This window comes from Schistosoma haematobium, chromosome ZW (assembly GCF_000699445.3).
Source record: "Schistosoma haematobium chromosome ZW, whole genome shotgun sequence".
NCBI classification, from domain to species: domain Eukaryota; kingdom Metazoa; phylum Platyhelminthes; class Trematoda; order Strigeidida; family Schistosomatidae; genus Schistosoma; species Schistosoma haematobium.
The window spans coordinates 119,676-263,854 of NC_067195.1; the positions used below are offsets into that span (position 1 = coordinate 119,676).

The window sequence follows — 144,179 nt, forward strand, 5'->3', positions numbered from 1 at the left end:
AACATAGAAATTTCCATCCCCCAGCCCGCCTTCATTGTAAATAAGATTGAATAAACATCGTCATTTGTTTTTGATATACAACATATATTTTGCCATTGAGATTATTCTGAGAAGTTTATATTTACTCATTTAATTTATTCACCAAGAAGAACAAATTCTGATTTAGATGTATCATTGAAATTTGATTTGTAAATATTCTAGACAAAAGAAAACATTCGTTCCGACGAGATCCAGAAGTAAACAACTGGAATTTCGACGTTTATTAGCTTTAGTTTCGTATATTAGTATGTTGGGATAAGACAATAATCTATGAATGATCTTTGAGAGACGTTATGGTCACCTTGAGAGTGTCCACCTGATAATTAGAACCAAATGAGGGTTGATGGTTAAGGTTAGAAATCGGATTTAGAGTTTTAATCACGAATTGACATCAGCTATAATGCCAAAACTCTATTTAGCCGAATGGGTGAGTGAAGCTCATACCAAAATCCAAGACCTGTAGGTTGGTTTAATTTAGACAAACAGCCAGCGTAAAATGCCTTTGAATAAGAAGAATATTTATGCGGTATGTGCTACTGATGTTGACAGATATAAGTAGTATGTATTACTGATTGAAAGTGAAAAGCCTGGTATCAGGTTAAGAAAGATCGAAGAAAGTAAATGACAACAGAGAATGATTGGTTTGGAAACGAAGGAACAATCAAGTGTGAGACAATTGATTGACATTTTGCAAATGAAGTATTTACTATATGGTTCTCATATTTTACCAATACATTCTGTAATGTTGTATTAAAATACGTTTGATTGTCCCGACTTGTGTTCTCGTTCACTACATTTATACTATGAAATTATTTTATTTATTAAAGATAAAGTTCCCTATAATCATAACGAAATAATCTTTGCTTTTATTTGTACTACTTAGATAAATTATTATCAGAATAGGTTTTGTGGAGATTTTTAGAAATTTCACTTGTTGAAATCATGAGTCAATTGAAGCTAGACCACTATGGAAAAGCTGGAAGCACTGGAAGGCCGTTTCTTCCTACTGTGTGACTCTTCAGCAGTACGCATTCACGATCCCGCCTCCCTAGACATTCGAACCCAGGACCTATCAGTCTCGCGCCAGGCGCTTAACCAACTAGACCACTGAGCCGGCATCCAATAGTGTTAATGTCTAACTTCAACCAATCCACGAAGTTGCGCTACCGTACACCATTGTCTTCAGTGAGCTGATATCTCACAACAGACCTGGTTGAACTCCACTGGTAACGGCTTTTCACTAGAACTCCAGGAGTATCTCCTGAAGTCAGTCACTAGATAAATTATTGGCAAGTAAATTTCTATGGATAACAATCAAAAACAAGAATACATTTATACATTAGGTACCTCTATGAAAGATTGTAAGTACAAGATATAGAATGAATTCGCTTCATTTTCCGGTATTTGTTATTCAGAAGAAGGATTTGAATTTTTTGCTGATTGCTCAACTATTCAGTAAATAATCTTATTCAAAACATCATCCACTAGAATCTCAGCTCAAATTAACCAGTTGAACATAACTAATATATTATTGTTAACTTATCTCTTTGGAGTAGTTATAAAAGATGAAACATATTAGATAATATAAGTGTTACATAATATTCGATTAATAACAATGATTTATTTACAAGTAGCATAATTCCCATGATACATACCGTTTGAATTTGTTGCATATCCTCTCGAAGTGCTATTAAATCTTTAGTTGAATCCACTACTGTACGAGCTTCATCAAGTAGTGTGATATATCTAAAATAAGATGTAAAAATACAATTGATCTGATAAAAACCAATCAATGGCGAATATTTAGATTCAAGGTATATGGACTTTTGTTTATACTGCTAGATGGCATATTAAAGAAATTAGCTGGTCGAGATGCTAGTCGGCCAGAAACGCTGGACCAAGGTTTCGTGCCATTTGACACTCGTCAGTAGGGCGTACTTGTAATCTTGAGGGATCTGATGCTCTTCAACGGAGTCGATCTCCTGTCACTCAGCTTCATAGTCGGAGATGTTATCAATGAGCTATCCGGGGCACGACTGACCTCCTGTAGGACTGAGTTTTATTTAAAATTAATTGACTATTGTGTGGTGACCATTGTCACGTGTGTTAGGTCCTTCTTAGTGTAGATCGAATTCTATCGACCAAGTTCCAATGCAGTCACAAATCTAAGTAACTCCACATCGAGTGCACTATATTGAGGTCAAACGTGGCATGGATATCTCGTTGCTAACGTCTCTAACTGTGAAGCTGTGTGACAGAAGATTGAGTCTTTCAGGAAACACCAGTTGTCTCCACATAACAGGTACATCATGCCAAACAGCACGAAACCTAGGTCCAGTGATCAATTAGTTGTGAATTCGCTAATTATCGAAGTTTGATGATAAACATTTTCTGAATTGAATAAATTATAATTTCATCGTAAATGGATTATTCCAACTTCCTAGATTCGTATAAATAACGTGCTTTGTTTAGTTGACAATTATGTTGTTTGTATTTGGTTATATTAGACAGTTAAATATCATAAGAGACTTGTTCAGCTCATCCAAGCGCAAACAAATATACAAGTATTAATGCAGGCCATGCTGCATTTATTCTGTTAATGAATCGAATAAATTCATCTAACTTATGAGCCTGTTCAAGGTAACAATGAATATTAATTATTTGAATATTAGCAATGTTTAATCTATAAACAATCCTGAATACACATACTAACTATGCATTTGGCATAAACCTGACCACTTTTCGGATTATACATTTGAATATATATAGCTGTAAAACTTGTAAAGAATTTATTGGAAACAATATTCTTGTTACATATAATAATGTTGGGGATCTTTAAACAGTTGGGATCAAGTTCCGCCGAAATCTAATTGGAAAATCTATTTTTGTATCAGAAAGACTTGTATCAAATCAGTAAGTTTAGATTGAGGCAACTACAGGAGGTTATAAGCAAAGATGGATGGTGGCTAGCAGTGGAATTCAAGACGCGCAATTCGTCCTATTTGGGACTCGTCAGCTGGATGTACCTGCATCTCAGAGTTGATGTTCACCGTGGGACTCGAACTTAGTATCATTCGCTTCAAATGCCATCGTGTTATCTACTTAGCCACTTGCTTGTACAATCGGGTGAAGTTTAAATTTACTTGGTATTGTTTACTTGAATCTTCCCAGCAGCTAAGTGGATAACGTGATGACGTATGAAGCGGACGGTACTGGCTTCGAATCCCTGAGATGCAGGCACATTCAGCTGACGAGTCCTAAATAGGGCGAAACGCACGTCCTGGATCCCGCTGCTAGCCACTATCCATCTTTGCTTATAATGCTTTTGACTTAAGGCAATATTGAGGCAATCCGCACAAGATGCACATATGCTAACAAGTGACTGATCGATCGCAGTCCTAAACAACAATGGTAAGATACAAGCAAACAACATCGAATGAATTGATAGGAGGTTATGTTTGACTGATTTACACTGTCAAATCTTTTAAACATATCTTGGTGTTATTTCTGCATTTGTTCTTCTATACGGAATACTATATTCTCCTATTTGTTATTATTAGTTTCCATTTATAATCAGTGTCGTTAATAGCACTAATAATATTAGTTTTTTCCTCAAATATTTTTCTCTCACCAGCTTCATTTTCACGATTGTAAGTCCGCTGAATTCATTTATCCTACTGTAACAAAATCGTTCTCTTTTAATTTTAAAATCAATAAACTACTATTCAAATAGAAAATATAATAAAAAACTATATGACTTCGAGATGATGGAGCTCAGCTGGATGATGCACCTCGATCAACGTCGAGGTGCACAGAACAAGCTGTGAAACACATATGGAGAAATTCGGACACTTCACTTCTATCTGAAGTTTGTGCTGGTGATGATGTCGTTCAGAAGAACGATGAAAGCTCCACGACCAAACTATGCAGCTCAGAGAACAAAATTCCACCAAAAACTATATGACTTCATTATTATTCCATTTAGAAATAAATCAGTTTATTCATTATCAAGCCTACATGTTACTTATAATTTACATGGACTATTGCAAAAGAATATTTATAGATGTAAAACTGTAAAATATAGAGAGTGGAATTTGCTCAAAGGCCTTTTTGCTTTTTAAAACACAATTCTATTTAATATTTGAAATAATAAGTTACAATTTCAGATGGGTTTTTGTGGAGATTATAGTAATTTCAATGGTTAAGATCATGAGTCAGTTGAAGCTAGACCACCATGGAAAACCTCGTGCGCGAAACCAGTAGGTCCTGGGTTCGAATCTCGCAGGTGGTGAGGTCGTGGATGCGCACTGCTGAGGAGTCTCATGCTGAGACGAAACGGCCGTTCAGGTTTCCAAGTTTTTCAGGTTTTCCATGGTGGTCTAGCTTCAACTGACTCATGATATTAACCATTGAAATTTACAATTTACAATTAAGATCACATCAGTATGCAAAATAAATGTACTGATCTAATCTATCTAATCTAATCTATCACTGTTCTATGCTTTCAACGTTTAGCATGTAAATACCATTGTGAAAACATTAAAACCAGTAATATCACAATGATGTAATTATACTTTAGAATGCTAAATAGAATGGGGATGAGCCTGATTAGGTCTAAAGATTTACATCACACATCAAAAGTTGTATACATCTCCACACATATACGAACTAACTTTTCTAATTGATGTTTTGATAAATAGAACTCTAGTATAGGGGTTGTGGAGATTATTAAGTTTTGATTGAGATCTTGAACCAATTGATGTTAGACCATCACAATTGAAAACCTGGAAGCACTGGACGGCCGTTTCGTCCTATTGTGGGACTCCTCAGCAGTGCGCATCCACGATCCCGCGAGCGGGATTCGAACCCAGGGCCTTCGGTCTCGCGCGCGAACGCTTAACCAACTGGACCACTGAGCCGGCATCCAATGGTGATAGTTTCTAACATCAACCAATCCACGAAATTGCGCGACCAATTTCCATTGTACTTAAGTAGATAACTGTCTCTACCCGACAAGGATTAGCTCCACTGGTCACGGCTTCTCACTAGAACTCCGAGAATTCCCTCACTAGTCACTAGTGAGCATATGTTAATTAACTAGTATAGAGGTTCATGATCTCAATCAAAAACGTACGAATCTCCACAACCCCTATACTAGTAAAAAGTTTATTATTTTGTTTATTGACACAAGTACATAGAAGTAAACAAGTGATTAATCATAAAAACATAAAATTTATTTATATTCCGAATTAACAATTAGATAAAATCCATGATGTTAGTTTTACCGATAAAATTAGTAATCATATAATGATTTATGAAAGATGACACCCTAGAGATCAACTATCACTTTTCCTCATTATTGACAACAAAACTAAAAATGCTTAGTTATTGAGTAAGTGTTTGTATACAAGTTGTCAATGAAAATAGTCAATCGGTAAATGAAGAATCAAAAACTAAAAAAAAAAAAGAAGATCATAAAACATTTGAAAAGTGAATCTATTCTGAATCAGTAAACGAAAACTTTAGTTTCTCTTAGTTTAGTCTAATTATGAACCATAGATTGTTTACCATAAAAGGAAAATGTAAATAAACAATTTTTTTTGTTTCCAGGAGAATGAAAATCAGAACTTTTTTTTAATGACATTGTTTTAGGGTTATTCTAAGCATTTTATTTATGTGTGTGTGTGTATGTGTGTTTAGTTGGACAGTTAGTGACACATCTAGAAAACAATAAATACCGATATATATCTAAAATAAACAAAAGAAAAAAACGATTCTCCCCCTGGAAACAATAAAAAGAAGCTAGAAATAGGGTGAGAAGTATTTTTTTTTTTAAAAAAAAACAAGAATACCAAGATGAAATGACAAAAGATCTTGATAAAATTTCTAATCAAGTGCTCAATGCAAAACAAAAAACAAACAAACAAAATTGTTGAAGATATTTTGGTGGAGTTTTTTTTCTCTGAGCTGGATGGTTTGGTCGTGGAGCTTTCATCGTTCAGTTTAGAGAACAAAATCCCACCAAAATCATCCACCTGAGCTACAAATCTTCTCCACCATCTCATTGTTGAAGATTATTTTAACTTCATATGAAACACACACACAAAAAAACCCCCCGAATATAGAATGAATCCAGTTTTAAATGATTGAATAAAATATATATCTACTTATTAATTCATTATTGACCAAAGTATTCTATTCAGATATCTGAATGTAAGGAGTATTGTCCACTATTAAGGTATAGTGGTTGGATAAAGTTATTTGGATGAAGTTATTTGTAGATCATACAAAAGATATCTGTTCTCTTTTCTGTTGGCGACAAAAATAAATGTAAATAATATGTAAATCATATGAGACACTTTTGTCATTATTTCACTAAGCAACAATCATTGAATATTCTAAAATATTCTAAACATTATTAAGTTTCGATAGAACAATGAGAAGACGGAGTTGATCTGAAAAATGTGATGTATTAACGCTATACATTTCGAACAATCTGGTCACACACATATACTTGTTAAGGCATTTTTTTATATGAAAATTAATAAATGCTGTATTAATGTGAATTTTGTGCCCCGTCTCAATTGTATGTTTTGCTATCGATGAGCTTGGTTTTCTACCTCCTACATTGATCGGATCATTTGACATACATTGATTTTGAAGTCATCTAGGCATATGTTCATTGATCCTTGATTGCATTGTTCGATTACTCCTCCCCACGTATGTGTGTCCACACAAACATGTAAATTGGTAAATATAATCGGATGTGACGTAATCATTAGTGCATTGTTTGGGTCTATTAGGAATCATGGCCTTAGACTTTTCAATCACTACCAACTGAGCAGCGCAATACGTATTCTCCATAGCTGCTTTCAATCTCTGCCTTAAAACTATACTGTTAGATTCGCCTCTATATGGTAGATTGATATAAACCTTTTTCTTTGGCACTGAATAAATTAGAGGTCTTGGTATTAACTAACTTTTGCACCTATTAATAAACTTGAGTGGATAACCATTTGGTATTAATGTGTCAGTCAGTAACTTTTCATCTTTTTCCACCATGTCAGAGGTACATATTCTTCGAGTCCTCTTAAAGAGGCACTTAATCAGACCTCTCTTGTATTGCAATGGACAGAAACTATGGAAATTTAAGTATCGTCCCGTCCAAGTTGGTTTCCTACACACTGACCGTCTAATAGTGCCATCATCCCTTCGACTTAAGAGTATGTCTAGAAAGGCTAATTGGCCATTGCTTTCTAATTCATGTGTCATCACAATATCATTTTGAACACCATTGAATTTATCCAATAATCGGTAAACATCAAAATCTTTATCACATATAATTAGGATATCGTCCATATATCTTCTATATAGAGTTGTCTCACTAATAAGGTCGCTCGTCATATTTTCCACATATGACATGAATACCTCAGCTAAGAGAGGCCCTAAAGGGCTACCCATAGCTACACCATCAACTTGTCGAAAATATTCACCATCAAACGTAAATTGAACATTAGCTGTACATAATAACAGTAATTCTTTCAAAAATGGTAACGGAATAGGAAAAAGGGGAAAGTTTTTAGAAATATAGTCACAAAGGAAATCCACCGTCTTTGTTAACGGTACATTCGTGAAGAGAGAGTTTACATCAAATGAATGCAAAGATTTATCTTTAATATTAATGTCACCAAGAAAATCAATTAGTTCAAATGTGTTTTTTAAAGAAAACTTACATAGATTAGTACGAATTGGATTTAACAGTTTTACTAACCATTTAGCTAGCTCGTGTGTGGGAGAACCACGCATAGACGAAATTGGTCGTAATGGAATATTAGGTTTATGAATTTTAGGTAATCCATATAAATTCGGGAGAACTGAACCCGACGGTTTTAGTATATTAAACTCCTCGTTGTTTATGTCGTTCATTTTAAGAAGCTTTAATAGATTGGACTTCACTCTTGATTCCAATTTTCTAACATTTTTCAGATCAACTCCGTCTTCTCATTGTTCTATCGAAATTTATAAAAGGGACTAATTGCTTTAAATTATTAAGTTTATAATTTTTTGCTCTGATTCGTTGGTAAAGTGATGATAGCAAAGATGAAACCTCTTCCAACTTCTGTCAAGAATCATCTATGCATCAATTAGCTGTTTACCTTAGTAACATCTAATTTTCACATGAATAATAACTTTCGACTTTTAATTAGTCTGATACAAAGTCATAATAGTGTGTATATGTATTTTTGAAAAAAAAAACCGAAACATCGAAAATATCATTGATTACGAATATCGTGAGAAACTTACTCTGATAATGATACAGTTCAGATAAATAGTTTATGACTTCATAAAATAACATAATCTATAGATGGTGCTTGATTTCAGAAACCAAGGGAACATTTTCAATTCATGCAAAGATTTAATCAGGTATACGCCAGTCACGTCTGCCGAAACTTAGCATGTTTGATGATTTCTTCAACTATAATTAGACTAGGCATAAGTGAAGATGATTTTAGAGGAAAACGTTTTCACTGAGAATAAAAACTCCTACTTCGAACGCTTTTGCATCGTTTTTTGAGGCGTTTAGAATATTTCATTTTTATATCCTCTTCACTAAATAAAACTACATTATATTCGTCATTTAGGTCAACAACTTAATCTATCAAGAGATTGATTACTGGGAAGTCAGGTGAATAAATCTTTGATAAGGTGTACTTCAGGAGAATGATTGTAGAAAAATTCGGTTCTATGACAGAAGCCACACATACAAACAAGTGCTAACATGCTCCAAATTTTATTCAGGAAGATTTGGGAGAGGGAACGACTGCCACTGAGAGACTGGAAAGAAGGACACCTCATCAAGATACCAACGAAGGATCTGAGGTATGAGAACTACAGAGACATCACAATACTGTCGGTAGCAGGAAAGGTTTTCAATAGTATTGCTGAACTGGATGAAAAATTCGATCTCAACGAACTGAATTACGTAAGGATCGGTTGTGCACAGACCGAATTGTGAAACTATGGATCATCGTTGAACGGTCAATTGAGTGGAAATCGTCAGTATACATCAACTTCCATGATTAAGAGAAGGCGTTTGACAGTGTGGATAGGAGAACGTTATGGAAACTACTTCGACACTGTGGTGTACCTGAGAAAATCATCAACATCATACGGAATTCACACGATGGACTACAGTGCAAAGTCGTGAATGCAGAACAGCTGGCAAACACATTCGAATTGAAGAACGGAGTCAGATAGGGTAGCTTACTCTCTCCCTTCTTTCTTCTGACGTCTGATTGGATTATGAAGACCTCCACTTCTGAGGTGAAACACGGAATACAATGGATAGATTATAAACAAATGGACGATTTAGACTTTACAGATGACATGACCCTTCGATCACATTCACATGAACAAATGCATGTCAAGACAACTAGTGTTGCATCAGCCTCTGCATCAGAAGGCCTCAATATGCATGAGAGAAAAAGCAAGATCCTCAAATAAAACATGGAGAACATCAACTCTGGAAGAGGTGCAGACTTGGCTGATCAGCATCATCTATGAACGTGGAGGATCTGATACAGACGTAAAGTCAAGGATTGCCAAACCAAGGGAAGCATTACTACAAGTGAAGAACATATGGAACTCAAAACAACTGTCAACCAATATCAAAGTATGAATCTTCAGTGCGAATGTCGAGACAGTTCTATTGTAAGAAGTCGGAACTTAGAGAACTACCACAACCACCAACAAAATTGTACAAGTGTTTCTAAACAATTGTCTGCCCAAGATACTTAATTTTCGTTTGCTGATTATCACCAGAAAGAGCCTACTGTGAGAGTGAACGAATCAGCTTCCAAATGAGGAGGAAATGAGGAAAAGATTTTGGAGGTAGGATATACATTGACGAAATCATCAAACTCCTGATAAAGAAAAACATCTATGTACAAGAGTTGGTAAGTTGTTTTATGTTAAGAACCCAGCATATTTGTTTCGTACATATTTATTAGATCCCAAAATTCATCTCCTAGCCTTCAGACATTATTTAATAGGTCAATCGATTGTTAGTGTTAAAATCCTAAGCCTTTAATCTATCAACACTAACCACGTTTCCGTGCTTTAAGTTACCTATCAAATGCAGTTGCACCCGTTGATTTCAGTTAAAATCTACTGTTGAAGAACTTAGATAAACACCTTTAATTTCAGGATTTCTAGTTTATCTAAAATCAATCAGTAGTGGGGATAATTATTGAAAACTTTGTCTAAACGTCAAAACTACAACCCATGAACATGGTAAACAGATTCAATTTTTGAAAAGTTAAAATCTAGAAACATAAAGTATTATTATCACTAACCTGTTTTTTATAAAACAGATTTTATTTTGTATTTTCTCCATTGAATATACTTTATCTATAATGAGTTGATTCCCGGTATCACATAAATGATTCAATGATTCATTAGCATTGATTAAACACTGAACAATTTCATTTTGAGATTTCAACGAAGCAACAATATCAGTTGTATTCTTTTGTTTCTAAATGGAATTCAATTAGAGAAGATAAAAGAATGATCAGAATTGATTTCACTAATCATTGACTTTTGTTATGCAAAACATTGTCGTTATTCACATAGAGTTAATATTACGAAATAAGAAAGTTTTAATGTTGACTAAATACTTTTGTTAGTTGTTAAATACATGTGTTAAACAAAAACAACCTTCTTCGTTTTTGAATTTAACCAAAACTTAAATTGAATCGTTGTATTCATGAGTCGATTGAAGCTAGATCACCATGGAAAACCTAGAAGCACTAGACGGCCGTTTTGTCTTGGTGTGCGACTCCTCACCATCCCACCTCGCGAGATTCCAACTCAGGTCCCATCAGTCTCGGGTGCAAGCGCTTCACCTTCAGACCACTGAGTCTAGCTTAAATTGACTCATGCATTCAATTATTAAGTTATTATAATATCCGCAAAACTCCTCTCTGATTAAAACTTAAATAGTTTAATTATTCAAAGATCCTCATATTAAAAGACTAATATTTGAACGAAGAATATTCTTTTCGATAAATTCTCTTCAGGTTCTACAATTCTTATATCCAAATTAATAGTCCGAAAACTGGCCAGGTCAAAGACAAAGTGCGATTAGATTGACAAAACGGGTACCATTTTAGATGACAAATTAAAACTTCAAAATATAACTGACCAGAAAGTTCTTAATAATGAGATAGAGAATGAGCTAATCAGATCTTTGAAGAAGCTCAGGGACCAACAGACTATTTAGTTGGGTTTATGTGGAATAATTAAACCAGTGGGAACCTATCTGCCAAAATTGTATGGATTGCTAAAGGTACACAAATCAGGGATCCCACTAAAACCAATTTTAGATATGCATAACTCTCCTTATCATACTATAGCTAAATGGTTTGTAACTATATTGAAACGTCTCCATGCAAAACTTTTAAAACTTAGTATTAAGTATGTATTCCAATTTGTTGACAAGGTCAGAAATGTAACATCAATATTCACAAATGTTACACTCATAGAGACCGTAGAATATACATGTGAAAAATCGAGTGAAAATGAAATTGAAACTACGGTTCCTATCAATGTCGTTAAAGAGTTATTACTGAAGTGCACCATGAATGTGAATTCCATGTTCGACGGATAAATATATAAATACACGGATGGTGTTGCGATGGGTTCACCATTAGGCCTTATACTAGTTGGCATTTTTCTAGCCAAACTAGAAAATGGTCCACTCAAAAAGATTATCCAAAATTCACATTTTACTGTCAATATATGGATGATACGTTCATCCTCTGAAAAGATAATACATCACAACAAGAGGTTCTCAGGCAGTTTAATGAAGTGTATCCAGACATTCAGTTTACATCTGAAGAAGAGAGTAATGGTAGATTAGCCTTTTGGACGTACTCTCAACTACGAAAGCTGATGGATCATTGAAAAGGAATTTAAACAGGAAAATACCTGGACGGGGCAGTACAAACATTTCCTTAGCTTTGTACCTCTGCAGTACAAAAGAAACCTGATCACAACTATTAGTTACTGAATATGCACTATACGTTCTATGGATATAGTTGAAAAGAGCTAAAAACATTGCGTAATACTCTTAGGGATAACAGATATCTTAGAACGTTTATAATTAAATATATGTTCACGAAGGTGAGACTAGGCGAAATACAAACGGTGAATAAGAAATGCCTGTTCATGCTCCTACAATTCAGAGGGGATGCGGCCAGTGAAATATTAACTCAGAGATTACGGAAAACAATCCAAAAATGTTTTAACGCCCGAGAACTACAGATAGTATTTCCTACGCTCCCAATGGTGACGTAAAAGCTGAAAGATGAATTTCTTAGAATGATCATTTCATTTTGTATTTATCAGTTTGACTGCTTCTGTGGAGCAGTTTACATTGGTCGAAGTTCTAGGAATTTGCATTTTTGTGCTCGTGAACAGCTCCCAGCGTGACTGAAAGAAGGTTTGATGAAGAAAGTGAACAGCTCGATATTAGCCCATTTAATACAAATTGGTCATAGTGCCAGTATAAACCAATCCCTTTCAATTATTTATAATGTCAGTAATTTTTTGCCAAAGCTTGTGAGACTTAAAGTCCTTCAAATGGCTGAAGCCGTAGCCATCCGGATTAAGAGACTGGAACTGTGAGTACAAAAGAAATATCTTCAACCGCTTCTCCTCCCTGGTCAACATCAAGGCCAATTAATCAATAGTAATCTTAGCTATTGAATGATCTAATTTGACCATTGTACTTACGAGCTTTCGTAGTCAAATGTAATTGGTCTAGCTTCAAATGACTCATGATTTCAATTTGTGAAATTTCTAAAATCTCCACAAACCCCTTCTGATAATAGTCATCTGCTCACTAGTGACTGACTTCAAGGGATACTCCTGGAGTTCTAGTGAGAAGCCGTTACCACTGGAGTTCAATCAGGTCTCTTGTGAGATATCAGCTCACTGAAGACAGTGTTGTACGGTGACGCAACTTCGTGAATTGGTTGAAGTTAGACATTAACACCGATAGATACCGGCTGGCTCAGTGGTCTAGTTGTTTGAGCGCCTGGCGCGAGAATGATAGGTCCTGGGTTCGAATGTCTAGGGAGGCGGGATCGTGGATGCGTACTGCTGAGGAGTCACACAGTAGCATTGGGCCCGCTCTCCCTCTCGAAATGCTCTCACACGGCCACGCATATACAACCTCTGTCAGGGAAGTCCTACTCACTGACTTCTTGTGGCCACAGTGTTGTTTACGAAATTGAGAGGACGAAATGCGAATGTCCAGCTTTAACCGGATTCCAAACCAATGGTGCACATGGGCTCCAGGATCCTGAGGATTAAATGGTGTATGAACCAATTTTCAGTCACAGGCTACCATGGGATTGCATTTCACGATGCTCCACTGCCTTGTGGATCAGACCTTTAGGTCCAAGGCACTGGATGTGTCCTCCTAAGAAAACCACCTGCTTTGGTTTGGGCATCGGGGCAGTATCACAGCCCTCACACAAATCGAATGAGATTTGTGTGGAGCATATGTATTTCGTGCCTCTTTGTACCAGTGTTTATGTAACTAACTAACTAAATAAATAAATTATTGAAAAGAATATTCAATCTTTTCAAATATTAGTCTTTAAAAAACTTAAATAGTCCACTTAGTAATTAAGCATCGAGACAATCATTGATTCGTATTATCTGTATTTTCTACTGAATGAAATTTAATCTACTTTTGTTTTAAGTGATTGTTTAAATAAAAATAGTCAAGTATTATTGATGAATTTAAACAATAAAAACAAAACAAAAACAAATGTATTTTACTTCAATAAACATTCAACGGTTATAATAATAATAATAATAATAATAATAATAATAATAATAATAATGTTAACTGGTTGAAATCATGAGTCAATTGAAGCTAGACCACCATGGAAAACCTGGAAGCACTGGATGGCCGTTTCGTGCTAATATGGGACTCCTCAGCAGTATGTATCCACGATCCCGCCCCCCTGCGAGGTTCGAACCCAGGATCTATCTGTCTTGGGTCAGGCGCTTAACCAACTAGACCACTGAGTCGGCATCTAATGGTGTTAATGTCTAACTTCAACTAATTCAATGATTGTTTGTTTTTGTTCGAAGTAAAATAATGATTATCAGTTTGTTATATTGTTTAAATGCTTTACATTTCATGTGTAGTAAATATCGTTAGTGAAACTGTTACACTGTAGAACATCAACGTTTTTGCAAAGGATCTAAATTTAAAGGAAATTAGTTTAACTAACAAGTCTTTTATGTTATACAATTAAGTAACTAACTAAAATGCCTTCAGAAGATACTCCTGGAGTTCTAGTGAGAAGCCGTTACCAGTAGAGTTCAACTAGGTCTGTTGTGAGATAGGAACTCACTAACCAACTAGACCACTGAGCTGGCATCCAACGGTGTGAATGTCTAACATCTTAATACTTCACTTATGTTTTGTTTTAATACTTGATCATTTAACATTTGAATACATTTTTTTGTTTGAAAAACAACACATAACTATAAACGAAAAATAAATAGAGATAGACACAATTGATTTAATGGTTGATAACATTTTAAATATTCAAATTAGTTTCACTCTATTTTCTCTTGTGTTTTTTTCAAGAAACGAGATACAGTCGAACCATTTGCTTTTTGTTTTTTTCTTCTAGTTTCACATTAAGTAATCAATAGTCATGATAAATGTCACCATGTTTGAATGATTCAAAGAAATTTCCCTAATATCCATCAATATATTTATAGAGATCATGAATTTATTCTACATTCTGATTAAAGAGTCATTCAGAAATCTTTCAATTTGAAGTTTCATATCATGGACAAATGTTCGTTAGGAGATAGTGACAACCGTAGATACTATAAAGTAGCCTTCTTCCTGTTTAAAACTTGTCAAGTAGTTTGTAATCATCACTTTCCAAGTATCAGATGATCTTCACAACGAGGATTTAAGTTTCAGAATTTTGAGTTGACATTCAGTAGTTAAGGGTTCTAATCTCCAAGAAATAGCTATTACGATTGGTGATATTGTCTCCTAATCTGATAATGGCTTCTTAATAGAACTCAATGAGCTACCTCACAAATTTATCCACTTGTATTCATACAATAATTAATGAAATTACTTGAGTTTGTTAAGAACTCAGTAAATAGATTGAGTTGTTTTTGAGTAGATTTCTTCAAGCTGAAGATATGTTAACTGGAGTCCATTAAAACTCATTAACAAGATATTTGTGCAGTTTTGAAGAAACTGTTAAGCTTTGCAAGTCTCAAATGCATTTACCCACATGTCAAAATTTGGAAGAAAAACAGCAAGTGACTTGAATCACAAGCAACTTTAAGTATAATTGCATTAGCTACAGTAATTCGCGTGAATATTGAAGTGATACTCAGTCAATTCTAGAAGAATTGTTGCATGCTACAAACTAGTTATTTAACGTCGTGTGAGGATTGCAAGTACCGATACCAAATCATCGTCAACTGATCAACTCACTGGAATTGAAAATAACAGTCACACATTTCCTACAAATAAGTTTAAAAATATCACAGTCACTCTGATACATAATTGGGTATTTAAATTTTATCTTATTATGTCAAGTTCCATTTGTAGAGTTCCTACGATCAGAACGAATATCAAGCTGATTCTTCTCAGCTTTCGAATATTTCTAGAACTGAAAATAATCCACAATATAAACTAGTTTCACATAAAATGGTTCTCATACACGTTCAATAGATCTTCCATTCAACACAAAGTTAAGTGTTTAAGGAATGATAAAATTATGAGAAAATGTAATCATGAACTGAATCACATGTCTTGGTCAGAAAACTGTTGACATCTTCATTCTGTTTTATTCCATTACAGAATTTCCTCAACTTTTCCTAGATATTTATCCATACTTTCTGAATTTTTGATAATTTTGACTTTTGATTCATTCTTGGCAATGATCGGATCCACCCATTGGATTGATCGTTGAATTGACTTGAATTTCATTCTATAAGATACTCACAAGTATTCTTTCCTTTTTACGTCTTCTCCGTATTCGGTGCCTGAGTGATCTTTTAAAATTGGACACACATTTTAGTACATTTCCAGATACCTTAAAATAGTTCTGTTTTTATATATACTTCTGAGACATAACTATATATCGTAATGATTGACAAATTCAAGTCTAAAATACTTCTATTTTCTCACTTTGCGTGATAATTTCATACAATACTCGACGAATTTAAGACATCTGATTTAATAATTTTAACAGAATACTATTTATTAGACATCAAATAATAACTGGTTTGAATCTGTTTCATGAAAACTTTCTGTTTCAAATCGAATCTTAGAATTGTATTATTCCACAAGTTCCATTTACATGATCTCTATATACCAGTATAAGGTTTCGAAGATTGTTGAGTTTCAATCAATATCATGAATGGATGAATGTCAGACTACTACTGGAAACCTGGAAGTACTAGACGGCCGTCTCGTCCTAGTACGGAACTCCTCATCAGGACACATCCACAATCCCGCACGCCGGACTCGAACCCAGAGTCTTCGTTCTCACGGGTAAACATTTAACCTTTAGACTACTGAACCGGCATCCAACGGTGTTAATGTGAATGCTCACTGCTGAGGAGTCCCATAGTAGAACAGGACGTTCATCTAATACTTCCAGGTTTTTAATGATGTTCTAACATTCACCTATTCATGATACCGATTGAATCTCTACATATTTATTTATTTATTTATTTCAACACATAGATAATGGTACAAAGAGGCACCACATACATATGCGCCACACAAATCTCATTCGATTTGTGAGAGGGCTGTGATACTGCCCCGGTGCCCAAACCGAAGCAGGTGGTTTTCTTAGGGGGCCACTCCCCGAGCCTTCGACCTGAAGGTCTGATCCACAAGGCAGTGAAGCATCGTAAGGAGATGCAGTCCCATGGAAGCCGGTGACCAACAATTGGTTCATACACCATTTGTTCCCTCAGGATACTGGAGCCCATGTGCACCATTGGTTTGGAATCCGGTTAAAGCGCCGGACATTCGCATTTCGGCCTCTCAATTTCGTGAACAACATTGTAGCCACGAGAAGTCAGTGAGTAGGACTTCCTGACAAAGGTTGTATATGCGTGGCCGTGTGAGAGTATTTCGAGAGGGAGAGCGGACTCTCCCCACTCTCGGCCGTACCAGGGCATTCGGGGGCGAATCTCTGTATACGTTAAAAATCAACTCAGCAAACATCATTCATTCACTACTATCTAATGAAATAATTCATTCTATTATCATTAAAAAGTTAATGAATTAAGTTTCAGTTTTTCCTTTTGAAACCAGTTAACTAAAACCAACATTATATACTCTGTCTCTTTCTATCTTTCACTTTCATTATATCACTGTGTAATATGATGCAAAAGTTATTCAGTAATATTCGTCTATACCGAGACATAAAATTATTTTTTAAATTTATGACCATTTTCTATAAAGTTTAAACAAAGAAAAATAGCAAAATAAATGTCACTTCTAATTATTATTATCATGGTACAATTGCTTTTACTTTTCAAATCTGTCACTAAGATTGAAGTGATGTAATATGTATGTATGTAGTGATTTTTCAAGTGTTTTCTTTGATTTGTGTACTGTTTATCCAATTGTTATCAATTTCTATACCAATGACGTAAATCTTTTCTACTTTATATTTTCTAACTATGGTCATTAGATCAACAATGAACCTTTCTTTCTTATTCATTTAAATTATATTCTACTTTTATACATATATACGGAATATGAATAACAGTGATACATATTGTATGTATAACTCCACCTGGAGTCCCTCCGGGAGCTACTGCCGGCCACAAGCCCGGATAAAGGAGAAGTTTTAGGCATGGGGTTAGTGACCTCATCCCGTCGGCCGCCTATGCTCCATTAGGAGTAACAGGCGTAAGTAAGTAAGTAAGTAAGTATATTGTATGTATGAAGTGGAATTGTTATGGTTTTCATTTATAAGTTAGAGAAAATGAAAAATAACTTCTTTACGTTTCTTTTCTTTACAATTACTATAGAATCTATTCTATTCTTATCATTTTCACTTTGAAAGTATCTATTACAAGTAAACTGTGCAAATATTTCTTCGGTTTCACAACAACACATTTTTGTACTTGTTAAGAAGTAGAAGTTGAAAACTGATAAGATTTCCTTAGTTTAGCAAATTATTTTTATCACTGTCACATTTTACCGATAAACAACTTTATTCGTGATTGACACGAGATCGAATCCGCCAGGGAACACCAGTTCCCTCAAGACTACAGGTACACCTTGTTGACGAGTGTCAAGTAGCACGAAATCCGGGTTCAGGGTTTCTTATCGACTACCTCCAACCACCATCTAATCTCAACTTTATTCATGTTTATTATTACAGTGACATTAAATATGATCATATTTTAAACCATATGAACTAGAATCCATTTTTCAGGTAGAGAGGTACAAATGTATGCCAATGATAAATGGATCATCAAAAGAAAAGAGAAGAAAGGAGGCATGAAACAATCTGTCAATCATCATTCTTCATTATTACATAATAATTCAAATCTTAGTCATATCATCATATCTACAAATCTAACAAACATTCATATTTACTCCGTCGCTCCCTCACTTACTTCACTTTGAAGTTGATATTCTATAAAATATTGACAATAACATTAAACATCTCAAATTGTTCATTTCATCTCATTCTTATCATGTTTGTGATATCTAAAGAAATATTTTTAATATTAAATATGTTCCCAATATCGGCGAGACTCTAATTTAGGGACGAGCCGATCAGAAGCGTTCGAGCAATTTTTAAGGTCACGGAGCCAAGTTCAATAAGCGATGCTAACATACGATCGGTTCACAGCGGATTTTAGAGTAGGTGAATAATGAGAGGTTACAATAAATGGGACGGCGAGACTTTAATTTAGGGACGAGCCAATCGGAAGCGTTTGAGCAATTTCAATTATTAGTCAATAAGAAGACAGCATACAGTAAAAATATATTAAAAGAAAGTAATGAATTACAGTGGATATTCTTCTTTTACATAACTTAAAAACTCGTATGTTAGCATCCTAACCCTAACCTTAACCCTAAACCTTAACCCTCAACTAACCCTTACCCTCACCTAACCTTAACCCTAAACCCTAAACCTTAACCCTCAACTAACCCTAACCTTACCCGTAAACCTAACCCTAACCCAATGGACGAGTTTCTATTCCATATGCATTGTGAATTCAGAACCTCTGAACCTTAATCAAACCTTAACAAGTTTTTAAATCATGTAAAAGGAGAATATCCACTGTAATCCATTACTTTCATATAATATATTTTCACTTTATACTAACTTTCTTCTGACTGGCTAATAACTGTCAAGGTCACTTAAGATTCGTTCAAAGGTCGTCCTTAAATTGGAGTCTCGCCCCAATATATTTTTTTCTATACCCTTTTAATCATTTATTAATTCATACGATTGATTCATCATTGAAAATGTTGAACATAACAGGTATCAGATTTCACAATTTATTGAAATGAATAGTAACCTTCTGTGACGATCGATCACGGGTGTTATAGGCGGTATATCAAGAAATCAACTTTCAAGATATAACACCTTCTTAATTGTTAAGTGTTTAATTCTTCTGTCATCTTAACCATTCCCCATAATGAGATCAACCTCAAAATAGCAACATGATTAATAGTAGGAAAAGAATCACATAAAAATATATGAAAATTCAGATTTCGTTAGGGTTATCCTTTTAACTTGTGGAAATGACAAATGATTGAAATTATTACTTCAAGAGTTATGTAGAGTGAAAGAATCTCCAAAATACACTTTGAATTGCATATAGTTGTTCAGTTTGTTAGGTAATATATAGACTTACAATTTATTTAAGAAATGTCATAACTTATGATCTAGATTTAAGAGATATTTATCCTTAACTTTGGTTATGCCCACTGTGTCTGAATAAAAGTCAAACAGGAAATTATTTATTCTATCATGATCTGTATGATTCGAACCCGTAAACGAATTAATACATACTAAATTTAAAGTTTGCCCATGCAACACAACAGTCCCATCAAGTATTTGCTTTTACTTGACAGATCAATAATCTTAATATATGGCTATTATTACATATATTTTTTAGGCTTGAAAATGATTTCGATGTTTGAAAATGATTCCAGTCGCTTCCATCCATACATCTACAAGTATAATCAGTACCCGTTCATCATCATCGTCTTGGTTTATACATCATTCATATGTTCACAATATCTCTGAGAATGTTTCGATGCTTTGTCCGCTTAATTTCTACATAATGAATAGTAATTCTTATTTTATCAGCTATCAGTATGAATTTATTTTCTTAATTTGAGCTAATAAGAATCATTGTCAATATTTTTGATAGTGTTTTGTTCTTTGAGCTCGATGGTTTGATCGTGTAGGTTTTATCGTTCTTCTGAACGACATCATCACCAGCACAAACTTCAGATACCAGTGAAGTGTTCGAATTTCTGTATATGCGTTTCACAGCTTGTTCTGTACACCTCAACGTTGATTGGTTCTTATTGACCTTAAATTTGTCATTGTTTTGGTTGTGTCCCCCATTGGACGAGGGGGTGAAACAAAACTTCATCAAAATTATCCAGCTGAGCTACAAATCTTCTCCACCATCTCATATTGTCCCAAGTAACCCGAAATTACACATAACACTGGATTTTCTAGTGGAGCTTTGACGATGTTGTTATTGATAATGAAATACTTAGTTACTAGTGTTATTTAATTTAGAATGTAAACAAAAACGAAGCAAAATACCTTGTAATCAATAGTTTTACATTTTGTGTGCTTTTTTTTTGTTTAAAATACTTTATATCAACTCATCAAAAAAAAATAGTCATTAATATGTGACTAGAATAAAGTAAACTGTCAGTGAATTAATTACTTACTATGAGTTGATAATTCATTAGTTTACTTTCTTGTGTTGACAACAAAGTTTCAAATAAATGTGCATCACGTAGAAACATCTTTGCAAGAAAGAAAAAAATGTTACGAAAGAATAAATGAACATTGAAAATCTTTCATTTTGAACATTCTTCTGAGAATTAACCTTCTCAAATGAAAAATGATCCATCATTTTAACAACTAGACAGTCACAAACGATTAAATTAGATGACTGTCGTACTAAATCACGAATTGGCTGAAATTGAAAACATATACTCTCTTGTTGGTCTATATTTGACACATTGATATCAAGGCCTGAATGGCCTGAATTTAATGGTTAACAAAGTCATAAATATGAAATATTGAGTAGTCATAAACGTGGACAAAAAACAATTTTCGAATGTTTCCTGGTTCGTAAAGACTCAAATACGAATCAACATCTATGTAATAAGCTCTTCATCACATTCAACTAATTTTCATAATCTTCTCAGTTAAATGTAGTATTCTTTATTGAAAATTATAAAAGGCATATTTCATTCTTCTGTACCTTGAAGATACTCTTAAAAGTTAAAAAAAAAGTCGTAAAATAAACGACCATAAATCAATCAACAAAAAGGGTGTTGAGACTTGTCACATTCATCATTCACCTTTTCTTCAAGCTTTACAGCTCTAATACCGAAATATCTAATACGTAAATGAGTCTTTATTTTACATTTACTACTCACTGTTATCCGTTTAAATCAATAAACGGAAAGAAATGAATAAAATCTAATGTTACAATGGATAGATTTTCATTAATATTTTTTGGATTTACGTTAGCAAAACTGATTTGTCCAACAATGATAGACATCTTTTTCATATGTATCTGTTGTACAGTGTTTTAAATCAACTGAATACTTCTTTTTGATTGAGATCATGAACCGATTGTTGTTGAACCATCATAATTAGAAACTATCACCATTGGATGCCGGTTTAGTGGTCCAGTAGGTTAAGCGTTGGCGCGCGAGACCGAAGGCCCTGAGTTCGAATCCCACGAGCGGGATCGTGGATACGCACTGCTGAGGAGTCCCACAATAGGACGAAACGGCCGTCTAGTGCTTCTAGGTTTTCAATTGTAGTGGTCTAACATCAATCGGTTCATGATCTCAATCAAAAACTTAGTAATCTCCACAACCCCTATACTAGTGAATACTTCTTTATTGATGATAATTTCTTGCAAAATAGTCAAAGCGGTTACATCTATTTACAACTTCGTAGATAAACGTATTGTTGACTTTTCTCTTTTATGTACTTTAGCTAATCCTATTCAGACTTCCGGGTCAACGCTTACAATTTCTTTAAATGAAACTAATTTTTTTGTGAAACTCCAACGCATACAAAGTTTGTGATACATTCTAGATCATCATAATAACTGATACTGTGGTGTATGCTGGTTAAGTTGACAGACACAAGTAGTATACAACACCAACCTGAAGGAGAACGCCTGCAAGCAGAAGGTTGAGCAAAATGAAGTGAAGAGAAGAGAGAAAGAAAAAGATAGTAATCAAGATAATAACAAGAATGAACAAACAATGATGGTTGTAAGAGAAAACTTAAAAAAGACGTGCAAATGATATATTTAATGTATGATTTTCACATGATACTGAACCATTGTGTGGTTGTACATGAAACAGTAAATCGGCCCTCCCTCATTCAAGTGTTTATTCACTATAATACTTATTAAATCATACTTATGAATGTGGAATAAAACACATTCTCATACTAATGAACACTATACACTAACTGATGATTTACTTCACAATGTTAAAATACTATATCTCCTGTAACTCCACTTTCAACAGTTGTTAATCAGCTTACCTTGTATGCGATGATATTGTTTGGTTATTAAAACTATGCATTCAGTATGTATTGAAGAATATATATGAGAATAATATCAACAAATTATTTATAATTCATTATAATGTAAACTCTCTATTCTACTATTCCACAGACACCATTATTGAAGACAAAAATTATACATTTAACATTGATCATCATTAGGAGGTTTATTTAGATAAATCTGTTTTAATTCACTTGGTATTGTTTGGCTTGTATCTTCCCATTGTGGTTTAAGACTGCAATTGATCAGTGTGCTATTGGCATATGTGTATACTGTGCATAATGCCTCGATATTGCCTTAATTCACAAGCTATTTGTAAGCAATGGTGGATAGTGGCTAGCAATGGAATCCAGTTTGACGCGCGTTTCGTCCTATTTGGTACTCGTCGTCAGCCGGATGTACCTGCATCACAGAAAGTTGATGTTCACTCTGACACTCGAACCCAGTACCATTCGCTTCAAACGCCATTGCGTTATCTACTCAGCTACTAGTGAGTCCTGATAGCCACTTGCTTGTGCAATGGGATGAATTTGAATTCTGTTTTAAGTCTTCACAAACAGTGATGACGTGAAATACAACGTTAGTTATATTCAAAAATGTTTAGTTGTAGTAAGAAATACTTCAGCATTCTACAGTTTATCCATTCACAACGTTTTCGAATTCGAAAACAATATAATCTCACTCAACGATATTTCATATGAAACAATCAAAAGATCATCTCCCAACAACTACTGACGGATAATTTCAAATGAAACAGATTCAACTTCATTAAAATTTGCCCATATGTTTAACTATAACAAATGGTTTATAATAAAGATCAACTTTTTCTTCAACTCACCTGGAAGTTTAAATTCTGTTGTAAAAGTTTTTGTTCATATGTCCACATTTGCATTAATTCTGACCAACCATTTTCTAATCTATCTAAACGTTCATCAAGTTGTATGTAATGTAAATCTGTTTCACCAGCTGTAATACATCGTCCATAACTTATTAAATCACTATATTCATCTTTACGAGCTAAAATTTCTTCACCTAATTCTTTATGTATATCAATTTCAGCTTTGGCTTCTTCTACAGACAATGGTACTTGATGTGTTGCTACACGAATTTCAATATTACGTAACCATAATTGATTGTCATCTAAACCCTAAGTAAACGCAAGAATTAACAATTTTGTGTAATTTTACTTGAATTGTCATGTAAATTTAAAGAATATCCGGTATTCACACTAAATTAATCTTAATTTTAACTTCTAGTATAAACATTTTCAGTATTTTCTGCCTTTCATGTAAAAAACTAAAATTAATCTTCATCACATTATAGATGATTAAAAATAAGTATCCGAGGGGGGTTTTAGTAATTTAACTGATTGAAATCATGAGTCAATTGAAGCTAGACAACCATGGAATACCTGGAAGCACTGAACGACCGTTTCGTCGTAGTATGGGACTCCTCAGCGGCAGTGCGCATCCACGACCCCTCACCCCATGAGATTTGAACCCACAATCAAATTTTCAGGTCAACTATAAAGTTAACACAAATTCTGCTATTTATAAATTAAATATTATATTTAACATTTATACTACTTATTCTAGTAATATATATCCAATATAATCTTTTAATGACACAGTAATAATTAACTATAATACAACATTGAATAGTTTTACATTAAGATATAAAGTAAACAGAAATTAAAACTGTGTACATTCCCTTTTATTGTAATTGAGAGTTAGTTACTTTGTGCATATATTACTATTATCACTTCTATTAATATCTGATATTCGTCTGGTATAAAATGAAGAAATGAATTGAGAAATTATAGTAACTCTTCTATTTTATATATTCTCCCATTAAGACTTAAAATATAAAATTTGATCAGAAAGATATTTGTTTTCAGTTGAATGTTTCTCATAACTCAACATTAATAGAAAGTTTTGCATCTAAAGATAAAACAAAATACCACTTCACAAGTGATAAACAAATCAACTTAATAATAATAAAATAGAGTGAGAAAAGTGAATTTGTTGAAAAGTTCCACACAAGGATGAAACGGTCGTCCACCGCTTCCAGGTTTTAATTTACTATAATAATAACAAAACCACTGTCTGATTATAAATATCATATGCTATCTTCAAGAGATATTTCCCGGAGTTCTACTGAGAAGCGGTTACCATTGGAGTGCAACCTAGTCTGTTGTAAGTTATTAACTCACTGAAGACAATGGTGGACAGTAGTGTGATTTTCTGGATTGGTTGAAGTCAAACACTAGCACCACTAAATATCCGCTCAGTGGTCTAGTGGCTAAGCACTTGCACATTAGATCCCTGGTTCAAATCTCGCGAGGCGGGATTGTGGATGCGCACTGATGAAGATTCCCACACTAGGATGAAACGGCCAACAGTGAGCATCCACGATCCCGCACCTCGCGGGAAAATTATTTATTGACTAATTGACTTTATAAAAATCATTTACACTTGAATTTATTCTTATCTCCGTTTGAAGAGAGAAAAATGATACATAGCGAATAGTATAGGGCATCATATTTATCGAATAGATTTTACCCCTAACTACTTTGAACATGCAATCTTTCGTATATAAATAATAATGTTTTTTCTTAAATATTCTTGCATAGATTAACAAAAACCCACACAATAATCATAAGATTGACTAAATAATTATCACCTGAAAAAATTGTTGCAGTTCAGCTGAAGCTAATAATTTGTCTTGACGACTTTTTAATTCTACTTGTAAAAGTTCCCATTCGTGATTCAACTCTAATCTTAAATGATTGACTTCTTTTGAAGCATACAATTCTCCGGAGATAAGGTATAAATCTCTTCTTTGTGGAGCTTCCTCTACTAGGGCTTTCAATAATCTTTCACCTTCTACATTAAGACTTTGGATTTCATCTTGTAATGCAATAAAATCTTTTTCCCAACCTAATAATCTTCTTTGTAATTGCATAACACTATTTAAATCTGTGCCTAAATCATCAGTTGAAATGAGTAATTCTCTTTTACGTATTATCCATTCTTTTGTTGTTTGACATAAAGTATGGTATTTTGATAAATATGCAGCTAATTCAAACCGTTCACGACGTGCATTGAGTAAAAGCTTCAAACGTTGCCATTTCTTGTTAATATAATCTAATAATTTTGAATATTTTGGTTTGTCAACATTGTTGTCGTCAGTTTGTTCATCACTAACGTTTTTCGATATACGTCGATAAAACATTTTAGTTTCATGATTAGTTTCAACAAATTCTTGACTACTTTCTTTATCCACACTAATTTCATATGGTTTATCTCTGGATTCACTACTATCCTCTTCCTCCTGTGCCTCTTCATTATCATCATCATCAACATCATCTTCATCGTCATCTACATAATCCTCGATTGATAAATTAAGTTTTATAGTAGATTGAATAAATTGAAGAATACTAAAATCTCTTTCTTTGTCAAGCTTCTTTAAATTCTCCGATAATCCTTCATTAAGCATTCCAATTTCACTTAATCTTAAATTTGCATGACTTATTAGTTCATGTTCAAATGTTTTAAAACGATAAGCTTGTATAGAGAGTTGTGATAGTGAATGAATAATTTCTTCCGTAACAGTAATAGGACATGGTATTGGTAAAGTATTTAAAAACTCCATTGAAGGATATATTATAGGATTGAATGTTAACAAAATTCTCTCCCTTTTTTTGAAAATAAAAACAGGAAAGAAGATATAGAAATAAAACAAGGATGTTTCACGCAAAATAAAATAATTCCTGCTGACTATTTCATTTACTGAAGCTAAATGTTCAGACTTCATGCTACTTAACATAGAACCTTTACCTCATTGAGAAAGGCATTACTTTGTACCAATCAACTCAAGTGTTAATATGTAGCTAGTTATATGGATCAGAAAGGTGATGCTCACTTTGAACTAATCTCTGGGATTACCCTGTCTCATCATCTAAAACTGAACGCAACTTGATGAACAGCAACATTTAAAAATGCCAAATCTTCACCATAACAACCATTCATCACAATTGATTGATCACTGGGTGGTGATCAATGTCATGCTTGTCTAGTCCTTATTATTAGTGCAGATCGAATGCTATCGATCATGTTGCAATGTGGCTACCAGTCTAGGTGACTCGACACTGCCGGCACTATATATTGAAATTAGATGGTGGTTGGAGGTAGTCGACATTGATCACCACCCAGTGATCAATCAATTGTGATAACATCTCAGTCCTACAGGAGGTCAGTCGTAGATCGGATAGCTCAGTGGTAACGTCTCTGACTGTGAAGCTGGGTGACACGAGATCGAATCCGCCAGGAAGCACCAGTTCCCTCAAGATTACAGGTACACATTGCTGACCAGTACCAAGTAGCACGAGACCCTGGTGCAGGGTTTCCTGTTGACTACCTCCAACCACCATCTAAACAAAAGAACCATTTGTATTAGAAAATGTTTCTGTGAGTTCAAAAGTGAGATACATAATCTCTCATTTTATAATGATTTCAACAATCATTTGGATTATGCAAAATTTTATCAGATTAATGATCGTTTCCTTATCGTTTTTACATTCATCAAGTGAATATTTATTTTAACATCTCTTATTTATAAATTAGTTTTACTTAACTGTTTTTCATTCCTCGGTTGGACTATCCAGTAACTTAGATTCTACTTTGTAAAGATTAGTTACACAACATGACTTAAAAATTTGGAAATTCAATTAACACATTAAACATATAATCACTTGTATACAACGAGACACTGTTTTATCAACCGAATGTCACATTCCATCGCTAAGTGGACTTGACAGTTAAATTCATTTCTGGTCAAATGATTAGAAAGACGAGATCAGATCCATAAGTAGCGATGAACAAATTTCGCGCCTACTAAACTTTAAGTCTTATATCAATCAAATAAGCTGGTTGTTTTTATTCTTAGGTGCTACTGAATTTTCGATGATTTCTTTTTATAAATCTCAATTAAAAATGGGGGGAGGGGGGAATCAAACTTCTCAACTTAAAACTAAGCAAAATTAATATGGTTGATCAGTGTAAAAACAAGAATAAATGTCAACTTACTTTTCTTCAATCCAATTACCCATTGATACAATATTATCAACAAGACGTAAAACATCACGTCGAAGTTCCAATTTATCCCTTATTTTCAAACTGTTTTCTAAGCAATCTATGAAATGCATATGAATGAAACTTAATCTGTTTAATAAATGATGAGCAATCATTGAAATATGTGGAAGTAATAGTATGTGTAGTTCATGTTCTTCAGGGGAATTCATCGGAGTTCTATAATTGTGTTCAGAATATTTATTATCTTCATTGCCTTCAGTACTACTTATGATAGATTTTGTTGATTTAAACATTATTCCCTGTAGACTATTCTCAGATTCAGTAGTAGCCAAAGTCATTTCACAATCAGTTTGTTGTAAATCTAGTGTTTCATGCAATGCAGTTGTTGTTGGGAGTTGATTTTTGTCTATCTTCTCTTCTTTATCATCTTCAAGACTGGATTTAGAAATAACAGAATCTATATCCTCTTGAAATGATGAACCAACTGTTCGTAGACCGGTTAGTGAAACTTCATCACTACGATCACTACTATAATTGTCTTCATTATTGGTGTTTTGTTGTTTAACAGACTGAAATGTTACTTCCACAAGGGATTTTCTAGATCTATAAAGATGATTTAATTTAGTTTTCAAGAGATGAAATACTGAATAATCATTTTCATTCAGAATAGATCTGGCTGGTAGAAATGCATATACTTCATTTCGTAGTTGATTTAAATGAGTAGTAAATAATTTCAACTGTTCAATTATCTGAAAACAAAACAATTTAATTGGAATTTAATTTTAAATAGTGAAAACTGTACTCAAATCAGAACATTAAGCACCATTTATTATAACCGGTTTGGGTGAATAAGTATTGAGGTTAGTATACGGTAATTCGGTAATCAAAGGATTGTTTAAATGAATAAAGAAACAAACTATTGAAGCAATCATCTTTACATAATTATATATATCTTGTCTAAGCTTAAGTATCCTTTTAAATGTTTACTTTTGCCTATCTCATTTTATCCTTTTTTTATTCGCTCCGTTTACTGCAGTTGATTATACATATATATATATATATATATATGCTAATATTAACTGGTTTAGTTACTTGTTTCATACTAAGTAGCTCATACAACTTGACCAGATATGACTACCACTACTACTACTAATACTACTAATACTACTAACATTGTTTGTACAAGCATTTGATATCCCTAGAGAAATATCATTGAGATGAATGTGCAAAATTATTTGAATGACTAATGTGCTCAATCATTCTGATTAACAAGCAAATGAAATAGAGTAAAGAAAAATAACAAACCCAATTAACAATATTCACAGTATTGTATAGTCTGTAAATGTAGCATTCTCAACAACAACAAAAATGTAATAAAGAATTAAATATATCTTTTACAATATAATCAATAATAATACTGAATTCAGCTAGTTGATCAAACGGAATTCCAATTACATTCATATACTGTTCACCATATTCCCCCCTAGAACTAGAAACTAATATTACAAAGCTTAAAATACTAACTACTCACTTGGACATTGAAATTGAATGTTTTTACTTTTATATGAATGGATACCCTTATTCAAATATAAAAACGTTATATATCTATTCACTAATTATCTAATCCAATATTAAATTACCAGTATCTATGTATCATTGAACTAAGTGAATTATGAATAATTCATTTCAGTACACAAGAGATCTGTGTAGCGCCCCCAAATGGTGAACTTTCTATATCTATGGAAACTACTTTTCTCGCTTCGAATAACAATCAAATGATTAATATTATTATTATTATCACTATTATTATTTACCACATTATTCACCCCCTTTTATACTTATACAGCGGCTCGTCTTTGGTGGAAATTCGACTGTATCTAAACGTTCTCGAGTCATTGTCCGGTTGAAAATTGTATGTTACCACTGAATATGAGTACTGAAGCAGTTTTTCTGAAACCACGTGCACCATTCAAACTGGCTGCCTTCAACGTTCGCACAATTATGCAGGTTGATCAACAGATAAGGCTGGCTATATCTTTAGAAAGTCTTAATATCGATGTCTGCTGTCTATCCGAGACCCGTATTCAAGACTCTGGTGAAGTACTACAAGCCCCTCTCCATCTGTCGCTTCGAAAAGCTTGTTTTACTTGCGCTTATCCGGGGACCCTGTGGCATCTTCGTCTGGTCTTGCTGGCGTTAGTGTCGCACTAAGTACTAGAGCTGAGGCAGCACTAATCGATTAGATCCCCATTAACAGTCAGTTATGCGCTGTTAGATTAGAGAGTTCCATCAAAGTGAGAAGAAATCGGCGTGAGAAACGATGTCTTTTCGTCATCTCCGCCTATGCCCCGACAGATTGCAGCCCGGATGCAATCAAGGATGAGTTTTACCACCAGTTATCTGTTCACCAGAAAGTGCGTTCGACAGATATTGTAGCACTAGCCGAAAACTTGAATGCTCAGGTCGGGCGTCTAGGCACAGAAGAGAGGCGTTTAGGTGGCCGATGGGGACTCGTTGGTCGCAGGTCAGATAACGGGGACCGTCTACTGCAACTGTGTACAGACCACAACCTGTTTCTGGCTAGCACTAACTTTCGGCACAGTCATCGCCGATGTGCCACCTGGCGTCCTCCCTCTGCATCTCAAGCTTGGACTCAGATTGATCACATCGCGATCAGCTACCGCTGGCGTGGTTGTGTAAAAGACTGCCTCTCCATTTGGAGTACCTATCTGGACTCTGACCATGCCTTGGTCTGCGCCAATCTTGCCTTACTTTTCAGTGGACAACAAAGTGACCGCCAGCAAAGGATTGATATTGGCAAGCTGGTTGCAACTTCTGTTGCAAGTAAGTATCGAACCGAGCTAGCCTCTAGGCTAGCTACCACTCCACCGAAAAGTATAGATGAGCATTGGTTGCAATTGCGCGACGCCATGAAAATGGCGGGAACAGTCAGTTGTGGGTTTGCGAAACGTCCCGCTTTTAAGCACTGGGTTTCTTCTGGTTCCTTACAACTCATTGAAGCCCGTCGGTCTACTCCGGGTGACCGTGAGTTTCACTATAAACGAAGGATGTTACGTAAGGAAATTGGGCAAAGCTTGCGTAAGGACCGAGAAGCCTGGTGGTCGATGCGTGCTAATGAGCTGGAAGCAGCAGCTGCATCTGGTAATTACCGGAAGCTCTTCCAGCTCATCCGAGCCACTGGCAGCAAGAAGTCTGGTGTGAGTGAAACAATCTGCGAGGATGATGGGATGCCAATCACTAACATCCATCGACGTCTTGGACGATGGGCAGAATTTTTCGAAGGGCAGGTCAACTGGCCTGCTGCTCCGGCAACATCAGTCAGACTGTCCTGCCCTCCATGGCCGGTGACGACTGATCCACCAAATGAGGAGGAAGTCCGCAAGGAACTCCAAATCTTGAAGCGTTACAAATCACCTGGCCCAGATGACTTACCTCCGGCTCTTTTTAAACATGGTGGTGACTTTCTGACTAAGGAATTGACGACGTTGTTTACAAAGGTTTGGGAACTAGAGAGTGTACCAACGTCATGGAATGAGTCGATAGTTGTCCCTATCTTTAAAAAGGGTTCACGTCGTTCTTGTAACAACTATCGGGGGATAAGTTTACTTCCGATTGCGTCCAAGCTATTGGCTGCCGTCATACTTCGTAGGTTGTTCAAAACCCGAGAAAGATTGACTCGCGAGGAGCAGGCTGGGTTTCGTTCTGGTCGAGGATGTAGTGATCATATCTTCACCCTCCGCCAAATGTTAGAATACCGCCATACCTATCAAAGGCCAACAATCGTAGTGTTTCTTGACATCAGGGCTGCCTTCGATTCGTTGGACAAGACTGTTCTCTGGGATTGTCTATTGAAGAAGGGTGTGCCTGAGAAGTTTATTAACATCCTTAAAGCCCTATATGCAAACACCTCAGGCAGAGTGAGGGCATACAACCACCTCTCTCCATTGTTCCATTCGAGCAGTGGGGTTAGGCAGGGTTGCCCAATCTCACCATTCCTCTTCAACCCTGCCATCGATGACATTCTGGAAACAGCTCTGATGAATGTAAGTAATGGTGGTGTGGATCTGTTGCCTGGAGAAAGACTTCTCGACCTTGAGTATGCGGATGGTAATGTCTTACTGTGCGAAAATGCCCAAGGTATGCAATCCGCACTTAATCAGTTGGCAATCAGTGTCCGTAGGTATGGTATGTGCTTTGCACCTTCGAAGTTCAAAGTACTTCTACAAGACTGGCAGGATTCTAATCCTGTACTCAGTCTGGATGGTGAGCAGATAGACGTAGTCGAGAAGTTCGTGTATCTGGGTAGCTGCATAAATGCTGGTGGGGGTGTGAGTGATGAGATCAATGCATATATATATATATATATATATATATATATATATATATATATGTATGTATATCTGGTAATTCACAGTTATATAATATACCCTTGTCGGCCAGGGTAATTTTATATTGGTTTTCAGGAGAACCAGACACCATCCAGACTTTCACGTGACAACCCATACAGTACAGCTCAACCCCTTTTATCAGGGGAATCAGACACCATATAGGCATTAACGCTACAATCTGAATAGTACAGCTCAATCCTGTGGTGCAACCACACAGGTACTAAGCACCCTGGTGGACCAGATATCTGGTAATAGATAAGATTTATTGTGCAATTTTGTTTTAGATTCATTAAAAAATAAAATATTTCTAGTTTTGTTGCTTATTAAAGACAAAATAAATAAAATGGTACTGTCAAATTTAATGAACATTCATTTCAACATGGTCACTATAGGTTTGTTACTTACATGATCCATTTGCCTTAATGTTGAATTAATGACAATTTCTTTATTAATTGTTATAGCTTTTTGTTCTTTCAATGTATTAGTAATTGTCGTTGATTTCATTCCCGTTTTATGCATATCAATGACTTCATTCTGTGTTGATTTATCTCGAACAGGTTCAAGACAACAGTCGGCAAGCGTTGATGTCAATTGAACACCATTATATGTTTCACATATTCTTAAATTAATTTCTTCAATTTTAGTATTGAGTATAACTAAGCTATATAATCCATTTAAATATTGATGATGTCTTGCTAGTTTAACATTTATGTCATTAATTGCAATCAGTAATTTACTCCATTGTCTTTGTAACAATTTAACGAATTCAACTACTTTTGCACAACGTTCTTCATGTTGAATATTCTGATCGTTAGTACATGTTGAATTATCCAATGGAAAATTGGATAGATGCATATTTCCTAAAGATAATATAATATCTTCATATATTCGTATTAATGAGCATTTTTTCAAGTCCCCGATGATTTCATTTCCATGATATTCTTCAATTTCATTCGAGTTGTATTCATCAAGATGTATGTTATTAAGAATACTCATTAGAGAAATATCATTCATGGTTAGTTGGTTGAAATTTATAGGGTTCAACTTAGTTGAAATTTGTTGTAATGCTTCATATAATGTTTGATTTGATGAAGTTAAATGATGATTATAATAATTAATTCCATATCTTAACTGAAGTTCTTTATTAAGTAGATGTAATCTACTTTGCAAATGATGAGTCTGTACACCAACCTGACCGAAATTTTCAACCAATTCCTCTTTAAGAATTTCAAGGGGTTTAATTGAATCATTTTGATCCTAAGTACATATGAAGAGAAAAGAAAAACTGTACATTTATTACTTTCAAAGGAAGAATTTTTACTAGTTACAAAACTTAGATAAATAATAACTTCACTTGGTATTGTTTACTTGAATCTTCCCATTGATGAATAGGACTGCAATTGATCAGTGTTTTATTGACATATGTGATTCCTGTGCAGATTGCTTCGGAATTGCCTTAACTCACAAGCACTAGCAATAAAGATGGATAGAGGCTAGAAGTGGAAACCATGACGCGCGTTTTTTCCTATTTGGGACTCGTCAGCTGGGTATACCTGCATCTCAGAGAGTTGATGTTCACTCTGGGATTCGAACCCCGTACCGTTCGCTTCAAACGCTATCGTGTTATCTACTTAACCGTTCGCTTGTACAATTAAATACACTTAGTATTGTTTATTTGATTTTCAAATTCGGTTTATTTCTGCAAAACACTGGAAGCAAACTTTAAACACTCATTGAATGTCGTTTACAATTGTCCCATCATTTTGTTTATATGTTTCAAATGCTGCATAAGTTACACATGTCCCAGAAGATAATTTGTATGATATGAGAATTTCCATCTAGTCAAGTTTTATGTGAATCATATAACTCTCATTTCATAACAGTTTACTCTCCATCATTGACTTTGACGACATGATGTTTAGATTAAACTTGCAATTTCAATGTATATCCATAGAAAGTAATTATTAGTTATTGAATAGAACATTGTGTGTTCATATATTCGTTTTTTAAATCCACATTATCCAACATTCATACGTTTATGAAAACGGCTTTTCAGTCATATGAAGTCATTCTGTTTAGTAACGTATTATTATCCTTATAAGATCACAGTTAATACTTACTTATAACATTAAACCTCACTGAATTCTAATAAAGAAACTGAATTTCGCTCTCAACAACTTTTTATCGCAGTTAGTGCGTGTCTCGAGAGCATAATACCCGGAAGCAGTATAGTGTTGCGCATATTCTGTGCTTCGTTAATGAATCAAGGGGGGTCTTTAAACCTATCACTGTTTGTGACAATTATTAACCTAGTAGTGGATGGAACGACTATGAAATAAACTCCATGTGTTATTAGAATAAGAGATTTGTGGAGATTATCCGATTATGAAATCGTTAACGTCACGGTTTGATGTTTCTTAGATAATCATCGAGGCAGTTATCAATTACGGTTCTGGATAATCATCCCGTAATATAACGGATCAGCACAAAATAGGAATGTTAGGAGATGGAAAGTCAGATCAATAATTTAAAGTGTTAATCTCAAGGTCTAGTTGTCTATTGTCCAATTGTTGGTGAATATCCCAGTTCATACTGTTTATTAATCCCAAAATAGGATAGAGAGTGTCCAATCCTTCCTAGTGCTCAATGGTTATTTAGTCAAAGTCAGTCTGTGACGTTAACTATCTTTAACTACGTCCAAGCTCTCAGGTCACTAAGACCACCTCTAGTTCAAGTTTCTTTTCAGATACCTCCAGAAGGACCCTTTCATGGTGTGGGCAACCGGAAAGTGATAATCCACCTCATACCTCTAACAACACTCAAGACCACTGTATTCATATTGCACCTCCCTCTTCAATTCCTATTATACCTTCTACATCGACTTTCAACACTAAAATTCCTCTTTTGGCTTCCTCCTCAAGTGTTACCATAGCCAACGATTCTACTGCTCAAAACACTGTCCCAGGTCTACTGAAACCTTGCTCCAAACTACACATTGGAGCCTTCAACGTACGCACCCTATATCAAATCGGCCAGCAGGTCTCTTTGGCTAAAGCCCTAGAATCTCGTGACACTGATGTATGCTGTGTCTCCGAAACACACATACAGGATCCCAGTGTGGTCATTCACTTGACCTCACCTCGGCAAAACGGAGAGCCAACGAGATAAACCCTCCGCTTATCTGGCGACCTGACTGCTAGTTTTCGTGGACTTGCAGGTATGGGCATAGTACTAAGCATAAGGGCCGAACAAGCACTGTTAGAGTGGATCCCCGTCAATATTCGTTTATGTGCTGTTCGGCTAAACGGCTTCGTAAGAATTCGGAATGACAGAGATACACGTGGTTGCGTCTAACACGGCGACCCCCTACACCAAACCAACGATGGACTAAATAGACCATATTGCCATCAGTCATCGTTGGAGAGGGTCGATACAAGATTGTCGCTCAATCTGACGTACCTGCTTGGACTCCGACCATGCCCTATTACGGGAACGCATCTGCTTGCGCCTCACTGGATGCAAGAAAGCCACATAAGAAAGACCCATTAGAACTGAGTTGAGTAACGAGAAAACCAAAAGTAGGTTCCAGGAACAACTGAGGTCACACTTAGGTAGTTCTGAAAACGAGGCTGACCCAAATATTGCTTGGAAAGATATACAAACAGCTGTGGAAACGGCAGTGACATCTATTAGCGATTTAAACCACAGGGTTACAAAAACCCAGTGGATTTCCTCAAGGTCTATGACACTGATGGATTCTCGCAAACTCGTCCCATCAGGTCCTGAACATGAGGAAAAACGTAAACAAATCAGATCTAGGTTAAGAAAAAGTCTAAGGAACGACCGTGAGCAGTTGTGGTCAACAAAAGCAAAAGAGATGGAAAAAGCGGCGGCTATAGGGAACACAAGACAGCTCTATAGACTAATAAAAGAAACTGGAATTAATAAGTCAAGTGTAAGCCAGACTATTTCGGAAAAAGACGACATTCTCATCTGCTCTCAGTCCAGACGTTTAGAACATTTTAGAGAACATTTTTGTTTGACTTCATCATAGATCTTCTGATGGGAATAACATTCTCGTCTGCTGAATTCTCGGGAATTGATCTGCTACCAGGAGGTCCACTTATCGACTTGGAATACTCAGATGATATAGTCCTGTTTGGTGAAGACACTGACAAAATGCAGAGTCTTTTGGTAGCACTAAGCAACAATGCCAGAATGTTTGGAATGCGCTTCTCTCCCTCGAAATGCAAGTTGTTGCTTCAGGACTGGCCTGCATCAACACCTGAACTAAGGATAGGGAGTGAAGTAGTCGAACGCGTTGACAACTTCACTTATCTTGGAAGTCTGGTCAGCCCTAATGGGTTGCTGTCTGACGAAATCTCAGCACGGATTCGAAAAGCTCGCTTGGCTTTTGCCAACTTACGTCGCCTTTGGCGAAGGCGAGATATCCGTCTATCAATAAAAGGACGAGTATACTGAGCGGCAGTCCGTTCTGTTTTACTTTACGGCAGCGAAACACGGCCATTAATACTTTAATATATTCGGAAGTTACTAGTATCTGACCACAGATGCCTTAGAAATATTGCTCACATTTGCTGGGACCATCGGGTAAGTAATAGTGAGGTTAGACGCAGGGTATTAGGGAATGATGGTGAATCTTCATAGACTGAGGTGGTTGGACGACGTGTTACGTATGCCTGAGCACCGTTTACCACGACGTGCAATGCTGACTAGTGTTAGGGATGGTTGGAAGAAAGCTAAGGGTGGCCAAACCAATATGTGCCATCAGTGCTTGAAGTCATTAACTTCTAATCTTAGCCATGTTGGTAGATGCAGGCTACTTGGTTGTGGTCCACGTAACTATCGTAACCAATGGTTGGAGACTGTTGGTGACATGGCTCAGAATCAATCTGAATGGCGTAGGTGTATACACCCTTCGTCTTCTCTTAAACGGTGAGATTGAAATCCCTTCACATCTTTCTTTCTACGAACTAATTCTTTCTTCCTGTACTATATCCTTATATGCAATTTTTTTTTTATATATTACAACCATTGAGTTAACTACCATGAATCAGGTGTTCGTCCTGCTATGCTAATGAGGTATGGCAACTTGGACAGATGAATATATGTGCTTGGTCCTACGTTGTAGCTGACTGAATGACCAAAGTTAACGAAGTATTGTATCACCTGACCCATCAAAAACTGTACATTTAACTAAATAAGTTCTATATATATATAGCTGAAAAATTCCCATTATCTTAAAACACAATGATATAAACGAAGAATATTCGTTTCAATGTATTTCTTATCAGCTTCTACAAATATAAATCCAAATTAATAATCCATAAAATTTGCCAAACTTAAGGCAGAGTACTTCATTTAAAATTGTTTATATGTGAATTAAGGATTGTTGTTTTTGCCATGTAAAACCAAATCAAATCGTTAATGTTGTGGTTGACTAATATGAAGTTAGGTGGTGGTCGAACGTAGTCGACAGGAAACCCTAGACATGGATTTCGTGCTACTTGGCACTCGTCAGCGAGATGTACCTGAATTCTTGGGGGAGCTGGTGCTCCCGGCGGATTCGATCTCGTGTCACCCAGCTTCACAGTCAGAGGCATTACCACTGAGCTATCCGAGTAGTTCGGACTACAGGTACACCTTTCTGACAAGTGCCAAGTGGCACGAAATCCGTGTCTAGGGTTTCCTGTTGACTACCTCCAACCACCATCTAATCTCAATATATAATGCGCGCAGTGTCGAGTCACCTAGACTGGTGGCCACATTGCAACATGATCGATAGCATTCGATCTGCACTAATAAGGACTAGACACGCATGACATTGATCACCATCCAGTGATCAATCAATTGTGACTAATGTGAAGTGTTAACTTGAATCAGTTTATAAGTGAAATGAGATTGTGAGATAAATGACCAGAATAAATATGGTCAACATGGGGTGAGAGAGAGAGTATAGTGTAATTGCAAATCAGAAATTACGTAATCTGTAGATTAATATGAATTAGGTCAGATATAGTAGATTTAGGGGTGGATACTGAATGAATTCCTCAAAAAGGTTATCAAGTGTAATAATAATAATAATAATAATAATAATAATAATAATAATGGTAAAGATAATAATAAAAAGATAAGTTTGGGACCTAAATATGAACGTTAATCAAATGACGTCACCATATTATAAAATTGATTATTAACTAGTTGGCCAAAGTAAAAGGAGCGGCTAATTTGATTTTATATTCTTGATTTACATATTACAATTTCCAAATGATGTACTCTACCTTAAATTTGGCAAATTTTATGGATTATTGATTTGGATATGATAATTGTAGAATCAATTAGACGATTTAGACTTCCCAGATGACCTAGCCTTCCTATCACATACACATGAACAAATGCAGATAAAGACAGCCAGTGTAGCAACAGTCTCTGCATCAGTAGGCTTCAAAAGGGGAAAACCAAGGTCCTCAAATTCAAAGCGGAGAACAGCAATCCAATCAATATTGATGGTGAAACTCTGGAAGATGTGGGATTCTTCACATACCTGGGAAGCATCATCGATGAACAAGGAGGTTCAGATGCAGACGTAAAGGTGAGGATTGGCAAAGCAAGGACAGCATTTCTACAATTGAAGAACATATGGAACTCAAAACAACTTTCAACCAATATCAAAGTGAGAATCTTCAACACCAACGTCAAGGCAGTTCTACTGTATGGAGCTGAAACTTGGAGAACTACAACAACCACTATCAAGGAGGTACAAGTATTTATAAATAGTTGTCTACTCAAGATACTCAACATCCATTGGCTGGATACCATCAGCAACAGCCTTTTGTGGAAGAGAACAAACCAACTTCCAGCTGAAAAAGAAATTAGAAAAAGACGATGGAAATGAATAGGACATACATTACGCAAATCGTCAAACTGCATCACGAGACAAGCCCTATCTTGGAATTCTGAAGGGAAGCGGAAAAGAGGAAGATCAAAGAACACATTGCGTCAGATAATAGAAGCAGATATGAAAACGATGAATTACAACTGGAAGGAGCTGGAAAGGATTGCCCAGGACAGGGTTGGATGGAGAATGCTGGTGAGCGGCCTATGCTCCTTCACGAGGAGTAACAGGCGTAAGTAAGTATGTAATTGTAGAAGCTGATGAGAAATTCATTGAAAAGAATATTCTTCATTCATATCATTGTGTTATATACATATATATCAATGAATAAAAGTTCATTATCATCATCATTTCAACAACAATCAACTAACTTTTATCCATAATAATTCTTCATTCATTTCATTTAATAAACCATATACATTTTTTATTGTTGTATTCCATTGACTTATATCTAATAAAATCTTTTCAAGATTTGAATGATACAATTGAATTGATTCTAAACTATGTCTAATATTGATTTGTAAATATGATCTTGATTGATGATTATTATCATCATCAAACTGTTTCACTTCAGAATGATCTATTCTATTCAATAAAGTTTTTACTGATTCAATCCATATCACCAATTGATTAATATCTATTTGTAATTGATCTAAATAGGTATTCACCAAATGGATTTGATTTTCTTTGATTAATTGATTGAATTGTTTAAATTGATTATTGATGATTTCGAATTGATTATTGAATTGTAAACAATAATCTAACCATTCTTGATAGAATTTTAAATCATTTTCACGATGATATAATTTCATTTGTAATTGATTATTGATTATTAATAAATGATTCCATTGATTTTGATATTTATCCCATTGTAATTGAGGCATAGATGATATTGTTAATCTTTGTAATAATTCATTTAATTTATATAATTTTAAATGAATATACATTTCAATATCATTCATAAAAGCGGAATGTTTCTGTTGTGATAATGTAATTTGTTGACGAGTAATGATTAAATGATGAAGTGGAAACGGTTGACATACTTGTGAGTGTTCATGAGTAGTAGTAGTAGTTAAGTGAATCAAATATACTTTAAATAGATTCATTTGTTCTAATAATTTCATATCTTCAGTTTGTGTTGCTAAATTAATAATTTGTATATTCTCTTGTAACCAATTTAAGCATAATTCAACTTTACGTTCATATTTTATGCCTAATAGACTTACATTTTCCTGGATTTAGAAAACAAAAAAACATTGGAAGTTGTTAAACGATCATGTTATTGATTATTTAGGATCACAATCTATCAGTCACTTTTAGGCATATGTGTATCCTGTGCAGATTGTCACACGATATTCCTATCAAGTCACAAGCATTTTTAGCTACATTCAATCAAAAGATACCTAATACAACAGTATGTCATAAATGTGTAGAATAGGTTAAATATAGATAGTTGTGAAATCCAAGACGTGCGTACCGTTCCAGTTTGGACACGTTCATCTCTGTTATGGACTACATTCTGCTGAGAATATTCAAGAAAGTTGTGTATATGTTTCTGAGAGAAACATTTTGTCGCTAAACTGTATTATTTTAACCTAGAAATTTTGCTTTAGGCTAGTTTTGCTTTGTTTGGGATCTTCGTCATCGTAATAATGTCAGTTCAAGTACGATCTAAAACCAAAGACAAATAACTAATTCGCTCTATCATGAAATTATTTATCTTGAGGCATTGGTAGAAGTAAACATGAATTTCAGTAAGACCTTCATTAAACAATCTCGTTTCCAGATTTGGATTTTGAAGTAGTCAATATATTTTGATTGGTTTGTAAGTGAAGATATGTGATTAATAATACTTGACCTTTTTATGTGACAAAAGTTTAGTTATCAAGCTTGAAATTACAAGATATAAACGTTCTTTGGTTCTAACAGTATGATAGGGCTACTTAACGCTTTTACTGTCCAATAATGAGATTGTCTTTGGTTCCTATTATCATAAATGTCGTCATGGGAACGCCATTATCCACTGAAAACGATGCAGTAATGTCCATGAATTTTCTTTGAATTCATGGTCATTGTTATTCAAAATCTGGTTGAAAACACCATGTAGTTAGCTGATATAAGCTCCGATAATACTATCCAAAATAGTTTCAGACTAACCAAAGGTGTTAATACTGTGATTGACTAATGTATTTTAGAAACAAGTTACTTTTTAAAATGAAAAAAAAGTGAAATACTACGTGGTTCTACCTGGTTATATAACTCGATCCAAATTAGATTTCAGAAATTATTTGATTTACTTTCTCTAGAAGCTTTGAAAATAAATTTATTAGAACAATATAGGACTATCTAAATGCCAACAGCGACAGTCAACACGATAATTGAATTTCATGATTAGTGTTAAATATGTTACTGAGAACCTAATATATCATTTGAGAAGCTATCTAGCCAAATGATTAGATGTTCCTCAGCATATATTAAACTGTAACGTACACTAATCATCTCTCATTTTGATAAGCTGCTGTATAACTCCGGTACTATAGTAGTGTATTTAATGTCTACAAGCCTAATAGCTCAATCACTAAGACTTCACTTCCCCCCTCAAAACAACTGATAAATTGAAAAATCTCTGTACATGTCTGGAAGCGCTTACACAGTATTTGTACAGTTACTAATAAACCACATTTTAGTGATTGTTTTATGAACATTTTTTATAACCTGGTAGTTTAACGGATTGGGCATATTACAGTATAGTCGTTGGCTTAATCATTGCTATTTTGAAACTTGATATTCGATACGTAATGAATGATTTACAGCACATTCATTCGATGACCCACAAAATCTCCTTGATTAATACAAATTAAATGAGAGAAACTTGGTGATACAAAGTAAAAATTACCTTTGAATATGTCCATGATTCATTTGTATACATTGAAACTAAAAATGAATTTAAATTGAACTTACTCGGCGAATTAATTCATCTACAATAGCCAAATGACAATTATGTTCAACTGTGATTAAACATTTCCAAGATTCTTCTAAGTCATTGAGGCTGAAACCATTTGGCGGTTTGAATAATCGATGTGATTCAGCCAATTGACTAGTGTGAATTTCAGTTAACAGGGTCTATTGAAGTTTTTTTTTTAGAGAAAGATTATAAAACATTCTTAATGGTAATTTTAAGTCAGAACATATATTAGTGAACAGTACTGTTTCAATTAGATTTTCATTGGGTTTTACTCTATAATATACAGTAATATCTATTTGCAGACAAGATAAACGTTGAACTACACAAGACAGTTTGTGAGCTAATAATAAGAACGAAGTGGACTATGTAACTAACTGTTATAAACAATAAATACGCATTGATAGGAAGATGAAAGGTACATTAACAGTGGTACGAATAATAACAGTTCTAATAACTTCGGAAGTAGATCAAAACTTGTGTAAATAAACCTAATAAAATAATCATCATCAAAAATTGCGTAATAAGAAGTACGAGGATAATTAGTCAGACTAAACATAATGAGTGAGGAGAAATGAACATCATGGCAAAAAATCCAAAACAAGGTTAATCCATCTATTATGTCTTATCGTGTCATGGAGGAGACAGGGGTACCACAGATTGTTTTTGAATGCAAAGACTAAAGTTGTAGACATCAATTCACCATATATTTTACTATGAATATGTAATAAGATCAAGTTTCGTGAAAATTGGAGCGTTTTGATACATTACTCTGAATGATTTTGCCTCATTCGATCCACGACTACCATCAACAGAATGTGATAAAAAGAAGATGTAAATTGATTTATTCTTCTCTCTTTCAAATCTAAAAAGGGTGGAACTCGCTAACATATGTATGCATACAAATATCACTGCATGTGAGAACCAAGCCTGATGGAAATTTTATTGAATACACTATTATTCACGTAAACGCGTTGTTCTAATTCAAACCATGGTAATGTATGTGTCTGCATGTAAATGTTTCCTTTAGAACTTCTTGTTAAACTGTCACATTCAGATTGAGACACAAAGAGGATAAAAGCATCTACCTGAATTCGAATGACTCTTATATCAGTGTTGATCTAATTATAAAAATCACGTATTTTGTTATCAATCTAAGTGTAAGCTTTTCTTTTAAAGGTTAAAAATTCAATTCTAATATGATGAATGTAATTTGATTTGTTACTATGCATGATTTGGTGGAAAATTGTTTACAAGAGAGATTGTATAGAGATAGACAACTATTTAAAACAAAGAATCCCCATGGAACTTTCTCATTCTAATATGAGCCTTTATAAAAGATCAAACGAAAGACTTACAGACCAAGAGAACCTGAATGTTTTCTCACACTTAATCAAATGAAGAGAGAGTTCATATTCGTCTGTTACTATTATCATATTTGCTTTGTCGACAAATTCCATTGTTATTCTTAGACAGATCATGCTTTTAATAAGATATGATGACGAATCATTCAAGTTAGTAAATTAACTCCCTTTATCTAATATTCATAAAGTAGCGGAACTTCATAGGGTTTTAAATGTTAAGAAAAGGTCCTTACTGAAAATCGTTAACTGGGTCTTCGTTTAAGTATCCAATCACAATAGACAAATGGGTATTAACTGGGTACATAAAATACCAAGTAATCTCTTTTGACAATAACAACTCTTAAATAGGGGAATAATATTCAACGTTTTGCACCTTGAAAATGAAATCTATGTATAAAGTAAACAAAGCTTGTTTGTACTTATTAAACAACAAGGTCGGATTATGCTTTTTTTAAGCCTTAAGTACTGAATTAAAAACCTATATTTAAGTTCAAAACAAACAGTGCACTCACTTCTAATTGGACTAGTTCAGACATTTTTTCTGCTTTTTCTTTTCGGCGCCAAATAATTAAATTCTGTAATTCTTGCTTTACATCCAATTCATTTCTAATTTGATTTGATTCTTGTAGCTTAATTAGCAACTGGTTAATCTGATTAATATTTACATTGGACCATTTCAGCCATCGTTTTGCTTGTTTAATGTAATCAAATATTTTGTGACTTATAATTAAGCTGTGTTGAATCACTTTACTAACACGTTCCGATGATAATTTTGTATTATGTGAACTGGTTAAATAACGATACCATGTCGCAACAACAGTCATTACACAACGTTCTTCTAGCCAACATGTTTGAGTAAAATCTTTTGATTCGATGAGTATTGGTATGCCTAAATGTAGATAGGCTCGTTGAAAGATAATTTCTAGCCGTACTTGTAAACTATCAATATGACGTATTCGTTCATAATCAATCAAATCTGGATAATGTCGATGTAGTAAAGCTGCAAATGCTAAACTGTCTCGCCAACTTTTTGTAAAATCAACAACTTCAACCTTAAAAATTGAGGAATCAATTGCTTTTTAACTATATTACAAATACATATACAAAAGACTGTAAACAATACTAAAAATAAGATAAATACACCCATAAACACCCTCTTCGAACAATACAAGGCTGGAACCTTGAACATTTTTGATTTTAATAACAGCAGCCAAGACTCATGAATCGAACTACTCTACCAAGCGGTAGCTGACGAAGGTTTTAGGACATCTCGTAAAAGATGCGCAGCATTAAATTAACTAAATTCTTAATAATTTTTGATACTGGACAGGATATGTTAACTCAGAAGTGGAATACTGTAAATAAGTAGCTACATCTTGTTTACAAAATTATAGTTAACGGCTGATTAAAGTTCAAAGAACTGTCACTACAGTAAGCCCTAAAGTATTTAAGTTCTTATATGAGCATCGACTAATTAAATTAAATCTATTCCTCTAATCGTACAGAGAAGTGAAAGTTACTCAACCATAATCTTTGAATCAATCATTAACGATATTATATTTTAGATGTCAGTTTTATTTTCTGTCATATTGGGAAGATTAGCTTGCTCCGGCACATAAAAAATATTCATGTGCACTAAACCAACAACGTCCAGCTGACTTTTCCTAAACTCTTCAAAGAGTGGTCCCCTTTGTTACAATAAGTAATAACTTCTTTAGCCATATTTTGAAAATCTTAGGATTAATTTGGAAATCCTCATCATCAGAGCTAACAGAGATCTGTCAGCGTATCAATTAAAACTTGAAAACATTTGAGATTCATGTGCACATATACGTTATTTTAAGTAGCTCGCAAGTAGTTTCATAGAAATATTGTCCCAAAATATGATTTGATGGAGCAGTATTATTAGTCAAGTTTATGATATTCGTGTGTGCGAAATTGAGTTCCTTTTGTAAGCTTTAAATCCAAGAGTAACTTTTATTCAATTATGGACAATAAAAATAACGATACGGATATGATTCATTTCTTGTTCTCATACTAGACAACAATACAATAAGGAAACATTAACAAAAATATAAAAATGTCGAATCAACGTGAACAAACATTGCAAAATAGGTGTGCGAAATATAGTTCAGAAGGAATATATTAGACTGACGTATTCAATTCTGACTATACGAACACCAACATGGGAAGAAAAAACAGTTGCTGTTTCACTGAATGGTAAAGGAAGATATCTTTAGTTTACTATATGGGATATTTGAATTCTACATGGATCATTTTTTTCAACAAGGTGATAAATTCTAATAACTGTCAGCCTTCAAAGCCAATAACTTCCTACATTATTACAAATTATCTATGGCTTTTATGTCAGAAAATTATTCTTCTCACTAAAACGAATGACAAGTAATTTTGCAATGAGATGTGATACTGATTGATGTGATTATTCAAACATTATTCGAGATACCTAGTGAATTTTTCTAGTCAGCTTGTTCTGATAATGAGTAACTGGTAGTGCAGTTCAATGGCAGAACGCTGAAATTATCTTAGATTACAAAATAATTATTCTTCAATATGATTCAATATTTTGATAATTTTTGTTCTATCATAACATCATCCACTAAAACAAAATAAGGACTTGACACACATGACATTGATCACCACCTAGTGATAAATTAATTGTGATTACATCTCAGTCCTACAGGAGGTCAATCACGGCCCGGATAGCTCAGTGGTAACGTCTCTGACTGTGAAGCTGGGTGACACGAGATCGAATCTGTCAGAGAGCACCCGTTCTTTCAAGGTTACAGGTACACCTTGCTGACGAGTACCAAGTAGCACGAAACCCGTGTCCAGGGTTTCCTGTTGACTACCTCCAAACACTATCTAATCTCAATATATAGTGCACGCTGTGTCGAGTCACCTAGACTGGTAGCCACATTGCAACATGGTCGATAGCATTCGATCTGCACTAAATAAGGACTGGACACACATGACATTGATCACCACCCAGTGATCAATCAATTATGAAAACTCATTTGTGCATGATTTGAATGGAAAAGAAATACCTAATTAAACTGAGTACCAGTTATTTGTAACACGCATCATTTTGTAATTAGACTTTAGTTATAAAATTACTTTGATTATATTTATGAATTAACTGATGATTATAATAATACTCAATGTTCTTTTACTTGAGGATATCCAGCTGTTTTAAGCTGGCACCAAAGTAGTAAAGCATCTCTTGCATGTCTAACTTCACCAGTTTCATCTGATTCTTTGACAACGATATCCTGAACCTAAAACAGATTATAATAAATCACAGAATGAAAGTTATTCATAATAATTACAGATTACATGAGATAGATAAAAAGATGAAGAAGTAGATTATTGAATATGGTGTACTTCCGCTTATAGTTTTTTTTTCATGAATCTTATCACACTTGTTTATAACTATAAGTTGAATGAATTCACTTGGTATTGCTAACTTGAATCTTCGTATTGATGAATAGTACTGCGATTGATCAGTCTGTTATTGGCATACGTGCATACTGTGCGTATTGCTTTGATATTGCCTTAATTTACAAGCATCATTAGCTAAGATGAATAGTGGCTAGTAGTGGAATCCAGGACGCGTGTTTCGTCTTATTTGGGACTTGTCAGATGGATGTCCCAAATAGGACAAAACACGCGTCCTGGATTCCACTGCCAGCCTCTATCCATCTTTGTTTATAAGATGAATAATTTTATGTGTGAATATGTAAATGTGCCAAATAAATACCAGCTGCAGATAATTATATCTCTGTCTTTTCATTTTTGAACCATGGTACTATTTCAAATAAACTCAATATAAAAACTACAATAATAGTAGTCGTTTGACATCAGTCAGAAATATGACATTCGACAATAACTGTTCTTTTCTTGGTTATTATTCAACTTAACTTACAAGGACAACTATACTATCATGAGGAATTTGCTGTTCAGATATTACTGTCAGGACTATAAATTACCTGTTCAGATATTTCAATCATCGAAATAAGATTTGAGATATTGCAACTTAGAAATAATTTAAATGATAATGTTCTTTCGCTTCAAACTTAGTGTAAAATCCTAATTCGTTACATCATAATGCTGTTTAAATTCAATATCTTTTCAGGTAATCTATAAGCTTTGATGAAGAACACGCACCGCAATGTGAACAGTTGTCGTTCAATCATTGTGCATTTGCAGATATTCTCTTAGTAGATGTGTAGACTCCTTCTTTGTTCCCCAAAAAACAAAAATGCGTATTCGTTTAACTTGTAGCATGGTGTCGAGTCCCAGTTGACTATGAACACCACTACAAAGAAACATGTGCCAAATAAATTAGAACCAAGTTTATTTCGTTGGCGATCTCGTGGTATCGAACAAATATCGAGGTCGTGCCAAGAAAAGGTACAAGTGGAGTGGGAAGGAGAAAGTACGTGCGAAAGAGGTCACGAACCGTGAAACAGTAATGGAGAGTAATGGAAGCACAAAATGTCTGTCATTAGCACAGTTAAACAAAAGCACATTAAAACAAGCACAAGTAAAATTGGTTATAATAATAATAGTAATAATTGTTTTCATTAAACCAATCGCGTTCTCGTGATAAAAGTAAGTCACTACAAACTGATTTCAGAAAATATTCAATGTAAAGATTTCTTTACCCTGTAATTCTGTTTTACATCTGTTGAGGTCGATTAACAGGAATCAGTTTTCATTTTTCTGTTCCTCAAATTGCACATTTTCAAGTTAATGCAATAGGAGCCAAAACATGTACATAAAACGTCATTGTAATTTTAGCAGTCCACTATCCCATAACTCACCTGATCATTGGTGTGCCAAAATCTTTCAAGAGCATCAATGTCCAAGATGATGATGGATATATTTTGAATTATATAGTAGATAAATATAGACAATATTTAATTGTATCAAGTGACTAAGTGATAACTACTCATGTGATTTAAAAAGTAACAAAAACCCAGGATAGAACATCCATAAGACAACAAATTTAGCTAGCAACATTACTTTTTCTTGTTGGCAGTTACATACTTTTACATGGATTTCAGAAGCGAAAATTTACGCACTTAAGTGTCATAAACATTTGATAGATATCAGTTAATCGACCACTCACTTAGCAATGGAATAAGACCTGACCCCTCAGCTTTGTTCCTCCTGCCCAACATATCAGGCAGATATATAAGTAAATTATACTCATAAAAAAGACATCTTATCAGATTTGCTGATAATTCTCCTCACTGACAACACGAAAATCATCTAAGATGGTGGAATGCAATTCAACATTTCATTACAACATAAACATACAGTCTTTCAAAATTGACTTGCCTGGTAATGTAATATAATTGTCCATATTAGACCTAATGTAATTCTTGGGTTACCATCGACAATATCTTGTGCACCGACATTTTCAAGATGTGCTCCTTCTTCATAAAGAAAATCAAGTGCTTTATTGATGTTCTCCAATTGATGAATTCGCATTCTGCTATGATTGATTCTTGTCTATAATAGAACGTCAATTATTGTAAAATTATCAGTCCGTAGTTTATAAATCGGTAGTAAATGTTTGCAACAGTTTTGTTTCTCAGGTAAGGGATACACGATTTTCAACTGCATTAGCCGTTGAAGATTAGATTATCGTTATTGCTACAGTTAAAACCTCAGTATATCACAATAGATGACACAATAAGTCATAAAGGTATTCCTCATCATATATTAGCTGACTAGAAGAAATAGTGCCACATTTTCGACTTTAGTAACTGGTTAGCGTTCAGGGAAGCATTTAACAAACCCATGATAAAAATCAAACGAAACAATAATTATTTAATTGTGGTTGGTTAGATATTTGAGAAAAAGCGTTAAGGCATTGCACTTCATGAGGACAGGAACATACATCTCACACACCACTCTAGATTCAACTTCACCGAAAATATATAGTGCCCATAACGATGTTGCTAAGCTCCTCTTCAGGGTACTATAACTGAACAATTCTAACTTTAGTCAATCTTTATCTGTAGGCTATAAGCCCAATCAAATTACTGATAACGCAGTACTTTTAAACGTCTTTATTAGGTAAAAGTACACCGAACGTTATGTAAAAGCTAACCACTGCTTCGTCCCGTTCCCTGGGCTCTTCAGAACCGTACAGTTGTATATGGGATTACTTAGGACAGCATCTAAAATTAGTATCAGGAAGGGTTTTATGGAGATTGTAGTAATAAGATAATTAGTTTTGCATTAATAGTTATTATGCTAAATACTAGTAGTACAATATTATTTACTACATACTGTACTAAATACAATCCATTGTAAATAGTAATTTAAACATATTCAGCATTTATCTAAAATATAGCCAGATAAAGCAATTATCATTTCTGTTTCTTTACCTTGTATTTATTTATATGGATAAACTATTTAGAAATTTGGATACATATATCGATATATTTTAGTAATTGGGGGAAGTGAACGATTCTTTGTTGAAAAGTAACTCACTTTCGCGATCATCTTTATGATGAATTGTGTTTATAAAACTAAACATACCAAAATACCAAACCCTTTAAATTGTGTTTTCATTAGGTTTGTAAACATGTGTAAACATACTAGGTGAATACATTTTGTTGCGTGCTTAAGTAATTTGCTGATAAGTTTATATTGGAAAGCTGTTTTTGAGTGGTATTTTCAAGAGAAACGTTCACCGGTAATCTCTATGTCCTGTATGATTAGATAGAATACCAGATTCTCTTTTTGATAATATATGTAGTCTATACAATAAACAGATGAACTGACATTATTGAAACAAAGTAAACTATGAGATTAATCAATTTTTTTCTTTTTCAACTACTTTTTTATTTGCAATAGCACACGCATATCCTACTCTTTTTCGTCATATTTTCCTGAAATTAAACACTTCAACTGGATAGTTAGCACAGGTCTCACTAATATTGCATGGTCAGAAGTGTTCTTTAAATTCAGTTAATCAGAGATAAACTAGACAGTCAGTCGATTATCTGACAGCATACGAAACTCCATGTGTTTGGTATTTTCGCTAACTCATTAGTTTTTACTGGTCATCATGACCTTACATCTTCTTCCAATTCTTCATGTAATAAACAAAACTAACGATCCATTCAAGGAAAACTATTTGTTTAACATTTCATGAATTTCTGTTTCAACATGAGATTTTGTAGCTCGCTTCATGTGTTTATTGTTAAGATCAATGAACATTATTTCAAATATCAAAACTATGAAACATAATACAATTGATCTGAACATTCCTTAGTATTTCATACACATAGTTCCCTTTATCATTTTCAAAAGAGCAAGAACAAACAGTTTAGCAGAATAGCATGAATTCATTTTTATTTCGTTGGTTCTCGTCAGCTGCTTACAACCTGTGATACCTTAGTAATTCGACTTTTAATATCCTGTTATGGATTTAAACGTTTTGGATTTTATCTGCCAGATCGTAATACGTCTAAAATGACTTCATAAAATTAGACACAGTTTTTCTAAATCTTCAAATTATTGTTCATAAATCTTTTTATCATTTACATATATATATATATATATATATATATATATATATATATATATATATATATATATATATATATATATATATATATATCAGGATTCTCCGATACAACACAGAATGCACCAATCCAATCACGATTGACGGAGAAGATTTGGAAGATGTAAAAACCTTTACGTATTTGGGCAGCATCATTGATGAACAGGGTGGATCTGATGCAGATGTGAAGGCGCGGATCCGCAAAGCAAGAGCAACATATTTACAACTAAGGAACATCTGGAACTCAAAGCAACTGTCAACCAACACCAAGGTCAGGATTTTCAATACAAATGTCAAGACAGTTCTACTATATGGGCCAGAAACTTGGAGAACTACGAAAGCCATCATCCAGAAAATACAGGTGTTTATTAACAGTTGTCTACGCAAAATACTTCAGATCCGTTGGCTAGACACTACTATGGGAGAGAACAAACCAAATCCCAGCGGAGGAAGAAATCAGGAAGAAACGCTGGAAGTGGATAGGACACACATTGAGGAAAGCACTCAACTGCGTCACAAGACAAGCCCTCACGTGGAATCCCCAAGGCGAAAGGAAAAGAAGAAGACCAAAGAACACATTACGACGAGAAATGGAAATAGACATGAAAAAAATGAACAAGATTCGGATGGAACTAGAAAAGAAGGCGCAGGACAGAGTGTGTTGGAGAATGCTGGTCGGTGGCCTATGCTCCAGTGGGAGTAACGGGCGTAAGTAAGTAATATATATATATATATATATATATATATATATATATATAACGTTTTCACTTGTTGACATCCCATCAATTAGTTATATTTCAAATAATCATTAACTCCACCTGGAAGCCCTCCAGGGGCTACTGTCAGTCCCAAGACCGGATAAAGGAGGAGGATTGGGGATGGAGTTAGCGAACCCATCCCGTAGAAAACTAACTCGCTAAAAACAAAACGCTAACCAGAAGAAAAATTATTCAAACCAAATAATCATTGATTCTCAGTTAGAAGAAATAATCTACAGAAATATTTTAGAATTTTGAACTTCATTTCAAAATATTAATCATTCACATAGTCGAACTTCCTTAGTTTAGCTTAGAAACAATGTTTCGTATAGTTACAACTTTTGAACATGATGAAGATTTGTAGCTTAGCTGAATGATTTTCATGAAGTTTTATTCTTTGAGTTGGATGGTTTGGTTGTGAAAATTTCATCATTCTATTGAAGACATTATCAGTACAAACCTCAGGTAGAATAAAATCAATAATGATTTAACTATTTTGCATCGGTAAAATACATAGCAACAAATTCTTATATCAATTATAATTATACTTAAAGTCATTTGATAAATTGTATCAATCAATTTATGGAAAACAATAAATACCAATAAAACTAATCAGTTTAATGTATCATTAACAAATCTACTAAACAAAAATGGTTTTGACAGATTTAATGACTTTTATTTTCTAATATTAAGTTTTCTATTCCGTTTTATTTTTTGATTTGACAAGTTCATAAAGCCATTCACTTCACTGTTTACTGGGATACTTTTTTTCACACTGTGGTGGTCGATATGCGATATAATCCTTAAACGTGGTATACAGTTCGTCTAGATAATCGCCCTATATAACGCCCCAATGGTATATTAATCAGAAGGCGAATACGAAGCGTTGATTACATTTATTACGGGACCACACACACAGATATCCAAATTTACAGATGCGATAAAAAAAGACTAGAAGAGTTGTGCCGAAAGGCAAGCAATCGAGTACAATCAAGCGAGCGAGAGCAATGAATATGAATAACGTGGACACTATATATACATAGTGAAATGAATGGGTCATCGATTCATATAAGTGGTTAGTAGTAAGGTTAGCATAGTGAATGAATGCGAGGGCCGTAAGCAATATTCAAGCATATATGTTCATATATTCGCAATAGTAATAAAGATACAATGATATAGATAAGTTGTTGTTAAGATGATTCAGTTCGTTAATAAGTTAATAAAATAACTTGATTGAACTAATTGTGAACAAACTCAATTTCACGTGATCTATTATAATACTTCAGGTATATTGATGAATCCTCATACATAAAATTTACAATCTCACCTCTTTATATACTTAGAAAACTTGTATTCATTTAACACTTGGAAATATGTCAACAGATATTGTATACACTCGCTGTCTTCGCTTAAACTAAGAGAATAAAATCGCTTCATATCTTTCTTTCTATCAACTAATTCTTTCTTCTTGTATTATATCCTTATATGCAATCTTTCTTATATATATTATCACCTCTGAATTAACTACTTTAATGAATCCGGTGTTCATCTTGTTGTGTTGATGAGGTATGGCAACTTTGATCGATGCATATATGTGCCTGATCCTACGTTGTAACTGACTGACTGACTGACTGATATTGTATAAGCTTGATGAAGTATACTTTCTATTCAATGATCAAAACGTTTATTTATACAATTAAATAATTTACTTTCAAATAAGTAGTTTAGTATTTCTTATAACACTATTTCACGATATCATTTGGACTAATTCGTTTCCTTCTTTTACTCTACTCAGTAGACTAATAAATCTCTAGTTATTATCATTTTAAGTTATATCTCATTTTCACTGCCAATCTAATTAGATTAATTAACAATGAAATAAGCTCAACAAATTGTTTTAATAAGTATAATTTAATAATAAAGTAAAACAAGGTTAACATATTGTATAAGTGAATGTATCTATTCTTATAAAACATGAATTCAGTCTACTTATACTATAATCTCTAACTACCTTAGAGTTCAGTTGATTGAAAGGTTGATAAGAAGCAATATGAAATGGATAAATGTTTATTATTACTTTCATTTTCAGTCATATCAAGATGAAATCTAACGGCATAAAAATATCTTAGATATTTTAATACTTATGTTATACTGCTCACTAGTGACTGACTTCAAGAGATACTCCTGGAGTTCTAGTGAGAAGTTGTTACAAGTGGAGTTCAACTAGGTCTGTTGGGAGATAGGAACTCATTGAAGACAATGGTGTACGGTAGCGCAACTTCGTGGATTGGTTGAAGTTAGACATTAACACTGTTGGATGCCGACTCAGTGGTCTAATAGTTAAGTGCTCGCGCGCGAAACCAGTAGGTCCTGAGCTCGAACCCCACGGGGTGCGGGGTCGTGATGCGCACTGCTGAGGAGTCCCATACTAGGACGAAACGGCCGTTCAGTGCTTTCAGGTTTTCCATGGTAGTCTAGCTTCAACTGACTCATGATTTCAACCTGTGAAATTAAAATTATGTCTATATACATATACTGACCTTTAAAAGCAGTAAATGTTATGCGACGATTATATTTTCATTTCATGTCCAAAACCCTATGCACAGTTAACTATTTGCTTAACTTTTAAGATCTACTGTAATAACTTATACAAGTAAAAATTCAGTGTGTAGATTTTTTTGTGTGTTTCTTAAGATTTACCAAAGAATCAAAGATTATTATTAGTAAATTCATTATGAAATTTCTTAATAACAAAACATTTACCTTTTAGATGACTAATAATTCAATATTGGAGAAGTTTGAATACTTATCTTCAAGTAGTTATTCGGCTTTGTTGACATATTCTTCTTTGTTCATGACTACTGTGGTGCGTCCTTCGTCCTCTGGTATTGTGACAATATCCTTTGTATTCCTGAGTTCCTTCAAAGCCTTTTGTTTTAGTGGAGTCAGCTGGTTGTTTTCCTTCACCTGTTAAGTTAGCGGTACTATAGTTTGTCTTATTTCCTGTTGTGCTTCTTCACTGATTCCGCAAGTTTTGACTGATGACTCTAGTGCTGCGAAGAATTCCAGCTCTGAGGCGTCGCTTGTATTGTAGTTTAATCCTTTTTGGAGTAGGTGTTCTTCTGTATTTGTTAGAGGTTGTTTTGACAAATTGATTACACAGTTTTTTGTGTTTTCTTCCATCGGTGGTTTTGAGATCTTGATTAGTTTTTTCTTTAAGGTGTTTCTTCTTTGTTCTCTATGTCGTTTGCATGATATCAAGATTTACAAATGTTCTGATGTGAGTATCCTTTGTAGCTTCATCTTTCAGTCCTCTATGACGTGTTGATATTTTCGGATCCTGTAGTGTGCATCCGTTATCGTTAGGTGTACCATTTTTCTTCCACTTTGCTCAGCTATTTTCCATTCTAATGGGCAGTTAATTGGAAGTCTATATTTTAAACTTGTTGGTAAAACATGCTGGCGAAGACACTCATGGAGAAAATATAGTTGTTCTCGAGTGGAAGCCTGCCTTTTGGCAATATCATAATTTATTATTATGCCAAGTTGAAACTTTGTTTTTAAATACGCATAACAAATCATATCCTACTATCAAAATAACTAAATTTCGATTGAATTTCACATACACTACCAGCTAATCAGGAATGGTTCATTTTATCTTCACACATGCATAAACGAAAGAATCACTTCTATTCCCTGCCATTGTCACTTACTATAGATACTTTTGTAATAAATTAGTCAGAGTTTTGCAGGTTTCATTCACATATTTAGATCTCATAATGAATAGTTTCTTGGGTTTTTCTTCATTTTAATGTATGCTGATCTGTTTTCAAGTGTTACCAATTCTTACCTCTTAAAACTATTAATCACTTATATATATATATTCGACCATTTTGTTTCAAAAGGGAAAATATAATGGTGATTCATATGACCATATACCTCAAACTTTTTTTCACACAGCTATACATAAGCATTTGAGGATCTGGCTGTAATCCTACAGTATAGTAACTGTCAAAAGTTTTTAAAAAAAATGAATAAAAGTCAACTTAATTATCTCCTTATGTATAGGTTGAACTTGCTCCTCTAAAATAGTTTACAATGATTACAGTTTATCTATCAATTGTGTCATAGATCTTTTAACAAGAAGTATTTTCGAAAATATGACTCCTTGAATAGATTGATTTCTTACGAACAGATTGAAATGATTTAATAAATCCACAAAATGATAAGTAAGAACAACACATATAAGTGAACTATATTGTTTTCAATGAGATCGTCATCAAGCTTTACTCTAATATATATGAATATTGATACGTAAATGTTGAAAGTAATCAAGGCAATATGGGTCAATAATCACAATGAAATAGAATAAGTTTCTACACCTAACAGGTAAAAATACAAATTGATAGTTAGATGGTAGTTGAAGGTAGTCAACAGGAAACCCTGGACTAGACAAGCATGACATTGATCACCACCCAGTGATCAATCAATTGTGATTACATCTCAGTCTCTGACTCTGAAGCTGGGTGACACGAGATCGAATCCGCCAGGGAGCACAAGTTCCCTCAAGATTACAGGTACACCTTGCTGACGAGTGCCAAGTAGCACGAAACCCGGGTCCAGGGTTTCCTGTTGACTACCTCCAACTACCATCTAAATATCAATACATAGTGTTTGGAGTGTCGAGTCACCTAGACTGGTGGCCACATTGCAACATGATCGATAGCATTCGATCTGCACTAATAAGGACTAAACAAGCATGAGATTGATCACCACCCAGTGATCAATCAATTGTGACAAATTGATAGTAGAAACACAGGTGAACTGATAGTAGTAAGAATAATGAAACACAATAACAAAAGTCTTATCAATAGTTAAACGTTGGAAATAAAAGGTCAAGCAAACGTGGGTAAATAGACTGGGAATAGTCAACACCAAAACATTCAAATCATTACGTAATAAGAAGTGTGTAACTAATTAGATATTGAAGAATACAAACAGAAAGAAGCGGAAAATTACAAACAAATACTAGATGTGAAAACAAGCCTAATGATAACAAAAATAGAATAAAATAAATAGATAACAAAAAGAATAATTAAAAGAAAGAAAGCAAAAAAAAAGAAAAAAGGGCGTTAAGTAAGTTAGAACTGGCCATGGGAGGGATAAGGGGGGTTACGAATTTCTTCTGTACACATAAATTAGGGTTATATGTACGAATTCCTATGGATTCAGCTATATGTAGGAGGCGGGAACAAACTCCGTTGGGAAATGATGGAGGTATACGATAGATCAGTTGAAATGATTTCGATTTATCTACAACATTACCGCTATCAATGAGATGTGCCAAGATAGAACTGAGAATTGTTTTTATCTGACCCTTTATAAACCACGCTAGTAGATGTTCACTCATTCGTTGGTTAAGTTGTCTGGTAGTACGCCCGATATAGCTATCTCCACACGAGCAGCTGAATTTGTAAATGCACATTGAAGAGGCCAACTCAGGCAACTTATCCTTCGTTTGAATAGACATTGCTGGTCGACAAGAGAAAGCCAACGCAAGATTGACTGCGTAGAATGTCCTGATGATTAATTTCGTTAACCTATATTTCAGAGTATAACTGGCCACATCTCCGTTGAATTATAGTTTCATATATAAAAGTTTCTTACGAACAGTCGAAATCTCCGACTTCTTTATTATGTCATACATGTACTTCTTAATGAAAGCACTGGGGTAGCCAATCTCAGTCAGTGAGTTGTTGATGAATTCAAGCTCCCGAGTTAGAGTGTCTACTGTGCAGATCTTTTTAGCACATTTGAACCACAATTTCAATAAAGCGAATTCAGTTCATTTAAAACGATTCTTATAATACTTTAATTATGTAATCCAAGTTCAATTGATCACTTAGTTTATTCTTAATTCCTTAATGATACATCAAATTATGTTTAATTTTTATTATAGAAAACCTATAAGTCAATATATCCAGTATCATAATATTTCAGAAATGTAATAATGATCTTCAAATCAACTTTTTTTTGTTCAGCACTTTTTCTCCTATTCGATTATATTACACAAAAAAAAAATCAATAACTGTTATCTATCCATCGATTATTTCAATGATCAATGATCTGGATTCTCATACCATCATATCAAAATGATCCTTCAAATGATATTTTTGTTTCTATCATGAAAGAAGAATTCGTACATCATTCTTTTTATTAAAAAAAAATGGAATGATATGTCATGGCCAAAAAAAAATGTATCAATATCAATGTATTGGAACTTACAAATTGTCTTCCTGAAAGTAATTCTAATAAACGAAGTAAAATTCTTCCATCACGTAAATCATGATATAATTCTTTCACTAAATAAGTATGTCCAATAGCATAGGATCTATGTGTAGATGGTGATACTTCCCATGATGGTGAATGTGGTAATCTATTCATTGAACTATTATGATATGCCCAACTATTATGTAGATCATTTGGATAAGATAGATAAGTGAGAAATTCCGATGAAAACACTCCATCTAATTGAGCATTAATCCAGTTGGTAAACAAACATTTTTGTATATGATCACGTTCATCTGTGTAGTTAAAATTGATTAAATTTGTACAATTCAATGGATTGAACAAATCAAGTTAAATACCAAAGAATAATTGTTTAAACGCATAACGATAATACTTTATTGTTGCTGAAAAAAATCACATTACCTCTACACACATAATTTTTTTCTGGTTAGCGTTTTTTTAGCGAGTTAGTTTTCTACGGGATGGGGACGCTAACCCTATGATCAACCCTCTTCCATTATCCGGGCTTGGGACCGGCAGTAGCCACAGGAGGGACTGCAGGCGGAGTTTCCTCGACACACATAGTTTAAAGTATTGCTTACATTACATGTATGCTTAGTATGAAATCGAGTCAAAATGCATGTTTTAATATTTATCCCTACTGACTTTGATATGTAATTGAATAAATAACATGTAAACAAAAATATGTTGGCTTTCTATTCATTTTTGTAACAAGATTCATAACTGGATTTCACATTCTTCTCAGCACTAAAAAGTTGATATACATCTAAGATCATATAATATTGGAATTGTTTGAAAAGCTAGAAAATAACTGAATTGATTTCTCATATTACAACCTCAAGAACACGTTCCATCATGATCAAGAAATGGAGCCGCCAAACTTAACAAATAAAGACATCCTTCCTCATCTCAAAGATAAAACATCACTGTGTAAAAAAGGTGTTATAGCCATGCAAAACCTGTACTGCTACAGGAAATCATAAGATTCTCACAATGCAATTTAAAAACTAAAGGCAATTCTAGGAGCCAATTTTACTCACTCTTCGGAGATCAATATGACCCAGTGATCGAAACGTATTTACTTATATGATTTTACTGACATCTGCTGATGATTAGTCAAAGAAAAAAACAAACAAAATTTACTAGAATTAAAAAAAAAGTTAACCTTTAACTAGAAATTGTTCAGCTGATATATTTTGACGATGAATAACTATCTGGACTGAGTAACAAAGTAGATAGCAAGTTAGTATCAAGCACAACACACTGTATTCAGGCCTCTGAGTGAAAAGCAACAATGAGATACAAGCATATCTAGCTGATGAGTCTCAAACAAGACAAAACAGGCATTATGCATTCCGATAGTAAGCACTATCCATTTCTGCTTTAAAAAAATGCTTAGCACTGATAGCAATACTAAACCAATCCGTTCTTGTTAGATAGATAGATAGATAGATAGATAGATAGATAGATAGATAGATAGATAGATAGATAGATAGATAGATATTAAAAGCACTGACTGATTGTAGTCTGTATAACTAAATAATTACTATTATTATATTTATTTATTATTTATTTATTTATTTTAACACATAGACATTGGTACAAGGAGGCACCAAATACATATGCGCCACACAAATCTCATTCGACATGTATGAGGGCTGTGATATTGCCCGGGTGCCCAAACCGAAGCAGGTGATTTTCTTAATGGGCCACACCCCGAGCCCTCGATCTGAAGGTCTGATCCACAAGGCAGTGGAGCATCGTGACGGGAAGCAGTCCCATGGAAGCCGGTGACCAACAATTGGTTCATACACCATTTGTTCCTACAGGATCCTGGAGCCCATGTGCACCATTGGTTTGGAATCCGGTTAAAGCGTCGGACATTCGCTTTTCGTCCTCTCGTTTTCGTAAACAACAGTAATGCCACGAGAAGGTAGTGAGTAGGATTTCCCTGGCAGAGGGGATATATAAGCGTGGCCATATGAGAGCATTTGGAGAGGGAGAGCGGACTTTCCCCACTCTCGGCTGTACCAGAGCATGTGGGGGCATTATTATATCATCATAGTAAATGAAGGTACAATAATCTATACCTTAAGAATTTCATATTCAATTGCTTTTCTAATCTAAACAATTAAAAATCTCCGAAAAAAAAAATAAAAATTTTAACGTTTTTAATCGAATTATTAGATTGTGTAAAAACAACAACAACAACAATGTTCTTTATGTTTACTAATAAACAATGAACTCAAAAAGAAGAAAAAAAAGGTATATAAACCTGTTATGTTCAGATAGTAAGTAAGTAACACGTGAATTTTACCCATATAAATAATAAACATCATAAATGCATTTTGAAAAAGAGAGAAAAAAGAAGAAAAAAAGAAAAAAAAGAAAAAAATACAAAAACCTACGACATACACACAAACGACAAGGATTCAAGCTGCTTAATTTTTAACGGAAATGAAAAGAAAAAAAGGAAGAAAAAAAAGAAAAAAGGAAAAAAAGAGAAAAGATTGGCAAATTGAATTAAATTGAAACGATGAAACAATGAAAATTAATTATTTGATAAATACAAAAAGAAAATTTATTATTTTTATTGAAAATAAAATGAAAATTCAACAAAAAATTCCCTATTTGTCTTAAACACTTTTTTGTTTCACAAGTTGAAATCATGAGTCAATTGAAGCTAGACCACTATGGAAAACCTGGAAGCACTGGAAGGCCGTTTCGTCCTGCTGTGGGACTCCTCAGTGGCAGTGCGCATCCACGATCCCGCACCCCGCGGCATTTGAACCAAGGTCCCATCAGTCTCGCACCAGGCGTTCAACCAACTAGACCACTGAGCTGGTCGGAATCCAATAGTGTTAATATCTAACTTCAACCAATCCACGAAGTTGCGCCACTGTACACCATTGTCTTCAATGAGTTCCTATCTCACAACAGACCTAGTTGAACTCCACTGGTAACGGCTTTTCATTAGAACTACAGGAGTGTTTTCCTGAAGTCAATCACTAGTGAGCAGTTGATTATTATCAGAATGGGTTTTGTGGAGATTTTTAGAAATTTCACAAGTTGTTTGCCAAACAGATTCATTGTTACGTTGTTACTAATTGTATTAACATTTCTCACAGAGAGAGAGAGATAAATATTTTTTTCTTCAAATCACTTAATTTAGATTCATCTAATTCATTTACAACTGATTAATCACTGGGTGGTGATCCATGTTAGGTCTTTTTTTAGTTCAGATCGAATCCTATTGACCACGTTTCAAAGGGATCGCGAGCCTAGGTGACGGGATCGAATCCGTCAAGGGGCATCAACTACTTCAAGATTACAGATACACCTTGCTGACGAGTGCCAGGTAGCATAAAACCTGAGTTTAAGGTTTCTTATTGACTATCTTCAACCACCTTTTAATCTAATTCACTCAGCATATTGAGAAGTAAAAAATGATAATAGATAAATAAATAAAGAAATAAACAGGATGAAAACTATTTTCTCCACAACTTATTTCGTATTTGTAATCAACTCATCATTGATTGTCAGAAATAAATTATTATGTTCAGTGTTCAACTATCTTATCGCATATGTCAGTTAACTTGAAAACAATCTCAGATCGAAACTATATATCTACACTTTCAATAGAATAATTCAGTTAGGATATTTTCAGACAATCAATCTAATGTACAATTAATTTTCCTTAGATATTACATCTGTTAAGAAGCCAATGTAGTACAGTGAATATTAGACAATTGTTTCACACTAGATCTACTTACAACATTATTAGGTAATATATCTAAACGTATCTGTTATCCATTGTTTTGCAAGAAATCTCCTACTAGGTAAAACAACAATTTAATGTTAAGATGTTTAAAAAAAATTATGTTTCATTCTCTAAAACTATAGAGTTTAATTTCTCAAAGTATCTGCATAATTTTTTTGAATTATGAATTGGTGTCAGTCAGTCAGCTACAACGTAGGACCAGGCATATATGTGCATCGGTCCAGGTTGCCACACTGCATCAGCACAGCAAGATGAACACCGGATTCATAGCACTGGTTAAGTCAAAGGTGGTAATATATAAGAGAAAGATTGCATATAGAGATATAGTACAAGAAGAAAGAATTGGTTCGTAGAAAGAAAGATATGAAGTGATTTTAATCTCTTAGTTTAAGGGAAGACAGTAAGTGAATACACCGACGCCATTGTGATGGATTCTGAGCCCTGTCACCAAGAGTCTCCAACCATTGGTTACGATAGTCACGCGGACCCCAACCAAGTAGTCTGCATCTACCAACATGACTCAGACTAGAAGTTAGTGACTTCAAGCACTGATGCCGCATATTGGTTTGGCCACCCCTAACTTTCTTTCAACCATCCCTAGCACTAGTCAGCATTGCACGTCGTGGTAATCGGTGTTCATGCATACGTAACACGTGGCCCAACCATCTCAGTCGATGAAGATTCATAACCTCATCAACTGATTTACCATCACTTCCTAATACTCTGAGTCTAACCTCACTATTACTTACCCGGTGATCCCAGCAGATGCCAGCAATATTTCTAAGGCATCTGTGGTCAGATACTAGTAGCTTACGAGTGTCTTCTACTCTTAATGGCCATGTTTCGCTGCCGTAAAGTAAACCAGAACGGACTGCCGCGCAGTATACTCGTCCTTTTATTGATAGACGGATATCTCGCCTTCACAAAAGGTGACGCAAGTTGGCAAAAGCCAAACGAGCTTTTCGAATCCGTGCTGAGATTTCGTCCGATACCAACCCATTAGGGCTGATCAGACTTCTAAGATAAGTGAAGTTGTCAACGCGTTCGACTACTTCACTCCCTATCCTTAGTTCAGGTGTTGACGGAGGCCAGTCCTGAAGCAACAACTTGCATTTCGAGTGAGAGAAGCGCATTCCAAACATTCTGGCATTGTTGCTTAGTGCTACCAGAAGACTCTGCATTTTGTCAGCGTCTTCACCAGACAGGACTATGTCATCTGCGTTGAAAGCACGTTGAAAGCACCGGTTCTCGTCCGATGAATTGGTGTACCTCGCATTTATTGAATGAGACTGTCTAATTGTGAAGTACGTTATGTATTTTCAAATAAACTTAATCGGATCAAAGAAATATGACCTATTTCATAATTGAGCATTTGAATAACTGAAATAATCAATTGTGAATGATTAGTGAAATAGTCAGATATGTTCATTACAAAACTTTAATTAATCTTTATAACTGTATACGAAGTAGTTTCCTCTCAATTACACAGAGATGAAATTGAATACCAACCTAAACATTGAGATGAGGATGCTTTGTCAATGTAGAGAACATATAGTTATGTTCGTCGAACCTTTTTTGAAAATTATTGACGAAATCAACTAAAAATACGAAATAATTAATTAGAATAATGTCAAATACTGTTTATCTACTGATAACCTATTTTAATTAATTACCATTCTAAGTAAGCCACAATGCTATCAATTAGTATATTCCAGAGAAGGAGTTTGTGCATATTATAGTAATTTAGTAGTTGAATTCATGGGTAAGTTGAATCTAGATCACCATGAAAAAACCTGAAGGCTCTGGACGGCCATTTCGTCCTAGTATGGGACCCCTCAGCAGTGGTTGAATTTAGACATTAACACCATAGGATGCCGGCTCAGTGATTTAGAGATTAAGAGTACTCAGGCGATACCGAAGGTCCTGGTCTCGAATCCCGCGAGGTGGATATGCACTTTTTAGCAGTCTCATACTAGAACAAAACGGCCGTCCATTGCTTCCACGTTTTCCATGGTGGTCTAGCTTCAACCGACCCATAAATCCAACTACTAAATTAATATTCTTTTTTTAATGTTTATATGAACCCATATATATATATATATATATATATATATATATATATTTGTGCAACAGATAGAAATGTAATTACTGTTTGCAAAAATGTTTACAATTTACTGTTTACAAAATGTCTGATTTTACTGTTTTTTGATATTTGTGCCAAGTGGCACGAAACCCTGTTCCAATGTTTCCTGTCGACTAACTCTAACCACCATCTATTCTCAATATATAGTGCACGCAGTGTCGAGTTTCCTGGACTGGTGGCCACATTGCAACATGATCGATAGCATTCGATCTGCACTAATAATGATTAGACACACATGACACTGATCGCCACCCAGTGATCAATTAATTGTGAGTACATCTCAGTCCTACAGGAGGTCAGTCACCGCTCGGATAGCTCAGTGGTAACGTCTCTGACTGTGAAGCTGGGTGACACGAGATCGAATCTGTCAAGGAGCACCAGTTCCCTCAAGATCACAGGTACACCTTGCTGACGAGTGCCAAGTAGCACGAGACCCGAGTCCAGGGTTTCATGTCGACTACCTCCAAACACCATTTCGACAGAAATGTGATTACTATTTTCAAAAATGTTTATTATTTACTGTCTACAAAATGTTTAATTTTACTATCTTTTGATATTTGTAGACATCAGCTGTTATTTTTTTTAAAAGCGAACACTCCAAAATATATTAGCGGAGAATGTAAACCAGAATAAATATGCTTGTCTACTTTATACAAACCATAAATAAAATTTCAATAGTATATTATCTTATTTGTAATTAATTTAGTTTATAGTTTAATTGTATCCTTTTTTTACCAGTACAAGCAGAATAACAGTGAAATGGCAATTGATGAAAGAGACGAAGTTTTCATTCACAACTTTTAAAACAAAATAAAAATTACTGAGACTGATTTTTGATTCGGTTTCCATTTAAAGCTTTTCTCATCCCATGTACAAGTAAGTGGCTATCAGGACTCAGTAGCTAAGTGAACAAGACGACGGCGTTTGAAGCAAACGGCACTAGGTTCAAGTCCATCTCAGAGTGAACATCAACCCTGAGATACAGGTACATCCAGCTGATGAGTCCCAAATAGGACGAAATGCGCGTCCTGGATTCCACTGCTAGCCACTATCCATCTTTGCTTATAGTATTCATTCACTTTTGAGAATGGAAGATACTTTCAAGAATGAATGATCTGTCATACCAATAATGAATTCGTATACATCACGATATAGCGTGCACTGGAAATCAATTCCTGAAAATAAGCTTCATAATTAACTACGCAAAAACTACAAAAATTGTTTTCTTTAAATTGACTAGATCTATTAATAGTTTCTTAGTAAACAATTAACACTAATCAGATCATCGCTCATTAATTTTAGAAGGACGAACGTTTTTTCATAAAATGTTTGTCATCGAGCATATGTCAGTGTAATAGGCCTAACTACAGGTAGTTTACGGTAAAGCACATATGCATCTTCTGACGCACAACTAGCCTATTCAAATCTTAATCTTAACTTGACAATTATGATATCACACTGAAAGCTATGAAGAATTGCAGTTAAGAGGATAAGGATTATTCATGTTGCATATGACAAACTATAGATGTATTAAGTAAAACATATCCTATTAATAAGGTGTAATGTCACCAGTTTTACACTGAGACTTCTTTTTAAATGTGAAATGTCAAGTTATACTCAAAGAATGGGATAGCATAGGATCTATCTGAAAGTTAGATTGAAAATGATAAAATGTAATCAATCCGTAGAACAATCTTATCACATTTTGTAATTGAGTCAAACTAAACTGCTTGAGATAGTTTTATTATCTTATCAAACCACTGAATTCCCTAGTTCTCATAATCGTTCAGAGGTATTTGATTTTTGATAATCCTACAGCTGATATTAGTCTATGGTGAAAACCGTTTTCAAGATTAATTAACCACTGATCATAGCCACATCAATCTATAGTTGAACTCTTACTAGACACTGACTTCAGGGTGGTAATACGGTATTTATTCATGACCGTAAATATCTAATAAATTAGTTATCTGCTAACATTGTTGTATAAATTTTGTACCACATTATAACTTATATAGGTTTTAGGAATGTAGATTATGAAATTTTAACTCGAGTTCCTGAATGTACTCCTTATTATTTTCATATTGGCTGATAGGTTCTTTACTCAAACTAAACAGTTACTCAATGTTCAATGATTTTCATTTGTTTCCCAACTGATGTCAACACATTAAACTAATCACAATTGATTGATCACTGGGTGGTGATCAATGTCATGCTTGTCCAGTCCTTATTAGTGCAGATCGAATGCTATCGATCATGTTGCAATGTGGCCACCAGTCTAGGTGACTCGACACTGCGGGTACTATGTATTGATATTTAGATGGTAGTTGAAGGTAGTCAACAGGAAACCCTGGACTCGGGTTTCGTGCTACTTGGCACTCGTCAGCAAGGTGTACCTGTAACCTTGAAAGAACGGGTGCTCTCTGACAGATTCGATCTCGTGTCACCCAGCTTCACAGTCAGAGACGTTACCACTGAGCTATCCGAGTCCTACAGGAGGTTAGTCACCGCTCGGATAGCTCAGTGGTAACGTCTCTGACTGTGAAGCTGGGTGACACGAGATCGAATCGGCCAGGGAGCACAAGTTCCCTCAAGATTACAGGTACACCTTGCTGACGAGTGCCAAGTAGCACGAGACCCTGGTGCAGGGTTTCCTGTTGACTACCTCCAACCACCATCTAACATTAAACTAATCTCTAAAAACAAAACAGACTTTATAATTTATGAAAAATTATGACCATCTGTTTATTTAGAAAAAGGTAACATGATTTATAAATCTTACTGAATAAAAAAGGGAAATAATGAATGATACATTTTGGGTGATCTTCATTAGGTAATCCATATCATCATCGATTTGTAGTGTTTTCTTTGTTTCAGTATATATATATCTATATATAATAGTTATACTTACAAGATACCTTTCAACCTATCCACTAACATAAGTACACATTAGATAATTATACTTGTAATGCTTGATTTTGTTTGCTTTTTTTCCAAATAGCCAAGTTAATTAGATGATAAATGACCTGATTGTTTGTTTTGTTTTTTCTTTTCGAAGTAAAAATAATGATTATCAGTTTGTTACATGGTTTAAATGCTTTACATTTCCATATGTAGTAAATATCGTTAGTGAAACTGTTACACTGTAGAACATCAATGTTTTTGCAAAGCTATAATTGTTATTTATTAATTTAGATCTAAATTTCATGGAAATTAGTTTTATGTTATACAACTAAGTAACTAACCAAAATGCTTTCAGGAGATACCCTGGAGTTCTAGTGAGAAGTCTTTAACAGTGGAGTTCAACCAGGTTTGTTGTGAGATATCAGCTCACTGAAGACAATGGTGTACGGTGGAGCAACTTCGTGAATTGGTTGAAGTTAGACGTAATTACCGTTGGATCCCGACTCAGTGGTCTAGTTGGTTGAGCGCCTAGTGCGAGACTGATAGGTCCTGGGTTCGAATGTCTCGGGAGGCGGGATCGTGGATGCGCACTGTTGAGGAGTCCCATACTAGGACGCAACGGCCGTCCAGTGCTTCCACGTATTCCATGGTGGTCTAACTTGAATTGACTCATGATTTCAACCTGTGAAATTTCTAAAAATCTCTACAAAACCCATTCCGATAAAATGCCTTCAGTTAGTTTATTTAAATATATCTAACTTTATGAAGGAAAATTTATTGGAACCATACTGTTCCAGCTATTGTATAATTGAGACTGTATTCGTCTCAAAAAAGAAAATTATCTAAATTCGGTGTCCATTTATTAGCGTACATACTCGTTGATATTTCATTATCAAACACATTAAAATTAAACTCAGTTTACTCAAAGAAACAACTAGGCTGAAAAATAGACAAAGATGTTCATTTAAATTGTTTCTTTTATTAATCGCCTTAGATTCATTATAGTGCTCTTGTGGCTTAGAATGTGACATGAGTTATGGAACCTGGAAAGCCTTAAAGAAAGTAAGATAATACATAAAGTGATAAATTAAATGAAGCCTATTCTGTTACCCTTGGGGATGATGTATACAGTAACTTTTTAATGATTTTGTTATACAATTAACTTGTCAATGTTAATATTAAAAAAATGCTTTGATGAAAGCAGTTTAATCTACTTCCAAATATGCCTTATTGATAAATTAGAAGTGTTGAATGAAATAAAAATATTCCGTAAGTTAACACACCAAAACGTAAATTTTGAAAGAATAACCGGCTATTTCATGGTTACTTAGATCATTTTAGAAGCATTTTTAATTTGTTAGCTGATAATATTTTTTGATTATAGGACTACTTTTATCCAATGAACTTCTATAATCACATTTATTTCACTTATGTTAGCTGACAGGTCTAATGACATACATGATTGCTGTACAATGCTTTGATACGGCCGAGTGTGGGGAGAGTTCGCTCCCCCTCTCCAATTGCTTTCATATGGCCATGCGTATATATCCCCTCTGCCAGGGAAGTCCTACTCACTACCTTCTTGTGGCCACAGTGTTGTTTACGAAAATGAGAAGACGAAAATCGAATGTCCAGCGCTTTAACCGGATTCCAAACCAATGGTGCACATGGACTCCAGTATCCTGTGGGAACAAATGGTGTATGAACCAATTGTTGGTCACCGGCTTCCATGGGACTGCATCTCCTTACAATGCTCCACTGCCTTGTGCATCAGACCTTTAGGTCGAGGGCTCGGGGTGTGGCTCCCTAAGAAAATCACCTGCTTCGGTTTGGGCACCCGGGCAATATCACAGCCCTCACACATATCGAATGAGATTTGTGTGGCGCATATGTATTTGGTGCCTCCTTGTACCAGTGTTTATGTGTTAAAATAAAATAAATAAAATAAAAACAGAAATCATATAAAAATGAGGCAAAGTATTTGATGCCTAGATTTCTACATCTATATCATAGATAAATCCCTTATAAAGTTAGTTGTGTAAGAATGAAAAAAACTCTGAAATAATTTTCCCCCTCCCAAAGAATTGAACTTACAAAGTTTATAAGTATCGATTAATGAAACATCAGATCATTTATATGTTGAGAATCACTCCATGCTACTACAGGGAACTTGCATGCTAAAACATCAACTATTCAAATGACACCTAGTGTTATAGAACCTCTTCTTAATTAAAAAGGGTTTTAGGTCAGTGGTGAAATAAAATCATTCAGAAACTTAAGTTTACAATAATGTTTCATTGTAAAGAAAACAGCTGACCAATTTTACGTGGTCTTCAACAAATAGCTAGTGAAGTTAGCCGATCTATTAAATCCACATGAGAGAAAAATGAAGATAAAGCAGCCTTTCTAGATGTTTTAATAAGAAGAGAGTAGATGAACTATAAAAAATGAACCTAAACAATGAAAAGTACCCGGACTGACCAACACAAATACTTTCTAGGTTTTCTTCTTCTACATTATCAAAAAAGTCTGGAAAATATTTTCACCATAGAATGAAAGCAATTCGCTCTCCGAATACAGTTACGAAAAAATCAAACGACTTGCACGACACTCCAAGGGAAAGTGAGTTTTTGAAGACGTTAATAAACAATCCACAACTATGAAAATAAGGCGTAAAGAATCATAAATAACAATATAAAAATGACTGTATGTACGATACCTGTTTGCGAGTGATATACCAACCAAAATGTTAGTGTTGAGGTTACGCAAAATAATTCAAAGGGCATTTAAGGCACTAAAGATTATTATAAACACTTTCTACTCATCAAATAGAGATTTTATGACTGATGGATGAATTTTCTACAGCTGACAGCTTGTTTCGCATTTTTAAATCTAACTACTGTTGTGAAGTAAGCTACGTTGACGGACTTTCAAAGAAATCGCATTTTTGTGCCCATAATTATTTCCCAGGAGGGCTAAGCAAAAGTGTAGTTTTAATTGTTTAACATATTCTACAACCCATTTAATATGACGGCGTCATACAGCTAATATGAATCAGTTGTTCACATTAACATATCGCTTAAATCTGTCAGAGTCGGAGACCCCCAAATGTCTGACATAATAGCTATTTGGATAAAGAGTTCAGAACAAAGTTCATTCGTCCAACCGCTTGAGTTACCCTGGTCAACTGCACGCTAGATAAATCAACAAGCACTTTTTAAAAGCATAAAAACACATTATAGCAATAACGTTACAGAAAACATTTAGTGGATATATTTTTTAGAACTTAACTGTCTCCAAAATTACATCAAAAGAGCCTTAAAATACCGACGGTTAAATGCACAATCAACGACAAACATCAGCAAACAAATAGTTTCGCCCCATATAAAGATGGTCTTTAATATTACAAACAGATCATTAAAACCACTAGTAACAGGTGTAGCTTATAGCCCAAACAAATCCCCACAAACAAAAGACAAACCAAGCGTCAACTAAAAATTAAGTGCCAGCAACTGCAATAAACACTGTATTGGAAAAAAAGCTGCCCTTTTTGTCTGCGTCTGCATGAATATCAGTTGGCTACAAAATGATACGATATAGCTTCACTCAGATTAATCCATGTTGAGATTTGCAGACATGAGTCCCATTGGGAAAATTCCAGAATATTGAATGCAATAAACACCGAGAAAGTCAAGAAATTCGTGGAAGCATGGCACTTTATTCAGGTATCAATCAATGGACACATAAGAATCAAACCAAATTTGTTAGTTAACAAGGGTAAGTAATAACGAAGATAACGTCAGAGTTTGAGTCGGAAACAAAAGTGACTAAAAGAAGCATATAAGTGGAGACAAAACTGCTATGAATAACAACCAATAAGATTTCAAGTCAATAGAACAAACTGTTGATCAATTATGGATGAATTCCAGTTGCTCACTTAACTTTGGATTGTTTGCTAGTAGTATCGTGCAAAATAACAAGAGCTTTACAAACATTCCACCTAGCTCAGAGATTACAACACTTTCAACATGTGCATTATAAGTTACAAATGAAACCTGGCCTCTCCGAGTTGCGGATGTTAGACGACTCTCTGTTTTTGATCATCGTTGTCTCCGAACGATTGCTGACATCCAGTGGCAACAGCATGTTAGTAATGCAGAGGTTCGGTATCGTGTGTTCGGGCACAGAGACGATAATGCAATCGATGTCACCATCTTGAAACACCGACTTCGGTGGCTTAGACATGTTCTATGAATGTCGACCCAGATAATTCCACGTCGTGCATTATTTGCCGACTCTGGGATTGGTTGGAAAAAGCGGAGAGGTGGTCAGTACATGACATGGTGTCGTGGTATGAAAGAAAGCTGCAAAGGACTGGCTTCTGTCGGTCCTTCACAACTCCCTGACTGGGATCTGAGAGATGGTAGGACGCAGCGGCTAGAGACTTTATCGGATATGGCTCAGAATAGAAGCCAGTGGAGACCCTGCTGTAACCTTCTTTTACTTTCTTCATAAAAAGTGGTTGTGTCTTGTTTAACTGAAAGAGTCCTCCTGATTGTATCTTTCCGTTTCCTCCATTACTATTATTATTATTACTACACTACCTTACACTAATCTGTGGTCGTTAGTGTTCTTTTTTTCTTATACTCACCTTACCTTCCTTCTTCTCTTTCCATCATCATTGCTTTGTGTGGCGTATATATAACTGGTGCCCCCTTGTACCAATATTTATGTGTTCAAATAAAATAACAAAGTCTGCCATTTCAATAATAATTTCAATATAGAGCGGAATAAGTTGAAAATTTAATAGTCACCCTTGTATTTTCATGACTTAAAGTTAATTTATTAAAATATCGCTATGACCACTCACATATCTTTTTAGATAGTGAAAATTCCTATTTTGATATTTGGTAAATAAAGAAGGAACGATTTTGGTTTTTCATCATGGCTCTACACTAATATATCTATATCATTTACAATGATGACATAATATTCATCGAGTGGATATGTTACGTAATAATTACATAATGATATTTCGATTATAAATTAACATAGGGCAACTGGAAGTAAGAGGATTATTAATATTCAAAGTAATTACTCGAAAATCAAGAAGTTGCTAAGTTGCTTAATATATAAAAAAGAAAAAGGAACAGAATATTTTAATGATTGGTCAGTTGAATAGTAGTTATGTAAGAATCAAGGGATGAATGTTGAGAAAAAATAAGAAAATATAAAGTTCAAAAAACAAAATGGAAAAAGTATGAAAATAGTTTTGCTACAAGTGTCCCTATATCGATGGCCAATGTGGCGAAAGTGGTTGAACAAACTTCTTTATCATGCAAAGGTTAGGTTTGTGAACATGGATTGTGATGGCTTCAGTACTATGCAAAAAATGCACTCGTAAACCATGTGGCAAATTTGATGGAATATGGTAGATAACCTTAAAAGCTTTGTTCAGTTCAACTTGATGACCTGTGTCAACCAAGTGAGCGAGAATAGAATTCCTAATCACTCTTACTTGTCCTTTGCTCAACCACGACGGATGGTGCTATGTTATATGATGACGAACTTGCCGAATTGTGCGCCATATATGACTGGCTCCGTAGGAGCAGTTGAATTGATAAGTACACATGGACTTGGCGAATTCAGGCAATCCGTCTTTATTGGCCGTTCTTTTTGTGCGGTGGTTGTAGAAGATAACACAGTCTGACTGCATTAAATGATTTTTGTACCGCTTTTCTTAGTCTCTGAGTCACAATTTCCTCAGTAGTGTCATCTAGAAATTGTAAGTTTATTAACAGTACTTTCTTAGGAGCGGTGGGTATCTTTGTCCTTCTTTTCATTTCCTTCATGTGTCTGTCGATGAATTTCATAAGGTACCTATTCTAACTAAGCATGTTACATATATTAACCAATCCATGTACAATAGTGTTATCCGAACAAATCATTCTGGTACGATAAGTCAGGATCTTCATGAAAGTATCGTCTATGTAGCGAAAATAACATGTTAAATGGCTAATTGTGTTGTTAAGTGGTTCATTTTCAAGTTTTGCAAGGAAAATGTCTGCCAGTAGAGGGCCCTATGGTGATCTAATGGCTAATCCATCTAGTTGTCTATAGTGTTCGTTGTCAAATCAGAATTGGAAATTCATCGTGCATCTAAGAATTAACTGTTTTATTGCGGATGTGGGAATGGTGGTTTCTATACGCCTAACTGTTGGTTCATTGCAAATAAAATCCACCATTAAAAGTAGTGGAATTTTAGTAAATAAGGACGATACATCTGATGATATCATAAAGTTATTCTTGACCGATAGATTTTTTGCATTCTCAACAAATTCAAGGGAATCCTTGACAGTATGCTTAACAATTTCTTTGTGTAATGGTTTGAGAATTCGCACCAACCATTTCGTTACGTTATGATAGGCTGAGTTATTCATACCTAAAACTGGTCGAAGGGGCAAGCCACTTTTACGTATTCTTGGCAGGCCATGCAGCCTTAGTCTAGTCGTTCCTTCTTCGCTTAATTCGTTCCTTATTTATTTACCATATGTCAAAATGGGAATTCTCACCATATTGAAACGTTCTGAGCAAACATTTGCGTTAAATGTTCTCTACGTGCATTTAAAGTATAGCGGAAAGCTCAGTGAGGCAAAGACAAATATGTTTTTATGGTTAACATTATCACAAATATTTCAAGTGTACAAAGAACTTGATTAGAGATCACCAATCTTCATCATCCTTTACTTCATTTTTGTCATTCTATCCACTAAGTATTCTAAAATCAGGGATTTTATTTTATTTGTAGCTACTGTATTATTTCTGTTACCCAATGCTTTTTTATTTAATCTGAATAATAATCACTTAAGCTTAGTCGACCTACAAGTTTATGTAAGTTGACATTACACACTAGTCATTTCAGTCTACTAGTTTTATTGTACCAACAATCGTAGATACATATGCTGTGAATTTTAACAGATCTATCCATCTCATTTTAATTTACAGTATGTTAATAAATTGTGTAAGTCGAGGTTATCAGTGTAAAAATGAAGTAGAAACCTGAGTATTGAATAACGTTTTATCAAGTGCAAATCATTCCTAGTATTTATGTGGTTCACTTGACGCCGTATGAACACATTTTATCACGGCATGTGGTTCAAGTGGATGATATTAGTGCGATCGCAGTACTTTTATAAAGCTCTGTAGCTTTTAATAAAACAACATACGAACTTTCTGTGTTAAGTTATGTTATTATTTGTTCTTAACCTAATTTGCCTTTTCCATAGACGACGTCTGAAGCTTGACAGTACATAAATTATTTGATGGCTAGTATTTGCTTCGATTCGCAAGTGGCAACAATATCTAGTTTTGGTTTGACTTGAAATCCGTATTTAACCGAATAAAAATGTTTTACAGCGCGATATGTCCTGTTTACGGGCATTTTGGAATTACATTCATCATCTGCAAAGTGGACTAATAAGTCTTAAAAAAAGATGGGTAACTACTGACAGCTATGGAACGATTCCGAATAAAGCTACTGCAACTTCTATCCTGCAAATCATGATCATAGAAAAATAACGAGAGTCCATTTACTTTATGGACTTTTTTCAAGCTTATACTAACTATAAACTTTAGTGATATTCTTCAGAAATCAATATACATATTTTATATCGCATTCAAAGAGCTTCGTGAAAGTTCAAAATGACATACAGATAGGTCTCTAAATAATAAAAAAGCAAAAAAGAACTTAAAAACTTTACTCATACAATCGGTTAATTGTAGATCAAGGATACAGAAGTTCTAGACAGCAAAGATAAAAAAATCACAAATGCGTATTTATAGAAACTGATAATTAATCTAGTTAGTGGCGTAGTACCATATAATTTCGGTCCTACTTTGTTCATTTTTCGTGCAGTAAATTCTGCCACAAAACACTTATGTAAGCCCTTTTGGAGTTGCACTGTGAGCATGAAAATTTTTTACTTAAGCTTTTGTTATTCAAAATGATTATCAATTACTAAAACTAATTTGCAGGTTATCAACTTCCACTACAAAGGTAAAATTAAAATTCGTCACTTGCTTGTGCGGAATTCTGCACTAAAAACGTTGAAGCAAATAATTTGCTGTGATAATCGCCCTTACGAAACATTTACAGCATATCTTTATCCAGGTTTAGTGACTCGGTTTTACATAATGGTTTCAAAACCAGTAATTCAGATAATGTATTTTCTACCACTTCGATAAGACAAGCGTCAACATTTAAGGCTTCTTATAAGCTGAAATTTGATTCTTGATCACAGAATTTCAAAAAATAATCATAAGTCAAAAAGCTAAAAATTACTTCGAACCTACAGTACTTATATGTATAAGAAAATTCGAAAAACGAGCGCATAAAATGTAAAATACTAACCTGCACGATTTTTAATCCGTGATGCTTCATATAGGTTCAGGCTCATCAGTAATCTTGAAGTCCATGAACTATTTTTGAGATTGATAACAAGTTATGCCTTTTGAAAAGTTTACAAGCAATTCGTGACTTTCAGGTTTCCTTTAAGGATTTAAACAAACGTAATGCCTTTTTACTCATCCTTAAGAAAAACTACAACCAACATTGCGTCTTCAAATTCCTTTATTATCTTATTATTTGCAAATAAGGCAAGCAATTAATTATGCTCACATCTTTCCTTGGTAATACTGTTTTTAACGCTTACTGTGGATCTAATATTGAAGATCACTTGAGGTGCTTTTTTCTCAGTAGCTACCTTCAATATCAGTACCTCTTCGAGATCAAAGCAAGGTTTATATGTAACTACATCGATGATCACCTCTGCAATGGTGAGTAAACCTCAAAATAACTTCGTAAATCCTGGACAGTGAAGTTATCATTATTAGTTTTACTGGACACGCACCCAAATGAGGCCTCGCGGACAAACATCCACACAAACTCACGCTTTTATACGCCATACTGTTTATCTCTTATGACAAAAAACAAGCTTGGGTCGCGTGCACTTTGATACATTGACCATTTACAAATATGTCATCACATCCCATCATTCTTGACTTCTTGATTTACTGACCTGAATATTCTTGTTCATGATGACGTTTTGAAAAGAGCCATCGAAAAATATTACGTGCCTGTGAAATTTCATCAGCGAACGTCAATGCAGTTACGAATATCATACCGTTAACTGCTAGTTTGTCCATTGTCACGTTTACAGATATTTTTATATTGTAAAATTCCTGTGTTCTTCGATCGTTTATCGCGTATTGATATATCTGTTCATCTTTTTGTCCGAAAACGCATTAAACTCTGCAATAATTAGGATCCCTTTTCTTTCACTCTATAAAGAATGCCACGCTACCTGGATAAGTCTGGTTCTCCTATTCAGAACCTCATTATCACAAGCATGGCGTGACCGACTCTCCTCATTATTTCTTCGCAATAACGAAGATACTACCACGATCGTTTATCAGGTACGTTAAACCTACTGCATTTATAGACGATGCTTCAAAACACTAGGAATCTTTGGAACAGTCTAGCTTTAAAGCTAGAGAACTCTGTATCAACCTCACTTATATTCTAAGGATTTAGAATGACCGTAGACGGTTGATAAGTAACCGTAGAATCCCACTAAAATGGAGATTAGTTTCCAGATAGCGAGAAACGAATAATTTTTTAATGGTGTTGACATTGAATCACCAACGTGGATGATCTATGTCCAAATGATTGGAGGCTTACTCGAGTTAGATGTGAATCGTGTGACGAACTAGCTAACGTCGAAGTCACACCTCGTGGTCAGCACCTTAGGCGGAATACCCCATTGACGTATCAAGGTACTACAGATGCTTTGAAGACTGTACAACACAAAGGACGTTATTACTGAAATATATTAAAACAATTGGTCCCTTTGATAAATTTCGATAATGATATTAGAAGACGAAGGTTATCAGAACTATGTGATATATTAGCGCAATACATTTCGAACAATCTGGTCACACATATACTTGTTAAGAGCATTTATATATAAAAAATAAAAGGTCAACTAGACAGGAAACGGGGTAAGGATAAGGGTAATGATAAGAGTAATAATAATAATGTGAACACATTTCGAAACCTCATCACTCTAGATAATAAGTCAATATTAGCAGTATAGGTTTAAGATAAGAACAAACTGTTTTTGAATACACAATGGGGGTTTGAATTTTCGTACGGCTAAGGCTTCAATAAACCTTAGTATACGCCCTTTTACACTTTTATACAACACTACAAACGCTGAATCTAGATCAATCTTGTGACCTGTGAACATGTTCCCAAATGGCTGCAGAAACAAATGCAATCACGTGACCCAATAAGAGCAGAGGATAAACATCCATCATCCTCTATTGCTAAACATATGATCGAAACAGGTCACAAGATTGATCTAGATTCAGCGTTTGTAGTGTTGTATAAAAGTGTAAAAGGGCGTATACTAAGGTTTATTGAAGCCTTAGCCGTACGAAAATTCAAACCCCCATTGTGTATTCAAAAACAGTTTGTTCTTATCTTAAACCTATACTGCTAATATTGACTTATTATCTAGAGTGATGAGGTTTCGAAATGTGTTCACATTATTATTATTACTCTTATCATTACCCTTATCCTTACCCCGTTTCCTGTCTAGTTGACCTTTTATTTTTTATATATAAATGCTCTTAACAAGTATATGTGTGACCAGATTGTTCGAAATGTATTGCGCTAATATATCACATAGTTCTGATAATCTTCGTCTTCTAGTATCATTGTTGAAATATATTAGTTAAAGTAGATACATGCGGAGGGCCAGTCCATGGAGTACAATTAACTGGTGCGCGTCGGTTGTCCTTGACCTTGACAGGGATCAGTGATCTATTCGATATTCAGTGACCCAACTGCTGGATGATTTAGCTAAGGCTGTGACATTTCACTGGCCCTACAACACTACAATTTCCACGACAAATATTTCGGATACTTCATTAAGCTTTGTAGTTTGCCCATCCTCAAACCTGATGACGCACCAGCCGGCACGCGTCAACAGCGACTGCTGTCTACCAACACAGTCGACCACTGGTATGGGTCTATTGAAACATCATAACTTGATCGTTGACTCAACCATGCAGAAGATGGTGGACGGTAACATTGTATTACCTATTCTTATAAAATCTATGGTTTCAGGTTGTGCACAGCTCAATCGATACTTGATGAGAATGCTGAGCTTGAAATCGCCTTGTACAACTCACAAAGTTGCATAATATATTGCGCTAGAGGAGTGATCTATTGTCGTGAAAATATTTCAGCCACCTTGTAAGATGCTGCAGTCTTTTGAATGTGACATAACTGAGCCCCCATGGTTGCAAACGATATCTTTAAGGCTTCCATCATCATGCCTATCTACATTCCCCAGGATCACAACTGTAATTGCCCTCAGAAAGAAACCTTTTCACACCCTTTGGTACCAAACCATCACATAAAAAACGGCTCCTATGTATAGTAACGGTCACAACTCCTTCCAGTTACGCGCAGCAGACCCTTCTCACACTAACGTAAATAGCTATAACAGAGACTACGAGCCCAACCACCAAGACTATTTTGTAAATAACCATACACTTTACAATAGCCCTGTACAAGATTTTTTGGAATACGACCCCTAGTGACACCTATGTTGAAGCATATAGCCCAAGTTATTTCAAACCACATGCAAAACATAAACTTGTTTCCTTCGTACAGTTTTCATCAGAGAGTACTCCCACCCCTTCCTCCTGGGCAAGCTCCCCAATCAACTTCACTAGCTCATTTGATACATCTCATACTAAGTCTAGCTATAAAAATACTGAGCTAATGAAGAGCATTCAATCCCTCACTTCAAACTCACATCACATCCGAGAGGGTTACGACGACTTTGTCCGAGATACCCTCACCCATTTTAACTTAGTAGGCCACTTGCTTAATATGTCTTATCAACGCTCGATCGATCTGCAACAAAAAGGCGGATCTAGCCCTGTTTGTATCCATATATCAACCATCACTTATAATGATATCTGAAGCATAGACTAACAGTAATATTTCCGACCGAAGTACATCTCTTGATAACTATTTCCTATATAGAAGCGATAGATTGAATGGACGAGGCGGAGGATACCTTATTTACGCTCACTCTAGCCTAAACTCACTACTATGTGATATGCCTGAACTAAACAAACTGAAGGATTCGGTATGGATTATAATAAAGCCGCCGAATTCCGTTACCTTACTGCTCGGCTGTGTTTATTGTCAACCTAACGCATCAATAGGTGAAATAACAGTATTGTCGAAGGTATTCACACTAGCATCACCCCTTCCATTCACAGCCAAGCTTATTTCTGGTGACTTCAACATGCCCGAAATTTCTTGGCTCCCAGTCAAAGCGCCGAGACGCTATGAATCATTTATTGAATGTCTAGAGCTTGGACAATGGACTCAGTATGTCAATAGCCCTACCAGACATCAAAACATCTTGGACTCAGTCTTTACCTGTGGCCTCATCCCCAATACTTTGTATATTGGAAAAAAGTTCCCAGGTAGTGATCGTAACATTGTCATATGCAGCCTTAATATAAAAACCACAACCGGTAGACGTAAAACCGTAACACTTCGTAAAAACTATCACAAGGTTGATTGGAACAACTTCCACAATTACCTGAGAAGCACTGATTGGAGAACTTTCTTTACTGTAAACAATATTGATACACTAACCAATATAACTTGTTTCAACATCAGAAGTATAACCAACAACATCGCACCTTTAGAATACTGTAAACCTACGTTCTGCAAAGATCTCTATATACCGGTCAGTACAAGAAGACGTCTTCAAAGACATTGTACTCGATTCTACAACTTAAATGACTTTTCCTCTTTAGTAACGATGACAGAAATACTTGTCCGAACAGGGACAATAAGTAAACAAAAAGCAGCCACACAGGAAAAGCATGCAGTTGGACTTAATAATAACTCCTCTGCACTCACCATACGACTCCAAAATAAACTAAAACGTTCTAAATCAAGAGGGAGTATACTGATTAAAGACAAACAAGTATACGAAGATCCTAAACTTTAAAGGAATTATTTGGTGAACACTTTTGTTCCTCACTAACTAACGAAAAACCGCCTGATGATTCAGAACCAACCGCATTGCCTCCCTGTGAAATTACTACTGTAGACTTCAATGTACAAAATATCTCCAAGGCAATCAGTACATTGAAACACTCCTAGACTGATGGTGTAAGATCCATTTTGAATGCTTTGTGTGTTTGTGAAAATCCCTCCATGTATATACTTGCACTTTGTTCCTATTGATCCTCTTAGTTGTACATTGTTAACTTTTTGACTACATTTGAGTTGTTATAATTTGTACTTTATTATGGTCTTGATTTTTATTACGCCTTCACTGAGTCTCCATGTTTCTTCCCGAACTGCACTTATGTTGTTTTACTTTATACTAAGTCTGGGCGACAGCCATTTTTGGTTTGTTCCTGCTTTTGATTGCTTGACCTGTGTTGACTGAAATTGTGCATTTTGGTTGTGAATTGAAGCACTCTTCCAGAATTGAAAACACTCTGTGTTATAGAGCGACCAATTATTACCTTTTGAACGAATCTGTACGTGATCTATCCAGACAGGATAGAATAACATTTATTTGTGGTGATTGTTTAGATTTGATCAACTGAACAATTATTGGTTGGATAGCTGAGTGGTTATATTTAACCGCTATCTTACCCAATTACTTTGTTTTGGTTTCAATCGGGCGAGGGCGCGTATCTAACTCATCCAGGCAGCTGTCCTTCACTCCAAACCGTAGTTTGGATCTTATAGATGGACCAGATGGTATTCCATCTAGCACGCCAAAACATGGAGGTGATGATATGTGTGTTTTGCTTCTAAAACTATTCGCGATATCACTATCTACAGCCTGTTACCCTAATGCCTGGAAAACTACACATATCATTCCCAAAATTAAAACAGGACCTGAAGCAAACGTTGAAAATTACCGGCCTATAAACATAACTTCAGTGGTATCCAGAGTGATGGAAAAAGTAGTTAAGGCGGCTGTAGTCCAACATCTACTAACTAATAATCTCATCTCGACCTCCCAGAATGGATTTCCTAGGTCCGGATCATGCGATACATGCCTAGTAGACTACCTGAATGATATAACTCTAAAACGAGACAGTGGACTCCTTGTATCAGTCCTATTCTTAGAATTTAAGAAAGCATTGATAAGGTCCCACACAAAAGGCTACTCGTCAAACTAAAGTCCTTCGGAATAAGCAACCCACTGTACTCATGATTTGCTTCGTTCTTAACAGAACGTAAACAGATGGTAAAGTACAACGACTGTCTCTCGTCACCTAGACCAATCACCAGTGGAGTCATCCAGGGAAGCGTATTAGGTCCACTTTTGTTTCTTATGTATATAAATGATATATGTAACACCATAGAATTTGGGAAACCATACTTATATGCTGATGATCTCAAAATAGTATACAGCTATAAGCCTGAGACACTAAGCGAAAGTGTATCCCAGATCCAAAAGGATCTCAATAACTTGACTATCTGGAGTGAAAAATGGCAATTACCATTTAACGCAACAAGTGCGGGATCATTCACTTCGGAAAGCATCCCTATAAACCGCAACTTCACTTAAATAAAAGTAGAGTCCAAAGACTCGAGTCAGTACACGATTTAGGAATTAATTATACAGTAAGCCTGAACTTTGAAGAACATGCCTCCTCTATTATTTCTAAATCTAGACGGCTAATTGGTTTCATAATGAGAATTTTTTCACAACAGAGGCTAAGCTTACTCTACAAAATATGTGTACGGCTCTCCCTTGAATACTGCTCTTTTGTCTTCTGTAATATGAATATCACAGACAAGATAAGAGTAGAAGATGTTCAAAGACGTTTCACACGTCAACTACTAGGACAGATAGATGTAAGTACCTCTCTTTAGAACCTTTATGGCACCGTAGGCTAAAGAACAATTTAATATTTCTCTACAAAGTGATATATGGGCTTTCCTTTCTAACTTCCTGTCCGAATATGACTTAGAAACAACGCATATACACTAATTACCGTAAAACACCAAAAACAAATTCGTTGTAAGTTTTTTACAGTACGGTATAGTTTATTGTGGAACAGGCTGCCAATGCCTATCCGTAACTGTGATACAGTTACCAGATTCAAAAAGCTAATAACCCTATTTCTAGACTCTAAAGAGCTTCAACATTTCTTTGGACTCCCACCCACCAATGAGGCACTTTATTACGGACCGCCTAGTATCTAGACAGAACAAGAATATAACTAGCCCGACTGTTATTAATATGAATATATCCAAACCACAGAATATATGGCTTATCCTTTCCTATTATTCATTGTTTATTAATCATGGCCCTATGCTCCTAACCCTCACTTTAAGTTCCCGAACCTCTCTACAGGTTAAATATACATTATTCTTCCCAAGTGTCATACCTTTGTTTTTCTATTGCAAGTATACAGATAACTCACTAATCTTATGGATGCTGATCTACTAAGGCCGATCATACAAAGCTCAAAATTGGACATATAGTGTTGTGAGTTGCTCAATGTTTTATTTTTCTTATACAAAAAAATGTTTTTTACAACTATATACTCTTTCATATCCTTTGATTTGCTATTAGTCATTACTTTCTTTAAATCATTAGTTATCTTCATAGCAGTGTGATATACTAAATGGACATCTAACCCATAATACAAATTCTTTAACTATCTGATTTGCTTCTAACATGGACCTAGTAGAGACAGTGTATCCCGAACATGGACTTTGATTAAAGTAGTATTCATGCTTACCACAAACGTAAGAGAGCCTAACATCACAAAAGGAGGGAGGGTGGCGTTACTGATCAGCAAACATGATGGTGGGGAGATAACTTCAACCCACCCACGTCTGTAGGGCAGAACATTTTGTTTAATTACGGCTCCTTATGGTCTAGTGGGATGTCACGAACTTAAGGCATTGATGCTGATTTATCATGCAAAATACCTCATTAAATGGTGTTTAGAACGTTAAATTGGTTTCACGTCTCACCCAGTAATCCTTTTACCTGCTCCCTATTTCAGCCCCCTTGAGATATGGAACGGCTGAATTCATCCTGCACCATCTTTAAAGCCTCAGATATTCCAAAGCAATATACGATTGCGATTTCTAGAAGCTCAATGGATCTATCCTTGACCATCAGTTGCACGTCCCAACGCCACTTTCACGAAGCTCGCCAACTGTTATACTGACTACAACCGTCTACATTCATATTTTATAAATTATCAACCGTGCTGAGTAATTTACTACAGTGGATATTGTATCGTTTGTAACAATTTGATCTTACCTGTAAACTGGCATGCCCCATGTAACAAACTGTTATTTGAGAATAAATTATTATTATTACTATAAAACAAAATAAACGAACCCTACAGCGGTTTTCTGACGGAACATCCGGAGGTCTTGACTTTATGCATGCACATACTGACGACTGTTTATTTGTTAATCCATATGGAGAAACTATGATAATTGGGAGTATTTGAATTATAGTACAAAATAAAAATCGCAGAAATAACGGAATTGGATCAAAAAGTACTAGATAAACACGAACGAATGTACTGTATTTGAAATTCGAAAACAAGCATTCAACAACTGCAAAATAATCTTTAGTTTATACAAAAACCACAAAAACCCAACCCCAGAATCTGGATCCGGTTTTCCAACGATCCAAAAAACATGTCATCTTTGGAAATACTCGAAAATATAAAGTGAAGACCAACTACCTCGACTGTCGCTGTCATACCACTGACGCTCAAAGCTTTTCACTCATCTAAAACAAAGTAGTGGTAGTTTCAGAAGGAACTCAAGGTATTTGACTGACCATTATCATCTACTGACAATGTCATTATTTTTACTTTTTCAGGGCAGCTATGTCCTGCTTGATGTTGGTGAATGTGAAATCAAATTTGGATAGATGTTTAGATGTCAACATTGGAAACTTAGTGGTATAAGTTTTGGTTTCAGTGTTGTAGCATTGTGAGAAATGCTGGCTAAATCGTCCACAAGTAGTATTAGGGTCGTCAACAATGTTACCGTTAACTACGAAGAACTTGGTTGTGTCAAGAGAATTAGATTTCACATGAGATTTAAAAAGCCTTATTATTGGTAACTCTGGGCTTTTACTTCTTAGGGCTTTATTTTCTAAGGTCACAAGCTACTCGAGTTTAGATGAATAATTTCTGTCGATCATGTTGCCCATACTCTGAAGTGGATACACGCCATGATACTTGTGGTAGCGGTTTTTCAATATTCTAAGCTTTCTCTTGATGGTTTTAAAGTATTCTGATCCTTATTAACGCTATAAGCCATATGGGTAATAATTAGAGCAGTGCAGTCAAGTTAATATGTCAGGTTGTAGTATAAATGGAAAAACTCAGCGTCAATATTATTTGTAGTGAAATGAGATTCTCATGGTAAGTATCGGATTGTTGATCGAACTGCCTGCTCTGGTACATTGTCGCAGCTCTAGCGTTCAACTCTTTAGTGTCGAGATAATGAATAATACTCAATATGACTCCATGATCACTCATAAACAATCAAAGACTAAAGTGAACTGAAATCGAGTCTGTGTCGTTTGCAATTTTAAGTCACGTATATTATTCAGTTGGTGCGAAGTAATGAAAAACTGGTTTACTAGTAATTTAGCAAAGTTAGTATACGCATGAGGTGGTCTGTGTATCCATTCCATCAGTTGTTAATTTTGCGACCCACTATTTACAGTAAACGAAGTGGTCGCACATAGCATCAAGACATTCACTCTCAGATTTATGCGCCTGATTGTCCGAAAGAACATGCATAATTGACCCGCCCCCTACTCCACGACGTCTATCGGTTCAAAAGAAAACGCCATTAATTACGTGCAAGGAGTGGCCAGACACGAATGATTTGCACCACGTTTCCATTACAAGGACAATGGTTGGATTTACAAGGAATAAAAGGGTTTTGAGAAGAGTAATTTTATCGGACAGAGAGCGGGCATTGAACGAAAGGATAAGAAACTGGGAGGTATTATGATGAAGCAGGTTAGAGTACAGATAACAATTGGTAGTTCCATGAATATTCGTAGGATGGGTTAAGGTAAAAATTGCGCTGTATGAAGGAGTAGAATCAGTAACTTTGTCATCGTTTGTAATATATTTACCGGCGGAAATACAAAAACATTTCCTTATTGCTATTGGTCATGACATTTTGAAAACCTGACCAACATGGCTATCATGTGTATGTGTGTAAGTGGCCGTTGATAATCCGCAATACTTAATATTTTTGACGTGTATGTAACATGTTGAAGATTTTTATTTCCAAGGTTTGTGGTTTGTTTTACTCCCTTCACAATTCGAGGAGAACCGAGAGTTTTTAAACATATTTGCGATGGCTTTCAAGGTTTAAATATATTGACGTTCAGCGTGTGGTCAGTTGTATAAATTTTATGACTCTCTTTCTCGTTAGCCGTTTCACAGTTACTATAAATGGGTGCTGCAATGACATCAGTTTGAAATGTGTTATCTGATTGATAATAAGTAGGAATACTTAGGATCTGAGTCAGCATTCTTAGGAGGAAGAACACCACCTACATTGAGGTTGCTTTCTTTTAGGTGTCCAACTCAAAGCGATTCGGGAGACCATCAGTGCAGGAATATTTGTAAGGTCAGAGGTCCAATTAGAATTGGATATAATTTATGGAAATTGAGATTATGAAATATTTGAGAGTTTGACACTAATAGCATGTTACCGGATTTTATTGTTTTTCGCCGGTACGGTGGTCTTTGCGTAAGAATCATAATCTCAACGAAAATATGTTTTCGTCTCATCGAAATTAGGAAGCTAGAAACTCACTAGCGTCCACAAAAGTATTGAATTTAAACAGGATAAATCACTGCACAAATTCACAAACTTGTTATAATCCTCAGCCAATAGATGAGACATTTGTCATTTTGCTGTCATAAAGCACATTAGCCAAGATAATATTAAAAGCGGGTGACCATAAAATTAAACAAACTCGCATTGCTAGATTATAGTATTCTTTCAAATACCTCTGAAGCAACACGATTTAGGAAATTATTTATGTTATTCATCTGATTTGGAGTCTCTGTGAGGTTGGGATTGATGAGATACTTAAGCAGATGCGGAATGTTTATTTCAACGTGAAACTTTCTTATATCATCCATATGGTTGCTTTTGTGATTAGGATCATTGTTTACCGAAAGAGCCTTCAACATGTTTGACGCCTTGAAGCAGTGACTTTCGACGTTTTTTGAGGCATGATAAGAAAGTGATAAGTAGCGTAAGGATCGAACAAATTGTCGGAAATAGAAATGGGTGAAAAAATCAGGGCCGAGGGCTGAAGATAATTTTGAAGTCAGAATCCATGTTTGAAACAAGGGTACATGTGTAGTGAGAATCAGTGAAGATGTCAATAACAAGAGGGCGAAATGGCAGGAAGATTGTAGTACAGATGCAGTATGCAAGTCAGTACATGTAAGGAAGCAAAAGAGAACAATAATGTGCACATTGTGTAAATCTTAACACATGTATTACAACGACAGATAGCATATAAAATGAAGTAATCATGAACTGTCGATATTTAGTACCAAACAATGAAAGCGCATACGGTATATGATAAATATATAAACTACAAGTCCGCAATGGTTAAAATTGAGTGAAAAGGGAGTGCAGAAATAAGCAGTTTAAAAGATTATTACCGTCTAGAATTACGATGATGCTTCATGACCAAATATATGAAACAGCTTTTCGGGTTAAAATACTGACCAAGAGCTATGACAGACTGACCGAATTAAACAGGTAATATGGGAAATTAAATGAATTATAGCATTCGAATACAATGTAAAGGATACTATATGAAATGGTGTTTATAGTGATTTATCATAAACGACTATATATTTTTTAATATTAGATAGGGATCTGAACAGGTCCTGTATAAACATTAAGTACGTGGGTTATAGCATATCAACACAATATGAACAATCGCATACTTAATATATTTTACGAGATAATCCTCATTGTGCCTTTTTCGTCCTATATAATTATTATCTGAAGAATATTTATCCAGAGTGATTCGACACAATAGTGAAAAACATGTCACATGTATTCCACTGCATTTAGATTCACTCGACATGCACCAATCACACAACGCCGAATGACGGATCGTCACTCCGAGATACTCAATTACACCTCATTCATCAGTCTCATTCCAAGATTAGTACACTTCATGTATTCAACCTCATTTCTCATAACAATCTTCAAATCAAGCAATCCACACATTGTCCATGTGATCAGTGTTGATTGTCATGAAACATGGATTTATTCATCACAACCTACTTACGTAAAGCCTAAGCAACTGTCAATCGTCACATTTGCGTATCACTGCAGCACAGTGGAACATGTGCACAACGTGACTGTTACAGTGGTCAGGATCTTACGCTTCAGTGATTGTGTTGCGTGATTTTCAACTGTGACCTTCCATGTTCCGAGCTCTCTATCACCATATAAATACACGTGGAACACGGTGTATTCCGATTGAAGTGATCGAGTGAACGACAATTAGTGAGTGAAGTAAGTTATCGACTTGTACTGAATTGTATTTCGTCCATATTAAAACACAGCATATTACAACACCACGGAGCACTGCACCACACAACACTGTACTACACAACGAGACACAACACATCACCACACACATGATACCCAGTTCACTTGAATAAATCACGCAACACACAACTGTTGTTCACAAATCTGCATCCCTCTTCTCCTTGCAGAACTGTCATGAAACTCGTCTTCCTACCGCTACTCAGTGTGTTTCTGCTCGAACAACTACTGGCCGAGCCAATACCATTGTACCCTGCCGTTCAAACTAACCAAGGTATGTTTATGTGTTCCACCGAAACTCGTGATGGTAAGCACAAGTCCAGTGAACTCATCAACTTCAGTCCATCTATATCCAAGTCTATCCTAGTACTTGAACATGTCCATTGTGATCGACTGATTCATGTCTCTAGAGATGGGTGACGAGATGAGGGTACTTGTTGAAGACAACTAGCATCCAGTGTGTAGTTGAATTTAATATTCCCTGAGACAGTGTTTCGCAGCATTAGTAGTTGATTGTGGTTACTGCAATGAACTACCGTTTCAGATTACATTTGTTTTACATGAGTGGTCAAATATTATCAGTAGTCGTCTGTTCATGGAGTCGACTACCCACTGGATAGACCTACAGTAAACGAGTGTGCTGTTGATAAGTGGTTCAAATTGTGTTCTACCATGCACATTCATATTCAGATGGAGTTCAATTGAGCTGTGTACTTACAGATTGCGTTCCTCAACGTTCCTCTAATAATGTGATTCATTCTTGTTCTGTAGGTTCAGACGGCGCTAAGCACATCTCCCCGATCGGTAATGGGGTGGATGATCATGATGATGATGATGACGATGGTGGTTATGACGACTACGACATCGACTATGACGACGACAACGATGATGATGACGAAGAAGATAAGTTGCACTTGGATGCTAACAAACAATCACGCCGTTTAAACTCACAACTGCTCCGTGGATACTATGATCGTCGCAATCGTGACCATCCGAACTACCGACATGAGCGTTGTCGCAAACAAAAATACGGAAATGGCTATCGAGTTTCGTGTCGACGAATTCGTCGTCCAGTTCGTAGACAATAAAATTGATCAAATATTGAACAAAGATAGATCTGTGTCTGACTCAGAACACTTATCATGTCCCATCACCACCGATTTCCTCAACTCTCTCTTCATATCATCACCATCTACATACACGATGTCATCTCCAATTGTACTATTCTACTTATTTGTCTAACCATTAAAAATACTTAACCCCACATTACCGACTTTCTATCTTCCTCCATCATCTATGACCTGATCACACTGAGTATGTGGAGGTCTCGACTGTGTTTTGTCTTAGTTTTAGGTTTGATGTGGTAACAAGTAACTCGATTTCATGCTCATTAGATGGCACCTACACAATATCCTCTACATTGACTGGATGTTTCACATGCTACTGATTACCTCGTAGTTGTTGTCGTGTCTGATAGAGATTGTACACATGTTGTTAGATTCGGACATTTTAGTCGTCATGTTGATAGCATCAATGTTAGTGAGTTTGACGAGTTGTAATTGTCTCACCGTAGTTCTGACTACAATTAGTTAGGTAGCTAACTGACTGAGTGATCACATTTGATGAGATGTTAATACAGTGCATTAATGGAGTTTTTGTTGAACGTGTTATATGCAATCGTGTGTTCATTTGTGACTGTAGTCACTGACACGGTGAGTGACAAATAATCGTTGTGTCATTTGTCGACCATAGAACAGAAAAGCAGTTATTCAGTTGAAATGTCACGAAGTTTGTAGGTTTTGGATAGTGTTGTCACACTCACCACTCAGTTGCATTTATAGTTGTCATCGAACAATCATTCTTACAACCGTTGTTTCTATCAGTTGTTTCTGGTCGCAGTAAACTAATCCGACCTTTACTGACACTTTAACTGATTTGCACAAATCAGGCGTCCCTGATGCTACTTAGCTGAGTATTTCAAGTCAAAGTCAGTGTTACTAGAAAGGTTTGAACTGTCGGCATTCGTCAAGTGATGTTCATATTATGGCGTGTTGAATCTTTCCTATAACTACTAAACGGATCAAATAAAAGTCAAACAAACATTTCCCTCTGAGAACTTGGGATTTAGTCACCTTGATGGTCAACTCTCAATTACTAATACAACTCGAATTATCTATATTTTCCTTGTATATTGTGCGTTATGGTTGTGTCTGCTAATACTTATAACCAAGTGGTTTCATTACTTTTCTGTCAACGTCCTGTATTCTAATGACTTGTGTGAGACTTTTGCATCAACTGGTGTATAAATTGAACGAGTGGTGTGACTAGACATGTAAGCAGTTGACTAGATTTTGTTGTAAGAAGTCCTGATTTTCAACTTCCATTCCAACATTACCACAACATCTACTTTATGTCTGTCATTTTATCTCGATTACTCGGCATTCTATTTACCATTTCCCTAATTTACGTGAACTTTAGTATTGTCTCAATGGTCACTGTAACCAGAGAAATCATTTGACTAAAATTTTGATCCATCTTTTCGAGGTTTCTAATGATCAATAATATTTATATTAGTAAGAGAACTGTCAGAATTAAATTTGGTGTCGCTTACTTGATTATTCTTCTGTTGGTCCGTTTGTTTGCTTCAAATCGACTGTAACGGAAATGATACGCTGAACACACCTCGAATGTGTTTTATTGAACAGTAATGATAATTCTACGTTCTTATCTCCTGTCTTGTATTTTTACTTTTCCTAAGGTCTTTTGTGACCACATTTTTGTCCGAACTTCGATTACCCAACTTTCATTAAAGATTTACCTGAACTACTTAATTTTACTGTTGCGTGTTGCCAGGTGACTGACAATAAGGTCGTGTTTGACCAAACTCAATAGTATAGCATGGTTCACTTTATCATCATTGACCATTGAACGACTTGTGGAAACGGTTACTCGAATCCTTGCATGTAGACATTTGATCCTATTTTGTTGAAAATACTCTTATTGACCCTCAGGTACTGACTACTTATTTTTGTTGACCATTCACATTGCCGTTTAGCACGTTATATTCTGCCGGATATACCTTTGACCGTACAGCACAGTCTGAACTGTTTGAGGTATTCAAAACTCTTGATAGAATTTGTTTTATTTTCTAAATTAGAACTGTCTAAATTGACCACAGAGTATGTGTTTGGTAATAATTCAATGTGAGTCAATTGAAAACGCTTCGCACGCTATACAGAAAAACGCAGTATGGTCAAACCAACAAACATTGGCTCTCTAGGAATGAGTTCGGACCAAATACAGAAATTTCAGTTGATGCAGTTGTAGATCAATTACATCTCGTATCTTCATACACCAACGACCTGTTGTCTGAATTATAATCTCTGTAGATGGTCGGTAGTAATTTCCTCGTTGAAACTGTGTTACTGATGATGATTTATTCACTGAATCAATGCAATGCGGATGTTTCATGTATTCATTTTCTAAGTATTATTTTTGTGTTGGTGGCATATGTTGATAATTACACGGAAGTACATTACAGGGAAGCACACAAGTAAACAGGTGTATTTATGGTTTCTGGTTTAACATGTAACATCACCATAATCCAGAATATCATCAAGTGGTAAGTTTATACAATTGTCTTATCATAGCATACGACAGTGATATTCTGGAAAGCTCCATCGGGTTGTGATTAGATTGGCTTTGTCGTGCCTTACGGGAGCCACCTCGAAAGATGCCCCATAGTTAGATGTAGCCTGACTTAAGTAAGCTGCACATAATGTATTACTTACCTACTTACTTACGCTTGTTACTCGCAATGGAGCATAGGCCGCTGACCAGCATTCTCCAACCCACTCTGTCCTCCGCCTTCTTTTCTAGTTTCATCCAATTCTTGTTCATTTTTCTCATGTCTATCTCCATTTCTCGGCGTAATGTGTTCTTTGGTCTTCCTCTTTCCCTTTGGCCTTGAGGATTCCATGTGAGGGCTTGTCTTGTGACGCAGTTGAGTGCTTTCCTCAATGTGTGTCCTATCCAATTCCAGCGTTTCTTCCTGATTTCTTCCTCCGCTGGGATTTGGTTTGTTCTCTCCTACAGTAGGTTGTTGCTAAAAGTATCTAGCCAACGGATCCGAAGTATTTTGCGTAGACATCTGTTAATAATCACTTGTATTTCCTGGATGATGGCTTTCGTAGTTGTCCAAGTTTCCGCCCCATACAGTAGAACTGTCTTGACATTTGTATTGAAAATCCTGACCTTGGTGTTGGGTGACAGATAGTTGTTTTGAGTTCCAGATGTTCCTCAGTTGTAAATATGCTGCTCTTGCTTTGTCGATCCGCGCCTTCACATCTGCATCAGATCCACCCTGTTCATCAATGATGCTGCCCAAATACGTAAAGGTTTTTACATCTTCCAAATCTTCTCCGTCAATCGTGATTGGATTGGTGCATTCTGTGTTGTATCGGAGAATCCTACTTTTCCCTTTGTGTATATTGAGACCTACTGCTGCTGAGGCTGCTGCCACACTGTTCGTCTTCTCCTGCATCTGTTGTTGCGTTCGGGATAGAAGGGCCAGATCGTCTGCGAAGTCTAGATCATCCAACTGCATCTTAGATGTCCATTGTATCCCGCGCTTCCCTTCAGACGTTGACGTCTTCATGATCCAGTCGATCATCAGGAGAAAGAGAAAGGGTGAGAGTAAGCAACCTTGCCTAACACCGGTCTTCACTTCGAACGACTTTGTCAACTGTCCTCCATGCACAATTTTGCAGTGTAATCCATCATATGAGTTTTGTATGATATTGACTATCTTCTGAGGCACGCCGTAGTGTCGAAGAAGTTTCCATAGTGTTGTTCTGTCCACGCTATCAAATGCCTTTTCGTAGTCAATGAAGTTGATGTAGAGTGATGAATTCCATTCAATTGATTGTTCCGCAATGATCCGTAGAGTTGCGATTTGGTCTGTACATGATCTATCCTTACGGAATCCAGCCTGTTGATCTCTAAGTTGGACGTCTACGCAGTCCTTCATCCTGTTTAACAATACCCTGGTGGAGACATTTCCTGGTATTGAGAGAAGAGTGATGCCCCTGTAGTTATCACACTTGCTGAGATCGCCTTTCTTCCGTATTTTGATTGGGAGTCCTTCTTTCCAGTCTGTTGGTACTTGTTCCTCATCCCAAATCTTATTGAAGAGAATGTGGAGTATCCTTGCAGTTGCCGCTACGTCTGCTTTTAGTGCCTCTGCTGGGATGTTGTCTGGTCCCGCTGCTTTGCCACTCTTGATTTACCTGATGGCCATGCTGATTTCTTCAATTGTTGGTGAGTCAACATTGATTGGGAGGTCCGTGTGTGCTGCTTCGATGTTGGGTGGGTTCAGTGGAGCTGGTCGATTCAAGAGTTCTTTGAAGTGTTCTACCCACCTGTTTTGTTGCTCTTCAATGTCGGTGATTACCTTGCCTTCCTTGCTTTTCACTGGTCGTTCTGGTTTGCGGCGATTTCCAGAGAGTTTCTTTGTCGTGTCATACAATTGTCTCATGGTTCCTTCTCTTCCAGCCTTTTCCGCCGTCGTTGCTAAATCTTCCACATATTTACGTTTGTCGGTTCCGATGCTCCTCTTCACTTGTTTGTTTACTTCTGTGTATTCGGCCTGTGCCTTGGCTTTTTCTGCTCTTGTTCGGCTGGTATTGATTGCTGCCTTCCTGTTCCTTCTTTCTTGAATCTTATCCAGTGTATCAACAGTGATCCATTCCTTGTGATAGTGGTTCTTGTGACCCAGGACCTCATGACATGTTGAAGTGGTTGCCTCTTTGATCCCCTTCCAGTTGTTCTCCACAGTAGTTCCTTCTCCATTGAGTAGATCATGAAAGGCCTGAAACTTGTTGCTGAGGACTATCTTGAATTTGTTGAGTTTGTTAGTACCCTGAAGAAAGGCCGTATTGAACTTTTGTGATATTGTCCGCCTCATTGTCCAGTGCTTCTTGAGTTTCAATTTCATCTTGGCGACCAGCAAGTGATGATCTGATGCTATATCAGCTCCTCTCTTGGTTCTCACGTCCTCTATAGTCCTCCTGAACGTTTTGTTGATGCAAATATGGTCGATTTGGTTTTGTGTAGAGTGATCCGGTGAAGTCCATGTGGTTTTGTGTATGCGTTTATGTGGGAATATGGTGCCGCCAATGACCAGCTTATTGAAGGCACATAGATTTGCAAATCTCTCACCATTTTTGTTTCTTTCTCCCAGTCCGTGTCGTCCCATGATGTCTTCATATCCAGTGTTGTCCGTTCCAACCTTGGAATTGAAATCTCCCATCAGAATGTCCACGCTATCAAATGCCTTTTCGTAGTCAATGAAGTTGATGTAGAGTGATGAATTCCATTCAATTGATTGTTCCGCAATGATCCGTAGAGTTGCGATTTGGTCTGTACATGATCTATCCTTACGGAATCCAGCCTGTTGATCTCTAAGTTGGACGTCTACGCAGTCCTTCATCCTGTTTAACAATACCCTGGTGGAGACATTTCCTGGTATTGAGAGAAGAGTGATGCCCCTGTAGTTATCACACTTGCTGAGATCGCCTTTCTTCCTTATTTTGATTGGGAGTCCTTCTTTCCAGTCTGTTGGTACTTGTTCCTCATCCCAAATCTTATTGAAGAGAATGTGGAGTATCCTTGCAGTTGCCGCTACGTCTGCTTTTAGTGCCTCTGCTGGGATGTTGTCTGGTCCCGCTGCTTTGCCACTCTTGATTTACCTGATGGCCATGCTGATTTCTTCAATTGTTGGTGAGTCAACATTGATTGGGAGGTCCGTGTGTGCTGCTTCGATGTTGGGTGGGTTCAGTGGAGCTGGTCGATTCAAGAGTTCTTTGAAGTGTTCTACCCACCTGTTTTGTTGCTCTTCAATGTCGGTGATTACCTTGCCTTCCTTGCTTTTCACTGGTCGTTCTGGTTTGCGGCGATTTCCAGAGAGTTTCTTTGTCGTGTCATACAATTGTCTCATGGTTCCTTCTCTTCCAGCCTTTTCCGCCGTCGTTGCTAAATCTTCCACATATTTACGTTTGTCGGTTCCGATGCTCCTCTTCACTTGTTTGTTTACTTCTGTGTATTCGGCCTGTGCCTTGGCTTTTTCTGCTCTTGTTCGGCTGGTATTGATTGCTGCCTTCCTGTTCCTTCTTTCTTGAATCTTATCCAGTGTATCAACAGTGATCCATTCCTTGTGATAGTGGTTCTTGTGACCCAGGACCTCATGACATGTTGAAGTGGTTGCCTCTTTGATCCCCTTCCAGTTGTTCTCCACAGTAGTTCCTTCTCCATTGAGTAGATCATGAAAGGCCTGAAACTTGTTGCTGAGGACTATCTTGAATTTGTTGAGTTTGTTAGTACCCTGAAGAAAGGCCGTATTGAACTTTTGTGATATTGTCCGCCTCATTGTCCAGTGCTTCTTGAGTTTCAATTTCATCTTGGCGACCAGCAAGTGATGATCTGATGCTATATCAGCTCCTCTCTTGGTTCTCACGTCCTCTATAGTCCTCCTGAACGTTTTGTTGATGCAAATATGGTCGATTTGGTTTTGTGTAGAGTGATCCGGTGAAGTCCATGTGGTTTTGTGTATGCGTTTATGTGGGAATATGGTGCCGCCAATGACCAGCTTATTGAAGGCACATAGATTTGCAAATCTCTCACCATTTTTGTTTCTTTCTCCCAGTCCGTGTCGTCCCATGATGTCTTCATATCCAGTGTTGTCCGTTCCAACCTTGGAATTGAAATCTCCCATCAGAATGTCCACGCTATCAAATGCCTTTTCGTAGTCAATGAAGTTGATGTAGAGTGATGAATTCCATTCAATTGATTGTTCCGCAATGATCCGTAGAGTTGCGATTTGGTCTGTACATGATCTATCCTTACGGAATCCAGCCTGTTGATCTCTAAGTTGGACGTCTACGCAGTCCTTCATCCTGTTTAACAATACCCTGGTGGAGACATTTCCTGGTATTGAGAGAAGAGTGATGCCCCTGTAGTTATCACACTTGCTGAGATCGCCTTTCTTCCTTATTTTGATTGGGAGTCCTTCTTTCCAGTCTGTTGGTACTTGTTCCTCATCCCAAATCTTATTGAAGAGAATGTGGAGTATCCTTGCAGTTGCCGCTACGTCTGCTTTTAGTGCCTCTGCTGGGATGTTGTCTGGTCCCGCTGCTTTGCCACTCTTGATTTACCTGATGGCCATGCTGATTTCTTCAATTGTTGGTGAGTCAACATTGATTGGGAGGTCCGTGTGTGCTGCTTCGATGTTGGGTGGGTTCAGTGGAGCTGGTCGATTCAAGAGTTCTTTGAAGTGTTCTACCCACCTGTTTTGTTGCTCTTCAATGTCGGTGACTACCTTGCCTTCCTTGCTTTTCACTGGTCGTTCTGGTTTGCGGCGATTTCCAGAGAGTTTCTTTGTCGTGTCATACAATTGTCTCATGGTTCCTTCTCTTCCAGCCTTTTCCGCCGTCGTTGCTAAATCTTCCACATATTTACGTTTGTCGGTTCCGATGCTCCTCTTCACTTGTTTGTTTACTTCTGTGTATTCGGCCTGTGCCTTGGCTTTTTCTGCTCTTGTTCGGCTGGTATTGATTGCTGCCTTCCTGTTCCTTCTTTCTTGAATCTTATCCAGTGTATCAACAGTGATCCATTCCTTGTGATAGTGGTTCTTGTGACCCAGGACCTCATGACATGTTGAAGTGGTTGCCTCTTTGATCCCCTTCCAGTTGTTCTCCACAGTAGTTCCTTCTCCATTGAGTAGATCATGAAAGGCCTGAAACTTGTTGCTGAGGACTATCTTGAATTTGTTGAGTTTGTTAGTACCCTGAAGAAAGGCCGTATTGAACTTTTGTGATATTGTCCGCCTCATTGTCCAGTGCTTCTTGAGTTTCAATTTCATCTTGGCGACCAGCAAGTGATGATCTGATGCTATATCAGCTCCTCTCTTGGTTCTCACGTCCTCTATAGTCCTCCTGAACGTTTTGTTGATGCAAATATGGTCGATTTGGTTTTGTGTAGAGTGATCCGGTGAAGTCCATGTGGTTTTGTGTATGCGTTTATGTGGGAATATGGTGCCGCCAATGACCAGCTTATTGAAGGCACATAGATTTGCAAATCTCTCACCATTTTTGTTTCTTTCTCCCAGTCCGTGTCGTCCCATGATGTCTTCATATCCAGTGTTGTCCGTTCCAACCTTGGAATTGAAATCTCCCATCAGAATGGTCAGGTCCTTTGTTGGGCACTTCTCAACGATTGACTGCAGCCTATTGTAGAATTGATCTTTAGCGTCTTCATTGTAGTCGTTGGTAGGCGCATAGCATTGGATGATGTTCATTGAAATACCCTCTTTCTTTGTTTTGAACGAGGCTTTGATGATCCTTGGTCCATGAGATTCCCATCCTATAAGCGCATTTTGCGCTTGTTTGGACAGCATCGATGCAACTCCTTGTGTATGTGGTGCATTTTCTTCTTCATGGCCGGAGTATAACAGGAGCTCTCCTGTAGTTAGTCGTTGTTGTCCAAATTTTGTCCAATGTGTTTCACTGATCCCAAGTACCTCTAGGTTGTATCTTCTCATTTCTGCAGCAATTTGGAAGGCTATCCCGGTGTCCCACATTGTAAGAACATTCCATGTACCTAAATAAATGGTCTCTTTGGTTATCAGAAGGGGCATCGGCCTCGTAACTTCCGAAGGAATTCGGCTCTCATCATGAGGCGTCTAATTCTTCTAAATGAAGACATTCTGACTCCCAGAGCAGATTTTAAAAGGTTTGAATAATTTTTTCTGGTTAGCGTTTTTCTAGCGAGTTAGTTTTCTACGGGAAGAGGACGCTAACATCATGCCCAACCCTCCTCCTTTATCCGGGCTTAGGACCAGCAGTAGCCCCCGGGGGGACTTCAGGCGGAGTTACATAATATATATAGAACTCCAAATTGTTCCTTGAGGCAGGTTAAGGACGATTTGAATTGTGAAAGACTTGTTTTATGAGATGTCCCTTCATAATCTATTCCAGGAATCAGTGCAACCTGCATTGTAGGAAGAGAATTTTGTGTTGCTTGACGATATTGGCACTTTCAGTTTAGTGTCTAGATTCTAAATGTCGTTATTGCTGTCTTTGAAAGACTTTAAAGTATCATAATTTACCACGGTTTCATCATGTATAATCCCGAAACGTAAGGTGGGGTCAAAGCCAATTAGTTCAGGTTGCAAGAGATCCAGTTTCCATGCTTCGCATCTTTCTTTATAAGATCGATCGGGAGTAAGAAGTTCCATAATGTAATGCAGTGCATTGCAAATCTTTCAGTCTAGAAAATGCATGCAACTGATTGGGAAGTTGAGGCCGAACACAAACTTCATAGATAATCATTTTGGAACCCTTCAGAGTGAATTTACGTTCGACAAGCCCAATACACCCACGAGCTCTAGAGACTGGAGACAGAGTTTGTTTGTTTGAATTATGTAATTCTCGAAGCTCAGATGCTGCATAGTCTATTAAAATCCCGGTTTGCTAATGTGGAGGACATTCGTGGGTTCACGTGGACTCAGGAATAACCTTTACATCACTATTCATAAATTATCGAAAACAACCGAGTTATCAGCTTCCTACAGTGCAGTATGTCCGGTGAATTAAGCACAATTGCATTGCTAGATCGTCGTATTCTTTCAAATACCTATGAAGCAACACGATCTAGGGATGGGGGTGCAGATATAAGTAGTTTAAAAGAATATTACCGTCTAGAATTACGATGATGCTTCATGACCAAATATATGAAACAGCTTTTCGGGTTAAAATACTGACCAAGAGCTATGACAGACTGACCGAATTAAACAGGTAATATGGGAAATTAAATGAATTATAGCATTCGAATACAATGTAAAGGATACTATATGAAATGGTGTTTATAGTGATTTATCATAAACGACTATATATTTTTTAATATTAGATAGGGATCTGAACAGGTCCTGTATAAACATTAAGTACGTGGGTTATAGCATATCAACACAATATGAACAATCGCATACTTAATATATTTTACGAGATAATCCTCATTGTGCCTTTTTCGTCCTATATAATTATTATCTGAAGATATCTCATGAAGTTACTTGAGCGCCATTCCTGAGCTTAGATCGGTTTGTTTGAGGACAGCTGAAAGAGAAAACACGAGGAGTGAGACGACGACTAAGTAGGTACATAGAATGCAATTCCAGTCACAATTGAAAGTTCTAGGATGTGATATGGAATCCGTAACCAAATCGTCTACTCATACCTCCCACGTCTTACTTCATGAAAGAAAAGACAATTTTGTAGATCGCATAGCATCGAGGCGCAAAACAGAATGAATCTCTCATGATATTTCATAGTATTTCGTATGGCTTACGACATTTTCTGATTGATCATCAAAGCTTGTGTTTCGACAATAGTTATGAAAAATTGAGGACGGATTATGAAAATTCAATCACAAGAGGTATGTAGTGAATGCCACATGTATATGATCAATTCCAACCATCCTCACAATACAAGTAATCAAAATAAATATTGTAAACGAATTATGTGACTAACTGATAGGAAGAGTTATCTCAATAGTACCGAAGAAACATAAGTATCGTGGTCGATATTCCGTAGAATAATAATCCAGAGTGATTCGACACAATAGTGAAAAACATGTCACATGTATTCCACTGCATTTAGATTCACTCGACATGCACCAATCACACAACGCCGAATGACGGATCGTCACTCCGAGATACTCAATTACACCTCATTCATCAGTCTCATTCCAAGATTAGTACACTTCATGTATTCAACCTCATTTCTCATAACAATCTTCAAATCAAGCAATCCACACATTGTCCATGTGATCAGTGTTGATTGTCATGAAACATGGATTTATTCATCACAACCTACTTACGTAAAGCCTAAGCAACTGTCAATCGTCACATTTGCGTATCACTGCAGCACAGTGGAACATGTGCACAACGTGACTGTTACAGTGGTCAGGATCTTACGCTTCAGTGATTGTGTTGCGTGATTTTCAACTGTGACCTTCCATGTTCCGAGCTCTCTATCACCATATAAATACACGTGGAACACGGTGTATTCCGATTGAAGTGATCGAGTGAACGACAATTAGTGAGTGAAGTAAGTTATCGACTTGTACTGAATTGTATTTCGTCCATATTAAAACACAGCATATTACAACACCACGGAGCACTGCACCACACAACACTGTACTACACAACGAGACACAACACATCACCACACACATGATACCCAGTTCACTTGAATAAATCACGCAACACACAACTGTTGTTCACAAATCTGCATCCCTCTTCTCCTTGCAGAACTGTCATGAAACTCGTCTTCCTACCGCTACTCAGTGTGTTTCTGCTCGAACAACTACTGGCCGAGCCAATACCATTGTACCCTGCCGTTCAAACTAATCAAGGTATGTTTATGTGTTCCACCGAAACTCGTGATGGTAAGCACAAGTCCAGTGAACTCATCAACTTCAGTCCATCTATATCCAAGTCTATCCTAGTACTTGAACATGTCCATTGTGATCGACTGATTCATGTCTCTAGAGATGGGTGACGAGATGAGGGTACTTGTTGAAGACAACTAGCATCCAGTGTGTAGTTGAATTTAATATTCCCTGAGACAAAGTGTTTCGCAGCATTAGTAGTTGATTGTGGTTACTGCAATGAACTACCGTTTCAGATTACATTTGTTTTACATGAGTGGTCAAATATTATCAGTAGTCGTCTGTTCATGGAGTCGACTACCCACTGGATAGACCTACAGTAAACGAGTGTGCTGTTGATAAGTGGTTCAAATTGTGTTCTACCATGCACATTCATATTCAGATGGAGTTCAATTGAGCTGTGTACTTACAGATTGCGTTCCTCAACGTTCCTCTAATAATGTGATTCATTCTTGTTCTGTAGGTTCAGACGGCGCTAAGCACATCTCCCCGATCGGTAATGGGGTGGATGATCATGATGATGATGATGACGATGATGGTTATGACGACTACGACATCGACTATGACGACGACAACGATGATGATGACGAAGAAGATAAGTTGCACTTGGATGCTAACAAACAATCACGCCGTTTAAACTCACAACTGCTCCGTGGATACTATGATCGTCGCAATCGTGACCATCCGAACTACCGACATGAGCGTTGTCGCAAACAAAAATACGGAAATGGCTATCGAGTTTCGTGTCGACGAATTCGTCGTCCAGTTCGTAGACAATAAAATTGATCAAATATTGAACAAAGATAGATCTGTGTCTGACTCAGAACACTTATCATGTCCCATCACCACCGATTTCCTCAACTCTCTCTTCATATCATCACCATCTACATACACGATGTCATCTCCAATTGTACTATTCTACTTATTTGTCTAACCATTAAAAATACTTAACCCCACATTACCGACTTTCAATCTTCCTGTATTCTAATGACTTGTGTGAGACTTTTGCATCAACTGGTGTATAAATTGAACGAGTGGTGTGACTAGACATGTAAGCAGTTGACTAGATTTTGTTGTAAGAAGTCCTGATTTTCAACTTCCATTCCAACATTACCACAACATCTACTTTATGTCTGTCATTTTATCTCGATTACTCGGCATTCTATTTACCATTTCCTAATTTACGTGAACTTTAGTATTGTCTCAATGGTCACTGTAACCAGAGAAATCATTTGACTAAAATTTTGATCCATATTTTCGAGGTTTCTAATGATCAATAATATTTATATTAGTAAGAGAACTGTCAGAATTAAATTTGGTGTCGCTTACTTGATTATTCTTCTGTTGGTCCGTTTGTTTGCTTCAAATCGACTGTAACGGAAATGATACGCTGAACACACCTCGAATGTGTTTTATTGAACAGTAATGATAATTCTACGTTCTTATCTCCTGTCTTGTATTTTTACTTTTCCTAAGGTCTTTTGTGACCACATTTTTGTCCGAACTTCGATTACCCAACTTTCATTAAAGATTTACCTGAACTACTTAATTTTACTGTTGCGTGTTGCCAGGTGACTGACAATAAGGTCGTGTTTGACCAAACTCAATAGTATAGCATGGTTCACTTTATCATCATTGACCATTGAACGACTTGTGGAAACGGTTACTCGAATCCTTGCATGTAGACATTTGATCCTATTTTGTTGAAAATACTCTTATTGACCCTCAGGTACTGACTACTTATTTTTGTTGACCATTCACATTGCCGTTTAGCACGTTATATTCTGCCGGATATACCTTTGACCGTACAGCACAGTCTGAACTGTTTGAGGTATTCAAAACTCTTGATAGAATTTGTTTTATTTTCTAAATTAGAACTGTCTAAATTGACCACAGAGTATGTGTTTGGTAATAATTCAATGTGAGTCAATTGAAAACGCTTCGCACGCTATACAGAAAAACGCAGTATGGTCAAACCAACAAACATTGGCTCTCTAGGAATGAGTTCGGACCAAATACAGAAATTTCAGTTGATGCAGTTGTAGATCAATTACATCTCGTATCTTCATACACCAACGACCTGTTGTCTGAATTATAATCTCTGTAGATGGTCGGTAGTAATTTCCTCGTTGAAACTGTGTTACTGATGATGATTTATTCACTGAATCAATGCAATGCGGATGTTTCATGTATTCATTTTCTAAGTATTATTTTTGTGTTGGTGGCATATGTTGATAATTACACGGAAGTACATTTATTCACTCTTAATCTACATCTTAGGCAAGATCCAGTTAAAACCTTCAATCGATCGTCAACTTTGGTAACCTACAAACTTAACAGAATATTTTTGTATGTTGTTTTATTTCATTTGAATTACTACTGTTTATGCATTGCCACTTACAAAGTTCAGGGTTTTGTTTGTTTTGCAAACAAGTACGGTTTTGAAATGCTTTGAGATTGTGTGCAGATGAATAATGTAGATATCTAGTTACGTGATCGAGGTCCACTCTGTTTAGACTGGAACGATGTGACCTCCTAGTTTATTTCGACGTCATGCCTCACAGTTAATATCGAAAGTACATTACCCTTTCGTGATCTCCCAGTACTGTAGCTACTTTGACGGATACATAGAACAAATTTGATCACAATAAAGAAATGTATTGTAAGAAAAGGCCAGAGAAGTTCATCATAGCACTACTGCCACATACGCCGGTTCATGGAGTGAAGTCAGTTAATTCATGTTAACACTGTTGACCGTCACGACGTCCAACATGCAGTCCGAATCCATGTGATGTGTTGTGTAACGTAAGGGATGTTCAGATTCCTGACTGATTAACCTGCTAAAGAATCAGAAATTTCCAGAGAAATCGACTTCATTGTCATATAGATCTCTCAAGAAGTTACTACTTAGTCATGTGCAGTGTGCTAGCTGTGAATGTAGAGAGAGGTCAAAACGTCATAAGATGACGCAACAAAGTGATTGGAAAGTTAAAGACTTCATACTTGAACTACGGGACCAGGCTGCCAAATGCGATTTTCCAGACGGATTGGAAGCTCAACTTCACGATCTCTTGATTGGTGGTATAAATATTTCCAATGTGAAAGAGAGAGAGTTTATTGAGTGAGTGAGGGAAGCACACAAGTAAACAGGTGTATTTATGGTTTCTGGTTTAACATGTAACATCACCATAATCCAGAAAATCATCAAGTGGTAAGTTTATACAATTGTCTTATCATAGCATACGACAGTGATATTCTGGAAAGCTCCATCGGGTTGTGATTAGATTGGCTTTGTCGTGCCTTACGGGAGCCACCTCGAAAGATGCCCCATAGTTAGATGTAGCCTGACTTAAGTAAGCTGCACATAATGTATTACTTACCTACTTACTTACGCTTGTTACTCGCAATGGAGCATAGGCCGCTGACCAGCATTCTCCAACCCACTCTGTCCTCCGCCTTCTTTTCTAGTTTCATCCAATTCTTGTTCATTTTTCTCATGTCTATCTCCATTTCTCGGCGTAATGTGTTCTTTGGTCTTCCTCTTTCCCTTTGGCCTTGAGGATTCCATGTGAGGGCTTGTCTTGTGACGCAGTTGAGTGCTTTCCTCAATGTGTGTCCTATCCAATTCCAGCGTTTCTTCCTGATTTCTTCCTCCGCTGGGATTTGGTTTGTTCTCTCCTACAGTAGGTTGTTGCTAAAAGTATCTAGCCAACGGATCCGAAGTATTTTGCGTAGACATCTGTTAATAATCACTTGTATTTCCTGGATGATGGCTTTCGTAGTTGTCCAAGTTTCCGCCCCATACAGTAGAACTGTCTTGACATTTGTATTGAAAATCCTGACCTTGGTGTTGGGTGACAGATAGTTGTTTTGAGTTCCAGATGTTCCTCAGTTGTAAATATGCTGCTCTTGCTTTGTCGATCCGCGCCTTCACATCTGCATCAGATCCACCCTGTTCATCAATGATGCTGCCCAAATACGTAAAGGTTTTTACATCTTCCAAATCTTCTCCGTCAATCGTGATTGGATTGGTGCATTCTGTGTTGTATCGGAGAATCCTACTTTTCCCTTTGTGTATATTGAGACCTACTGCTGCTGAGGCTGCTGCCACACTGTTCGTCTTCTCCTGCATCTGTTGTTGCGTTCGGGATAGAAGGGCCAGATCGTCTGCGAAGTCTAGATCATCCAACTGCATCTTAGATGTCCATTGTATCCCGCGCTTCCCTTCAGACGTTGACGTCTTCATGATCCAGTCGATCATCAGGAGAAAGAGAAAGGGTGAGAGTAAGCAACCTTGCCTAACACCGGTCTTCACTTCGAACGACTTTGTCAACTGTCCTCCATGCACAATTTTGCAGTGTAATCCATCATATGAGTTCTGTATGATATTGACTATCTTCTGAGGCACGCCGTAGTGTCGAAGAAGTTTCCATAGTGTTGTTCTGTCCACGCTATCAAATGCCTTTTCGTAGTCAATGAAGTTGATGTAGAGTGATGAATTCCATTCAATTGATTGTTCCGCAATGATCCGTAGAGTTGCGATTTGGTCTGTACATGATCTATCCTTACGGAATCCAGCCTGTTGATCTCTAAGTTGGGCGTCTACGCAGTCCTTCATCCTGTTTAACAATACCCTGGTGGAGACATTTCCTGGTATTGAGAGAAGAGTGATGCCCCTGTAGTTATCACACTTGCTGAGATCGCCTTTCTTCCTTATTTTGATTGGGAGTCCTTCTTTCCAGTCTGTTGGTACTTGTTCCTCATCCCAAATCTTATTGAAGAGAATGTGGAGTATCCTTGCAGTTGCCGCTACGTCTGCTTTTAGTGCCTCTGCTGGGATGTTGTCTGGTCCCGCTGCTTTGCCACTCTTGATTTACCTGATGGCCATGCTGATTTCTTCAATTGTTGGTGAGTCAACATTGATTGGGAGGTCCGTGTGTGCTGCTTCGATGTTGGGTGGGTTCAGTGGAGCTGGTCGATTCAAGAGTTCTTTGAAGTGTTCTACCCACCTGTTTTGTTGCTCTTCAATGTCGGTGATTACCTTGCCTTCCTTGCTTTTCACTGGTCGTTCTGGTTTGCGGCGATTTCCAGAGAGTTTCTTTGTCGTGTCATACAATTGTCTCATGGTTCCTTCTCTTCCAGCCTTTTCCGCCGTCGTTGCTAAATCTTCCACATATTTACGTTTGTCGGTTCCGATGCTCCTCTTCACTTGTTTGTTTACTTCTGTGTATTCGGCCTGTGCCTTGGCTTTTTCTGCTCTTGTTCGGCTGGTATTGATTGCTGCCTTCCTGTTCCTTCTTTCTTGAATCTTATCCAGTGTATCAACAGTGATCCATTCCTTGTGATAGTGGTTCTTGTGACCCAGGACCTCATGACATGTTGAAGTGGTTGCCTCTTTGATCCCCTTCCAGTTGTTCTCCACAGTAGTTCCTTCTCCATTGAGTAGATCATGAAAGGCCTGAAACTTGTTGCTGAGGACTATCTTGAATTTGTTGAGTTTGTTAGTACCCTGAAGAAAGGCCGTATTGAACTTTTGTGATATTGTCCGCCTCATTGTCCAGTGCTTCTTGAGTTTCAATTTCATCTTGGCGACCAGCAAGTGATGATCTGATGCTATATCAGCTCCTCTCTTGGTTCTCACGTCCTCTATAGTCCTCCTGAACGTTTTGTTGATGCAAATATGGTCGATTTGGTTTTGTGTAGAGTGATCCGGTGAAGTCCATGTGGTTTTGTGTATGCGTTTATGTGGGAATATGGTGCCGCCAATGACCAGCTTATTGAAGGCACATAGATTTGCAAATCTCTCACCATTTTTGTTTCTTTCTCCCAGTCCGTGTCGTCCCATGATGTCTTCATATCCAGTGTTGTCCGTTCCAACCTTGGAATTGAAATCTCCCATCAGAATGGTCAGGTCCTTTGTTGGGCACTTCTCAACGATTGACTGCAGCCTATTGTAGAATTGATCTTTAGCGTCTTCATTGTAGTCGTTGGTAGGCGCATAGCATTGGATGATGTTCATTGAAATACCCTCTTTCTTTGTTTTGAACGAGGCTTTGATGATCCTTGGTCCATGAGATTCCCATCCTATAAGCGCATTTTGCGCTTGTTTGGACAGCATCGATGCAACTCCTTGTGTATGTGGTGCATTTTCTTCTTCATGGCCGGAGTATAACAGGAGCTCTCCTGTAGTTAGTCGTTGTTGTCCAAATTTTGTCCAATGTGTTTCACTGATCCCAAGTACCTCTAGGTTGTATCTTCTCATTTCTGCAGCAATTTGGAAGGCTATCCCGGTGTCCCACATTGTAAGAACATTCCATGTACCTAAATAAATGGTCGCTTTGGTTATCAGAAGGGGCATCGGCCTCGTAACTTCCGAAGGAATTCGGCTCTCATCATGAGGCGTCTAATTCTTCTAAATGAAGACATTCTGACTCCCAGAGCAGATTTTAAAAGGTTTGAATAATTTTTTCTGGTTAGCGTTTTTCTAGCGAGTTAGTTTTCTACGGGAAGAGGACGCTAACATCATGCCCAACCCTCCTCCTTTATCCGGGCTTAGGACCAGCAGTAGCCCCGGGGGACTTCAGGCGGAGTTACATAATATATATAGAACTCCAAATTGTTCCTTGAGGCAGGTTAAGGACGATTTGAATTGTGAAAGACTTGTTTTATGAGATGTCCCTTCATAATCTATTCCAGGAATCAGTGCAACCTGCATTGTAGGAAGAGAATTTTGTGTTGCTTGACGATATTGGCACTTTCAGTTTAGTGTCTAGATTCTAAATGTCGTTATTGCTGTCTTTGAAAGACTTTAAAGTATCATAATTTACCACGGTTTCATCATGTATAATCCCGAAACGTAAGGTGGGGTCAAAGCCAATTAGTTCAGGTTGCAAGAGATCCAGTTTCCATGCTTCGCATCTTTCTTTATAAGATCGATCGGGAGTAAGAAGTTCCATAATGTAATGCAGTGCATTGCAAATCTTTCAGTCTAGAAAATGCATGCAACTGATTGGGAAGTTGAGGCCGAACACAAACTTCATAGATAATCATTTTGGAACCCTTCAGAGTGAATTTACGTTCGACAAGCCCAATACATCCACGAGCTCTAGAGACTGGAGACAGAGTTTGTTTGTTTGAATTATGTAATTCTCGAAGCTCAGATGCTGCATAGTCTATTAAAATCCCGGTTTGCTAATGTGGAGGACATTCGTGGGTTCACGTGGACTCAGGAATAACTTTTACATCACTATTCATAAATTATCGAAAACAACCGAGTTATCAGCTTCCTACAGTGCAGTATGTCCGGTGAATTAAGCACAATTGCATTGCTAGATCGTCGTATTCTTTCAAATACCTATGAAGCAACACGATCTAGGGATGGGGGTGCAGATATAAGTAGTTTAAAAGAATATTACCGTCTAGAATTACGATGATGCTTCATGACCAAATATATGAAACAGCTTTTCGGGTTAAAATACTGACCAAGAGCTATGACAGACTGACCGAATTAAACAGGTAATATGGGAAATTAAATGAATTATAGCATTCGAATACAATGTAAAGGATACTATATGAAATGGTGTTTATAGTGATTTATCATAAACGACTATATATTTTTTAATATTAGATAGGGATCTGAACAGGTCCTGTATAAACATTAAGTACGTGGGTTATAGCATATCAACACAATATGAACAATCGCATACTTAATATATTTTACGAGATAATCCTCATTGTGCCTTTTTCGTCCTATATAATTATTATCTGAAGATATCTCATGAAGTTACTTGAGCGCCATTCCTGAGCTTAGATCGGTTTGTTTGAGGACAGCTGAAAGAGAAAACACGAGGAGTGAGACGACGACTAAGTAGGTACATAGAATGCAATTCCAGTCACAATTGAAAGTTCTAGGATGTGATATGGAATCCGTAACCAAATCGTCTACTCATACCTCCCACGTCTTACTTCATGAAAGAAAAGACAATTTTGTAGATCGCATAGCATCGAGGCGCAAAACAGAATGAATCTCTCATGATATTTCATAGTATTTCGTATGGCTTACGACATTTTCTGATTGATCATCAAAGCTTGTGTTTCGACAATAGTTATGAAAAATTGAGGACGGATTATGAAAATTCAATCACAAGAGGTATGTAGTGAATGCCACATGTATATGATCAATTCCAACCATCCTCACAATACAAGTAATCAAAATAAATATTGTAAACGAATTATGTGACTAACTGATAGGAAGAGTTATCTCAATAGTACCGAAGAAACATAAGTATCGTGGTCGATATTCCGTAGAATAATAATCCAGAGTGATTCGACACAATAGTGAAAAACATGTCACATGTATTCCACTGCATTTAGATTCACTCGACATGCACCAATCACACAACGCCGAATGACGGATCGTCACTCCGAGATACTCAATTACACCTCATTCATCAGTCTCATTCCAAGATTAGTACACTTCATGTATTCAACCTCATTTCTCATAACAATCTTCAAATCAAGCAATCCACACATTGTCCATGTGATCAGTGTTGATTGTCATGAAACATGGATTTATTCATCACAACCTACTTACGTAAAGCCTAAGCAACTGTCAATCGTCACATTTGCGTATCACTGCAGCACAGTGGAACATGTGCACAACGTGACTGTTACAGTGGTCAGGATCTCACGCTTCAGTGATTGTGTTGCGTGATTTTCAACTGTGACCTTCCATGTTCCGAGCTCTCTATCACCATATAAATACACGTGGAACACGGTGTATTCCGATTGAAGTGATCGAGTGAACGACAATTAGTGAGTGAAGTAAGTTATCGACTTGTACTGAATTGTATTTCGTCCATATTAAAACACAGCATATTACAACACCACGGAGCACTGCACCACACAACACTGTACTACACAACGAGACACAACACATCACCACACACATGATACCCAGTTCACTTGAATAAATCACGCAACACACAACTGTTGTTCACAAATCTGCATCCCTCTTCTCCTTGCAGAACTGTCATGAAACTCGTCTTCCTACCGCTACTCAGTGTGTTTCTGCTCGAACAACTACTGGCCGAGCCAATACCATTGTACCCTGCCGTTCAAACTAATCAAGGTATGTTTATGTGTTCCACCGAAACTCGTGATGGTAAGCACAAGTCCAGTGAACTCATCAACTTCAGTCCATCTATATCCAAGTCTATCCTAGTACTTGAACATGTCCATTGTGATCGACTGATTCATGTCTCTAGAGATGGGTGACGAGATGAGGGTACTTGTTGAAGACAACTAGCATCCAGTGTGTAGTTGAATTTAATATTCCCTGAGACAAAGTGTTTCGCAGCATTAGTAGTTGATTGTGGTTACTGCAATGAACTACCGTTTCAGATTACATTTGTTTTACATGAGTGGTCAAATATTATCAGTAGTCGTCTGTTCATGGAGTCGACTACCCACTGGATAGACCTACAGTAAACGAGTGTGCTGTTGATAAGTGGTTCAAATTGTGTTCTACCATGCACATTCATATTCAGATGGAGTTCAATTGAGCTGTGTACTTACAGATTGCGTTCCTCAACGTTCCTCTAATAATGTGATTCATTCTTGTTCTGTAGGTTCAGACGGCGCTAAGCACATCTCCCCGATCGGTAATGGGGTGGATGATCATGATGATGATGATGACGATGATGGTTATGACGACTACGACATCGACTATGACGACGACAACGATGATGATGACGAAGAAGATAAGTTGCACTTGGATGCTAACAAACAATCACGCCGTTTAAACTCACAACTGCTCCGTGGATACTATGATCGTCGCAATCGTGACCATCCGAACTACCGACATGAGCGTTGTCGCAAACAAAAATACGGAAATGGCTATCGAGTTTCGTGTCGACGAATTCGTCGTCCAGTTCGTAGACAATAAAATTGATCAAATATTGAACAAAGATAGATCTGTGTCTGACTCAGAACACTTATCATGTCCCATCACCACCGATTTCCTCAACTCTCTCTTCATATCATCACCATCTACATACACGATGTCATCTCCAATTGTACTATTCTACTTATTTGTCTAACCATTAAAAATACTTAACCCCACATTACCGACTTTCAATCTTCCTGTATTCTAATGACTTGTGTGAGACTTTTGCATCAACTGGTGTATAAATTGAACGAGTGGTGTGACTAGACATGTAAGCAGTTGACTAGATTTTGTTGTAAGAAGTCCTGATTTTCAACTTCCATTCCAACATTACCACAACATCTACTTTATGTCTGTCATTTTATCTCGATTACTCGGCATTCTATTTACCATTTCCCTAATTTACGTGAACTTTAGTATTGTCTCAATGGTCACTGTAACCAGAGAAATCATTTGACTAAAATTTTGATCCATATTTTCGAGGTTTCTAATGATCAATAATATTTATATTAGTAAGAGAACTGTCAGAATTAAATTTGGTGTCGCTTACTTGATTATTCTTCTGTTGGTCCGTTTGTTTGCTTCAAATCGACTGTAACGGAAATGATACGCTGAACACACCTCGAATGTGTTTTATTGAACAGTAATGATAATTCTACGTTCTTATCTCCTGTCTTGTATTTTTACTTTTCCTAAGGTCTTTTGTGACCACATTTTTGTCCGAACTTCGATTACCCAACTTTCATTAAAGATTTACCTGAACTACTTAATTTTACTGTTGCGTGTTGCCAGGTGACTGACAATAAGGTCGTGTTTGACCAAACTCAATAGTATAGCATGGTTCACTTTATCATCATTGACCATTGAACGACTTGTGGAAACGGTTACTCGAATCCTTGCATGTAGACATTTGATCCTATTTTGTTGAAAATACTCTTATTGACCCTCAGGTACTGACTACTTATTTTTGTTGACCATTCACATTGCCGTTTAGCACGTTATATTCTGCCGGATATACCTTTGACCGTACAGCACAGTCTGAACTGTTTGAGGTATTCAAAACTCTTGATAGAATTTGTTTTATTTTCTAAATTAGAACTGTCTAAATTGACCACAGAGTATGTGTTTGGTAATAATTCAATGTGAGTCAATTGAAAACGCTTCGCACGCTATACAGAAAAACGCAGTATGGTCAAACCAACAAACATTGGCTCTCTAGGAATGAGTTCGGACCAAATACAGAAATTTCAGTTGATGCAGTTGTAGATCAATTACATCTCGTATCTTCATACACCAACGACCTGTTGTCTGAATTATAATCTCTGTAGATGGTCGGTAGTAATTTCCTCGTTGAAACTGTGTTACTGATGATGATTTATTCACTGAATCAATGCAATGCGGATGTTTCATGTATTCATTTTCTAAGTATTATTTTTGTGTTGGTGGCATATGTTGATAATTACACGGAAGTACATTTATTCACTCTTAATCTACATCTTAGGCAAGATCCAGTTAAAACCTTCAATCGATCGTCAACTTTGGTAACCTACAAACTTAACAGAATATTTTTGTATGTTGTTTTATTTCATTTGAATTACTACTGTTTATGCATTGCCACTTACAAAGTTCAGGGTTTTGTTTGTTTTGCAAACAAGTACGGTTTTGAAATGCTTTGAGATTGTGTGCAGATGAATAATGTAGATATCTAGTTACGTGATCGAGGTCCACTCTGTTTAGACTGGAACGATGTGACCTCCTAGTTTATTTCGACGTCATGCCTCACAGTTAATATCGAAAGTACATTACCCTTTCGTGATCTCCCAGTACTGTAGCTACTTTGACGGATACATAGAACAAATTTGATCACAATAAAGAAATGTATTGTAAGAAAAGGCCAGAGAAGTTCATCATAGCACTACTGCCACATACGCCGGTTCATGGGGTGAAGTCAGTTAATTCATGTTAACACTGTTGACCGTCACGACGTCCAACATGCAGTCCGAATCCATGTGATGTGTTGTGTAACGTAAGGGATGTTCAGATTCCTGACTGATTAACCTGCTAAAGAATCAGAAATTTCCAGAGAAATCGACTTCATTGTCATATAGATCTCTCAAGAAGTTACTACTTAGTCATGTGCAGTGTGCTAGCTGTGAATGTAGAGAGAGGTCAAAACGTCATAAGATGACGCAACAAAGTGATTGGAAAGTTAAATACTTCATACTTGAACTACGGGACCAGGCTGCCAAATGCGATTTTCCAGACGGATTGGAAGCTCAACTTCACGATCTCTTGATTGGTGGTATAAATATTTCCAATGTGAAAAGAGAGAGAGTTTATTGAGTGAGTGAGGGAAGCACACAAGTAAACAGGTGTATTTATGGTTTCTGGTTTAACATGTAACATCACCATAATCCAGAAAATCATCAAGTGGTAAGTTTATACAATTGTCTTATCATAGCATACGACAGTGATATTCTGGAAAGCTCCATCGGGTTGTGATTAGATTGGCTTTGTCGTGCCTTACGGGAGCCACCTCGAAAGATGCCCCATAGTTAGATGTAGCCTGACTTAAGTAAGCTGCACATAATGTATTACTTACCTACTTACTTACGCTTGTTACTCGCAATGGAGCATAGGCCGCTGACCAGCATTCTCCAACCCACTCTGTCCTCCGCCTTCTTTTCTAGTTTCATCCAATTCTTGTTCATTTTTCTCATGTCTATCTCCATTTCTCGGCGTAATGTGTTCTTTGGTCTTCCTCTTTCCCTTTGGCCTTGAGGATTCCATGTGAGGGCTTGTCTTGTGACGCAGTTGAGTGCTTTCCTCAATGTGTGTCCTATCCAATTCCAGCGTTTCTTCCTGATTTCTTCCTCCGCTGGGATTTGGTTTGTTCTCTCCTACAGTAGGTTGTTGCTAAAAGTATCTAGCCAACGGATCCGAAGTATTTTGCGTAGACATCTGTTAATAATCACTTGTATTTCCTGGATGATGGCTTTCGTAGTTGTCCAAGTTTCCGCCCCATACAGTAGAACTGTCTTGACATTTGTATTGAAAATCCTGACCTTGGTGTTGGGTGACAGATAGTTGTTTTGAGTTCCAGATGTTCCTCAGTTGTAAATATGCTGCTCTTGCTTTGTCGATCCGCGCCTTCACATCTGCATCAGATCCACCCTGTTCATCAATGATGCTGCCCAAATACGTAAAGGTTTTTACATCTTCCAAATCTTCTCCGTCAGTCGTGATTGGATTGGTGCATTCTGTGTTGTATCGGAGAATCCTACTTTTCCCTTTGTGTATATTGAGACCTACTGCTGCTGAGGCTGCTGCCACACTGTTCGTCTTCTCCTGCATCTGTTGTTGCGTTCGGGATAGAAGGGCCAGATCGTCTGCGAAGTCTAGATCATCCAACTGCATCTTAGATGTCCATTGTATCCCGCGCTTCCCTTCAGACGTTGACGTCTTCATGATCCAGTCGATCATCAGGAGAAAGAGAAAGGGTGAGAGTAAGCAACCTTGCTTAACACCGGTCTTCACTTCGAACGACTTTGTCAACTGTCCTCCATGCACAATTTTGCAGTGTAATCCATCATATGAGTTTTGTATGATATTGACTATCTTCTGAGGCACGCCGTAGTGTCGAAGAAGTTTCCATAGTGTTGTTCTGTCCACGCTATCAAATGCCTTTTCGTAGTCAATGAAGTTGATGTAGAGTGATGAATTCCATTCAATTGATTGTTCCGCAATGATCCGTAGAGTTGCGATTTGGTCTGTACATGATCTATCCTTACGGAATCCAGCCTGTTGATCTCTAAGTTGGGCGTCTACGCAGTCCTTCATCCTGTTTAACAATACCCTGGTGGAGACATTTCCTGGTATTGAGAGAAGAGTGATGCCCCTGTAGTTATCACACTTGCTGAGATCGCCTTTCTTCCGTATTTTGATTGGGAGTCCTTCTTTCCAGTCTGTTGGTACTTGTTCCTCATCCCAAATCTTATTGAAGAGAATGTGGAGTATCCTTGCAGTTGCCGCTACGTCTGCTTTTAGTGCCTCTGCTGGGATGTTGTCTGGTCCCGCTGCTTTGCCACTCTTGATTTACCTGATGGCCATGCTGATTTCTTCAATTGTTGGTGAGTCAACATTGATTGGGAGGTCCGTGTGTGCTGCTTCGATGTTGGGTGTGTTATATCTTCTCGTTTCTGCAGCAATTTGGAAGGCTATTCCGGTGTCCCACATTGTAAGAACATTCCATATTCCTAAATAAATGGTCCCTCTGGTTGTCAGAAGAGGCTTCGGACACGTAACTTCCGAAGGAAATCGCCCCTCATCATCAGGAATAATAATTATTCTAAATGAAGACATTCTGACTACCAGAGCAGAGTTTAAAATGTTTGAATACTTTTTTCCTGTTTAGCGTTTTTCTAGCGAGTTAGTTTTCTAAGGGAAGGGGACGCTCACCTCATGTCCAACCCTCCTTCTTCATCCGAAATTGGGACCGGCAGTCGCCAACGGAGGGACTCCAGGCGGAGTTATCATAGCATACGACAGTGATATTCTGGAAAGCTCCATCGGGTTGTGATTAGATTGGCTTTGTCGTGCCTTACGGGAGCCACCTCGAAAGATGCCCCATAGTTAGATGTAGCCTGACTTGGGTAAGCTGCACACAGTATATAGAGAACGCCAAATTGTTCCTTGAGGCAGGTTGAGGACGATTTGAATTGTGAAAGTCTTGTTTTATGAGATGTCCCTTCATAATCTATTCCAGGAATCAGTGCAACCTGCATTGTAGGAAGAGAATTTTGAGTTGCTTGATGATATTGGCACTTTCAGTTTAGTGTCTAGATTCTAAATGTCGTTATTGCTGTCTTTGAAAGACTTTAAAGTATCATAATTTACCACGGTTTCATCATGTATAATCCCGAAACGTAAGGTGGGGTCAAAGCCAATTAGTTCAGGTTGCAAGAGATCCAGTTTCCATGCTTCGCATCTTTCTTTATAAGATCGATCGGGAGTAAGAAGTTCCATAATGTAATGCAGTGCATTGCAAATCTTTCAGTCTAGAAAATGCATGCAACTGATTGTGAAGTTGAGGCCGAACACAAACTTCATAGATAATCATTTTGGAACCCTTCAGAGTGAATTTACGTTCGACAAGCCCAATACATCCACGAGCTCTAGAGACTGGAGACAGAGTTTGTTTGTTTGAATTATGTAATTCTCGAAGCTCAGATGCTGCATAGTCTATTAAAATCCCGGTTTGCTAATGTGGAGGACATTCGTGGGTTCACGTGGACTCAGGAATAACTTTTACATCACTATTCATAAATTATCGAAAACAACCGAGTTATCAGCTTCCTACAGTGCAGTATGTCCGGTGAATTAAGCACAATTGCATTGCTAGATCGTCGTATTCTTTCAAATACCTATGAAGCAACACGATCTAGGGATGGGGGTGCAGATATAAGTAGTTTAAAAGAATATTACCGTCTAGAATTACGATGATGCTTCATGACCAAATATATGAAACAGCTTTTCGGGTTAAAATACTGACCAAGAGCTATGACAGACTGACCGAATTAAACAGGTAATATGGGAAATTAAATGAATTATAGCATTCGAATACAATGTAAAGGATACTATATGAAATGGTGTTTATAGTGATTTATCATAAACGACTATATATTTTTTAATATTAGATAGGGATCTGAACAGGTCCTGTATAAACATTAAGTACGTGGGTTATAGCATATCAACACAATATGAACAATCGCATACTTAATATATTTTACGAGATAATCCTCATTGTGCCTTTTTCGTCCTATATAATTATTATCTGAAGATATCTCATGAAGTTACTTGAGCGCCATTCCTGAGCTTAGATCGGTTTGTTTGAGGACAGCTGAAAGAGAAAACACGAGGAGTGAGACGACGACTAAGTAGGTACATAGAATGCAATTCCAGTCACAATTGAAAGTTCTAGGATGTGATATGGAATCCGTAACCAAATCGTCTACTCATACCTCCCACGTCTTACTTCATGAAAGAAAAGACAATTTTGTAGATCGCATAGCATCGAGGCGCAAAACAGAATGAATCTCTCATGATATTTCATAGTATTTCGTATGGCTTACGACATTTTCTGATTGATCATCAAAGCTTGTGTTTCGACAATAGTTATGAAAAATTGAGGACGGATTATGAAAATTCAATCACAAGAGGTATGTAGTGAATGCCACATGTATATGATCAATTCCAACCATCCTCACAATACAAGTAATCAAAATAAATATTGTAAACGAATTATGTGACTAACTGATAGGAAGAGTTATCTCAATAGTACCGAAGAAACATAAGTATCGTGGTCGATATTCCGTAGAATAATAATCCAGAGTGATTCGACACAATAGTGAAAAACATGTCACATGTATTCCACTGCATTTAGATTCACTCGACATGCACCAATCACACAACGCCGAATGACGGATCGTCACTCCGAGATACTCAATTACACCTCATTCATCAGTCTCATTCCAAGATTAGTACACTTCATGTATTCAACCTCATTTCTCATAACAATCTTCAAATCAAGCAATCCACACATTGTCCATGTGATCAGTGTTGATTGTCATGAAACATGGATTTATTCATCACAACCTACTTACGTAAAGCCTAAGCAACTGTCAATCGTCACATTTGCGTATCACTGCAGCACAGTGGAACATGTGCACAACGTGACTGTTACAGTGGTCAGGATCTCACGCTTCAGTGATTGTGTTGCGTGATTTTCAACTGTGACCTTCCATGTTCCGAGCTCTCTATCACCATATAAATACACGTGGAACACGGTGTATTCCGATTGAAGTGATCGAGTGAACGACAATTAGTGAGTGAAGTAAGTTATCGACTTGTACTGAATTGTATTTCGTCCATATTAAAACACAGCATATTACAACACCACGGAGCACTGCACCACACAACACTGTACTACACAACGAGACACAACACATCACCACACACATGATACCCAGTTCACTTGAATAAATCACGCAACACACAACTGTTGTTCACAAATCTGCATCCCTCTTCTCCTTGCAGAACTGTCATGAAACTCGTCTTCCTACCGCTACTCAGTGTGTTTCTGCTCGAACAACTACTGGCCGAGCCAATACCATTGTACCCTGCCGTTCAAACTAATCAAGGTATGTTTATGTGTTCCACCGAAACTCGTGATGGTAAGCACAAGTCCAGTGAACTCATCAACTTCAGTCCATCTATATCCAAGTCTATCCTAGTACTTGAACATGTCCATTGTGATCGACTGATTCATGTCTCTAGAGATGGGTGACGAGATGAGGGTACTTGTTGAAGACAACTAGCATCCAGTGTGTAGTTGAATTTAATATTCCCTGAGACAAAGTGTTTCGCAGCATTAGTAGTTGATTGTGGTTACTGCAATGAACTACCGTTTCAGATTACATTTGTTTTACATGAGTGGTCAAATATTATCAGTAGTCGTCTGTTCATGGAGTCGACTACCCACTGGATAGACCTACAGTAAACGAGTGTGCTGTTGATAAGTGGTTCAAATTGTGTTCTACCATGCACATTCATATTCAGATGGAGTTCAATTGAGCTGTGTACTTACAGATTGCGTTTCTCAACGTTCCTCTAATAATGTGATTCATTCTTGTTCTGTAGGTTCAGACGGCGCTAAGCACATCTCCCCGATCGGTAATGGGGTGGATGATCATGATGATGATGATGACGATGATGGTTATGACGACTACGACATCGACTATGACGACGACAACGATGATGATGACGAAGAAGATAAGTTGCACTTGGATGCTAACAAACAATCACGCCGTTTAAACTCACAACTGCTCCGTGGATACTATGATCGTCGCAATCGTGACCATCCGAACTACCGACATGAGCGTTGTCGCAAACAAAAATACGGAAATGGCTATCGAGTTTCGTGTCGACGAATTCGTCGTCCAGTTCGTAGACAATAAAATTGATCAAATATTGAACAAAGATAGATCTGTGTCTGACTCAGAACACTTATCATGTCCCATCACCACCGATTTCCTCAACTCTCTCTTCATATCATCACCATCTACATACACGATGTCATCTCCAATTGTACTATTCTACTTATTTGTCTAACCATTAAAAATACTTAACCCCACATTACCGACTTTCAATCTTCCTGTATTCTAATGACTTGTGTGAGACTTTTGCATCAACTGGTGTATAAATTGAACGAGTGGTGTGACTAGACATGTAAGCAGTTGACTAGATTTTGTTGTAAGAAGTCCTGATTTTCAACTTCCATTCCAACATTACCACAACATCTACTTTATGTCTGTCATTTTATCTCGATTACTCGGCATTCTATTTACAATTCCCTAATTTACGTGAACTTTAGTATTGTCTCAATGGTCACTGTAACCAGAGAAATCATTTGACTAAAATTTTGATCCATATTTTCGAGGTTTCTAATGATCAATAATATTTATATTAGTAAGAGAACTGTCAGAATTAAATTTGGTGTCGCTTACTTGATTATTCTTCTGTTGGTCCGTTTGTTTGCTTCAAATCGACTGTAACGGAAATGATACGCTGAACACACCTCGAATGTGTTTTATTGAACAGTAATGATAATTCTACGTTCTTATCTCCTGTCTTGTATTTTTACTTTTCCTAAGGTCTTTTGTGACCACATTTTTGTCCGAACTTCGATTACCCAACTTTCATTAAAGATTTACCTGAACTACTTAATTTTACTGTTGCGTGTTGCCAGGTGACTGACAATAAGGTCGTGTTTGACCAAACTCAATAGTATAGCATGGTTCACTTTATCATCATTGACCATTGAACGACTTGTGGAAACGGTTACTCGAATCCTTGCATGTAGACATTTGATCCTATTTTGTTGAAAATACTCTTATTGACCCTCAGGTACTGACTACTTATTTTTGTTGACCATTCACATTGCCGTTTAGCACGTTATATTCTGCCGGATATACCTTTGACCGTACAGCACAGTCTGAACTGTTTGAGGTATTCAAAACTCTTGATAGAATTTGTTTTATTTTCTAAATTAGAACTGTCTAAATTGACCACAGAGTATGTGTTTGGTAATAATTCAATGTGAGTCAATTGAAAACGCTTCGCACGCTATACAGAAAAACGCAGTATGGTCAAACCAACAAACATTGGCTCTCTAGGAATGAGTTCGGACCAAATACAGAAATTTCAGTTGATGCAGTTGTAGATCAATTACATCTCGTATCTTCATACACCAACGACCTGTTGTCTGAATTATAATCTCTGTAGATGGTCGGTAGTAATTTCCTCGTTGAAACTGTGTTACTGATGATGATTTATTCACTGAATCAATGCAATGCGGATGTTTCATGTATTCATTTTCTAAGTATTATTTTTGTGTTGGTGGCATATGTTGATAATTACACGGAAGTACATTTATTCACTCTTAATCTACATCTTAGGCAAGATCCAGTTAAAACCTTCAATCGATCGTCAACTTTGGTAACCTACAAACTTAACAGAATATTTTTGTATGTTGTTTTATTTCATTTGAATTACTACTGTTTATGCATTGCCACTTACAAAGTTCAGGGTTTTGTTTGTTTTGCAAACAAGTACGGTTTTGAAATGCTTTGAGATTGTGTGCAGATGAATAATGTAGATATCTAGTTACGTGATCGAGGTCCACTCTGTTTAGACTGGAACGATGTGACCTCCTAGTTTATTTCGACGTCATGCCTCACAGTTAATATCGAAAGTACATTACCCTTTCGTGATCTCCCAGTACTGTAGCTACTTTGACGGATACATAGAACAAATTTGATCACAATAAAGAAATGTATTGTAAGAAAAGGCCAGAGAAGTTCATCATAGCACTACTGCCACATACGCCGGTTCATGGAGTGAAGTCAGTTAATTCATGTTAACACTGTTGACCGTCACGACGTCCAACATGCAGTCCGAATCCATGTGATGTGTTGTGTAACGTAAGGGATGTTCAGATTCCTGACTGATTAACCTGCTAAAGAATCAGAAATTTCCAGAGAAATCGACTTCATTGTCATATAGATCTCTCAAGAAGTTACTACTTAGTCATGTGCAGTGTGCTAGCTGTGAATGTAGAGAGAGGTCAAAACGTCATAAGATGACGCAACAAAGTGATTGGAAAGTTAAAGACTTCATACTTGAACTACGGGACCAGGCTGCCAAATGCGATTTTCCAGACGGATTGGAAGCTCAACTTCACGATCTCTTGATTGGTGGTATAAATATTTCCAATGTGAAAAAGAGAGAGTTTATTGAGTGAGTGAGGGAAGCACACAAGTAAACAGGTGTATTTATGGTTTCTGGTTTAACATGTAACATCACCATAATCCAGAAAATCATCAAGTGGTAAGTTTATACAATTGTCTTATCATAGCATACGACAGTGATATTCTGGAAAGCTCCATCGGGTTGTGATTAGATTGGCTTTGTCGTGCCTTACGGGAGCCACCTCGAAAGATGCCCCATAGTTAGATGTAGCCTGACTTGGGTAAGCTGCACACAGTATATAGAGAACGCCAAATTGTTCCTTGAGGCAGGTTGAGGACGATTTGAATTGTGAAAGTCTTGTTTTATGAGATGTCCCTTCATAATCTATTCCAGGAATCAGTGCAACCTGCATTGTAGGAAGAGAATTTTGTGTTGCTTGACGATATTGGCACTTTCAGTTTAGTGTCTAGATTCTAAATGTCGTTATTGCTGTCTTTGAAAGACTTTAAAGTATCATAATTTACCACGGTTTCATCATGTATAATCCCGAAACGTAAGGTGGGGTCAAAGCCAATTAGTTCAGGTTGCAAGAGATCCAGTTTCCATGCTTCGCATCTTTCTTTATAAGATCGATCGGGAGTAAGAAGTTCCATAATGTAATGCAGTGCATTGCAAATCTTTCAGTCTAGAAAATGCATGCAACTGATTGTGAAGTTGAGGCCGAACACAAACTTCATAGATAATCATTTTGGAACCCTTCAGAGTGAATTTACGTTCGACAAGCCCAATACATCCACGAGCTCTAGAGACTGGAGACAGAGTTTGTTTGTTTGAATTATGTAATTCTCGAAGCTCAGATGCTGCATAGTCTATTAAAATCCCGGTTTGCTAATGTGGAGGACATTCGTGGGTTCACGTGGACTCAGGAATAACTTTTACATCACTATTCATAAATTATCGAAAACAACCGAGTTATCAGCTTCCTACAGTGCAGTATGTCCGGTGAATTAAGCACAATTGCATTGCTAGATCGTCGTATTCTTTCAAATACCTATGAAGCAACACGATCTAGGGATGGGGGTGCAGATATAAGTAGTTTAAAAGAATATTACCGTCTAGAATTACGATGATGCTTCATGACCAAATATATGAAACAGCTTTTCGGGTTAAAATACTGACCAAGAGCTATGACAGACTGACCGAATTAAACAGGTAATATGGGAAATTAAATGAATTATAGCATTCGAATACAATGTAAAGGATACTATATGAAATGGTGTTTATAGTGATTTATCATAAACGACTATATATTTTTTAATATTAGATAGGGATCTGAACAGGTCCTGTATAAACATTAAGTACGTGGGTTATAGCATATCAACACAATATGAACAATCGCATACTTAATATATTTTACGAGATAATCCTCATTGTGCCTTTTTCGTCCTATATAATTATTATCTGAAGAATATTTATCCAGAGTGATTCGACACAATAGTGAAAAACATGTCACATGTATTCCACTGCATTTAGATTCACTCGACATGCACCAATCACACAACGCCGAATGACGGATCGTCACTCCGAGATACTCAATTACACCTCATTCATCAGTCTCATTCCAAGATTAGTACACTTCATGTATTCAACCTCATTTCTCATAACAATCTTCAAATCAAGCAATCCACACATTGTCCATGTGATCAGTGTTGATTGTCATGAAACATGGATTTATTCATCACAACCTACTTACGTAAAGCCTAAGCAACTGTCAATCGTCATATTTGCGTATCACTGCAGCACAGTGGAACATGTGCACAACGTGACTGTTACAGTGGTCAGGATCTCACGCTTCAGTGATTGTGTTGCGTGATTTTCAACTGTGACCTTCCATGTTCCGAGCTCTCTATCACCATATAAATACACGTGGAACACGGTGTATTCCGATTGAAGTGATCGAGTGAACGACAATTAGTGAGTGAAGTAAGTTATCGACTTGTACTGAATTGTATTTCGTCCATATTAAAACACAGCATATTACAACACCACGGAGCACTGCACCACACAACACTGTACTACACAACGAGACACAACACATCACCACACACATGATACCCAGTTCACTTGAATAAATCACGCAACACACAACTGTTGTTCACAAATCTGCATCCCTCTTCTCCTTGCAGAACTGTCATGAAACTCGTCTTCCTACCGCTACTCAGTGTGTTTCTGCTCGAACAACTACTGGCCGAGCCAATACCATTGTACCCTGCCGTTCAAACTAATCAAGGTATGTTTATGTGTTCCACCGAAACTCGTGATGGTAAGCACAAGTCCAGTGAACTCATCAACTTCAGTCCATCTATATCCAAGTCTATCCTAGTACTTGAACATGTCCATTGTGATCGACTGATTCATGTCTCTAGAGATGGGTGACGAGATGAGGGTACTTGTTGAAGACAACTAGCATCCAGTGTGTAGTTGAATTTAATATTCCCTGAGACAAAGTGTTTCGCAGCATTAGTAGTTGATTGTGGTTACTGCAATGAACTACCGTTTCAGATTACATTTGTTTTACATGAGTGGTCAAATATTATCAGTAGTCGTCTGTTCATGGAGTCGACTACCCACTGGATAGACCTACAGTAAACGAGTGTGCTGTTGATAAGTGGTTCAAATTGTGTTCTACCATGCACATTCATATTCAGATGGAGTTCAATTGAGCTGTGTACTTACAGATTGCGTTCCTCAACGTTCCTCTAATAATGTGATTCATTCTTGTTCTGTAGGTTCAGACGGCGCTAAGCACATCTCCCCGATCGGTAATGGGGTGGATGATCATGATGATGATGATGACGATGATGGTTATGACGACTACGACATCGACTATGACGACGACGACGATGATGATGACGAAGAAGATAAGTTGCACTTGGATGCTAACAAACAATCACGCCGTTTAAACTCACAACTGCTCCGTGGATACTATGATCGTCGCAATCGTGACCATCCGAACTACCGACATGAGCGTTGTCGCAAACAAAAATACGGAAATGGCTATCGAGTTTCGTGTCGACGAATTCGTCGTCCAGTTCGTAGACAATAAAATTGATCAAATATTGAACAAAGATAGATCTGTGTCTGACTCAGAACACTTATCATGTCCCATCACCACCGATTTCCTCAACTCTCTCTTCATATCATCACCATCTACATACACGATGTCATCTCCAATTGTACTATTCTACTTATTTGTCTAACCATTAAAAATACTTAACCCCACATTACCGACTTTCTATCTTCCTCCATCATCTATGACCTGATCACACTGAGTATGTGGAGGTCTCGACTGTGTTTTGTCTTAGTTTTAGGTTTGATGTGGTAACAAGTAACTCGATTTCATGCTCATTAGATGGCACCTACACAATATCCTCTACATTGACTGGATGTTTCACATGCTACTGATTACCTCGTAGTTGTTGTCGTGTCTGATAGAGATTGTACACATGTTGTTAGATTCGGACATTTTAGTCGTCATGTTGATAGCATCAATGTTAGTGAGTTTGACGAGTTGTAATTGTCTCACCGTAGTTCTGACTACAATTAGTTAGGTAGCTAACTGACTGAGTGATCACATTTGATGAGATGTTAATACAGTGCATTAATGGAGTTTTTGTTGAACGTGTTATATGCAATCGTGTGTTCATTTGTGACTGTAGTCACTGACACGGTGAGTGACAAATAATCGTTGTGTCATTTGTCGACCATAGAACAGAAAAGCAGTTATTCAGTTGAAATGTCACGAAGTTTGTAGGTTTTGGATAGTGTTGTCACACTCACCACTCAGTTGCATTTATAGTTGTCATCGAACAATCATTCTTACAACCGTTGTTTCTATCAGTTGTTTCTGGTCGCAGTAAACTAATCCGACCTTTACTGACACTTTAACTGATTTGCACAAATCAGGCGTCCCTGATGCTACTTAGCTGAGTATTTCAAGTCAAAGTCAGTGTTACTAGAAGGGTTTGAACTGTCGGCATTCGTCAAGTGATGTTCATATTATGGCGGGTTGAATCTTTCCTATAACTACTAAACGGATCAAATAAAAGTCAAACAAACATTTCCCTCTGAGAACTTGGGATTTAGTCACCTTGATGGTCAACTCTCAATTACTAATACAACTCGAATTATCTATATTTTCCTTGTATATTGTGCGTTATGGTTGTGTCTGCTAATACTTATAACCAAGTGGTTTCATTACTTTTCTGTCAACGTCCTGTATTCTAATGACTTGTGTGAGACTTTTGCATCAACTGGTGTATAAATTGAACGAGTGGTGTGACTAGACATGTAAGCAGTTGACTAGATTTTGTTGTAAGAAGTCCTGATTTTCAACTTCCATTCCAACATTACCACAACATCTACTTTATGTCTGTCATTTTATCTCGATTACTCGGCATTCTATTTACCATTTCCCTAATTTACGTGAACTTTAGTATTGTCTCAATGGTCACTGTAACCAGAGAAATCATTTGACTAAAATTTTGATCCATATTTTCGAGGTTTCTAATGATCAATAATATTTATATTAGTAAGAGAACTGTCAGAATTAAATTTGGTGTCGCTTACTTGATTATTCTTCTGTTGGTCCGTTTGTTTGCTTCAAATCGACTGTAACGGAAATGATACGCTGAACACACCTCGAATGTGTTTTATTGGACAGTAATGATAATTCTACGTTCTTATCTCCTGTCTTGTATTTTTACTTTTCCTAAGGTCTTTTGTGACCACATTTTTGTCCGAACTTCGATTACCCAACTTTCATTAAAGATTTACCTGAACTACTTAATTTTACTGTTGCGTGTTGCCAGGTGACTGACAATAAGGTCGTGTTTGACCAAACTCAATAGTATAGCATGGTTCACTTTATCATCATTGACCATTGAACGACTTGTGGAAACGGTTACTCGAATCCTTGCATGTAGACATTTGATCCTATTTTGTTGAAAATACTCTTATTGACCCTCAGGTACTGACTACTTATTTTTGTTGACCATTCACATTGCCGTTTAGCACGTTATATTCTGCCGGATATACCTTTGACCGTACAGCACAGTCTGAACTGTTTGAGGTATTCAAAACTCTTGATAGAATTTGTTTTATTTTCTAAATTAGAACTGTCTAAATTGACCACAGAGTATGTGTTTGGTAATAATTCAATGTGAGTCAATTGAAAACGCTTCGCACGCTATACAGAAAAACGCAGTATGGTCAAACCAACAAACATTGGCTCTCTAGGAATGAGTTCGGACCAAATACAGAAATTTCAGTTGATGCAGTTGTAGATCAATTACATCTCGTATCTTCATACACCAACGACCTGTTGTCTGAATTATAATCTCTGTAGATGGTCGGTAGTAATTTCCTCGTTGAAACTGTGTTACTGATGATGATTTATTCACTGAATCAATGCAATGCGGATGTTTCATGTATTCATTTTCTAAGTATTATTTTTGTGTTGGTGGCATATGTTGATAATTACACGGAAGTACATTTATTCACTCTTAATCTACATCTTAGGCAAGATCCAGTTAAAACCTTCAATCGATCGTCAACTTTGGTAACCTACAAACTTAACAGAATATTTTTGTATGTTGTTTTATTTCATTTGAATTACTACTGTTTATGCATTGCCACTTACAAAGTTCAGGGTTTTGTTTGTTTTGCAAACAAGTACGGTTTTGAAATGCTTTGAGATTGTGTGCAGATGAATAATGTAGATATCTAGTTACGTGATCGAGGTCCACTCTGTTTAGACTGGAATGATGTGACCTCCTAGTTTATTTCGACGTCATGCCTCACAGTTAATATCGAAAGTACATTACCCTTTCGTGATCTCCCAGTACTGTAGCTACTTTGACGGATACATAGAACAAATTTGATCACAATAAAGAAATGTATTGTAAGAAAAGGCCAGAGAAGTTCATCATAGCACTACTGCCACATACGCCGGTTCATGGGGTGAAGTCAGTTAATTCATGTTAACACTGTTGACCGTCACGACGTCCAACATGCAGTCCGAATCCATGTGATGTGTTGTGTAACGTAAGGGATGTTCAGATTCCTGACTGATTAACCTGCTAAAGAATCAGAAATTTCCAGAGAAATCGACTTCATTGTCATATAGATCTCTCAAGAAGTTACTACTTAGTCATGTGCAGTGTGCTAGCTGTGAATGTAGAGAGAGGTCAAAACGTCATAAGATGACGCAACAAAGTGATTGGAAAGTTAAAGACTTCATACTTGAACTACGGGACCAGGCTGCCAAATGCGATTTTCCAGACGGATTGGAAGCTCAACTTCACGATCTCTTGATTGGTGGTATAAATATTTCCAATGTGAAAAGAGAGAGAGTTTATTGAGTGAGTGAGGGAAGCACACAAGTAAACAGGTGTATTTATGGTTTCTGGTTTAACATGTAACATCACCATAATCCAGAAAATCATCAAGTGGTAAGTTTATACAATTGTCTTATCATAGCATACGACAGTGATATTCTGGAAAGCTCCATCGGGTTGTGATTAGATTGGCTTTGTCGTGCCTTACGGGAGCCACCTCGAAAGATGCCCCATAGTTAGATGTAGCCTGACTTAAGTAAGCTGCACATAATGTATTACTTACCTACTTACTTACGCTTGTTACTCGCAATGGAGCATAGGCCGCTGACCAGCATTCTCCAACCCACTCTGTCCTCCGCCTTCTTTTCTAGTTTCATCCAATTCTTGTTCATTTTTCTCATGTCTATCTCCATTTCTCGGCGTAATGTGTTCTTTGGTCTTCCTCTTTCCCTTTGGCCATGAGGATTCCATGTGAGGGCTTGTCTTGTGACGCAGTTGAGTGCTTTCCTCAATGTGTGTCCTATCCAATTCCAGCGTTTCTTCCTGATTTCTTCCTCCGCTGGGATTTGGTTTGTTCTCTCCTACAGTAGGTTGTTGCTAAAAGTATCTAGCCAACGGATCCGAAGTATTTTGCGTAGACATCTGTTAATAATCACTTGTATTTCCTGGATGATGGCTTTCGTAGTTGTCCAAGTTTCCGCCCCATACAGTAGAACTGTCTTGACATTTGTATTGAAAATCCTGACCTTGGTGTTGGGTGACAGATAGTTGTTTTGAGTTCCAGATGTTCCTCAGTTGTAAATATGCTGCTCTTGCTTTGTCGATCCGCGCCTTCACATCTGCATCAGATCCACCCTGTTCATCAATGATGCTGCCCAAATACGTAAAGGTTTTTACATCTTCCAAATCTTCTCCGTCAGTCGTGATTGGATTGGTGCATTCTGTGTTGTATCGGAGAATCCTACTTTTCCCTTTGTGTATATTGAGACCTACTGCTGCTGAGGCTGCTGCCACACTGTTCGTCTTCTCCTGCATCTGTTGTTGCGTTCGGGATAGAAGGGCCAGATCGTCTGCGAAGTCTAGATCATCCAACTGCATCTTAGATGTCCATTGTATCCCGCGCTTCCCTTCAGACGTTGACGTCTTCATGATCCAGTCGATCATCAGGAGAAAGAGAAAGGGTGAGAGTAAGCAACCTTGCCTAACACCGGTCTTCACTTCGAACGACTTTGTCAACTGTCCTCCATGCACAATTTTGCAGTGTAATCCATCATATGAGTTCTGTATGATATTGACTATCTTCTGAGGCACGCCGTAGTGTCGAAGAAGTTTCCATAGTGTTGTTCTGTCCACGCTATCAAATGCCTTTTCGTAGTCAATGAAGTTGATGTAGAGTGATGAATTCCATTCAATTGATTGTTCCGCAATGATCCGTAGAGTTGCGATTTGGTCTGTACATGATCTATCCTTACGGAATCCAGCCTGTTGATCTCTAAGTTGGGCGTCTACGCAGTCCTTCATCCTGTTTAACAATACCCTGGTGGAGACATTTCCTGGTATTGAGAGAAGAGTGATGCCCCTGTAGTTATCACACTTGCTGAGATCGCCTTTCTTCCGTATTTTGATTGGGAGTCCTTCTTTCCAGTCTGTTGGTACTTGTTCCTCATCCCAAATCTTATTGAAGAGAATGTGGAGTATCCTTGCAGTTGCCGCTACGTCTGCTTTTAGTGCCTCTGCTGGGATGTTGTCTGGTCCCGCTGCTTTGCCACTCTTGATTTACCTGATGGCCATGCTGATTTCTTCAATTGTTGGTGAGTCAACATTGATTGGGAGGTCCGTGTGTGCTGCTTCGATGTTGGGTGGGTTCAGTGGAGCTGGTCGATTCAAGAGTTCTTTGAAGTGTTCTACCCACCTGTTTTGTTGCTCTTCAATGTCGGTGATTACCTTGCCTTCCTTGCTTTTCACTGGTCGTTCTGGTTTGCGGCGATTTCCAGAGAGTTTCTTTGTCGTGTCATACAATTGTCTCATGGTTCCTTCTCTTCCAGCCTTTTCCGCCGTCGTTGCTAAATCTTCCACATATTTACGTTTGTCGGTTCCGATGCTCCTCTTCACTTGTTTGTTTACTTCTGTGTATTCGGCCTGTGCCTTGGCTTTTTCTGCTCTTGTTCGGCTGGTATTGATTGCTGCCTTCCTGTTCCTTCTTTCTTGAATCTTATCCAGTGTATCAACAGTGATCCATTCCTTGTGATAGTGGTTCTTGTGACCCAGGACCTCATGACATGTTGAAGTGGTTGCCTCTTTGATCCCCTTCCAGTTGTTCTCCACAGTAGTTCCTTCTCCATTGAGTAGATCATGAAAGGCCTGAAACTTGTTGCTGAGGACTATCTTGAATTTGTTGAGTTTGTTAGTACCCTGAAGAAAGGCCGTATTGAACTTTTGTGATATTGTCCGCCTCATTGTCCAGTGCTTCTTGAGTTTCAATTTCATCTTGGCGACCAGCAAGTGATGATCTGATGCTATATCAGCTCCTCTCTTGGTTCTCACGTCCTCTATAGTCCTCCTGAACGTTTTGTTGATGCAAATATGGTCGATTTGGTTTTGTGTAGAGTGATCCGGTGAAGTCCATGTGGTTTTGTGTATGCGTTTATGTGGGAATATGGTGCCGCCAATGACCAGCTTATTGAAGGCACATAGATTTGCAAATCTCTCACCATTTTTGTTTCTTTCTCCCAGTCCGTGTCGTCCCATGATGTCTTCATATCCAGTGTTGTCCGTTCCAACCTTGGAATTGAAATCTCCCATCAGAATGGTCAGGTCCTTTGTTGGGCACTTCTCAACGATTGACTGCAGCCTATTGTAGAATTGATCTTTAGCGTCTTCATTGTAGTCGTTGGTAGGCGCATAGCATTGGATGATGTTCATTGAAATACCCTCTTTCTTTGTTTTGAACGAGGCTTTGATGATCCTTGGTCCATGAGATTCCCATCCTATAAGCGCATTTTGCGCTTGTTTGGACAGCATCGATGCAACTCCTTGTGTATGTGGTGCATTTTCTTCTTCATGGCCGGAGTATAACAGGAGCTCTCCTGTAGTTAGTCGTTGTTGTCCAAATTTTGTCCAATGTGTTTCACTGATCCCAAGTACCTCTAGGTTGTATCTTCTCATTTCTGCAGCAATTTGGAAGGCTATCCCGGTGTCCCACATTGTAAGAACATTCCATGTACCTAAATAAATGGTCGCTTTGGTTATCAGAAGGGGCATCGGCCTCGTAACTTCCGAAGGAATTCGGCTCTCATCATGAGGCGTCTAATTCTTCTAAATGAAGACATTCTGACTCCCAGAGCAGATTTTAAAAGGTTTGAATAATTTTTTCTGGTTAGCGTTTTTCTAGCGAGTTAGTTTTCTACGGGAAGAGGACGCTAACATCATGCCCAACCCTCCTCCTTTATCCGGGCTTAGGACCAGCAGTAGCCCCCGGGGACTTCAGGCGGAGTTACATAATATATATAGAACTCCAAATTGTTCCTTGAGGCAGGTTAAGGACGATTTGAATTGTGAAAGACTTGTTTTATGAGATGTCCCTTCATAATCTATTCCAGGAATCAGTGCAACCTGCATTGTAGGAAGAGAATTTTGTGTTGCTTGACGATATTGGCACTTTCAGTTTAGTGTCTAGATTCTAAATGTCGTTATTGCTGTCTTTGAAAGACTTTAAAGTATCATAATTTACCACGGTTTCATCATGTATAATCCCGAAACGTAAGGTGGGGTCAAAGCCAATTAGTTCAGGTTGCAAGAGATCCAGTTTCCATGCTTCGCATCTTTCTTTATAAGATCGATCGGGAGTAAGAAGTTCCATAATGTAATGCAGTGCATTGCAAATCTTTCAGTCTAGAAAATGCATGCAACTGATTGGGAAGTTGAGGCCGAACACAAACTTCATAGATAATCATTTTGGAACCCTTCAGAGTGAATTTACGTTCGACAAGCCCAATACATCCACGAGCTCTAGAGACTGGAGACAGAGTTTGTTTGTTTGAATTATGTAATTCTCGAAGCTCAGATGCTGCATAGTCTATTAAAATCCCGGTTTGCTAATGTGGAGGACATTCGTGGGTTCACGTGGACTCAGGAATAACTTTTACATCACTATTCATAAATTATCGAAAACAACCGAGTTATCAGCTTCCTACAGTGCAGTATGTCCGGTGAATTAAGCACAATTGCATTGCTAGATCGTCGTATTCTTTCAAATACCTATGAAGCAACACGATCTAGGGATGGGGGTGCAGATATAAGTAGTTTAAAAGAATATTACCGTCTAGAATTACGATGATGCTTCATGACCAAATATATGAAACAGCTTTTCGGGTTAAAATACTGACCAAGAGCTATGACAGACTGACCGAATTAAACAGGTAATATGGGAAATTAAATGAATTATAGCATTCGAATACAATGTAAAGGATACTATATGAAATGGTGTTTATAGTGATTTATCATAAACGACTATATATTTTTTAATATTAGATAGGGATCTGAACAGGTCCTGTATAAACATTAAGTACGTGGGTTATAGCATATCAACACAATATGAACAATCGCATACTTAATATATTTTACGAGATAATCCTCATTGTGCCTTTTTCGTCCTATATAATTATTATCTGAAGAATATTTATCCAGAGTGATTCGACACAATAGTGAAAAACATGTCACATGTATTCCACTGCATTTAGATTCACTCGACATGCACCAATCACACAACGCCGAATGACGGATCGTCACTCCGAGATACTCAATTACACCTCATTCATCAGTCTCATTCCAAGATTAGTACACTTCATGTATTCAACCTCATTTCTCATAACAATCTTCAAATCAAGCAATCCACACATTGTCCATGTGATCAGTGTTGATTGTCATGAAACATGGATTTATTCATCACAACCTACTTACGTAAAGCCTAAGCAACTGTCAATCGTCACATTTGCGTATCACTGCAGCACAGTGGAACATGTGCACAACGTGACTGTTACAGTGGTCAGGATCTCACGCTTCAGTGATTGTGTTGCGTGATTTTCAACTGTGACCTTCCATGTTCCGAGCTCTCTATCACCATATAAATACACGTGGAACACGGTGTATTCCGATTGAAGTGATCGAGTGAACGACAATTAGTGAGTGAAGTAAGTTATCGACTTGTACTGAATTGTATTTCGTCCATATTAAAACACAGCATATTACAACACCACGGAGCACTGCACCACACAACACTGTACTACACAACGAGACACAACACATCACCACACACATGATACCCAGTTCACTTGAATAAATCACGCAACACACAACTGTTGTTCACAAATCTGCATCCCTCTTCTCCTTGCAGAACTGTCATGAAACTCGTCTTCCTACCGCTACTCAGTGTGTTTCTGCTCGAACAACTACTGGCCGAGCCAATACCATTGTACCCTGCCGTTCAAACTAATCAAGGTATGTTTATGTGTTCCAGCGAAACTCGTGATGGTAAGCACAAGTCCAGTGAACTCATCAACTTCAGTCCATCTATATCCAAGTCTATCCTAGTACTTGAACATGTCCATTGTGATCGACTGATTCATGTCTCTAGAGATGGGTGACGAGATGAGGGTACTTGTTGAAGACAACTAGCATCCAGTGTGTAGTTGAATTTAATATTCCCTGAGACAAAGTGTTTCGCAGCATTAGTAGTTGATTGTGGTTACTGCAATGAACTACCGTTTCAGATTACATTTGTTTTACATGAGTGGTCAAATATTATCAGTAGTCGTCTGTTCATGGAGTCGACTACCCACTGGATAGACCTACAGTAAACGAGTGTGCTGTTGATAAGTGGTTCAAATTGTGTTCTACCATGCACATTCATATTCAGATGGAGTTCAATTGAGCTGTGTACTTACAGATTGCGTTCCTCAACGTTCCTCTAATAATGTGATTCATTCTTGTTCTGTAGGTTCAGACGGCGCTAAGCACATCTCCCCGATCGGTAATGGGGTGGATGATCATGATGATGATGATGACGATGATGGTTATGACGACTACGACATCGACTATGACGACGACGACGATGATGATGACGAAGAAGATAAGTTGCACTTGGATGCTAACAAACAATCACGCCGTTTAAACTCACAACTGCTCCGTGGATACTATGATCGTCGCAATCGTGACCATCCGAACTACCGACATGAGCGTTGTCGCAAACAAAAATACGGAAATGGCTATCGAGTTTCGTGTCGACGAATTCGTCGTCCAGTTCGTAGACAATAAAATTGATCAAATATTGAACAAAGATAGATCTGTGTCTGACTCAGAACACTTATCATGTCCCATCACCACCGATTTCCTCAACTCTCTCTTCATATCATCACCATCTACATACACGATGTCATCTCCAATTGTACTATTCTACTTATTTGTCTAACCATTAAAAATACTTAACCCCACATTACCGACTTTCTATCTTCCTCCATCATCTATGACCTGATCACACTGAGTATGTGGAGGTCTCGACTGTGTTTTGTCTTAGTTTTAGGTTTGATGTGGTAACAAGTAACTCGATTTCATGCTCATTAGATGGCACCTACACAATATCCTCTACATTGACTGGATGTTTCACATGCTACTGATTACCTCGTAGTTGTTGTCGTGTCTGATAGAGATTGTACACATGTTGTTAGATTCGGACATTTTAGTCGTCATGTTGATAGCATCAATGTTAGTGAGTTTGACGAGTTGTAATTGTTTCACCGTAGTTCTGACTACAATTAGTTAGGTAGCTAACTGACTGAGTGATCACATTTGATGAGATGTTAATACAGTGCATTAATGGAGTTTTTGTTGAACGTGTTATATGCAATCGTGTGTTCATTTGTGACTGTAGTCACTGACACGGTGAGTGACAAATAATCGTTGTGTCATTTGTCGACCATAGAACAGAAAAGCAGTTATTCAGTTGAAATGTCACGAAGTTTGTAGGTTTTGGATAGTGTTGTCACACTCACCACTCAGTTGCATTTATAGTTGTCATCGAACAATCATTTTTACAACCGTTGTTTCTATCAGTTGTTTCTGGTCGCAGTAAACTAATCCGACCTTTACTGACACTTTAACTGATTTGCACAAATCAGGCGTCCCTGATGCTACTTAGCTGAGTATTTCAAGTCAAAGTCAGTGTTACTAGAAAGGTTTGAACTGTCGGCATTCGTCAAGTGATGTTCATATTATGGCGTGTTGAATCTTTCCTATAACTACTAAACGGATCAAATAAAAGTCAAACAAACATTTCCCTCTGAGAACTTGGGATTTAGTCACCTTGATGGTCAACTCTCAATTACTAATACAACTCGAATTATCTATATTTTCCTTGTATATTGTGCGTTATGGTTGTGTCTGCTAATACTTATAACCAAGTGGTTTCATTACTTTTCTGTCAACGTCCTGTATTCTAATGACTTGTGTGAGACTTTTGCATCAACTGGTGTATAAATTGAACGAGTGGTGTGACTAGACATGTAAGCAGTTGACTAGATTTTGTTGTAAGAAGTCCTGATTTTCAACTTCCATTCCAACATTACCACAACATCTACTTTATGTCTGTCATTTTATCTCGATTACTCGGCATTCTATTTACCATTTCCTAATTTACGTGAACTTTAGTATTGTCTCAATGGTCACTGTAACCAGAGAAATCATTTGACTAAAATTTTGATCCATATTTTCGAGGTTTCTAATGATCAATAATATTTATATTAGTAAGAGAACTGTCAGAATTAAATTTGGTGTCGCTTACTTGATTATTCTTCTGTTGGTCCGTTTGTTTGCTTCAAATCGACTGTAACGGAAATGATACGCTGAACACACCTCGAATGTGTTTTATTGAACAGTAATGATAATTCTACGTTCTTATCTCCTGTCTTGTATTTTTACTTTTCCTAAGGTCTTTTGTGACCACATTTTTGTCCGAACTTCGATTACCCAACTTTCATTAAAGATTTACCTGAACTACTTAATTTTACTGTTGCGTGTTGCCAGGTGACTGACAATAAGGTCGTGTTTGACCAAACTCAATAGTATAGCATGGTTCACTTTATCATCATTGACCATTGAACGACTTGTGGAAACGGTTACTCGAATCCTTGCATGTAGACATTTGATCCTATTTTGTTGAAAATACTCTTATTGACCCTCAGGTACTGACTACTTATTTTTGTTGACCATTCACATTGCCGTTTAGCACGTTATATTCTGCCGGATATACCTTTGACCGTACAGCACAGTCTGAACTGTTTGAGGTATTCAAAACTCTTGATAGAATTTGTTTTATTTTCTAAATTAGAACTGTCTAAATTGACCACAGAGTATGTGTTTGGTAATAATTCAATGTGAGTCAATTGAAAACGCTTCGCACGCTATACAGAAAAACGCAGTATGGTCAAACCAACAAACATTGGCTCTCTAGGAATGAGTTCGGACCAAATACAGAAATTTCAGTTGATGCAGTTGTAGATCAATTACATCTCGTATCTTCATACACCAACGACCTGTTGTCTGAATTATAATCTCTGTAGATGGTCGGTAGTAATTTCCTCGTTGAAACTGTGTTACTGATGATGATTTATTCACTGAATCAATGCAATGCGGATGTTTCATGTATTCATTTTCTAAGTATTATTTTTGTGTTGGTGGCATATGTTGATAATTACACGGAAGTACATTTATTCACTCTTAATCTACATCTTAGGCAAGATCCAGTTAAAACCTTCAATCGATCGTCAACTTTGGTAACCTACAAACTTAACAGAATATTTTTGTATGTTGTTTTATTTCATTTGAATTACTACTGTTTATGCATTGCCACTTACAAAGTTCAGGGTTTTGTTTGTTTTGCAAACAAGTACGGTTTTGAAATGCTTTGAGATTGTGTGCAGATGAATAATGTAGATATCTAGTTACGTGATCGAGGTCCACTCTGTTTAGACTGGAATGATGTGACCTCCTAGTTTATTTCGACGTCATGCCTCACAGTTAATATCGAAAGTACATTACCCTTTCGTGATCTCCCAGTACTGTAGCTACTTTGACGGATACATAGAACAAATTTGATCACAATAAAGAAATGTATTGTAAGAAAAGGCCAGAGAAGTTCATCATAGCACTACTGCCACATACGCCGGTTCATGGGGTGAAGTCAGTTAATTCATGTTAACACTGTTGACCGTCACGACGTCCAACATGCAGTCCGAATCCATGTGATGTGTTGTGTAACGTAAGGGATGTTCAGATTCCTGACTGATTAACCTGCTAAAGAATCAGAAATTTCCAGAGAAATCGACTTCATTGTCATATAGATCTCTCAAGAAGTTACTACTTAGTCATGTGCAGTGTGCTAGCTGTGAATGTAGAGAGAGGTCAAAACGTCATAAGATGACGCAACAAAGTGATTGGAAAGTTAAAGACTTCATACTTGAACTACGGGACCAGGCTGCCAAATGCGATTTTCCAGACGGATTGGAAGCTCAACTTCACGATCTCTTGATTGGTGGTATAAATATTTCCAATGTGAAAGAGAGAGAGTTTATTGAGTGAGTGAGGGAAGCACACAAGTAAACAGGTGTATTTATGGTTTCTGGTTTAACATGTAACATCACCATAATCCAGAAAATCATCAAGTGGTAAGTTTATACAATTGTCTTATCATAGCATACGACAGTGATATTCTGGAAAGCTCCATCGGGTTGTGATTAGATTGGCTTTGTCGTGCCTTACGGGAGCCACCTCGAAAGATGCCCCATAGTTAGATGTAGCCTGACTTAAGTAAGCTGCACATAATGTATTACTTACCTACTTACTTACGCTTGTTACTCGCAATGGAGCATAGGCCGCTGACCAGCATTCTCCAACCCACTCTGTCCTCCGCCTTCTTTTCTAGTTTCATCCAATTCTTGTTCATTTTTCTCATGTCTATCTCCATTTCTCGGCGTAATGTGTTCTTTGGTCTTCCTCTTTCCCTTTGGCCTTGAGGATTCCATGTGAGGGCTTGTCTTGTGACGCAGTTGAGTGCTTTCCTCAATGTGTGTCCTATCCAATTCCAGCGTTTCTTCCTGATTTCTTCCTCCGCTGGGATTTGGTTTGTTCTCTCCTACAGTAGGTTGTTGCTAAAAGTATCTAGCCAACGGATCCGAAGTATTTTGCGTAGACAACTGTTAATAAACACCTGTATCTTCTGGATGATGGCTTTCGTAGTTGTCCAAGTTTCCGCCCCATACAGTAGAACTGTCTTGACATTTGTATTGAAAATCCTGACCTTGGTGTTGGGTGACAGATAGTTGTTTTGAGTTCCAGATGTTCCTCAGTTGTAAATATGCTGCTCTTGCTTTGTCGATCCGCGCCTTCACATCTGCATCAGATCCACCCTGTTCATCAATGATGCTGCCCAAATACGTAAAGGTTTTTACATCTTCCAAATCTTCTCCGTCAGTCGTGATTGGATTGGTGCATTCTGTGTTGTATCGGAGAATCCTACTTTTCCCTTTGTGTATATTGAGACCTACTGCTGCTGAGGCTGCTGCCACACTGTTCGTCTTCTCCTGCATCTGTTGTTGCGTTCGGGATAGAAGGGCCAGATCGTCTGCGAAGTCTAGATCATCCAACTGCATCTTAGATGTCCATTGTATCCCGCGCTTCCCTTCAGACGTTGACGTCTTCATGATCCAGTCGATCATCAGGAGAAAGAGAAAGGGTGAGAGTAAGCAACCTTGCCTAACACCGGTCTTCACTTCGAACGACTTTGTCAACTGTCCTCCATGCACAATTTTGCAGTGTAATCCATCATATGAGTTCTGTATGATATTGACTATCTTCTGAGGCACGCCGTAGTGTCGAAGAAGTTTCCATAGTGTTGTTCTGTCCACGCTATCAAATGCCTTTTCGTAGTCAATGAAGTTGATGTAGAGTGATGAATTCCATTCAATTGATTGTTCCGCAATGATCCGTAGAGTTGCGATTTGGTCTGTACATGATCTATCCTTACGGAATCCAGCCTGTTGATCTCTAAGTTGGGCGTCTACGCAGTCCTTCATCCTGTTTAACAATACCCTGGTGGAGACATTTCCTGGTATTGAGAGAAGAGTGATGCCCCTGTAGTTATCACACTTGCTGAGATCGCCTTTCTTCCTTATTTTGATTGGGAGTCCTTCTTTCCAGTCTGTTGGTACTTGTTCCTCATCCCAAATCTTATTGAAGAGAATGTGGAGTATCCTTGCAGTTGCCGCTACGTCTGCTTTTAGTGCCTCTGCTGGGATGTTGTCTGGTCCCGCTGCTTTGCCACTCTTGATTTACCTGATGGCCATGCTGATTTCTTCAATTGTTGGTGAGTCAACATTGATTGGGAGGTCCGTGTGTGCTGCTTCGATGTTGGGTGGGTTCAGTGGAGCTGGTCGATTCAAGAGTTCTTTGAAGTGTTCTACCCACCTGTTTTGTTGCTCTTCAATGTCGGTGATTACCTTGCCTTCCTTGCTTTTCACTGGTCGTTCTGGTTTGCGGCGATTTCCAGAGAGTTTCTTTGTCGTGTCATACAATTGTCTCATGGTTCCTTCTCTTCCAGCCTTTTCCGCCGTCGTTGCTAAATCTTCCACATATTTACGTTTGTCGGTTCCGATGCTCCTCTTCACTTGTTTGTTTACTTCTGTGTATTCGGCCTGTGCCTTGGCTTTTTCTGCTCTTGTTCGGCTGGTATTGATTGCTGCCTTCCTGTTCCTTCTTTCTTGAATCTTATCCAGTGTATCAACAGTGATCCATTCCTTGTGATAGTGGTTCTTGTGACCCAGGACCTCATGACATGTTGAAGTGGTTGCCTCTTTGATCCCCTTCCAGTTGTTCTCCACAGTAGTTCCTTCTCCATTGAGTAGATCATGAAAGGCCTGAAACTTGTTGCTGAGGACTATCTTGAATTTGTTGAGTTTGTTAGTACCCTGAAGAAAGGCCGTATTGAACTTTTGTGATATTGTCCGCCTCATTGTCCAGTGCTTCTTGAGTTTCAATTTCATCTTGGCGACCAGCAAGTGATGATCTGATGCTATATCAGCTCCTCTCTTGGTTCTCACGTCCTCTATAGTCCTCCTGAACGTTTTGTTGATGCAAATATGGTCGATTTGGTTTTGTGTAGAGTGATCCGGTGAAGTCCATGTGGTTTTGTGTATGCGTTTATGTGGGAATATGGTGCCGCCAATGACCAGCTTATTGAAGGCACATAGATTTGCAAATCTCTCACCATTTTTGTTTCTTTCTCCCAGTCCGTGTCGTCCCATGATGTCTTCATATCCAGTGTTGTCCGTTCCAACCTTGGAATTGAAATCTCCCATCAGAATGGTCAGGTCCTTTGTTGGGCACTTCTCAACGATTGACTGCAGCCTATTGTAGAATTGATCTTTAGCGTCTTCATTGTAGTCGTTGGTAGGCGCATAGCATTGGATGATGTTCATTGAAATACCCTCTTTCTTTGTTTTGAACGAGGCTTTGATGATCCTTGGTCCATGAGATTCCCATCCTATAAGCGCATTTTGCGCTTGTTTGGACAGCATCGATGCAACTCCTTGTGTATGTGGTGCATTTTCTTCTTCATGGCCGGAGTATAACAGGAGCTCTCCTGTAGTTAGTCGTTGTTGTCCAAATTTTGTCCAATGTGTTTCACTGATCCCAAGTACCTCTAGGTTGTATCTTCTCATTTCTGCAGCAATTTGGAAGGCTATCCCGGTGTCCCACATTGTAAGAACATTCCATGTACCTAAATAAATGGTCGCTCTGGTTATCAGAAGGGGCATCGGCCTCGTAACTTCCGAAGGAATTCGGCTCTCATCATGAGGCGTCTAATTCTTCTAAATGAAGACATTCTGACTCCCAGAGCAGATTTTAAAAGGTTTGAATAATTTTTTCTGGTTAGCGTTTTTCTAGCGAGTTAGTTTTCTACGGGAAGAGGACGCTAACATCATGCCCAACCCTCCTCCTTTATCCGGGCTTAGGACCAGCAGTAGCCCCGGGGGACTTCAGGCGGAGTTACATAATATATATAGAACTCCAAATTGTTCCTTGAGGCAGGTTAAGGACGATTTGAATTGTGAAAGACTTGTTTTATGAGATGTCCCTTCATAATCTATTCCAGGAATCAGTGCAACCTGCATTGTAGGAAGAGAATTTTGTGTTGCTTGACGATATTGGCACTTTCAGTTTAGTGTCTAGATTCTAAATGTCGTTATTGCTGTCTTTGAAAGACTTTAAAGTATCATAATTTACCACGGTTTCATCATGTATAATCCCGAAACGTAAGGTGGGGTCAAAGCCAATTAGTTCAGGTTGCAAGAGATCCAGTTTCCATGCTTCGCATCTTTCTTTATAAGATCGATCGGGAGTAAGAAGTTCCATAATGTAATGCAGTGCATTGCAAATCTTTCAGTCTAGAAAATGCATGCAACTGATTGGGAAGTTGAGGCCGAACACAAACTTCATAGATAATCATTTTGGAACCCTTCAGAGTGAATTTACGTTCGACAAGCCCAATACATCCACGAGCTCTAGAGACTGGAGACAGAGTTTGTTTGTTTGAATTATGTAATTCTCGAAGCTCAGATGCTGCATAGTCTATTAAAATCCCGGTTTGCTAATGTGGAGGACATTCGTGGGTTCACGTGGACTCAGGAATAACTTTTACATCACTATTCATAAATTATCGAAAACAACCGAGTTATCAGCTTCCTACAGTGCAGTATGTCCGGTGAATTAAGCACAATTGCATTGCTAGATCGTCGTATTCTTTCAAATACCTATGAAGCAACACGATCTAGGGATGGGGGTGCAGATATAAGTAGTTTAAAAGAATATTACCGTCTAGAATTACGATGATGCTTCATGACCAAATATATGAAACAGCTTTTCGGGTTAAAATACTGACCAAGAGCTATGACAGACTGACCGAATTAAACAGGTAATATGGGAAATTAAATGAATTATAGCATTCGAATACAATGTAAAGGATACTATATGAAATGGTGTTTATAGTGATTTATCATAAACGACTATATATTTTTTAATATTAGATAGGGATCTGAACAGGTCCTGTATAAACATTAAGTACGTGGGTTATAGCATATCAACACAATATGAACAATCGCATACTTAATATATTTTACGAGATAATCCTCATTGTGCCTTTTTCGTCCTATATAATTATTATCTGAAGAATATTTATCCAGAGTGATTCGACACAATGGTGAAAAACATGTCACATGTATTCCACTGCATTTAGATTCACTCGACATGCACCAATCACACAACGCCGAATGACGGATCGTCACTCCGAGATACTCAATTACACCTCATTCATCAGTCTCATTCCAAGATTAGTACACTTCATGTATTCAACCTCATTTCTCATAACAATTTTCAAATCAAGCAATCCACACATTGTCCATGTGATCAGTGTTGATTGTCATGAAACATGGATTTATTCATCACAACCTACTTACGTAAAGCCTAAGCAACTGTCAATCGTCACATTTGCGTATCACTGCAGCACAGTGGAACATGTGCACAACGTGACTGTTACAGTGGTCAGGATCTCACGCTTCAGTGATTGTGTTGCGTGATTTTCAACTGTGACCTTCCATGTTCCGAGCTCTCTATCACCATATAAATACACGTGGAACACGGTGTATTCCGATTGAAGTGATCGAGTGAACGACAATTAGTGAGTGAAGTAAGTTATCGACTTGTACTGAATTGTATTTCGTCCATATTAAAACACAGCATATTACAACACCACGGAGCACTGCACCACACAACACTGTACTACACAACGAGACACAACACATCACCACACACATGATACCCAGTTCACTTGAATAAATCACGCAACACACAACTGTTGTTCACAAATCTGCATCCCTCTTCTCCTTGCAGAACTGTCATGAAACTCGTCTTCCTACCGCTACTCAGTGTGTTTCTGCTCGAACAACTACTGGCCGAGCCAATACCATTGTACCCTGCCGTTCAAACTAATCAAGGTATGTTTATGTGTTCCACCGAAACTCGTGATGGTAAGCACAAGTCCAGTGAACTCATCAACTTCAGTCCATCTATATCCAAGTCTATCCTAGTACTTGAACATGTCCATTGTGATCGACTGATTCATGTCTCTAGAGATGGGTGACGAGATGAGGGTACTTGTTGAAGACAACTAGCATCCAGTGTGTAGTTGAATTTAATATTCCCTGAGACAAAGTGTTTCGCAGCATTAGTAGTTGATTGTGGTTACTGCAATGAACTACCGTTTCAGATTACATTTGTTTTACATGAGTGGTCAAATATTATCAGTAGTCGTCTGTTCATGGAGTCGACTACCCACTGGATAGACCTACAGTAAACGAGTGTGCTGTTGATAAGTGGTTCAAATTGTGTTCTACCATGCACATTCATATTCAGATGGAGTTCAATTGAGCTGTGTACTTACAGATTGCGTTCCTCAACGTTCCTCTAATAATGTGATTCATTCTTGTTCTGTAGGTTCAGACGGCGCTAAGCACATCTCCCCGATCGGTAATGGGGTGGATGATCATGATGATGATGATGACGATGATGGTTATGACGACTACGACATCGACTATGACGACGACGACGATGATGATGACGAAGAAGATAAGTTGCACTTGGATGCTAACAAACAATCACGCCGTTTAAACTCACAACTGCTCCGTGGATACTATGATCGTCGCAATCGTGACCATCCGAACTACCGACATGAGCGTTGTCGCAAACAAAAATACGGAAATGGCTATCGAGTTTCGTGTCGACGAATTCGTCGTCCAGTTCGTAGACAATAAAATTGATCAAATATTGAACAAAGATAGATCTGTGTCTGACTCAGAACACTTATCATGTCCCATCACCACCGATTTCCTCAACTCTCTCTTCATATCATCACCATCTACATACACGATGTCATCTCCAATTGTACTATTCTACTTATTTGTCTAACCATTAAAAATACTTAACCCCACATTACCGACTTTCTATCTTCCTCCATCATCTATGACCTGATCACACTGAGTATGTGGAGGTCTCGACTGTGTTTTGTCTTAGTTTTAGGTTTGATGTGGTAACAAGTAACTCGATTTCATGCTCATTAGATGGCACCTACACAATATCCTCTACATTGACTGGATGTTTCACATGCTACTGATTACCTCGTAGTTGTTGTCGTGTCTGATAGAGATTGTACACATGTTGTTAGATTCGGACATTTTAGTCGTCATGTTGATAGCATCAATGTTAGTGAGTTTGACGAGTTGTAATTGTCTCACCGTAGTTCTGACTACAATTAGTTAGGTAGCTAACTGACTGAGTGATCACATTTGATGAGATGTTAATACAGTGCATTAATGGAGTTTTTGTTGAACGTGTTATATGCAATCGTGTGTTCATTTGTGACTGTAGTCACAGACACGGTGAGTGACAAATAATCGTTGTGTCATTTGTCGACCATAGAACAGAAAAGCAGTTATTCAGTTGAAATGTCACGAAGTTTGTAGGTTTTGGATAGTGTTGTCACACTCACCACTCAGTTGCATTTATAGTTGTCATCGAACAATCATTTTTACAACCGTTGTTTCTATCAGTTGTTTCTGGTCGCAGTAAACTAATCCGACCTTTACTGACACTTTAACTGATTTGCACAAATCAGGCGTCCCTGATGCTACTTAGCTGAGTATTTCAAGTCAAAGTCAGTGTTACTAGAAAGGTTTGAACTGTCGGCATTCGTCAAGTGATGTTCATATTATGGCGTGTTGAATCTTTCCTATAACTACTAAACGGATCAAATAAAAGTCAAACAAACATTTCCCTCTGAGAACTTGGGATTTAGTCACCTTGATGGTCAACTCTCAATTACTAATACAACTCGAATTATCTATATTTTCCTTGTATATTGTGCGTTATGGTTGTGTCTGCTAATACTTATAACCAAGTGGTTTCATTACTTTTCTGTCAACGTCCTGTATTCTAATGACTTGTGTGAGACTTTTG

The 144,179-nt window shown here is 37.0% G+C and overlaps 4 protein-coding genes across 4 annotated transcripts; 1 reads left to right on the forward strand and 3 right to left on the reverse strand.

The window, feature by feature from the left end:
- Positions 1-1,751: 1,751 nt before the first annotated feature.
- Positions 1,752-40,127, reverse strand: SPTBN1_1 (Spectrin beta chain, non-erythrocytic 1; the record flags this gene model as incomplete). Its single annotated transcript, XM_012944722.3, has 8 exons — positions 39,728-40,127; positions 32,846-33,697; positions 28,026-28,780; positions 25,621-26,635; positions 23,777-24,085; positions 21,065-21,142; positions 10,395-10,573; positions 1,752-1,785 (listed from the first exon to the last, which is right to left on the reverse strand). Coding segments are annotated over exons 1-8 (3,249 nt in total), but the record flags the coding sequence as incomplete, so codon positions are not given.
- Positions 28,773-47,710, reverse strand: MS3_00010266 (uncharacterized protein; the record flags this gene model as incomplete). The annotated part of the gene is made up of 9 exons (XM_051218624.1): positions 28,773-28,780; positions 32,846-32,858; positions 33,632-33,697; positions 39,728-39,817; positions 40,400-40,588; positions 42,318-42,479; positions 44,615-44,734; positions 46,874-46,978; positions 47,690-47,710. 9 exons carry the CDS (start codon positions 47,708-47,710, stop codon positions 28,773-28,775), a joined length of 774 nt encoding a protein of 257 aa, XP_051070076.1.
- Positions 47,711-49,031: 1,321 nt separating this feature from the next.
- On the reverse strand, positions 49,032-75,639 carry SPTBN2 (Spectrin beta chain, non-erythrocytic 2; the record flags this gene model as incomplete). The annotated part of the gene is made up of 3 exons (XM_051218625.1): positions 49,032-49,220; positions 58,332-58,630; positions 75,594-75,639. The coding sequence occupies 3 exons, from the start codon at positions 75,637-75,639 to the stop codon at positions 49,032-49,034; spliced, it is 534 nt and encodes a 177-aa protein (XP_051070077.1).
- Positions 75,640-116,458: 40,819 nt separating this feature from the next.
- MS3_00010268 (uncharacterized protein) lies at positions 116,459-123,772 on the forward strand (the record flags this gene model as incomplete). Its single annotated transcript, XM_051218626.1, has 2 exons — positions 116,459-116,576; positions 123,375-123,772. The coding sequence occupies 2 exons, from the start codon at positions 116,459-116,461 to the stop codon at positions 123,770-123,772; spliced, it is 516 nt and encodes a 171-aa protein (XP_051070078.1).
- Positions 123,773-144,179: the final 20,407 nt, after the last annotated feature.